We start from the raw sequence: 144179 nt of genomic DNA, 5'->3' as shown, positions 1-144179 counted from the left end.
GTCTCCTCTAATATTCATCTCACCCATCTAATATATCACATTCATGCACAGCCTGCTTTCAAAATTCTACTTCTAAATTATACTTCTAAAATTCTATACTTCAAAAATTCTATACTTCAAAATTCTACTTCTAAAATATTTCTCAAATGCGTCTTTTGCCTACTATTGCCACTGTCTTGGCTCGGGTCCTCTTCTTTAACAGACTATGAAGTTATCTCCCATGTTTAATCTTAGTTCCTTAAGATACATCCTCAACATGGTACCATTATCGTCCCTCTAAACAATAAATCGGACCAGATCTCTACCTTATATTTAAATATTTAATGATTTTCACTACCCACAAATAAAATTCCTGACTTATGAAAGCAAATCAGCCCCTTCAAGGGCTGGTGTGATGACTCTACTGGATAATCCTTCCTGCAAGCACCAGCATCTTATATGGTCATCAGTTCTTGTACCAGCTGCTCCCCTTCTGATCCAGCTCCCTGTTTATGGCCTGGGAAAGCAGTAAAGGATGGTCCAAAGCCTTGGGACCCTGCACCTGCATGGGAGAGCCAATGGAAGCTCCCAGCTCCTGGTTTTGGATCAGTTTAGCTCCAGCCATTGCAGCCATTCGGGGAGTGAACCAGCAGGGGGAAGATCTCCCTGTCTCTCCTTCTCTGTAAATCTAGTTTTCAAATAAAAATAAATAAATGTTTAAGAAAACTATCCCTTTATGTCTTGGCTCCTTCCTACTTTTCCCAATAGGTTTCTGAATCTTTTCCATTCTCATCTTTTTTACAGACATTCTAAACTCCTTGCATCTCTATTTTCTGACAACTTGATGAATTTGCACTAGATTGCCATTTTCTGGAATCTTCTCATTTGGTTTCAGCTAATTTAAATATCTTTAATCCTAGAAAGCTCAGTCCTTACCACGCCCCACCACCCTTGGCTTTAAATCAACCCTATTTTGTACCTACTCCCATCTACTTAGATGTTTTAATTTGCTCCAGAGCACCTTATACAAATCTGTATGCTAACATGATGCCCCATGTTGTAGCTGCCTCATCATTTTGGGTTTTTCAAGGGTTAGGAATCATGTCCTGTCTGGAACTGTAATATAACACCTATCGGTTCAAGGCTTCACTAATTCTTTGATCTGACCCTTACTTTAAATTATCTAGCATTTAACAGATGATTTCTCTTCATCTATAACCTATTGTCTTCCCTTCTAGACCCTCCTCCCCTTGAGCTAACCTTATTGAATCAATAACCCAAATGAATAATCTCCCTAGGTTTGATATGTATTGGCCAAAGGTTGGTCTGTGAACTCCTTATATTCCTCCAGGTGCCTAGGAGAAATGTGCAATGCTTTGAGCACTCACCCTGCAGTGAGAGAGAAAGAAAATCAAAGTCTTCACCTCCCTGTCTGGTTTTCTAACAGCAACATTTCAGAAAATAACTATGTATTAAGAGAATAGGTATGCTGCTGACAAGCATCATTGCCCTGCTAAAAGAACAGAAAAACATTTAGTGAGTTGGAATAGCTAGCAGGAAACAAAAGCAGGGCAAGTGTGAGAAAAGTAAAATAAGGAAGAAAAACCCCTGTTCTCATCCTGCATATGTGTGTTGACTTCTGTGCTGCAATTGAAGGGATGGGCATGCTTCAAATCAGATCAAATTCTAAACTATTATTCAGCTTTGCGAGATTTTTATCATGAAGACAAGCAACTAAATTAAATGCCACACTATTATCATCTTTTCCCAGCTCTGAAAGACAATGAATGCTGTGATAGCACCATGCAGACTATTTTACTTAATGTGACAGCCACAAGGTCAAAGACTTAGACAGCTAATCAGGAAATATAATACAATAAATTTTTTAAGAACACACTGCATGAGTCCAATATAGACACAACAGTCTCATACCAAATATGCTGAAAATAGTGTAGAAAGTTAAAGCCCTAGTGACTAGTTTCATTGTTACGGAAAAAAAAACATGGCAGATTCTCTAGATCTAGTCCTTTAACAATAATATAAAATTAAGCACAAATCAGGTTTGCCATGAACTCAAATGGAATTTATTAAAGGAACTCATTATAGTAATTACAGCTAGATTACAGTCCTTTTTCTGGATTATAGCTTTGAAGTCTGCTGGAAAATGTATACTTACCAGAACTCTGTAACACAGGAAAATGGCGAGTTGATCATGTTCACTTCCAAATGAGATAATCTTAAGATAATAAAAGCCCTCTTCAGATGCCAAGTTGAAGGCTGTTACCGGGACTTACTTTCCTATTCTTTAGTATTAGGAGTTACACTAGTTACTCTTAACTGGATCTCAAATTCCACTTAAATAGTAGGAGCAGCACATAATTTCTAGATAGAAAGATAAAAATTTGAATATTAGCTCTGAACTTTACCTACAGGATTACAGAGTTAACTGTGTACTGAGCAAACTTTAAATGGATGTAATAGCATCCACTGAAATTGTGTAACAAACTAGATTTAGTGTGTTGAATAGTCTATCTCTCAAAGCTTCAGTTCCTCCATTTGTAAAGTATTAATAAATATTAACAGCATTCATAGGCACTACCTTATTGAGTAATTATGAAAATAAAGCGAGAGAATACATTAAGAAAGACTAGCATAAGACACAGTACAGAGGAAATAGTCACTAAATGTTTGCAATTATGGTGATACTATCCCACCTCTCAGTAAGGTTGACTTCCAACCAAGCCTACTAAAACAAGGTGTCATTGTGGTTTCCGGCCACCTTAGTATTTATATACATAGAACCTGAGTGTTTGAATCAATTTGTATGGAAACACCTTTGTTCTTGTGTCATCCTAATTAATCCAAATATCAAGAATGGTTATAACTGTATAGCAATCATTACTACCTGGTTTTAAGCACAAATATCAGAGCTGAGAATAAAAGTGTTTCTACAAGTGAGATTAAATGAAAAACCTTCTACACAGCAAAGCAATTAACAACAATCTCTGTATAAGCATCTTTCAATTTTTTCAGTCTGAAATTTTCCACATATCCAAATGTGCTGCAAAAATAATACTTAGAGGGCCCGGCGGCGTGGCCTAGCGGCTAAAGTCCTCGCCTTGAAAGCCCCGGGATCCCATATGGGCGCCGGTTCTAATCCCAGCAGCTCCACTTCCCATCCAGCTCCCTGCTTGTGGCCTGGGAAAGCAGTCGAGGTCGGCCCAATGCATTGGGACCCTGCACCCGCGTGGGAGACCCGGAAGAGGTTCCAGGTTCCTGGATCAGCGCGCACTGGCCCGTTGCGGCTCACTTGGGGAGTGAATCATCAGACGGAAGCTCTTCCTCTCTGTCTCTCCTCCTCTGTGTATATCTGGCTGTAATAAAATGAATAAATCTTTAAAAAAAAAAGTAATACTTAGAGCACTTGCCTGTGGTTCCCCTATCGTCACCAGTCACGATAGTTTACCTTATTTGCATCATTTATATGCAGATTTTTTTCTTCAACCACTAGATTATAGTTACAGAATTTCACATTTTAACCCCTAAATATTTCTCACCAGACAAAGAAAATATTCACCTAGGAAACCTGACAGAGGAGCTTGGGGAACTCCTTTGTCAGGACACAGTCCCTGAAGGCAAGCACAAGAACTAAAGCAAGGAGCAGCCCAGGCCAGGCCAGGTTACAGTACCGCCAACATACGTGTGGGTCAGGTCCAGGACTAGGCCAGGCTGAGCCAGTTCATATCACCCACTGGTAGATCTGAAAATCAGAATAGGGTGCAGGACAAGTTGGGTCAGGCCGCAGCACAAGCCAGCTCACATTAGGGACAAGACTGGGTGGGTAGGCTGAAATATCAAGATGTGTGTAGGCTGATGTGGGTGACAGAATAAGTCAGATCCCATTCTGACAGGTACACACAAGAGTCAGGTCTGGGATCACCTCAGACAAGATTTCTTTGAGGGTCCCCCCAACTAACCTGCAGGACTCAGAACTCCAACCATTAGGAGAGTGGCAGGATCTGTGGTCTGACAGTGGAGTGCATGTGTCAGAGCTTGGCCTCCTCAGTGGCTTGGACTGAACTGTGGACAGCATACCCAGACGAACATGAAGGATTAGGCAATCCATTGGAGCCTGTAGAGGACATCTCGTATCATAGCAGAGGCAGGAGGACAGAACAAATTTGCCAACTACCCCCACAGAAGCTTGACAGCATATTTCTGGGTGAATGGAGACTCTGGGATGGACTGTGTCAGCCACCTTGAAAGGATTTCCTCACCCTTTGCATCCGCAAGATCAACAGCATTGCAGAACTATGGAAGCCATTTGAGCAGAATCCTAAGAACATGCCCCACACTGGGGACCTTGGGATGACATCAGGTGGTTGTTTCCCATCTCCAAGTACTGAGGTGGTTGGGATGTTGGGTGTGGGTTCTCCCCTTGGCTCCCTCCTTCCCCCAGATATAGAAACAAGAAAAAGAAAATGTGAAACCAATGGTCTCATCCACTTTCCCCTAATCTTCAACCCTTCCCAGTCTAATCACCAATGTAAACATTATCAAAAATAAAAATTTTTTAAAAGGGGTAAAACTAAAAAAAGAGAGGAAATTATTCTCCTATACTTACATTACCACAATGCAATGATGATGCTAGGGAATTTTAACACTGTTTTTCCAAAAAACAGTTACCTAAGATAAGTTCATACAGTTTTCAATGTTATCTTATAGTGCCAATTTCACAGCTGCTTTTTTTTCTTACCTAGTAATTAATAAGAAATCACAACATGAAAATAATTACCACATTTCTTCCTTCAGCTCTAATCTAATCAGCTGGCCGGCCCTCATCCTTCATGTCTAGCAATTTGTTTGTAAGAATGCTGGCTACTTATTTTAGAACGTATCTTGTAATTTGGACTATTATAAGTAGAGTCAGGCAAAACACACACAAACACACACACTTTTTTTTAAAGATTTATTTATTTTTATTACAAAGTCAGATATACAGAGAGGAGGAGAGACAGAGAGGAAGATCTTCCGTCCGATGATTCACTCCCCAAGTGAGCTGCAACAGCTGGTGCTGCGCCGATCCGAATCCAGGAACCTGGAACCTCTTCCGGGTCTCCCACGCAGGTGCAGGGTCCCAAGGCTCTGCCATCCCCTACTGCTTTCCCAGGCCACAAGCAGGGAGCTGGATGGGAAGTGGAGCTGCTGGGATTAGAACCGGCGCCCATATGGGATCCCGGGGTGTTCAAGGTGAGGACTTTAGCCACAAGGGCACGCTGCCGGGCCCTCACATTTTGACAGAACAAAGCTGAGGAATGAGCTTCTACATATATCACATTCACAAGTTAAACACACTAATTTTGGAAATGCTAGGTTTGATCATTTGATCATGGAAATACCTATTACATTTTTTCCCTTGGAAAGTTACTGATTTTTGTTAAAACACAAGGGTAGTGCCCCATCCAGAACACGTTAGACCAGGATGAAGAAAGCAATAACAATGAAAAAAAAGGCAGGCATAGGCAGAAGTTTTATTGTTTCTTTTTTTTATTATTTTAAGGGAAGAAGGACAGAGAGAACTTTCCATCAGAGAATGAACCTCCCGTGATGAGAGGAACAACTCAATGTCTGCCCCAGCAGCTTTTATTTATTTAGGGAATTGCATTCCCTTTCCTCTTGACCTACATGGGGTTATGTCCCTGGTTGTTCGCTATCTAATCACCATCCCAGCCAGGAGGACCTCGGGTGGACCATCACAGTGCCAGAGCGAGGACAGGCACAGAATGTGTGGGAACTCATGATCTTAGGAATGTGTGCTGCCTGAGGTTCCAGCTTGGCCAAACTCAGCCTTGGTAACACAATATCATCCCTACAGCCTTCATTCCCAAAAACCTGAGGCCAGTCCATCTCAGTGTCCGGCTGCTCATGTCCTTTCCTAACCATCCCCACAATCAGCCCATTTTAAACACTATGTCTCCTTGGGATACTCTTCTACAGAGGAAAACTAAATGGTCTGCACGGCTGGCAATCCTGCTCTCACCTATCTTTTACTTATTACAATGATGATTCCAGAACCGAAGCCTCAGATGCCATTAGTAAGTTACCTTAATAGTTCCATGTGGCTGTGTTCACTGACCATGCATGTTTGAATATTATCTAAAACTTGTGGTTAATACTTGTGTCTTTTTGTGAAGTTCAGTGATGTGGGGAGCCACGCAGTTGGGTCAGATGGCATGGGTGTGTGATGAGCACTGCTCCTTGGTTAGCAAGGCTACGAGGAGTTTCTAGCAGCGAGGCAAGGCCCGGCGGAATGTCTCTGGTCACCTCATTGCTGCCTCAGCCCATTGTATGGACACTCAATCACCTCTCTGATGTTTCATAGAATTCTCCTGAGGGTGTTGTTGTTTTTCTGCTAATGTGAAGTGATTCCTGTAACTGGTATGACACTTCAAATTGATCAATCATGTTATGATAAAAACATCTTTAGTGATGTAAGGCTATGACACACAGCTAAAGTATACAATGGTACAACTGAGCCCACTATGTTTCCAAATATCCTGATATGTGCCCACTTTTGTCCTGGAATTTGCCCTAGTATAAGTAATGTTTTCCTTAAGAAATGGCTTGATAATATCTTGCAACTGATGGCAATCATGGAGGTACAAAGAGTTTGTTTACCATGCGCCTCGAACTGTTACAACACATGATATGACGCATTCTAGTTTCCCACCACAGAAAGCAAAAGTATATGGGGCAGCTTCTAAAGGGAAACAAATGTGAACCCCCTCAAAATGGCTTAAAATCTCTATCTTATATTGGCACTTATGTTTAGGGAAAGAAAACAGTTTATAAGGAAGTTTCTTGTAAAAGCCCTCTGTTTGTAGATTGGCTGAGTTGCCTTGATCCCTTTCACTGCCCTTTAACAAAAGAACAAAAAAACAATTGAATCAGTACTAGGTGAAGGTGACGGTAATTAATGCATGACTTGATTATAAGATTTAGCAAAGAATCTATGTTATATGCTTTTATAAGATCCTTTTATGATCTTTTAATTCTGTACTCTTAATATTCTAAGCAATATTAGTTTGCTTGTGTTTAGTAAAAATTGATTTTAAGTATAAGTAAATCATTTGTCACTATGCAACCACATGCACTGACATCTGTGGAGTTCCTGGCTTCAGCCAGGTGACTGCAGGTTTCAATGAGTAATGATTGTTGAAAATGTTTTCCTTAGGATTGTTTTTTGTATTCTCCTAATTATGATGTAAAGATGAAACAACTGGATATTGTGCAAAAGTTTGTGATGATTTGTGTATAAATAAAGAAGGCAACTTTTCTGAGTTGTCCATTATGAGCATGAAGTCATAGTGGTCCGTGTCTTATCTTTTCCTCTTACAGTCTCGCCGATCCACGCATCCTTTGCAAGCTCTCAGTCATCTGGAGCTGGTCTCCGGCACAGTGTAACATTTCAGTACATACACAAGACAGCTGATGAAGACAGGCAACTAGACATTTTTTTTTCCTCTCCTCACCTTCTTTTCGCTTCTCTTTATGTCTGGAACCAGCTCACTCCCTCCAGTTCTTCATAAAGTAAATAATGTATTATTGTGCACTACAGTCACCCTATTAAACTGTAGAGCACTAGAAACTGCTGCTTCTATGTGATTTCATTCTGGGACCCATGATCCAACCTCACTAATAAGCCCTCCTCCATTCCTCATAGTCTCCAGTAATTACGCTCTGATCCACTATGTTTTTTAAGTTCCACATGTGAAAGAGAACATACATTATTTATCTTTCTCTATATGGCTTATTTCAGTTAATCCAATAATGTCTAGCTTGAAACATTTTGCTACAGACGACAAGGTTTCATTCATTCTTTTTTTTTCTTCTAAATAGTATTCTATTATGCATATAAACCACACATTTTTATCTATCCATCACGGATGATGGCTGATTTCATTATCTGGCTATTGTGAGTAGTGCTGCAGAGACATGGAAGTTTCAGTAACACTTTCATTATTCTGATTTCATTTACTTCAGGCTTAACCAGAGTGGGATAGCTTGGTCATATGGTAGACTTAAGTTTCTTTGAGGAACCTTTCTTTGAGGAATGTCTGTACTAACCACCAGAGCATTTTATATATGCATTCCCCATTCCCCACAACCTTGCCAGAATTTGCTGTTGTCTTTGATAACAGCCACTGTAATTTTAATGATGCCTCATTTTGATTTGCATTTCTCTAATGATTAGTGAAAGTGAGCATTTTTTTAAAGATTTATTCATTTTATTACAGCCAGATATACACAGAGGAGGAGAGACAGAGAGGAAGATCTTCCATCCGATGATTCACTCCCCAAGTGAGCCGCAATGGGCCGGTGCGTGCCGATCCGAAGCCGGGAACCTGGAACCTCTTCCAGGTCTCCCACGTGGGTGCAGGGTCCCAAGGCATTGGGCCGTCCTCAACTGCTTTCCCAGGCCACAAGCAGGAAGTTGGATGGGAAGTGGAGCTGTCGGGATTAGAACCGGCGCCCATATGGGATCCCGGCGCTTTCAAGGCGAGGACTTTAGCCGCTAGGCCACGCCACCGGGCCGAAAGTGAGCATTTTTAAGTATATTTATTAGCCAGTATCTATTCCTCTGAGAATTGTCTGTCCAGATCCTTTTCCTATTCCATAACTGGATTGCTTGGTATTTTTTTTTCTTACTGAACTTTTTTTACTTCCTTATATATTCTTCCATTTAATCCTTTATCAGACGACTATTTTGTGAACATTGTCCCCATTCTCTAACCTCAGTTAATTAATCTCAGTTATCTATACTTGATTTTATTGCCTGTGTTTTGGGGGGTCTTATACACACTAGTGTCTTGAAATTTTTCCCATACATTTTCCTCCAGTAAAGTGTCATAGTTTTAGATCTTAAAATAAGGTCTTTGAGTATTTTTTAGCTGATTTTTGTACAGGGTTGGGATTTTTGTATGGGGAGTAGAGTAACATGCCCCAGTATTTTACATACCCGGCTTTCTCAGTTCCAATTATTGAAGGACTTCTCTTCACTATGCAAATGTTTTGTAATCTTTGTTAAACACCAGCTGGCCACATTTCAGGACTCCCTGTTCTGTCCCACTGGCCTATCTACCTCTTTTCATACCAGCACCATACTGTTGAGGTATTATTAATGCTCCAGCTTTATTGCTTTGGATATCTGGAAGTTTTGTGCTTCCATATCAGTTTTAGGGTTGCTTATTTTCTAGTTCTGTAAAGAATAGCATTGATATTTTTACAGGAATTGCATTCAGGCCTTCCTTCAACCTTATTTTTCATTTGATTTATTGAATTCTTCATTTCTAATATTTGTGTTTAATTTTTTTTCAAGATGTCTCTTTGCAGAATTTCTCACTTGTATCATGCGCTGATTTCCCTGTTTAACTACTTGTATTCTCTTGGATCTCTTGGAGTATCCTTATAGTCACTCTTTTAAATACTTTACAAGCATTTCGTCAATCTCCCTCCCTTTGGGTTCTGATATCAAACAAATCATTGCGCTTCCTCCGGAGCACTGTATTGCTCTGCTTCCTCACCCTTCTTGTGTCCCTATGTGGACAGTGGTGCCACTAGTGGATCAGCTGTCTTCATTGCTTTCAAACAGAAACTTTCATGGTCTTAAGGCTTTTTCCCTAAAGGTGTGCCTTCAAGTGTCAGCTGTCTGTATCTCCTTTGCTCATGACAGCAGTGGGGCAGACATCCAAGGGCTCCGTTCATTCTCAGCAGGGATATGCAGATCCAAGTGGTTGTAGCCAGGTTACAGCAGTGTGGGCTGAGGTCCAGAGCCCGTGTGTGTGGCCATCTGTCCCCATAAATCTGGGCCAGGCAGATAAGGAAGACAGGGAGTCCAGGGAAGCACTCCTGACCAATTGTAACCACCCAAGCTGAGGTAGGCTTAGGCCACTGTGAAACTGGAGTCCAGCACTCACTAAAGACAAAATGGGCTCAAAAAGGAAGTCAAGGAGCCCACGCAGATGGGTGTAACCAATCATGCTCACCAAGACCTGAGCAGATCTGGGCCACTAAATAAGTTTTTTTGCACAAAAATGTATTTATCTTATAATTCAACTTTCAAATACTTACAAAAGTACTTTCATAGTTAGAAGCAAAACTTAGCAGAGTACAATAGCTGGAAGCATTTATGTAAAATCTTTAAAAAGAGAGCTTTATTTCCTGCTTACGGGAATATTAAGATCCTTTGAGCATTATAAACACCTTGTATAGCTGTACAGACATTCACAAAAATTATGTCAGTTAATAATACATTTCAATGAAATTTTGTTTCTCATTCTCTTGGGATGTATTCAAAAGAAAAGCAGGTAATTAATTTGTTTAATTCAAGTAGGCAGGAAATTTTATTAGATATTTGAAAAACTGCTTCTGTGATATGAAATTCAAGATGTTTATATTAAGGAGAAAGCACAGATATTAAAATTCAGACTTAAATAAGCATTTGTGTTCAGCAAAACTCCACTTACCAAGGCATTTTGGAATTTTGTCAAATTATCACTACATGGAATCAGGAGGTCTGCCCTAAAGCCGCCAAATGGAGAGCACCTGAGAAAAGGAGAGAAATATTTACAATATGTCTTTGTTAGTCTATTCAGTTACTCACTGAATTTCAGCATCTTTCTGAGATTGTGCTTGCCGCACCTTCACTATCATTAGACTCTAGCAACTTCAAGCCAGGTTCTAGCTTCCTTGCTTTTTCTCCAGAGCCTTGCACTACACCTGCCTCACAGCAAGCACACCATAGTATATAAACAATGCATGTGCATAGCACCACACCATTAACAATACACGAGTATGCCATTTCAAAGTCAATGTCTTTACATTATGACTTCCAAATGGGACTTTACAATTTATTGGAAAAATAAAAATAGAAGGCATTTACTTTAAAACTGAAACGTCTCCACTTAAAAGTACAAAATATGCACAGCTATATTCAGTAGTGGATTTGTATGCAGAATCCAGTGGGCAGCCTGGCAAAGAATAACTAAATGATAGCAATTATAATAAAATAGAATCATTTCATAACTTCTGATCATCCCCTAATACCTTGTACAGAACATACAACTAATAGGAAGAATGCATGCCTTAATATTTATCATCTAAATATATCCTAGGAGACTACCAACTTGAAAGTTAAGATTGATGAAAACTATTAACTATGCAATAAATTTTGTTGATGCATATTTCATACAGATAAATTGAAAATGATGATTCTGGAGGCAAAAGATTCCAATAAATCATGAATGAAAAACTGTCACCTGTACTAGCAGAGGTTATATTTGAAAGTGATTGCTGAAACATCTTTGAGTTTTAGCACTTTTCAAATCAAGATATTTTGGAGAGCAAGATATCCTAGCAATGTTTAACTAAGGTAATGAGCCCTTTCTAATTTTCTTAATAAAATCAATCAATAAATAAAAGCTAATTTTCTTAAACTGTATTAAGGGCCACAGATCATGAATTCTCTTTCAAGTACTATATGCTGACCCATTTTAAGCATACAAAATACTAAGACTAAGAGAATCTACTTCATTTGACCACTACTGCTTATAAATAGTGTTAGAATATTGAAGCCTCCTCTAATTCCTTCCTGCACAAAGAAGAGACGCCATTCATAAAAGATTCAGATAAATATCTCTGCAATGATTCTAGTAACTCATTTTTTTTAAACTTTAGTAGCAGTATACCCATCTCTACATCAATATATTTGCGGAATATTTAGCCAGAATTCCTATAGTTCTCTAGCCCTGATTTCATTATAGAAGACTCCTGGAAACCTTCTAAAGGAACTTCCTGAATCTCACATACGCCCTTCCAGATAAACTTCCTAAAACACTTCTTGATGTGTTGCTACCTTTATTAAAATCTTCTCTAATACCACAGTACTGACATGAAAAATTTAATTACTTTGGCATTGTCCTAAAATTTCAAGATATTCTTACCTCCTGAGAGTCCCCAAAATTACTTATGTAGACACACTTTTACTTGCTCTCCAAACATGCCTTCTATCTGTTCCATCTTTGCTGTTTTTCTCACATTATTCCATTGTAAAATCACATCATGCCCTAGCAACCTTGTCTGATGAAATTTTATTCATTGCCTCATTTAAAATTCAAATTTTCTAAAATTGCCCTAATGCGAACTACTTCTTATGATTTTGAGATCATTTTGGTTCATTATGGGATATCTGTTTTTAAAGCATTAAATAAAATATTTTAATGTGATTAAAGTTTTAATTTTTCAATTGAAGAAGGAAAAAAACCACTTATTCCTCACATTTCACTCTGCTTGACAAAATATGCAGCTGACTAAGTAAATATTTGCTCATTTGATTCTATCCTTAGAAGCCTAAAAAGGCCAAACTGTTGACCTTTTTTCTTAGTACCAGATTTACAACATTTGGTTGAATTTGGCGGTTGTCTTTTAAAATGAAGACTGCTAGCCTCTGTTGGTAAGATAATTAGATACTAGATACAGAACACATATCTTACTATCAGGTTCTCATTTAATCATGCATGCTATAGTATTCTCTTTCCTGCTTACTTTGATTTTATTATCCCACAATTCACATCTATCTTTTTTTTTTCAGAACTTGTAGATGGATGGATTTTTCTTTTTTTTAAATTATTTTTTAATAATCTTACTTAGTTGATTAGGGAACAAAGTGTCAAGGGCTACAGGGTGAAAGAGGGTAATACCATTGTTTCCACATCAATATCATTTTACCCTGTATCTGGGGTCAGGGAAAAAAAAAGGAAAAGCCCCACCCAACCTCCCACCCATCCCAGATCCCCAACGGGAGGCGCGCTCTGAGGGTCCTGCTCATACAGTTTTGATAGTTCATCAGTTCTGGATTGCTGCCAATCTCTCAGTTCCAATCGCAATGAATCCTATTCAGAATCCACTGGCTGACAGTCTCTTCATGGTTGGGGTTCTAAGATCAACAGTTCAGTTGGAGGGATCTCCAAAGAAACTTCATCTGAGATGATCCCAGGCCTGATTCTTGCGTGAGTTTGCTAGTACAGAGTCCGACACCGTCCGTCACACCAATCAGCTTATGCTCATGCTGGTCGTTGGGATTGCTGGGTTCATTCTGTTTCTAGCCCTGTCTTCCTCGTGAACCAACAGGTGTTGTAGTCCAGTTCGATCCTGCCCACTTCATACTCGGCCCTCATGCAAACCGGTCAGAGCTGCAGCCTAGTTGGGGCGACTCCCCATAACCCCCACCAGTTCTGCCCCCACCCTGGTTCCCATGCTTGCCAGTACACACCGCAGGCTTGTCAAGTCTGTCCCACATCCTGTTTAGCTCTCGCACGTGTCGATGGGTACTGAAGCCCAGCTCAACCCAACCAACCTACTAACCAGGCCAAACACCTACTGGCAGGTGCCCTTCTGTACAGCCACCCCTGCCCCTGTCCTGGTGTTCGTGCTGTCCAATGAGAGTGGTAACCCCGAGGGAGGTGCCCACTATTTCCCTTCTAGGCCACACCTACTCCCAGATTATGCACTCTCCAAGTAGTTCTGGCATTTGACTTGACAGAATTAGCTCCAAGTGCCAGCCTCTGCCAGCTAGTACTGCGGCTAGCCCAACCAACTCTCACCCACTCTAGTTTTTACTTGCAGTAGTTAGAACAGTCAGCCCACCGTGGCCCTTCCCTTATCTAGCCCACATGAGACACAGTCCCTGTAGGTAAGCACAAGAAGCACAATAGGAAACAGCCCAGAACAGGCTATGGAAATTATCCCACTGGTATACATATGGCATGGATTGGGGGCAGACCGGGCTGAACCTGTTCACATCACCCGCTGGTGAGTCCAAGCGCCAGAACAGAGTGTGGGTTAAGCCAAGTTCGGTTGAGACACATACTAGTACACAATAAGGAATGCCAAGGTGAGATGAGCCGTACCAGATGTGGTTGCAGCGCCCAAACAGCACATGTGATAATCAGGGGGAGGAGGCAAAGCTGACAGGGGAATGTGGGCTCCCCTGCTGGACAACTACTTCCATTGGAAAGCTTGAGTCGGGATGGGGGCAGATCAGAATAGGCAGGGCTGTTACAATTCACATCTATCTAAATGTTAAAAATATACTATGGGCTCAATATGATGGCTCAGTCACTAAATCCTTCACTTGAACGTGTCAGGATCCCATGTGGGCGCCGGTTTGAGTCTTGGATGCTCCACTTCCCAATCAGTTCCCTTCTAGTTGCCTGGGAACGCAGGGGAGTATGGCCCAAAGCCTTGGGCACCTGCACCCATGTGGGAGACCTAAAGTAAACTCCTGGCTGCTGGCTTCAGATCAGCTCAGCTGCAGCCATTACAGCCATATGGAGAGTGAACCAGTAAATGGGACATATTTATCTCTGTATCTACTTCTCTCTGTAAACCTGCCTTTTAAATAAAAATAAATAAATAATTTATTAAGAAGTGTACTGGTGTGAAGAGACTCAAGATGGCAGAATAGGGTAAGGACATGTTTCAACAGATGGAGAAATATTAGCCAGTGTGAACCAGAGAGGGCACATTCCAGGAAACAGAAGAAGACAGAACAACAGCAGAAACTGACAGACACGGAAAAGCAGCAAAAACAACAGTGTGGTGTTGCAGTGACTGATACCCCAGCCACATTCAGCAAACAGCGATCTGAACTCCATCTGCAGCCAGAACTATACCAGCAATAAGGTGGGATGGGAAATCTACTAGGAGCTCCAGAGATGAACCCAGACAAAGAACTGCTCATCATGCTGGTCTGTTTGATTTGACCAGGAGCAGAGACAGAGCAGCAGGTCCCAGACAGGTGGTGCAAGAACAGGGTGGATTTCATAGCCCAGTCCTCCTCCTAGAGACATGTCAGATGCCATTTTGTTTAAGGGGGCAAAGGCTATGGGGGCAGGACTGCACATGGAACATAGCTGGGAGTGAACTCATTTCTGACTCAGTGAACTGCAACAACATGGCATCCTACAGGTGCCAAACAAGACAGGTCCGGGTAGCCCTCAGACCTGACAAAGAGCAGATTAAGATCTCTAGTAGTGGCACATCAGGCTCCATTTTGTACAGTGTGGCAAAAGTTTCAGGCCTGCAGGGGATAACAGTAAACTGCACATGTGCTGAGCTTGGCAAGAATTCACTGAGCTCAGTGTATTGCACTGATCCCACAGGAAAATAATAATAACAATGGCATTGTATGGGTCAAAATAGGTCCATGTGGTCCTCAGACCTAATGTCCAACAGGTTCCAAGAAGATCACCACCAACAACAACCTCCCTAATCCTGTCTCCCTAATCCTGGGGCCTGTTCCAACCGGAAGTGGGAGAAAGGTTATACAGATAACGGTGCAGCCTCAGCACAGTATCACAGGAGGTGGAGATTGCTGAGCCAGGAGCTAGGGCTACCGAGACCACGGTGGAAATCTAACATAAGAATCCAGACCTGGAACTCGCTGGAGGGAGTAGCACAATTGACTGCAAGCAAAGAGCTGTGTACCAACTGCAATAAGTAAAATTGAACTGTAGACCTACGGGTGACAAAGCTTAGAAACCTGCACCAAGGAGAAGAATCTGATAACCAGAAGTACGAACAACAGCAAAAGAAGAGACAGAGGCACAATGAATATTACTGAAAACTCCCCTGCAAAGGAGCAAAACCCTTTGCCAATTTCAGAGTTAACTGAGAAAGACATCGAGAAAATGGGGGATACAGAATTCAAAACACTTGTTATAAAACTTCTTATCAACAACAAGAAACACCTATAGCAGGCATTCAAGGAATTCAAGGAATATGTCACACTGGAAATGAAGCTGATATATCAGAAATGAAGAATACAATGGAGCAAATTAAAAGTACAGTGGAGAGTCTCCAAAATAGAATGAAGCAAGCAGAAGAAAGAATCTCAGAATTAGAAGATACTGCTCATCACCAGGGGGAAACAAACAAAAAGCTGGAAGCAGAGCTGGATCCGGTCAAAAAAAATATTCAAGAATTGAAAGACACTATTAAAAGGTCAAATATAACAGTTATGAGAGTCCCAGAAGGTGCAGAAAGAGAAGCTGGATTTAAAAATGTATTTAATGAAATAATAAGGGAAATTTTCCCTAATCTAGAGAAAGAATTGGGAAACAACATCAAGGAGGGGCACAGAACTCCCAACAGGCTTGACCAAAAAAGATCTTCACCAAGTCACATGATCATCAAGCTCTCTTTAATTGAACATAAGGAAAAGATCCTTAAATGTGCATGGGAAAGAAGTCAACTGACATATAAAGGAATGCCAATTAAACTCACAGGAGACCTCTCACAGGAAACTCTACAGGCAAGAAGAGAATGGAGTGACATATTCCAAATTCTAAAAGAAAAAAATTGTCAGCCCAGGATAACATATCCAGCAGAACTTCCCTTTGTCTTTGAAAATGAAATAAAATACTTCCACAGTAAAGAAAAGTTCAAAGAACATGCCTCTTTCAAACCCACCCTACAAGTAATACTTCAAGATGTTCTCTTGACAGAGAAGAGGAATAGCACCCACCAAAACCAAAGGCAAATGCAAAGAAAATCCCAATAAAATAACAACAGAAGACTAAATCAATGAACAGCCCGTTGCTAAAATGGCAGAACCAAAGTACCACCCATTCATATTAATCCTGAATAAAAACGGCTTAAACTCATCAATGAAATGTCAGATTAGTCGACTGGATTAAAAAAATAAAACCCATCTATTTGTTGCCTATAGGAAACATATCTCACCAACAAAGATCAGCGGAAACTATATCTCATGGATTTTGATTCTTTTTGTTAGTTTCATCTCTTCAAAACAGGTTCTTCTGACTCAACCAAGATTCCACTAACGGAAGAAAGATAAAAAAAAGCAGGTACAGAAACACACTGAAGTATTATTTTACATAAAAAAATGAAATTTGTAATTAAAAAATGGATGGAATCAGATGACATTACGCTAAGTAAGGTAAGCCAGACACAAATGCAAATACTTCATATATTCCCTCAAATTTGGAAGCTAGAAAAGTTGGTCTAAATATAAAACAAAGGTCACTAGAGGCTGGCTCTGCCCGTTACGTATGTCCAGTTAAATGAAAAAGTTAGAAATTAGAACTATTTGATATAGTAGGTATGCTCATGAGTTTCACTGTGGAACTCACTTTGTAACATATATATCACATTACGCACCTTAAAAACATACAATTTTTACTTGTCAAGTATAAGCTAGAAAAAAGGAAGTAAAGAAAACAGAAGCATTTTCAGACTAAGAAAAATTCAAGAAGTTCATAGCCAGAAGTGTTGCAGTACAAGAAATAACAAAAGAAACTTTCTGGATGAAAGCAATTATGTGAGATGGCAATATCACATCAAAGGGATCCAGAAAAAGGCAATTATGTAATTGTAAATATGATATTTGTTTTTCTTCTGCCTTCTCTTCTCCAATTTAATAAGCAATTATTTTAGGGGCTGGTGCAATGACACACAGGGTTGAGCCTTTGTATTTGGTGCCAGCGTCTCATGGGGGAGCCAATTCCTGTGCCAGTCTATTTCCAGTCCAGCTCCTGAGAGAACGGCAGAGGATGGCTCAGACCTTGGACCATACACCATGTGACAGATTCAGCAGAATCTCCAGGCTCCCAGTGTCAGACCAGCCCAGTTCCGGCTGTTGTAGCCATCTGGGGAATGAACAAGCAGATAAAACATCTCTATTTCTCTCCTTCTCACTCTCCGTAGCTCTGTCTTTCAAATATATATATATATATATAATTATATGAATAATAGTTACAACAAATTTCTGCTGTATTTGTAGCATAGAGACATAACTGGCAAGACAATAACAGCACAAAACAGAACATTAGAACAGAATCAAACAAGGTTAACATTTCCATATCTCATTGGATCTTAGCATGATTCTAAAGCAGACTATGCTAAGTAATAGACACACTGTGAAACACAGAGCATCCATTAAGGAATGCAGTGAAAAATTATTAAAAAGGAATGAAGTATTATACTAGAAAGCATTCAATAAATGCAAAAGAAAGCTGCAAAAGAAAGTCAGCACAAAATGTACATGAGACATACAGAAAAAACATGTAAAAATGGTAAATGTAAATCCACGGTAACATATAATGTAAGTGAATTAAGCAAGCTGGTGAAAACCGAGACGGTCAGAGTAGATTAAAAATGAATTTAAAAATATTTTGTCAACAGCAGACACTTTAAATTGGGATGCAAATAGTTAGAAAATAAATAATGAAAAACTATATGCAAAAATCAACCATAAGAAATTTGAATGGCTTTATTGATATAGAAACTTTACAATAAAACAGTAACAATGAGAAATATTTTATAATTATGTATTATACTATACACAATACTACATTATATTTTATAATATTCCAACAGGAAATATAAGATTTATAAACATATGTGCTTAACAAATGAACCCCAAAACACATGAAGCAAAAACTGAGAACTGAAAGGAGAAATACAATTCAACAATAACAGCTAATAACACACCTTTAAGAGAGTCTCTAATAATTTATTTCTAATATAAAATCACTAGGCTGACTATCAACAAGAAAGTAGATTTGTATTTGTTAATTAGATCTGAAATCTATGAAACACTCTATTCAACATTAGGAAAACATGCATTTTTTAGAGGTTTATTTACTTTTGTTAGAAGGGAATATTTACAGAGAGAAGCAGAGACAAAGATCTACCCATTAGTTCACTCACCAAATGGCAGCAACGGCTGCAGCTGAGCTGATCTGAAGCCAGGAGCCAGAAACCAGCAACCTCTTCTGAGTTTCTCACATAAGTCCAATGTCCCAAAGACTCGAGCCATCCTCTGCTGCTTTCCCAGGCCACAAGCAGAGAGCTGGACTGGAAGTGGAGCAGCTGAATTATGAACTAACATCCATATGGGATGGTGCTTACAGGTAAAGAATTAGCCTGTAGAGCCACCTCAATGGCTCAAGAATATATATTTCTCTCAAGTGCTCATGGAACATTCTCTAGGAAAAGCCATATACATGCAAGGCCACAAAACAAACCTCAATAAATTTACAAGTACTGATTTTTTTGCTCTCCAACCACAACGGAAGAAACGCAGAAAATAAGCATAGAAATAAACTAGGGAAATCAAACACTGCATTCTTTCTAATATCAAGTTGCTACTTTAATATTTATTTTTAAATTTTAAATTAGTTCTTAACAGATTGCATATGGTTCCCAGACACAATCTTAAGACAAAGTAAATAATTCTTAAAGACAAAGTATGAAATCGCAAATGAATAGAGAATACTTAAAAATAAACAATGAGATAATCATAGGTTGTGGTTAAGAACTTGCTTCTTTTTTTTTTTTTTTTTTTTTTTGTTTTATTTTGTTTTTTTTTAACATACTGGTTACGCAAAACCTTGTCAATTCCATAATGTTACAAATTGCTGTTAATGTTATATTGAGAGTCTTAATTGACTGGGATGATATTCTACCAGCTCTGACTTTGGACCAGAAATGGTCTCCCCAACAAACTGTTCAACCCATCTGGACAATGAGTAGCTGGACTCTATGCTGGGTATATGTTTGCAAGGAAAGAATCTTGATGGAATTTGAACTGTAATACTGCATCAAGGTGGAGGAATCCACCAGGGGGGAGGGGTGTGGGGAGGGGTGGGGGGATTCCCAGAGCATATGAAATTGTCACATAATGCATAATAATTAATTAAAAAAATTAAAAATATATATATATATATAAAAATAAATAAATAAATAAACAAGGTGAAGAAAACGTAACAAAACTTTAAAAATCCAGATCGAGAAGTGCCTATAAGGAAATTTACTGCTATAAATATTTGTACTTGAAAAGAAATCCTGGTTTTTCGTTTGGTGCTAGCTCGTCTCTAACTCTTACATAACCTTGTGGTATGAAGGCCCTCAGCAGCCAGGCAATGAGGCCAGCTAATCTTGGACTTGATTCATCCCAATTTCTAATTTCTAATTGCAAATTCCCTATGCAAATGCTCTGTTTTCAAGCATCATCTGTGGGCCATTTGATTTTGCTATGATGGCTTCTTTCTGCTACTCACAGGATGAATGTCACTATCACATTCCTCAAACCATGCCTAACCCGTCTTTCATATAAGAAGACTTTGTGCAAAAATGTAGAGCTAAAAGAATGGGCCCAGCACAATGGACTGGCGGCTGAAGTCCTTATCTTGCATGCGCCCAGATCTCATGCAGGCACCAGTTTATGTCCCAGTAGCCCTGCTTCCCATCCAGCTCCTTGTTTCTGGCCTGGGAAAGCAGTGGAGGACAGCCCAAAGCCTTGGAACCCTGCACCCACATTGGAAACCCGGAAGAAGTTCCTGGCTCCTGGCTTTGGATTAGCTCAGCTTTGGCTGTTGTGGCCATTTGGGGAGTGAACCATCGGATGAAAGACCTTCCTCTCTGTCTCTTCTTCTCTCTGTATATCTTTCTAATGAAAATAAATACATCTTAAAAAAAAAAGAATATGCAATGCATTGATTTAAGAAAAGTACACCATCTGTATTTCATTTATTGACTGTAGTGAACATATAAGAAAAACCCTGTTTCAGAAGCTAACACTTTCTTCATACATAGAAAATTGCACTAGAAACTATTTGCTCAATCTTAGTGAACAGAATATCATTTACAGATACTTATTTTATAGTTCTCATTCTGTATTTTATTTATAATTTCTCAGGAAAAGGTGATCTAATTTATGAGATGACAGTAAATATTATTAGAAATCCAAACAAGTTTTACTTAAAAAATCAACATAATAAGATTAACAAACCAGAACCACTCATTCAAAACCTTTTAACAAAACAGAAACTTAAGTTCCAGTCTGAAAAAAAAACAAACACTCCCTGCAAACTACTCCCTAATCTGAAGCAATGATCCACTGACTTAACTCTCTGGCTAACACTGAGGTGACAGAAATTTACCATAATTTTTCATTTCTCCTTTTTCCACTATACAAATACATATATATCATTGAAGTTCTTTTTAAAGCTATCCATAATTCCATTTGAATAAAAGCCATTCTTTTTACATTAATACTGAGCAAGCATTCCACTTAAAAACTTGACACTATGAATATCTAAAAATGCTTTCACAATTGCCATTTTATTCACAGCATCTGTTATACCAAATTTTTTAATGATCAATGCATAATTGCCACAACTGATAGCCCAAGAGCCAGATGAAAATGGATTATTAAAGCTACAATACACAAATGAATGAATTGGTGCCATTTGATCTATAATCTCTCTGTACATTTTAGATAAACACGATGCTTCATATTATAAATCAATTCAGAAACATTATTTACATTAACATTACATTATTAATGCTAATCATTGATCTTAAAAGTGTCATGAAAACTTAAAAAGGCTGCACTTGGGGTCAACACAATGGCTCAACTGGGTAATACTTCCCTTCAAGCAATGGCACTCCATGTTGGTGCCAGTTCATGCCCAGCTTTGCCCACTTCTCATCCAATTCCCTGGGAATTGGGACTGGGAAAGCAGAGGAGGATGGCCCAAAGCCTTGGGGCTTGCACCAGCATGGAAACCTGGAAGAAGCTCCCGACTGCTGGCAACTGGCTTTGGATTGGCTCAGCTGTAGCCTGTGGCCCTTTAGAGAGTGTACCAGTGGATGGAAGATCTTTCTCTCTCTGTCACTACTTCTCTCTGAAAATATGGCTTTCCAATAAAAATTATACAATCTTTTTAAAAAGTGGCTGTACTTGAAATCTGTGGCTGCTCTACATTGTAATGAAACAGCATATATAGAATTTTTTTTTAAAGATTTATTATTATTGGAAAGCCGGATATACAGAGAGGAGGAGAGACAGAGAGGAAGATCTTCCATCCGATAGTTCACTCCCCAAGTGAGCTGCAACGGGCCAGTGCGCACCGATCCAGAGCCAGGAACCAGGAACCTCTTCCCGGTCTCCCACACGGGTGCAGGGTCCCAAAGCTTTGGGCCATCCTTGGCTGCTTTCCCAGGCCACAAGCAGGGAGCTGGATGGGAAGTGGAGCTTCCGGGATTAGAACCGGCGCCCAAATGGGATCCCGGGGCGTTCAAGGCGAGGACTTTAGCCGCTAGGCCACGCCACCTGGCCCTTATATAGAAATTTAAACTTAATCATGGAAACTTCTTAATGTAACTAAATGTAGCCTCATTTTGCCATCCTATCACCAAAGAACTTGACTCAAAATTTCCGCTTTGCAAAGTACCAGTGTCTACATGAACTCAGGCAGTATTCACTGATATAACAAGCAAAAGAATTTAAACTTATAATGTATCTAAAATAACTGTTTATTCATTGGCCTTAAGTACACACCTAATGGGTTAGTGATACTCCTCCAAGTTGTGGTTCAGGGACCCAGGTTCCTCCTATCCTGTGGCTCCACCATCTTCAACATGTGGCTTAAAAAGTTATCATACATGTTTCCTCCAAGCCACATAAAAGCAAATGTAGAACTGCACGGTGGATTTTTCCTAAGGTGAAAGACTTCCATTCACCTTCCAGTAACTAGAACCCTATCACCTTACCACCACAAGGAAGAACCAAAATGCAATGAAATCACCTGTCCAGAAAGAAGAGAAGATTCTGCCAGTTTGGCCAGTTCTCACTATGTTTTGTCAATAGCATTTTTAAAAACAATATTCTAATAGAATTCTATTTTTTCAAAATGGTTAAATAATTTAGATTGTTCACATATTATTCAGCTTGATTGTAAAGGTTTATATCAGGTGCCAACCAGGCTGGCTAGAGAACTTCCTTTGGGATTGGAAAATTATGACTTCTTGTGTATAAGGGTATTTCCAGAGAAAACTGATACAGGAGAGTGAACTGAATGGAGAGGACCCACTCTCAACCTGGGCAGTCAACATAAAATTGGCTGGAATAAAAGCAGAAAAAAGTAAACCCACTTTCTCTCTCTGACTCTACCTTTTGGAATAGGACTCCCCTGTCCCCATGCTGTCCTTGGAAAAAAACGAAAAAGGAAAAAAAAAACTAAATGTAGTAAATATACAAATAAAACAAAATCTAATGTATTTAAGCTGCAATCAACCCACTTTTAATTACTTGCACTAAGATATAGTTTTATTTCTCAATTGTGCTTTATGTATATAATCAAGAGTTGGTCTAAAACCAGTATAATTACATTCTACAAATCACCACGAAAGCAGCTTCCATACAACATACCTAAAGCTGGAAAAATATCACCCTAGATCCTTTACTTGAGGCAGAACAGGCAAGAAAATAAGGTTTTCATCCAAGACACAAAAGGAAGTAGTAAGTGACTCCTTGTACTCAACACATTTCCTTCTAGCAAGGAATCAACTGAATGGCTTATTTTTTAGGTTAGAGGAAATTCTGTGGCAAATTAAAATTAAGATGATAGAAGAAGCAAATACGCACAATACTACTTTTAAATGAGTAAACAAATTGTTCAATATTCAAGGTTTTCACTCAAATAGCAATATTCTCATGTAAAATTTCTGAATAATAAAAAGGCATTAGTCTGTGAGAAATGGTTTTCATTTTCTGCTATCCAAAACTGTACACACATTTTAAAAGGCCTACATTAAATTCAAGTGCATAATCTGGATGCTTACTAAGGCAAAGTAAATTAAATTTACACCATAAAATGTTACATAATAAATATCCTCACAATACTTGTTCCAGAAAGTGGCAAAAGTCCACTATTGATACTGATGTAAACAGTTCAAAATTGAGTTATCTTAGAAAATGAAGTGCAAAAGTATAAACATATCATCCAATTTCTACTTAATATTAAACTTCATGCTATTCAAAATTTTAATATTATTATGCCAACAATGAATTGCTTTCAGCTTAACAAGAATACTGCATCCATCTAAATCATTTTTGCTTCAAAGATACACAAACACCAGCAGAAATTTTTAAAATAAGGCTCATGGCCCTTGTAATATTTCTGTCCTCTGGCAACTATGGTCATTGCCTAGATTTTATCGGTCATTTCTTTTCTTTGGTAATTCCTCTCTCCGTTTGACTATATCCTCTTTAACTACTTGCGTATTTTTCCAGATGTACAATTCTTTTGCTTAGGAAAAGCAAACTGAAGTGCAAAAATTTGCAAAACACACGTATCAACAACACAACGTGAAGTTCTTCTGGATGATGTCAGCATCAGAGTTCTAGGTCAGAAAGCAAGGGCAAACTTTGGGGATACTATTATCTTCCAAAGTGCAAATAAACTGAGTGTAGCATATTTGAGGTAACGCTGTAAACTCAAACAAGACAAATATACACACATATACAAATATGTCATACACATGCTACATCAGAACTCTGTTTTTGGTACAACTGGGCATGAACAAGACAATGATAAATTCTATTTCTGATGACAATAAGTATGTCATTAATATCCTTGATTAACATGGACTTGGAAATTAGTAGAGATCACTCAAACACATGGCTTCTGGAAAGTGGGTACCAAGTTGAAAGAATAGCATTAAAATAGGTAAAGAGACATAATTGTCATGACAAGTAATGGGGATTAAAATCATTCACTATGATTTTCATTGAATAGGAGAGAGATAGGCTTGGACAACAGAAAGGCAAGATAAAGATGAAAAAGATTTCTCCTATGCTGCAGAATTTGGATTTTATCTTCTAGATGACAAGGAACCACTGAATAAAAATGCATACTTTAAATACCAATAAAACTTTTTAAAAGGCAGATATACAAGTTATATAGAGAAGTAAACACATCAAATATATTACATAATCTTACGACAGACTTGAAACCAAATATTCAGTAATATAAATATTGAAAAAAAGTCACATAAAATAAATAAATTTTATTGGCTGGCATTGTGGCTCAGTGGTTAGGCTGACACCTGCAACACCAGCATCTCATCTGACCGCTGGTGTGAGTTCTGGCTGCTCCACTGTGCATGGGAAAGCAATGGAGGACGGCCTGAGTGCTTGAGCCCCTGCCACCCACACAGGAGATACAGCAGAGGCTGCTGGCTCCTAGGTTCAGCCGGATCCAGTCCTGGCTTTACAGCCATTTGGGGAGTGAACCAAAGGATAGCGGAGCTCTTTTTTCTCTCCCTTTCTTTCTGTAGCTCTGCCTTACAAATAAGGAAATCAATCTTTAAAAAGGAAATAAATCTGTATAAATTGGGCCTTCATGCGCATCATAAAAATGGGAATGAACTAAAGACTTAAAAAGTTTTAAAAACAGAAATAGGAAAATAATTAACACTAACGATTAACATTAAAAGTCATGGGTGGGTGGTTCCCATTGTCTCTCCCCTTCCCCTAGGAACAAGAAAAAGAAATAGCAAACTTGGAAGCAATGAGTTCACCCAATTTTCCTTAAACCTCAATCTTTCCTATCCTGATCAACCATATAATCATTATTATAAGATTTAAAAACTGAGCAATCAAAACATTAATAAACAGTATCACAATAGACTCAACCAATACATGAGAAATAACAAGAAACAGTGCTGACCAAAATGCCTCTGTTATTATCTCCTCACAGAGGTACCCACTGAACAGCTAGCTATTCACAAACCACATCACTGCATAGGAGTTTTAGAAATTCTATGACAGACCATAGTGCCTGACTTTTGGATATCAAGAGACACTGAAGAAAGCAGGAAGGAAAGAGTTGTCTACATCGTCTCATTCCCAACTGTGCCTCCCAATCAGGAGAGGAGACGTAAACTAATACAAGACCACACACTTACATTCAAGTTTCAGGCTAAATACAATAAACACTAGTATTTGGGCCACCAAGGTGGCAGAGCAAGCTATTCATCCACCTGCAGTACCAGCATCCCAGAAGGGACAGTTTTTGTTCCAGCCTCTCCACTTCCAATCCAGCTCCTTGCTTACCGCCTGGGAAAGCAGCAGAGAATGGTCTTTGGGCCCCTGCACTTCCATGGGAGATCAGAAAGAAGCTCCTGGCTTGGAATTGGCTCAGCTTAAGCCACTGCAACCATTTAAAGAATGAATCAGATGAAAAATATCTCTCTCTGTAAGTCAGCCTTTCAAAAAATTAAATATTTTTTTAAAGTAAAAGAAAAACCAATTGGGGGACTTTTTATTGTTATAAGTTATTTATTGTTTCCCATGGTACAAATTTACATGCATAGAGGATCATTCCTCCTCCTCTCATGCCTCCCTAAATCCCCCTCCTATCATTTTACAAGTTGAGTGGTTCTAGTACACCCCTTGAGACACAGTCCATATTCCCGGATAAGGCTTCTGGCTCCATTCTCAATTCCTGATTCCCACTAGTGCATACCCTGATTTGGCAATAAGACAATGGCTCAAATGGTTAGGCCCCTGTCACCTATTTGAGAGACTTGGATTGGTGAGTTCCTGGCTCTTGGCTTTAACTTGGATCAGCCCTGGCTATTATGGACATGAGAGGAGCAAGCCAGAGGATGGGAGATGTCTGTCTCTCCCCTTTTAAATAAATAAAAGAAAATAAAAACAACAGTAGCAATGCTTGATAGGGTCCTATGACACCTATACTTGCAAACTGTGTCTCTGTATACAACTCAGGCAAGTGGCTAAGGAACTCCCTCTACTGTCCCTCCTCAAACCATCAGCATATCGCAGAGCAAGCCCATAGCCACTGGGGAGTAAGTTCCTTTAGAAACTAGCATTGGAGTTCATAGCTGGATCACCACTGGGAAACCCAGAACCTGATAAAAATCCAAGGCCTCCAACTGCAGTGCTCCCAGAAGCCCTGGAGTTACACCAACATAAAGAACCATGTTCCAATGCAGCAGCCTTGGGTAGCATGTGTCACTGCCAGTCTCAAGAATGCCTAGTGTGCACCCCAAGATTTCAAAGGACTGCCCTTATTTCATCGTCTCCCTAGTCTACTGTGAGCAACTTGTCGCCCACGGATCTAGAACAAATCTGAGCTCAGGGTGAAACTGAGGCAGTGAAGGTGCAAAGAGAACTTGCAGACAATCTCAATACAGGGCACCACCTAGTGCTGAAGTGGTGAAAACAGTCCACAGACTCAGGGAAAACAAATTGCATTAAATTTCTGGAAGGACAGACAAAATGAAGCCAAACCATAAAGACTTAAAAACTGGGGGAGAGGGCCCGGAGGCGTGGCCTAGCGGCTAAAGTCCTCGCCTAGAACGCCCCGGGATCCCATATGGGTGCCGGTTCTAATCCCGGCAGCTCCACTTCCCATCCAGCTCTCTGCTTGTGGCCTGGGAAAGCAGTCGAGGACGGCCTAATGCTTTGGGACCCTGCACCCGCGTGGGAGACCTGGAAGAGGTTCCTGGTTCCCAGCTTCGGATCGGCGTGCACCGGCCCATTGCGGCTCACTTGGGCAGTGAATCATCGGATGGAAGATCTTCCTGTCTCTCCTCTCTGTATATCTCACTTTGTAATGGAATGAATGGATCTTTTAAAAAAAAAAAAAAAACTGGGGGAGAAAAAAAACACAACAAATCCTTCAGTGCACAGATAAGATAAATTAACAAATATAGGAACTCAGGGTGAGCTGGCCTTTTGATACACGTTGAAGCACCACCTGCAATGCCAGCATTTCATATAGATTCCAGTTGTTCTACTTTGATCCATCTCCTTGTTAACACACCTGGGAAAGTAGCAACAGATGGCCTAAGTGCTTGAGCTCCTGCAAAGAGCGAAACTGGATGCAGGTCCTGAATCCTGGCTCTGGCCTGGCCCAGCCCTGAGAATTATAGCCAACAGAAGAGGCAACTAGCAGATTGAAGACGGCAATTTTTCTTTTTCTTCTCTCTCTTTCTCTCTCTCAGTCTCCCCTTTCTCTTTCTCCTCTATCCTTCCCCCTCTCCCTAACTCCTTCAAGTAAAATAAATAAGTGCAAACAGGAATTCTTCAACTACAAGGCAACACTTACAATTTCATATACAGCATATATAGCAGAATAGGTCAGAGAAGAGTCAGTAAACTCAAAAGCAGATTATTTGAAAAAAACAGTATGAGAAAGAAGAAACAGGGAGAAAAAAATTTAAGCTTAGTTACTTTAGAATAGTATGAAAAGAGCAAATATCCATGTAATTGGGACTCGAGAGAGATACAAGGATGTCAAAGGTGTGTAGTAGGCAATTAGTACAGCTGTTGGAGTGAGGAGAAACCTCATCATGATTTTATCTGCATTTCCCTGAAGGCTAGTGAATCTGAGTGCCTCATGTGTCTGTTGGATGTTTATATTTCATTTCTTGAAAAATGCCTGTTCATGTCCTCTGTCCATTCCTTAACCAGATTGTCTGCTTTGCTTTTGCTAAGTTTCTTGAGCTGCTTATAGATCCTGGATAGTAACCTTTTATCAGATGTATAGTTTGCACATATTTTCTACCATTTGTTTGCCTCTTTTGCTGTTGCTTATGCTATTCAGCTTTCTAACTTGACTTAATCCCATTTGTCTATTTTTGTCTTAATTGCCTGTGCTTTAGCGATCATATCCAAGAAATCTTTCCCTATGCCTATCTCTTTCCGTGTTTCCCTGATTTTTCTCTCTAGTGATTTGAGGTTCAGGTCATAGGTCTTTGTGGGCTGCTTTTTGTCTAGGATATAAGGTAGTGCTCTTATTTCATCTGCCAAAGACTAGTTGGTTGTAGAGGTATATGCTAATTTCTTGAATCTCTGTTCTGCTCCATTGTGCCACAAGTCTATTTTTGTATCAGTTCCAATTATAATTGCCTTGTAATCTGGTCTGCTATGCCTCTAACGTTGTTTTTAATGCTTAAGATTTTTAGCTCTTTACAGTTTCCTATGTTTCCATATGGCTTTTTTCAGTCTGTTTTCTAAATTTAAGGAGAATGTCATTGATACTTACATTAGGAGCACATTGAGTCCAGTTGGCTTTATATTAAACTTTGCCAAGCTCCTATTAGTTCCAGTATCTCTGACTCTCCTTGATACCCTTATGTAAACAACTACATCATCTGCAAAAAGGGATAGTTTGACTTCCTCCTTTCCCATTTGTATCTCTTTGGACTTCTCCCGTGGATTCCTGTCAATGTGATGCCTGCCATTGTGACACCAAACATCACAAAATGATGTAGTCAGGGAGAATCTCACTAGCGCTGATGTGATGCTGTTCACACTTTCAGTCTCCAAAACTATGAATTAACTGACCCTCAGTTCTTCACAAGTACCCAGCCTCAGACATTTCATTATCATTGTGAAAACAAAGACTAATATATCTTTGGTATAATTTTGAAACCAGGTAGCATGATGCCATCAACTTTGTGTTTGCTTGGGATCACTTTCGCTATTTGGGTTCCATCGTAATTAAACATAAATTTTAGACAGTTTTACACATTTGTAAAAAAAAAAAAAAAAAACTTAGGAATTTCAATATGCATTTCATTGAACCTACAGATCATTTTCAACAATATGACATCTTAAAAATAATTCTAACTCAGCAACAGATACTTTTTCATTCATTTGTGTCTTCCTCAATTTGTCTCATCAACATTTCGGTCTACAGATATTTCACTTTCTTAGTGAAATTTATTCATGTTTTTGGTAGCTATTATAGATGGTATTGTCTCTTTTTCTGAAAAAAAAAAAAAAAAGGTTTGTTGTTAATCCATAAAATTTTACCAGTAACTTTACTGAAGTATTAGTTCTCAAGGTGTTCTGGAAAACCACTTAGGACTTTACATATTTATGGTTAAGCTGTCTGTAGAGACTGAAATCTTCTGCTTCGGATGTTTTCCTTTCTGTGGTCTTATTGCTGTGGCAGGTACTCCCAGGACTAACCCGAATGCCAAGTAGGCACCCTGTCTTGCACCACTTCCAAGCGGAACTTTTCAACTCTTTAGAGTTGAGGGTCATATCAGCCATGAGGTTGTCACACACATCTTTATCTTGGCTGATGTATATGCTTTTTGCTCCCCACCTACATTGACTTTTTTTTTTTTCATTAAACAATGTTTTATTTTGTCAAATGCTTTTCCTGTGCCTACGAAATGACCATGTTTTCACCTTTATCTTGATGTGGTGTATCACATTTAACTACTTGTATATGTTAAAGCATCATTTTATTTCAAGGATAAATCTTAGTCAATTCAAATGGACAATGTTTTTAATGTGCTCCTAAATCCAATTTGCCAGGATTTTAGTCAGGATATTTACATGTATGTTAATAATCATTAGGAACTGTGGCACGTAATGTTATTTTCCTCTGGTGCTCGTCTTATTTTAATCAGGCTGATGATGGCATCAAAAATGAGCTTAGAAACTTCCCGTTTTTCAAAGTTCGGAAAGAGTTTCAGAAAGATTGGTATTAACTATGGTAGAATTTATCTGTCAGTCAATCAGATCCTGGGCATCTCTTTGGTTGGCAATGGTTATTAGTTATTCCTTCTCTTTTCTGGTAAGATTTCCTATTTATTAATTCATTTTGGTGATTTCTGTGTGGATTGTTCAAAAATTCCATGAAGAAGGCATATCATGAAATAAAAATTCATGAATTTAATTTTTTTGGTGCCAGAATAGTCCTTTTGTAAAATGATTTATTTATCTTTATAGGAAAGACAGATTTATAGAGGAGATACAGAGAGAAAGATCTTCTATCTGCTGGTTCACTCCCCAAATGGCCACAAAATGACCAGAGCTGAGCTGATCTGAAGTCGGAACCAGGAGCCAGGAGCTCCTTCTGGGTGTTCCACGTGGGTGTAGGGTTTCAAAGCTTTGACCCATCCTCATCTGCTTTCCCAGACCACAGAAAGGGAGCTGGATGGGAAGTAGAGCATCCAGAACATGAAATGGTGCTCACATAGAATCCTGGCATAGGCAAGATGACGATTTTAGCCACTTAGCCATCATGCTGGGTTCCCCTAATCTTCTAACTTCATTTTTCTACATTTCTCTTTTGAAGTCCCTCCAAGATGTTTTAGGAATTTATTCATTTCTTCTAACTTATCCAATTTGTCATAAGGTTTTTCAGTTTTTCTAAGATCCTTTTTATTTCTGAAGCATAAATCTTAATGTCTTCGCTTTCATCTTTTGAAATCCCCAAACATCTATAACCCACAGCTTCTTCAAGGTCTTCCATGTGGGTGGCAAGGTCCAAGTTGTTGGGCCAGCTTCCACTGCTTTTCCAGGTGCAATAATAGGAAGCTAAATCAGAAATGAAACTTGTGGAACTCAACTGGGGTCATGAGATGTCAGCACTGAAGGCAGAGGTTTCACCTGACATGTCAGTGTGACCCATCCCTTCCCCTTTACGACTTGAAAGGAAAGTCTACTGATGATAAACTCCCTCAAACTTTTGTTTGCTTAGGAAAGCATTCAGTTCTCCAAAATTTCTGAAGCACAGGCTTGCTGGGTAATGTATTCAAAGCTGGAAGGGTTTAGCTTTGTTTTCAGCATATGGGCAGAGATTTCTGACATTCCTGCATCTGTGTATTTACATCTTTCCTGAGATTTGGGACGTTTAAGACATCTTTTTTTAAAACCAGTCATCTGACATGCCCTTAGAACTCAGATAACATGTTAGTACTCCCAATAATGTCCTATAATTCCCAAGCTGTAATTTCGTTTTTTTTTCTCTTCATTTTGAAATAACCTGTCTTCAAATTCACGTTTTTGCTTTTTACTTGATCAATTCCGTTGAACAATTCTATTGATGCTGCCCAATGGATTCTGTATTTCATTGTAATCTTCAGCTCTAACATTTCCTAAAATATTTCAATCTCAATACATTTCTTGCTTTACTCATTTGCATTGCCTGTATTTTGAGGCTCCTAAAATGATGTTTTTAAAAAAAAAATAAATAGCTTGCGTATCTCCATTTTTGGGAGATCAGTTATCAGGAAAGCATTACATTCTGTTGAAGGTGATAGGCCTTCTTGGTTTTCCATGTTCCCTGTTGCCAATAATGACACCTATATACCTGGTGGAGCAGTCATCTCTTCCAGATTCTATCAAGTGTTTTGAGTGGAGGAAGGACATTCCAATGGGCGAAGGTGCTAGGACACTGGCTGGGTGGGATACAATGGTTTGGTTCTACTGATTGTGGTACAGAATAATCTCAGGGAAGTTCTTTCAGTTAAGGTAATGATGAAGACTTCAGGAATTCCTTGAAGTCAACACTGTGGGTGCCTGCAGTGTTAACAAGAGTGATTGGGGTCTTCCTAACCTCCTTTTTCTCTCACCAGGGGAGAGATGTGGCTGATTGGATCACTCTTACACTAGATCTGACTTGCACAACTGCTCACACTGGCAATGGCACAGATGTCTGTTAAACACTGCCTGCGGGGCAGCCACAGAGCTGAATCCTAAAGTATGCCCACTCTTACGGGTACCATCTCTTGCTCCAAGGCAACAATGGCAGCAGTAAAAGTGGGCATAGCATGGGTACTTGTAAAGTTGTGATCTAGGCAGCCTGGAGCAAGGAGCACGTGTATGCACAGCACTGTAGTGGCTCCTAAGCTTAGGAAACAGTTCTCTGTGGTGGCTGAGCTGGTATCCAGAGCATGGGCACATACAACTTTGGTTCTGGGGCCCATTATGTAATCTAGTAGCTCTAGTATTTGAGCATACACACACACACACACAAGGCACTCCCTCTGAGCCAGGGTCTGGAGTGTGGGCTCTTGCACAGAAATTACAGCTTGCAGGTACAGGACATGGATGGACTTAGGCAGGGTAGAAGCTCGAGAGTAGAAGTGAGGCAGCTGGGACTCTTTGGCAGAAGCAGATGTTGGTTACCTCACATGAAATTCCAGGGTCTTCTGTGGAGTGTCACTAGGGATTGGAGACATTCCCAACATGGTTAACATCAACAATCTTTACATTTCTTTGCTTCGGTCTCCGGGCATTTCATGTCAGCCAAACTTACTGATGATCCTTTCAATGAGAATACTTCTACTTCTTTGCCCCACCGTGTTGTTGATTCTTAAATGGGTCTCTATATCTTCTCAGAGCTATTGTGACCCACAAACAGCTATTTTGGAAAAAGGATCAATGCTAATACTTGCTATTCAATCATGTTAATTATATCATTCCTCCCAATTTTAAAAATATGAGTGGACAATCTCTTTTCATTTTTACTTATTTAAGAAATAGAAAGAGAGGGGAACAGATACAGAGAACTCCCATTTGGTGGTTTAGCCTCAAAATTCTTATAAAAGCTGACTCAGGTCAGGCTGACGCCAGAGGCCAGGAACTCAGCTTAGACCTCTCACATGGGTGGCAGGAGTCCAACTCCCCAAGCATCTCCACTGCCTCTCAGAATGTGTATTAGCAGCAAATCAGACCTGCAGTCAAGAGCTGGACACTGGCATCACACCCAAAATATACTGGTATGAACAGTAAGTAGCTCAACTGTTAAGCTAAATGCACACTCCTGCACAGATTCTTAGCATGGTCTCCATTACACTTCGATTTTGGTCTTCACATTCCATTGAATGTGAGGAAGAACTGTAATTAAATATAGGGCAGTGATGATAGACATGTGATTTCGTTGATTATTATATGATAGCATTCATAATGATTTAGCAACCTTATTGCAGGAATTTCCCTTCTCTACTTGTGAGGAAGCAAGCAGTCTATCAAGCAACCTATCATGTGGTAACAAACTTTAATGACTTTGAGGAGTTGAGGACAGCTTCTGGCCAACAGTCTTTAGAAAACTAAAGCATTCAGGTATGGCTATGAGGAAATCAATGCTACACACATAGCAGCTACTTCCTAAGTTCAGCTGCCAGCTGGGAATCCTGTCCTGCCCAGTACTTTAACCACAGCTTTGAGAAATTATAAGCAGACTAGATAAGCTGTGTCCAAACTCCTAATCCACAGAAGCTTTGAGATCACAAATGTGTGTTGCCCTAAACCACTAACTGAGTGGTAAACTGCTATGCAGCAAGAGAAAACTACTCTTATAGTATGTTGGGGTTTTAATCCATCATTTTGCAATGTGTTTTCCATTTGTTCCATCTGTACTATTTGTCTTCTTCTGCCTTCATTTGAACTGAAGATTTTTTAATGTCACTTCTGTTCTCTGTTGCCTTACTAGGGACAAATTCTCTGTGGTTATCCTTTCAGTACTTTTCATGACTGTTAATTCTTTACTCAATGCGAGACATGTAACTTGTAACGACTGTGTATATTTTTATTCCTAAACGCATTTTTAAAATTTTGTTCTGGCATACATTTAAGTTTTTTAGAAACAAATTAAATTATGTTTTAATACTTGCTCATCAACATTAGAACAGTGTTGTCTTGGAATAATCATTGTACACTACTGAGTTCCAGTCTGTGAAATCCACCCAACTGCCATTTCTTTTGCTGTTTTTTGTTTGCTTGCTTTTCTTTTTGATTATTTCCAACTCCCATTTCAAACTTCATGAAGCTTTCTACTACGTTACCTCTAACTCTTTAAACGTAGATCAGTCTTCATCTAGTCTCTGGTGCAGTTTCCTCGCAGGCATGCACTGATCAGTACACAAACACACACAAGTGGTCTTTGCATATCTCTGGAGTTCTCTCAGTGCAATGATCCCTCTTCTGGAACTCAGCCTTGTTGTCTCACCTCTCTAGGCCCGCACCTGTATTTCTCCAACTTCAGCAGAAAATAAGCTCAGACTGGATGCCCCACTCTCATAGTATACCACTCAAACTCTCACAGCAATGAGACAGGCTAACTGTAGGGCTCATTTCATTTGTTTCCTATCTCTTGGAGATCACTGTAAATGCTTCAGACCTGAAAAACTCATACACATTATTGGTTCGTTATTTTAGGTATCAGGGTAATATATTCATTCTACCTTGTCTAGCAGCATAATTCTTGAGGTGTTTGTCATGTGAAAAAAAATGGCAAATGAGTAGCTAATTTTAGAATTACTAGTAAATAGCCACTATGTTCCTATTGTTCTTTCTTTTTCAGTGAATGCACTTACTGCAGTTAATGTACAATCCTCTTATTATACAATATGTTTGGGGTGTGTGTGTGTGTGTGCACTAGGAGTACAGATCTTCAGACTAAATGGAAACATTCTTAAGTGCATCTCTATCTGCACATGTATTCAATGAGTCCCTGAGCCTCAAACCCAAGCCTAATATTCTACTGGAATGAGTTTTGCTTAGGAAAATCTAAAAAATTAATTATGTGGGAAAAATGTATATTTTGTGGCCAAAAGTGAAAAACATCCTAGATTAAAGATAGTCATAAGTTACTTCACATTCTTCATCAAGAGGCAGGGTTATTATCCCTGTTGAATATATGTGGGTCCTAAGACAATGCTGACAAAACAAAATACAGCAAAAATGAAATTGCACCAATAGCCAACACCAGACCCTAAGCGACTGGCATATTCCATGTCTTATGTCTTGAAATATTATTTGGAATGGTTGCATTAAAGGAAACTAAACTTATAAAGCAAGTCCACCTACCCTGAAACTGTCATACATGGAAACAGTGACATGTAGCACCACATATGTGAGTGAAAGAGCATTTTGAATACTCCAGACCTAGCATATACCATATGAAGAACACATAACATATGAAGTCCTTCCATCTCTGACTGTTGACCACTCCATCATGAAGCAGAGGTAAATCATTCAGAAGAGCCCAAACAAAAATGTCTTACCTAAAACACCACTAGATATAAGAAAACGGTTACACCAACAAGCAACTAAGGTTTATAGTATTTGTTATGCAGCAAAAATAACTGGAACAGGGAAAACAGATCAGGAGTTTAGAGTTGTCTGTCACAGATAGATACAATTGAAAAGTCAACTTGGTTTTGCATACATGAGTTCTCAGTTCAGAGAAAATACACACAGCATGAATATAATAGTAAATACAAATTTACAAGCAGATATTAGGGTATCTTCTTCATTCCAAGGTATTCATAATTTCTGGATCTTTCTATGTAGTTGGCTAATTTTGTTTAACATTCAATATTTGTCTTCTCCTTTTCTTTGAAAGATCTACTTATTTTACTTAAAAGTCCAAATTATAGATATAGAGGGAAAGAAATAGAGAGACATTTCATTCCTTGGTTCACTCCCCCAAATGACCTCAACAGTCAGAAATGGGCCAGTCTGAACCTGGGAGCCAGTAGCTTCTTCCAGGACTCCCGTGTGTGTGCAGGAACCCAAGGTCTTGGGTCACTTCTCCTCCCCACACTGATTTCTCAGACCCTTATCAAGGAGCTGGACCACATATGGAGCAGCTGGGACTTGAACTGACACCCACAAGGGATGTATAGCCTGCCACATCACCATGCAGGCCTCTGTCTTCTCCTTTTTAATCTCTTCAAAAATAATGTATTCACTGAGATATTCCCCAGAATTCAGAACAAGGTATGACACATGAAAAACAAAAATTTGCTGAAGAAACAAGTCAATTTAAAAACTGTGTTTGAGAGTATTTTGACGACGAAATTACACTGGAGTGATTATAATGGAAACAAAGGAAAGGTAAATTCTTGAAAATGGAGATTTCAAAACTGACAATTTGAGCAGATGAAGAGAAAACAATAAAGGAGAATGCAAAAATGCAGCTTGTAAAGGAGCTTTCTAAAAATAAGTTCTGTTGGGCCCAGCACAGTAGCCTAGTGGCTAAAGTCCTCGCCTTGAATGCACCAGGATCCCATACGGGCAAAAGTTCTAATCCTGGAGGCCCCACTTCCCATCTAGCTCCCTGCTTGTGGACTGGGAAAACAGTCAAGGAACCCTGCACTCATGTGGGGAGACTCAGAAGAAGCTCCAGCCGCCTGGCTTCAGATCAGCTCAGCACTGGCCACTGCAGTCACTTGGGGAGTGAATTATCAGACAGAAGATCTTCCTCTGCCTCTCCTCCTCTGTGTATCTGATTTTCCAATAAAAATAAATAAATCTTTAAAAAATAATAAGTTTTGTTGCCAAGTGAGAAATGGCTAGAGGGTAGTATGATAACACAATCTGTTGCTACGTATTACAGAACACTTTTGTATGTTGATAGAAATAATCTTGTGAGAGAAAAAAACTAATAAATATAAAAAAGGGGCAACAGTAACTAAGAAGGGACAGAATTTAGTACAGACAGAAATGGCTCTTGACAAGAAAAATGAAATAATTTATCTTTTTAAAAAGATAAACATACAGATAAACATTTTTAAAAAGATAAACATATGGGCCTATGGTCAAAATTTCCTTCTTTCCCTTCTTATCCCTTTGGTAAGGAATTATAGGAAGCAAGTTAGTCAGTTGAAAATAAAAAGGAAATGTAAAAAGTTAAGTTCTTTGGCACTCTACTCAAACATGCCTCACATTAGAACATACTGTGTTGTACTTATTTCTATACATGTGTCATTCTCTAATAAACTATAATTCAAGGAAGAGGAAGCATTTTTTATCTTTATACTATAAGCATATAATACATTGCTCTACAGTGAAATGTTTAACTCAATGAGAAAACGGGTGAATTTTATAAATTCCTTCCAAGCTCCAAAACAAAGTCAAAAGAGTTCGAAAACATCAATATATAAATGGTAATGTCAAGCTTCTATGTGAAATTTTCAACTGCAACTTGTAAGTATTAAAAAGCTAAAATTACTTAACTTCAGTTTGTGAAGCAAATTATAAACAGGACAAAACCAAGACACTGCTTTAACATACTAAGGAATCAATGAGATGATGATATTAAATGTGTAGAATCTGAGCTTCACTATAATATGTTTGTTACACACTGATGCTAGGTATTCAACATTTCATGGTAAAATTTAAGGTCCAACTTCTAAAAGAATTATTTGAAAAGGAGTTATTGTAGCAGTGTCTTTGATTTTAAAAAGCAAGAGTACTTTCACACCACAACCACATTGGTGACAACAGAGATTTTACCTGGAGAGCAAGTGTTGAGAGCAAATCAAGTTCTTTAGTTCAAGTACAAAACAAAAGCATATGCTTCTAGCATTAAAATATACTCTTTAAGCAATAAAACCCAAAAACAATGATTTGGTTAACAATTTAACCTTCATACAAGCTCCAAATGACTATAAACTATGCTATTTGGAACATCTACTTTTAAAAGCACCATATTTAAAGGTACTATGTAAAGATGTAAAAAAAAAAAACCCAAAATTTTATTAACATATTTTCATTATAATTTAATCAAAATACGTGTAGGACATTACTTTTTCTTTTAACAAATACAATAACAACACTCAATGCTACTGGTAGAAAATTCAGAGCTTTTCTGTAAAATTCTAAGAAAAGAAATTTCAATTATTACTGAATATGACAATCTTATTGTTAAAGATACAAAAGATGCCAGGAAATAGACAACTATTTTAAAACAGGCCCACGGCCTCTGGAAGAAAGATTTGCTGTGCTTCCTAGATATGCTTTCAGAAAAGTTCTATCTGTATATTAATTGAATGACTTAGAGTACCACAAAGTATATACAAAACAGGAATTTGAGCAGGTCCTCAAATATATCTGCTGTTACTCCAGTCACTAAAATGAAGTCTAAAAACACCTAAGGAAGAAAACAACACAATCCAACAAACAAGGCTGTCAGATACCCATAGCAGTCTGCTGCCATTTTTCTTAAGACCTGAGAGTCACTTGTTTAGCTAGATAAAAGAAATACAGTTGAATGAAATTTGAAGAAACTGGAACCAAAAGATACACCCTAACATTTTTTACTTTTAGTGAAGTCATATGGTTTCCACCACTGAGCAAACTGCAGGGCTTTCTTCCTCTGGTCCTCAAAGTTTTCTCGGATCCCTTTCCTCCAAAGTCTTGGTTCTAAATCCAGCATTCCGCCAATGATTTCCTATTAGATGAGAAAAATACAAATTAATGTGTGCAAAAATAATAATAAAAACTGCATGAAACTATTTGTTCTGTGATTAAAGAAAAGCCTCCAAAATAATGTTTAAATGTTAAATAAATATTAAGGTTTAAGTTACAAAATATTGCTTTTAATTAGTTTTAATTATGCAAACTCTAATTATAGGAATCCAACCATATCTTCTGTCGAGCATGTAGGAGCAAAGAAAGAGATAAAAAGTAAAATTTAATTAAATTTGCCATATTACTATCACTCTCAGCACAAGGCTGGCTTACTCCAAAGGGTAACATGAAAGTCACTGTCAATGCTGTCAAGAAGTCACATTTCTGCCTCTTATAAATATAACATGATGTATTTATCAATACTTACAGGCTTTCTCTCTGAAAATGGGGGATGCAGTACTCACCAAACTCACTCTACACTGTGCCCAAAGTCTTGAACTCCCTTTCAACGAAAAGTGTTAGCAAACTTTTAATCAGTGGAAACTTAGCATATTTGTGACTATACCTTTCCAAAGTAATGAGGGAATTTGTGTTGATCTTCAATGACATGGGCAAACCCTCCTTCAAGGCCAAAGTTCACAGAGAAGTATGGCAAGCCTCTGGGTACCTAAACAGACAAATCACACACAAAACAACATGAAGCTGGAAGATCTCTGACATGACAGTAATTCAGTAGCACACAAACACAAATACAGAAAATTTTCTAATTTTTACAGATACTGAAGCAATGAATTAAGTAGAAGATTTCATTTTGACAGCCTTTTAGGCAGACAGCTTTTCACTGTATCTAGCAATTATAATCAAGACCAATTATTTTCCTATCTTTGGGGAAATCAAACAGAAAAATCGTATCTTTTAAAACATACTCACAGAATCATTTTCCTTAGCTACACGAAGTATTATTTCTTTTTTAAAATACTTATTTTATTTGCAAAGTCAGAGTTACAGAGAGAAGGGGAGAGGATTGGGGGGAAGGAAGGAAGGAAGGACAAAGAGAAAGACAGAGATCTTTCATCTCCCAAAATGGTGACAACAGCCAGAGCTGAGCAAGTTAGAAGTCAGGAGCCAGGAGCTTCTTCCAGGTCTCTCACATGGGTGCAGGCTCCCAAAGATTGGACCATCCTCTGCTGCTTTCCAAGGCCCAAATCAGGAGCTGGATAGTGGAGCAGCCGGGATACGAACCAGCGCCTATATGGGATGCTGGTGCTGGCAGGCTGAGGGTTAGCCTTTACAACACACACAATCAAACAGTAGCAAGAGGAGCTCCCCTACTCGAAAAAAAAAAAAAAAAAAGGGAGCCCAGTCATATATTTAGTAGTACGGTTTATAGTATCTTCGATTCTTTAGTATATTTGTCAAAAATAAACCATAATATTTATTAATCATAAAGTAAGAATAGCAAAACTTATCAATCTCATTTCAAAATAACTCGAGAATTACTTGGTTATTTTTCATTCATTTTCTCTTCCTCTCTCTCTCCCCCTACACAAAAAGTATTTTAAATTTTGATTGACAAAGGCTGCAATTTCTTCCTTTCTCTTTCAATTAAGTAGATTTTGTGTTCTATAAAATTTTTCCTTCAGCCTCTAACTTTGTCACCAGGAACTATCCTAGTGGATTAATTCATAGTAACATTTCTCATCTCCACACCCGACACAGTCAGTATTTACTCATCTAACAATGAATCAAATCTCCCTAACTTGATAGTAAGAATTTTGCATTGTGTCTTCAAGGAGACAATAGCTGAAAGGGCACAGGATAGTATGGTAGAGGATGGTCACTTTAAAATATCACAGCATTTAAAATGAGTGTTTATAAAGAGCTGTTTGTATGGTAGGAAAAAAACATGAGAAACAATAGTACAAAATTCAGACATAGGCTAATATTTGTGACTTTGTGGCTTTATGCATTTCCATAGTTTTAATGTGATAATCACGTATGACCTTGACAATTAGGAAGAAAATTGAGTAAAATAAGAGACAGACAAGGACCTAAAGGTAGCTGATGGTTCATTTTTTAAACAAAAACAAAAAAAAAAGGGGAGGGGTGGATCAATTTACTTATCTGAAACAGCTATAGAGAGACAGGAAGACAGAGATAAAGTTCTTCCATCCAGTGGTTCACTGCCCAGATAACCACAATGGCTGCAACTGCGTCAGGCCAGTCAGGACCAGGAGCTTTGTCTAGGTCCGCCACATGGTGGCAGGTGTTTGAGTACTCAGACCATCTTCACTGCCATTCTCAGGCCATTGGCAGGGAACTGGATCAGAAGCCATCAACTGGAACCCCTATCACATGCCAGCACTACAGGCACCAGCTCTACGCACTGCACCACATGCCAGCCCAGCTTTGATTCTGTAAGTTGTGATTTAATGCAACTTATTTAACATCTCGATTATGGAAAATATGCAAAGTACTCAAATTGATTATTGCCACATAAAACTTGATTCGCACAATGGGCTCGGCATGGTAGCCTAATGGCTAAAGTCCTCGCCTTGCATGCACCGGGATCCCATATGGGCACTGGTTCTAATCCCGGCAACCCTGCTTCCCATCCAGATCCCTGTTTGTGGCATGGGGAAACAGCTGAGGATGGCCCAAAGCCTTGGGACCCTGCAAATGCATGGAAGACCTGGAAGAGGCTCTGGGCTCCTGGCTTTGGATCAGCTCAACTCTGGCCATTGCAGCCACTTGGGGAGTAAATCAGTGGATGGAAGATCTTCCTTCTGTCTCTCCTCCTCTCTATATCTGACTTTCCAATAAAAATAAATAAACTTTAAAACAAAACTTTACTTGCACTTCTATTTCCCTTTGCTTTGTGCAAAGCTGATGGTTAGCAACAGCAAAAGCATACATGGCTCCATTAGATTGTCTTTGCCAACTGACCCAGATCATGTGATGTTAAGCACACTGAAAAGATTATGGAACTACACCAATTAAGGGGCAGTACTTTGAGAGAAAATAACTTAAGGAGAAAATCTGTGATGACATGATTTACACCTTCTGTTTGTGTCATACTGCGATAGGCAGACTAACTGCCCCTAAAGATGTAAGGGGCCTTTTCCTCAGTTTACCATGAATACGATACATTACAGATTTTTTGAAAAACTTAAGCAGATATGACTAAAATTACGGTGATTTAAAAAGGAAATGATCTTGGTTTACCCAGATGCACTCACTGTAGTCACGAGATTCTTAAGAAAGAGACAGACAGAAAGGTCAGATTCAGAAATGATGGGAAGACGGAGGAAAAGACCCTAAGTCCCAGGAAGCAGCCAGCTTATGGCAGCTGGGAAAAGTAAGGCAATGAGCCTGTCCCAGAGCCTCACGAAGTGGAGCAGGCTTCCTGACACCTTGATTTCAGCCCAGGGAAACCAATTTGCACTTGAGCTCTCTAGAAAGAAAAGAAACTCATGTTTGATGATTTGTTACAGCCATGGTAAGAAACTCTTGTACAGTCCAAGTTCCAACAACTTATGGCCTACTTACCAAACTGTTGCAATGAATGCACAACCACTTTTATACAAAAGACAGCTGCTGCTACACACTATTACCTTCTGCAGGCTTAAGAGGTCAGTGGGCATTGCAAAGACTCTAACATACACACATTTGTTTAATACCTTCTTTTCATCACATTAACCACCAAATGGAAGGTGGATGGAACTCTGACACTGCTCTTTAAACATACTGAGAATAACAGCAAAAAATGTGCATATATTCATGGCTTTTAATAAAAGCTCTATATTTTATTTTTTTTCCTTTTATCATAGTTGTTATTCTCAACAGTGGACGGAAGACCTTTCTCTCTGTCTCTCCTTCTCTCTGTAAATCTGACTTTCCAATAAAAATAAATTAAACTTTTTTCCTAATCATCATCTACAGCCAGATGAATCTATAATCTAGTCTAAGAAGCCACTCGACAAAAAACAACATAGTAAAATGTCATTCTGTTCCCAATGAAGCAGGCAAAAAGTATGAAATTAGTAGGGACATAAAGTTTATACAGAAGAAAATTACGTCCTTTTAGAAGTAAAGGTGCTAAAATAATTCAACTTTGTTAACCTTATATTCAGAAATATTTTTGTCATTTTAAAAAGACACTAGAAAACTTACTAAGCCAAAAAATGAACTTCTTTGTAGTTACACTGAACTTCTCTCCACAAGTCTATGCTCACATTTCAAAGCAGGATCTGGTTCATTCTGCTCTTTTCAATCACTAGTCTCAGATCTCAGACCACATGATGCCTCAATAAAGGCAATGGCTCCTGTGTTTGAAATACTTTAAATATACAACTGATAATATTACAAGGATCTTTGCATACAGCTTATATTAAATTGTTACAGGTTCTTGGATATTTATTAGGTCCTCATGCTGGTTTTAAGAAACAACCAAACAACAGTCATTGAATGGGTTGCTGGTAGGAAAACTGTAGACAGTGAGGTAGATAGGGTGTAATACATTGCTTCTAAAATTGCTACCTTGAAATATTTTTTTAAGCTACAGAGAAAGAGAGGGAGAAACACACACACAATACAAGGGAGGGAGGAAAAGAGAGGGAGGAAAAGGAAGGAAGAAAGATGGGAGGAAGAAAGGAAGGAGGGAAGGGAAAGGGAAGAAGAAGGAAAGACAGACAGAAAAAAATCAATTTTCCATCTGCTGCTGCACTCAGTCCCCAAATAGCCACAAAAGCCAGGGCTGAACCAGGCAAAAGCCAGGAGGCAGGCGCTTCACCCAGGTCTCCCATGTGGATGGCAGAGGCCCAAGCACTGGGGTAACTTGTGCTGCTTTCCCAGGAGCATTAGCAGACAGCCAGATCTGAAGTGGAAGAACCAGAATGCAAAGCAGCAAACATATGGGATGTTGTGTTGCAGGTGGTGGCTTAACACACCCTGACACAATACAGCCCCTATCCTGAAATGTTTTACCCTCACTTAAACCATCCCCAGAAAAAAGACCTGATCTCATGGAAAAATTATGAATATGAAGTGAAAAAAATCTAAGCAAAAAGATGTACATTAGTCCCTCTTTTCTATAAACCATTAAAGGGAGAGAAGTAAACAAGACATTTAGAGTTTCTTCTACTTTGTTTTGTTTTTAACATGTTGCCCGGTCCAACTCTCCAGAAAGGGAAAAGAGAAAGATTATTAACAGTGGTTTATATCTATATTAAAATGATGCACCTTTAAAAATGCAATCAAATTTGAATCTTTAGATTGGGATATATACATTGGCACTTTTAGAAGTTCATGCAAAATGGAATTAAAACAAATACTAGTTTAACAGTTTGAAATCCATGTATGGTTTTCATAACACACATGTTCTATGAACTTTCTGAAGATCTCTTGAGTAGAATAAAGAATCTTATCAATTATATATCAAATATCAGGTATCTGGTTTTCTAAAATAAATGAAGTAGGGGCCGGCGGCGTGGCCTAGTGGCTAAAATCCTCACCTTGAAAGCCCCGGGATCCCATATGGGCGCCGGTTCTAAACCCGGCAGCTCCACTTCCCATCCAGCTCCCTGCTTGTGGCCTGGAAAAGCAGTCGAGGATGGCCCAATGCATTGGGACCCTGCACCCGTGTGGGAGACCCGGAAGAGGTTCCAGGTTCCCGGCTTCGGATCGGCACGCACCAGCTCGTGGCGGCTCACTTGGGGAGTGAATCATCGGACGGAAGAACTTCCTCTCTGTCTCTCCTCCTCTCTGCATATCTGACTTTGTAATAAAATAAATAAATCTTTAAAAAAAAACAAATGAAGTAAAAATATGCTAGGGACATCTACTAGTGATACCAACAGGGGTTGGCAGATTTTCTCTGAGAGGGCCACACAACAGAGCACTTTAGGCTTTGCAGATCATACTGCTTGGCTCTGAGCCTCAGCACGACAGTATCCAGTTAAACTTCACTAAATCAAGCAAGCAGAAGACTAGATTTAACACACAGGCCTGAGATATTAACCCTGCTTCAGAAATTCAGCTCTGTGAAGACAAGCTTCTCTGCTTTGGTCTATCTACTATGCACAAAAAGCACCTAGAATAGTTCCTGGTAAAAAACAGGCATTCAGTAACATTAATAGAATAAATCATTTTTAATAGAAAAACAAAAAGAATCTATACTTTTATTAAATATCTGCTCCAATTAATATGCTTTGATAAATAAAAATCATCACAAAAGTACTCAATTTATGCATATCCTCTTTCAAAAAGTTGACCTGCAATCAACATTGCACTTAGGAGTGATGAATTTATATTTGCTTTGTCAACAAAGCAAAAGCAGTGCAGTGGCTCAACAGGCTAATCCTCCACCTGGCAGCATAAGCATCCCATATGGGCACCAGTTTGTGTCCTAACTGCTTCACCTACAATCCAGCCCCCTGCTAATGCGCCTGGGAAAGCAACAGAGATGGTCCAAAGTGCTTGTGCCTCTGCATCCATTTGGGAGACCTGGAAGAAGCTACTGGCTTCGGATCAGCTCAGCTCCTGCCACTTTGGCCATCTGGAGAGTGAACCAGTAGATGAAAGATAATCTTTCTCTGTCTCTTCTTCTCTCTGTAAATATGCTTTCAGTTACAAGTTACAAATCCTTAAAAAAAAAAAAAAAAAGATGCAGGCTCTAGGAACCCTTCCATCGTTATCATTCTAGAGACGGGGAGGCTCCTCTCACCCCAGCGCCAGAGGAACAGAGAAGCTTACAAAAGTAGCCCTCGTGGACTCATGGTGGAGTTTAAAAGCTGCTATATAGCCACTTAAGGGGACAACAATTATTTAAACAAGCAAATAAAAAACCCTCTAAAGGCATTTCATACATGAGGCAAGATGTGGAATTAGTACCCACCTTCAGTCATAGGGCCAAATTTTCTATTTTTCAAATTAATAAAAATACTGAACACCAGGGTAATTTTTTATTTAAAAAAATGATACTTACAGACTTTCTGATATCTTTTGAAGAGAGATCAATCAACTTCTTATTCATGGACCACTCCTCATCAGATTCCATTATGGCTTTCTAAGAAACAATCATCATTAAATACAATGTAAAACATTAGTAAATACAGACAGTTGAAAAGAAAATAATACAATGAACTAAATACAGGAGGTAGTGTGCAAGGTACACCTTTTCTGAACGAATTAGGGCCTTAATTTTAGTTTCTGCACCTGAAATTTCTTCATTTCTTTATTTCCTTGAAATTTCTTGATTTCTTTAAAAATTTTATTTACTTTTATTTGAAAGGCAGGAAGAGAGAAAGAAAAGGAGAGGGTAAGAGATACATAGACATAGAGACAAAGTGAAATCTTCTACCCATTGATTTATCCTAAGAATGTTCACAACAGGAGTAACCAGGAGCCAGGAGTTTAACTCAGGTCTCCAATACAGGTGGTAAGCAACCAAACACTGGAAGCATCACCTGCTGCCTTCAGAAGAACTCATTAAAAGGAATTTCATCGTAAGTAGAGCTGGAAGCCCAGCAGGATGGCTGTTAGCTAATCCTCCCCTCACAAGCATCAGGAGCCCACATGGGCACTGGTTTGTCGCCCAGCAGCTCCACTTCTCTTCCAGCTCCCTGCTTATGGGCCAGGAAAGCAGCACAGCCCAAAAACTTGGGACCTTGCACCCCCACAGGAAACCTGGAAGAAGCTCCTCCTGGTTCCTGGCTTTGGATCGACTAACTCTAACTCTGGCTGTTTTAGCCATCTGGGGAGTGAATCAGAGGACAGATGATCTTCTCTTTTCTCTGTAAACTTGTTTTTCCAATAAAAATGAATACATCTTTTTTTTTTTTTTAATATATAATCCATTTTATTGTATTGTTGTTGACAATCTTTACATAGTTAACTATAGTTGAAGGAAAATCAAGAAAGAGAAGGAAAAAGAAAAAAAAAAAAAGGTTCAGGGGGATAGGGAGGTGGGCAATGCTATTATGTCCATATTGTTTCCATCATGTATCTGAGGTAAAAGGGGGTATTGAGGGAGAAGCCCCACCCGGTTTCCCACCCACCCCAAGTCCCATATGTGGGGCATGCTCTGAGATATGTGCTCAAGTGGAGTTAATAGTTCTCCAGTTATGAGTCACTGCCAGTTTCGCTCGATGAGGTGGTCCACTGATTGATATGGTCCATCATGAAGTCTCCATTTGTCCCATATTTCGCTGCCAACATGTAGCTGAGATGAATGATTGTCCTATTCTGTCTTCTGTCTTTTCTTGGTTAGAATTCTGAGTCCAGCAGTTCAAGTGGGGAGATCTCCAAAGATACTTTGAGGTATTCCCAGACCAGATTCTTGTATGTTCTAGCAAGCACAGGGCCCGGCACAGTCCATCACCCTGATCAGCTGGTGGTTGCAATTGCTGTGTTGGTTCTGTTTTCAGTCCCGAGTTGCACTGGAACCAATGGGTGTTGCAGTCCAGCCTGGTTCGGCCCTTACATCAACCAGTGGGAGCTGTAGCCTAGTTGGGGCGACCCACAATAACCCCCACCAGACCGCCCCCTACCCTGGTTTGCCAGTATGTGTAGCAGAAGACCAATCTGTCCCCCATCCCATTTGGCTCTGGTACTTGTCAATGGGTATTAAAGCTTGGTTTTATCTAACCAACTCAACCATCCAGCCCTCACAGATATTGTTGAGTACCTCTCTATCTAGCCATCCCAGCCCCCGTCCTAGTTTTCATGCCCTCCCACGGGAATAGTGACCCAAGAAGGGGGAACCCACTTTTTCCCTCCCAGGTCTCTCTGTCCCGGTTTATGCACTCTTTAGGTGGTCCTGTGATTTGACTCGACAGAATTAGTCCCCAGTGCCAGCTTCTGCCAGCTGATGCTGTGGCCCTGATCTTGTCCACATGCAGCGCACAGGTGTTGTAGCCTTGCTTAGTCGTGTCTGTCTCTATCCCAGCCAACACTCTCCAGTGGGAGTGGTTGTCCAGCGAGGGGACCAGCCCCTTAACCCCCCCGCCAGCTCTGCCCCTCCCTTCCTGGATCTCACGTGCGAATACATCTTTAAAAGAAGAAGAAAAAAATAGAGCTGGAACTGCAACTTAGGTCTTCCAATGTTGGATAAAGCCACTTGAGGAGAACCATTTACACTACTTCACCAAACACCTACTATTGGATTTTTCAAAGTCCCATCTTAAGTCAAATGCAATATTCTTTTTATTCATATTTAACTCACCTACTAATTCCAGCTCAAATTTACATGACAAAAAACCCTTAATAACACTAGGCAAATTTTGCTGAAGATAATTGGAGAACATAAAGTTTACAAATTTCTTACTGTATCCATAGAAATGTAGTCAAACATATTAATCTAGTTTTGCTGCTCTTTTCCAAAAATATCAAGAGGAATTTATATGCTTTCTGGAACCAAGGACTTGAACTATTTTTTGTCCCTTTAACAAGTAAAAACATAGCATGAAATTGCTCTAAAAAACATAAATTCTATTCTTTTAATAAGACTGGAAGAAAAACACATTGAAATAGAATTCTAAACTAAGCAATCTGAGTGTGATGTCTTTACAGTACGGAAATCTTAATACAAGGAAAATCTAAGGTGATAAATATTAAATTATCTCAATTTGTACACTATAGTTATCAATGAAACACATTTTAAAGACAGATATTCAGTGATTACAATTTAAGTAAATCATATATATTGCCACATCCCTTTTTTAAAGTTACAGATTGCTTGGCTTCACACTGTAACATAACACATTTACTACAAAATTTGAAATGACAAATAAAATGTATCTTTTTTTTTTTTAAAGATTTTATTATTACTGGAAAGCCAGATATACAGAGAGGAGGAGAGACAGAGAGGAAGATCCTCCATCCGATGATTCACTCCCTAAGTGAGCCGCAACGGGCCGGTGCATGCCGATCCGAAGCTGGGAACCAGGAACCTCCTCCGGGTCTCCCACGCGGGTGCAGGGTCCCAATGCATTGGGCCGTCCTCGACTGCTTTCCCAGGCCACAAGCAGGCAGCTGGATGGGAAGTGGAGCTGCCAGGATTAGAACCGGCGCCCATATGGGATCCCGGGGCTTTCAAGGTGAGGACTTTAGCCACTAGGCCACGCCGCCTGGCCCATAAAATATATCTTTAATGATCAAGTTAAAACTTTGCTGCAAAAAGGTAGCATGCTGTTATGCTAAATATGATATTTCTGTCACTTCCAATGAACGAACAACAATGACCTGCCAATATTGGACCAACAGCCACAATCATCTAAAACTCTACTAAGGAACTATCAAAGAACATATGGAAAAGTGTGTAATCATTTCTTTCCCAAACAAATCTGGTTAATATAAGATTAGTACGAGTCTTCAGGACTACGTTGTCTTAGTCCACACATTTCAATAGTGCGCTGCATCAAATCAAATATTCAGACTGCGTCTAAAGATTTCTAAAAAAATAAAGTATTTTCACCAACTTGTTAATCGCAGAACTTTATAGCCCTATTTACTGAAATTTATGCTCAGATTAGTAAATTTACCATCTGTCTGTTTCAAAATGCAATCTTCCTATACAAACAAACTCTCAAAACATTACCCTCCTTTTTCTTTCGTCAAGTGAATATTTCATGGTTCTATATTCACATATTTACATTCGTTTATAAATCATATTATATTCAGTAACAAACAAATATTATTTAATAAAAGCTACCTCAATATTATGGTGGAACTTAATGATCACAAACCTTAGTCACTTATTACATGACCAAAAAATGTACATTATAATTGAAACATTTTCTTTTTACAAGGAATATGATTAAATATTAAGTACTAAAATTTATACCAACAACTCGCCTTAGCAATTGCAATGCTGTTTGTATGTTTTCATTTCTGGCTAAATTCAATGATCAATTATTCAGAGCTATAACTACAATTTTTCACTTGAAAGAACCTCATTTTAAAACTGATTTCACTGAGGAAATCAGAAAGTACAACAGAAACTCTAACTTACCATTCAACAGTATGTCCAAGTATGCTCTATAAAGGTCAGCATTCCAATTTTTCAACATAAATTTATACTGTAGCTAATATTTTTTCATCTCTTTGTATGATTTAAAATATAACACAGATACAAAGAAAAAGCAAATGAACAAAAATAACTGTATTCATAAAAAAGCTTTGTAGCAAAAAAAAAAAACATGGCTCTAAATATTATCAATAAATACCTTAAAATAGATGGGAGCCATATCACCCACTTCCTTGGGCAGAGGAATACATTCATACACCATGTGATACTGCTTCTTCAAGCTCATATTAGTTTCTAAGAAGATGCAGTCCAATCCTTTATCTTCGAACATCTTTACCAAGGCTTTTCTGAACATCTAAAGGGAGAAAACCTAGGTAAATAAAATATTTCCAGCAAATTCAAGATTCCACAATGTTTAAAACGCAAAAACGATAAAAATTTCTACAAGAAAATTCATGTCTGAACTGTTTTAATTACTGCATTTTCTAAATGCACTACATAATTTCACAAACATAAGCAACTTTTTAAAAACTGAAACCAACTCTATATAAATATCAGAAACAGCTAACCAATAGATTATGAGAAAAGAGAAAAATAAAATTTTCATGATGTGATATGCAGACTTGACAGAAAAACACCCACACAAGCAGCAGCTTTCTGTTTGCTGTGGCATCTGCATGTTGAGGCAGCCCTGCACTTCATGTACAACGGAGTCCTATCAAGTAAAGCTGAAAATTAAGACGGGTTTCTTTTCCCAAAGAATGTGAGTATTAAATCCCTTGTGGGTAGATGATGCAGAGATGGTTTCACTCTCACAGGCCTGAAGAACAGGTGCCTGCAGCGCGAGGCTGAGCACAACTCAGGGGTCCAGAATCTCTACACCCCTGAATACGTCAGCGTCACAGCAGAGGATGGAGGGAGGCATGGGCTGAAGAGAGCGGAGCAGGCTGAGGATGGAACACCAGGGGTTACCTCTTACACCACCAGTCACTAGATTTTAGTGTCTGGCAATTCCAAATTCAAAGTTGGTCTTTAAGAGTGTTCTGCAAGGATATCTTTCTAAAAATAAAAATTTTTATTTACATTTGTTTAATTTACAACTTACCAGTATTTTAAACTTTTTTATATTAAGGTCATTATTTTAAGCAATTTATTTTCAGTAGCAACTTTATTTTGGGAAAAGTATTTTAACAAATATAAAAATTGGACACATTTGAGTACCATGTGTTGTCTGGATACACATTAGTATAAATATGTCCTGAGACATTTAATGTTTCTTTATGGAAAAACACATCCAAAACGCTTTTAGTGGTTTTTCTTTTCATCCTAGTATTTTATTTTTTTTGAAATAACATTCATTGAATTTACATTATAGTGAAAGGCTTAATGGCTTGCTAAATAGTTTAAAAAATAAAAAATAAAAAGGCGTAGTCTAGAAAGAAAATAGGTAAGGCTATAAACAATAATCACTGCCAACGCTCAAAGACTGTGCTGTTCTATAACTTCTTTACTGAAAGTTTTCTTCAACCACTGCCATGGAATCAGCTTATGGATGAAATCTCTTTCTGTTTCTCCCCCTCACTCTCTCCAGCTATTTCTCCCTCTCCTTTGTCTGTTACTATCATTAATTTGCAATTTTCAAAGAAATGACCCAATGTACTATTTACTCAGTTTTCCCCAATTAAGACATCTTGTACAACTTCAGCACATCGCAATGAAGATGCAGGCATTGATACAGTCAAGAAAGATAAAGAACAATTCCAACATCAACTGTAAGGATCTTCTTTCTTCTGGGTTTTTTTTTCTTTTGGTTTTATTTTTGTTTTGTTTTTGGTCTTGTTTTTGTTACTTTTTTTTTAAAGATTTATTTATTTTTATTGGAAAAGCAGATTTACAGAGAAAAGGAGACAGAGAAAGATCTTCCATCCACTGGTTCACTCCCCAAATGGCTGCAATGACCAGAACTGAGCTGATACGAGGCCAGGACCCAGGAACTTCTTCCAGGTCTCCCACGTGGGTGCACGGTCCCAAATGTATGGTCATCCTCCACTGCTTTCCCAGGCCAAAAGCTGGGAGCTCCATGGGAAATGGAGCAGCCAGAACATGAATCTGCCGACACATGATCTCAACATTTGCAGGGGGAGAATTAGCCAGTTGAGCCATGAAGTCTGGTCCTTATTTATGTATTTATTTATTTGAAAGGCTGAGTTGGAGACAGAGATTTTCCATTCACTGGTTCATTCCCCAGGTACCTGCAATGGTCAGAGGTGGGTAAGACAGAAACCAGGATCTTCATCTGGGTTTCCCACAATGATGGGGCATGCATTAGAGAAGGGACATAGATGGGCAGTGGAGTACTCAGGTTGGAAACTGACACCCACATTAGGATGCTGGTGTCACAGGCAGCAGCTTAACTTACCACACAACACCAGGCCCCAGAATTCTTCTTCTGCCTTCTTATAGTCATATAAGTAGGAGGGAATTCACTAATTTCCCTCCCGTTCCTCAAGCTATGGTAACTACTCGTGTGCTCCATAATTTTTTCATTTCAAAAAAAATTATGTAAATGAAAACATGTCATCTTTCCAGGTACACCATTTTCATTCAACATAATTCCCTAGAGATATAATTAAGATGTTAAAATATTACAATAATTCTTTGCTTTTTACTGTTCTATAGCAATAATGGTAAGGATATACAAAAGTATTTTTAATCATCCACCCCTAAGAATATCTGGGGTATTTAGTTTTTGGCTATAACTTATAGGGCTGCTATATACAGCTATAAACAGGTTTTTCTTTTTTTTTTAATTAGTTACATTTCATTTTATGACACAGTTTCATAGGCTCTTGGATTCCCCCATTCCCTCCCCGTACCCTCCCCCTACGGTGGATTCCTCCACCTTGTTACAGTATTACAGTTCAAATTAAGTCAAGATTCTTTCATTGCAGGCATATACCAAGCATAGAGTCCAGCATCTTTCTTGTCCAATACATTCAGCAGTTTCTTGGGGAGACCATCTCTGGTCTGAAGGCAGAGCTGGCAGAGTATCATTCCGACCAATTAAAAGCCCCAGCACAACATAAACAATTTACAACGTTATGGAGTTAACTGACATGGTATTGAGTGACCAATACGTTAGAAAATGCAAGTTCTTAACCACATCCTGTGACTACTTCAGTGACATTTCAATTTTAGTTTATACACAACCGGCTGCTATACACCTTAAAATGGCTCTGGGGTACTATCCAGCTGTCTCGTGTCTATTTTCATTTTAGTATTTAGCAGTTTATAGAGTTGAAGCATAATTCTTACTGAACTCGGCAGATTTTAGGATAGTCTAAACTGGCTTACAATTCTTATAAACAGGTTTTTCCACATTATGTTTCAATTTCTTTAAAATAAATGCACAAAATGTAATAGCTAAATCTTACGGTGACTCCGCATTTCCTATTTTAAGAAATTTTCAAAGTGGCAGCACCATTATATTTCCACATAAAAGTGCTAATAATTCAATTTCTCTTCTTCCCTGCTACTATTCAGTGTTGCCAACATTTCTTGCTTTACATTCTTTTAGGGATGCAATAATTCATTGTTGGTTGTCTTAATTTGCATTTCCTTACAGCAAATTACATTGAATATCTTTTTACGTACTTATGTGCTATCCTACAAATCCTATGCAATAAGATTTCTCTTCAATTTTAATTTTCTGACTGCACTGCTCAATTTTTACTTGATTCTAACATTCTAATTTTTTTTAATATATACTAGGTAGAGAGTCCTTTGTCATGTATTTAATTTGCAAGTACATTCGATGTTTGTCTTTTCATCTCTAACCAATTGTTTTTTTAGGAATCCGGGTCTTTTTTTTTTTTTTTTTTACATTTATTATACCATTGAATTCATAAGCAATCAGTGCTTGGATGATTTCCCATGGGTTCTGACAAAGTGGGTTTCCCTGGGTGAAGCGGACTTTGAGAGCTTCAGCTGCAACCAGGAACCTTTTCTTTGGCTTCTTTCTTTTTCTGGTGATTTCCTTCACCTGTTTCAGGAAGCTTTCTTGCTCTTACAGTGTTTAATATGCTCACTATGCATATTTATTCTCCTGGCAAGAATCGTGCCCTTGAATTGTTTGGATACAACAATGCCAGCGGCATGCTAGGTAACATTGCAGACTCTTCAAGTTTTGCCATGCTCATATTTTGGGGCATTCTTTTATGAGCCGTACCCATTCCCTTGATGTCTACAATGCACCCTTCTTGTAAGTGCACATGTATGGAGCCAAAGGAACTGCTCTATGTTTGCTAAAAGGTATGGGGATCATGTAACAGGTGTCGTTCCATTTTACCTTTGTGCTCCTCATCTTGATGAATTACTTGAAAATGGCGGCTCCAGTCAAAAGCCTTACCTTTTACTTTCACAGAATGAAAGATCTGATTTGAAGAAGTTCATTTTATCAACGTTTGATTCTGTGGACTGCATGTTTGATGTTAAGAACTTTGCATGCACTGGTTCTTAAAAACTTGTTTTTTCATGAGTTACACAGTTTTACGATTTACATTTAATCTAATTCTATTTAGAGTAAATAATTGCATCAAGGCACTAAATTTAACTTCTGTGACAATGGATGTCTGATTGCTCCAAAGCCATCTGTTAACTTTTAAACAAATTGTAACTTTGTCGAGTTTCATTAGGAATATTTAGTTGGGCTTAAAATTTAAATGATCATTTCGGATTAATTAAGCTATGCCTATCATTCTACAACTACTATTTAATATGGTAGCTATATAAATCTTAAAATCAGACAAGTCTGAATGCTTTCACTTTACAAATACTCATTTTCCTTAAAATATTTATTATTTGAGAGGTAGAGTTACAGAAAGGGACAGGCAGAAAGAAACAGAAAGATGATCCATCTGTTGGTTGCTCTGAAATGGCTCAATGAACACAGCTAGGCCAGGCTAAAACCAGGAGCCAGGAACAACATCCAATAACCCACCATGGGTGCAAAAGTTTTTGTACTTCAATATAATAAGATACAGCAAAAAATTATTTTACACCTGTGAGTAATACCAAGATCCTATGTTATGGAGATTGCATAAAGTTGCCAAATTGCTACAAGAAAACACTTCATTCTGGGGAGTTAACTTAATTTACCTAGCTCTCCCATTCCTTGTTGAATCAATGCATCTGTAGTAAAATTCCGTATGATGTATTTAAGTAAACTAACTAGCGAATGTTGCAGCTCTCTCTTTCTTGCTCGGCCACTTGCTCACTGTAACTCTGGGTTTTCTGATATATAAAATATATTTTTAAAAATAAATAAAAGCAGGGCCCAGCATGAAGGCTTGGTGGCTTAAGTCCCCACCTTGCATCCTCTGGGATCAGATATGGATGCTGGTTCTACTACCAGCAATCCATTTCATATCCAGCTCCCTGCTTGTGGCCTGGGAAAGCAATGGAGGACAGACCAAGGGACTTGGGACCCTGAATCCACGTGCGGGGTACCTGGAGAAGGCGCCTGACTCATGGCCTTGGATTACCTCAGCTCCAACCGTTGCGGCCACTTGGGGAGTCAGCCAATAGACAGAGGATATTTCTCTCTGTATCTCCTCTGTAAAATCTGAGTTTACAATGAAAATAATTAAATCTTAAAAAAAAAAAAAGAAAATTAAATAAATGCATAAAAGCAAACAACAATGAAAAAAGACCCTGGATTGCTTTAAATAAGCTAGGATTCAGCTATTTAAATTCATTTTCTAAAATCCTGTGGTAATTTATAACTATTAAAGACTCCTTTTATTCACAAAAAGAATTAGGATGTCACTCATTAAATTATATAAATAATTGGCTTTTTTCTCCTTAATTCACTTTTTCACAATGAATCTAGATTATAAAATCTGCTAACTTACAATGTAACCTGTACTACAATACACCATTTGGGAAGAATTAGTGAATGATTTTATTGCTTTGTTTCTCACAGCAGCAAAAACATCATGTCTATATAACAAGTCAGTATCTGTTGAGTAAATGGTTTTTATTTACTTAATATGAGTATATTTGTGTGTACACACACATAAATAGGTTAATTTCTTCCAGAAACATAAAGCCAGATTACTGTAATTACTTAAAATACCTTTGGTGCTGTGTATTCTCTAAGTTAAATCAGATTTGTAAGCACAAATTTTTAAAACCATCTCAGGAAAGTTCTAAAATGGCTGTAAAAACCAAATTTTGATGCCCTCCACCTTAAATTACTTGAAGTCACTGACATTTAATATTAGAGGAAAAAATTTATTTTTGAATAAACTCATATTTTTCCACATTCCTATCCTTACTGTAACAAAACAATCTTTTTAACTTTTACAAAATGAACTAAAAATAAAAGACTACATTTCATTAAACACAGCCAAAATATCTCCTCTTTTGGCATGTTTAACAACATGCTACCATTCTCACATTCCTCTGACTAGGGTTCCTTGCAATTCTACTGGCTTGTCAGACATAAGAACCACAACTTTTCTTTCCTTCATTTTGGTCAATGCGGGGCCTTGAAATAATTCAAGCAACAATTTCATTCATGTTGTGCCTTTCAATCTCTTGAAGAATCAGCCACAGGAGTGAATCCCTAAATACAAAAGCTAGAAAAGGTTATGAAGAAAACAAAAAGCAGGAATTATAGTAGCAAAACCATCACAAAATCACAGCAGTGGAGAAGACAGCTTCCATTACAGTAAAACATGGCAACTGCTGAGAATACTAGCATTTAACTGACAAAATCCCTTTCTGTTATCTAAATTCCTTTGCTTTTTTGGCTGGGTTTTATTGGCTTATTCTAGTAAGAATAACTATTTTATGGAACACAATGCCATGATCAGAAACTTTAGACTGACACTTGTTTGCAAAAATAATCCATACGTTGTTACAGCTTAGTACATAAAACCTTTCAAAATGTGGAGTACTTTTGGAAAATAAAAGATAGTTGAGTACTAAAAACATGATGTGCAGATACATATAACTACAAAAATACAAGTGTTTCAATAAAGAACCTAAAATCACTGAACAAAGATATACACCTTGCTGAAATTTATCACAACAGTTTGCAAAAATTTCTCCTGGGCTTTACAATGATAACGACAACTGACACGCTCACCTGAATTTCCTCCCAGATGTCTTCGTCCAATAAGGTGGCTGCTCTATGGTGCTGCAAGGGAACTATCAGGCAGTGCCCCTCAGTAAGAGACTGGAAATTGGGTAAACATAAATAAACCTATGGGGAAAAAAATTCCAAAGGCAAAATGCTATTGAAATTTACTCACAGTTACAGTTAATATTTAACACAGTATACTTGCTTAGAAGAAAACTTTCATTCTAACATTTTTAAGGATATTTAATTAAAAAAATATTTTAAAAGCCATAGTGATGGTTTTATTTTTTTTAAAGGATTTATTTATTTTTATTGGAAAAGCATAATTACAGAGAGAGAGAAGGAGACAGGGACAAAGATCTTCCATCCACTGGTTCACTTCCCAAGTGGCCGCAACTGGGCTGATCCAAAGCCAGGAGCCTGGAGCCTCCTCCTGGCCTCCCACACAGCAACAGGGTCCCAAGGCTTTGGGCCTTCCTCCACTGCTTCCCAAGGCCACAAGTAGGAAGGTGAAAGTAGGGAACACGAACCAGTGCCCATACAGGATCTTGATGCAGTCAAGGCAAGAACTTTAGCCACTAGGTTATTTTCCAGGACCTGGAATGGTTTTTAATAAACTTGAAATTCATAGCACCAATTCAATTTTCACTGCTTTTTATCCATAAAGATTATCCAAGCAAAGAAAGAATAAAGCATATTACATCCTGAATCTGACGATCTATTACTTTGAAAGCCATTAAAACAACACAATCTTCATAAGAATAAGAAGATAGTATGGCCTGGTAATGGCAGAGTGATTTAACTGGTAAACTATTAATCAGGCTTTCTTCCTCAATAGCCAAGAAACAGAACCTAGCCAAGAGGGAGAGGAAATGACCTCAACAGTACATTACTGCTACAGTTAAGCTGTTTTTTAACACAGATACATGACTTTAAAGCTGGTGCTATTTTTTTTTCTTTCCAAACAGTACAGTGTGTGGATTGTGTGTGTGTCGGGTGGACAGGCGAGCTGGAAAGAGTAACTTTACAATGGAGCAATCTGAAAAGAACTAGTTCAGCCAGGTGATTAAGGTCAACATCAACAAAGGATACATCATATTCATGGCACATACCACTGACAGGTTGTCATAAAAACAGCATTTCCTCTGGGGATTTCCTTCCAAAAATCAAAAACGAGTCATGTCACAAGGAATACATCAAATAAACTCTAGTAGGGAACATCTGGTCAGTACTTAAAACTGCCAAGGTGTGGCCTGTGCCCAGTGGTTATTAAGGTGTCAACCAAGATGCCCACATCTCCTACTGACACACATTCATTCAATCCTCAGCTCCAGGTCCAGGCTGTGGCTTCCCACGAACTCAACTCGGAAAGAGCTGAGCTCCCGCCACGCACGTGGGGCACCTGAATTGAGCTCCAGCCCCAGCCTCAACCACTGAGCATTTGAAAAGTGAACCACTCAATGGAAGCTCTGTCTCTTACTTTCTCTCAAACAAAAACAAGTTTTTAATCAAACAACTCAAGGTTATCAAAAGACAAGGGAAGCCTGAGAAACTGTCTCTCAGCCAAGAGCAGCCTAAAAGGTCTTGACCACTGACTGTAAGGCGGCATCCTGGATGCAGTCACCAGAGACGGAGGACACAGCAGAAGCAGAAGCTTGCTCGCTCACTCTGTGCGTGCGTGTAATACCTTTCAGTAAAATAAATCTGCTTTTGAAAGAAACAAAAGCAATATCTAAAGAATTCTTTATCCTATAATTAACTAATGGAATAACTAAAAAGAACATTTTTTTAGTATTTATTCAGGACAAAAAAAAGACCTACTAGCTATAATGGATAAGATAGGGAATCAGATATGGAAAGAAGCTGAAATTCTTTGTATCCCACACTTCAAGTATCTTTGCATTGGAACATCCACAGACGTCAGGCTGACAGTACATGTCAGTCATCAAAGAGAGAAAAAATTAAAAACAGGTGAAAAGAAACTCAAACGGAGCCAAAGCCTTCAGAATGAAAAAGTCTAGTCCATGACACATGAAAGCAGAAACAGCTAACTCAATAAACCAAAATTAAATAAAAATTTCGTAACATTAGAAATGGTTAACTGGAAAATGTGAATTATCTCAAAGCTGGACAGCAAAATTAAGAAAAATGGGATATATATCCAGTAACTGAAAGTTAAAAAGGTAAGGAAGCTGCAATGTCTGTTTATTGGCCTTTGATTTCTCTTGGCTAAGTGGTATGAGAAAAGTCTATTTTGGGGTAGAATCTGGAATGTAGAAGGGAAACAAATGCTTACTTTGTATACTTATCACCTCCATATCACCTCAGACCCAGCCTGTGGTTAGGACACTAGAAAAAACCAGTGGAAAAAAGCCTCAAGCATCTCCCCAAACACTACAGAAAGATGTAACCGTTACTGCATAGTTAATTTATTTTACATTTATAAAGATACAGAACAGATTAAAGGGATATACATTTTTATTATATTGTTAAATATACACACATGAGATTCAGTAGTAATCATTTAAAAATCTAGAAAGGAATTTAAATTTTTTAAAATTGCTACAAGCAATCGTTTATAATGGGTTTTTCTTTTTTAAAACTTGGTTATATATTTAATGAAAATTTTATATTTACCTTTTAGATAAACTATGAAGTAAAAAATGAAATAGACTATTTAAAAAACAGACTATTGTGCTCGCTTCGGCAGCACATATACTAAAATTGGAACGATACAGAGAAGATTAGCATGGCCCCTGCGCAAGGATGACACGCAAATTCGTGAAGCGTTCCATATTTTTGGCTCATCTACTCCATGGAATACTACTCAGCTATTAAAAAAAACAAAATGCAGTTCTTTGTGGCCAAATGGGCCAAACTGGAAACCATAATGCTAAGGGAAATGAGCCAATCCCAAAAGATTAAATACCACATGTTTGCCTTAATTTAAGATGATATGATGTTATGTATAACATGTTATGTATGTTATATGTTGTGTATAAACTAAAATTGAAATGTCAATGAGGTGGTCACAGAAGGTGGTTAAGAACTCGCATTTACTTTTAACATATTGGTTACTCATTACTATGTCAATTAATTCCATAATGATGTAAATTTTTGCTGATGGTATGTTGCAGCTTTTAATTGATCGGGATGATACTCTGCTGGCTCTGTCTTCAGACCAGAGAGGGTATACCTAAGAAGCCGTTGAACTTGACTGGACAATAAGATGCTGGACTCTATGTTTGGTATACGCTTGCAATGGGGGAATCTCAACTGACCTTGAGCTGTGGTTATGCAACAAGGTGGAGGAATCCACCATGGTGGGAGGGTTTGGGGAGGGGTGGGGAGAATCCAAGTACCTATGAAACTGTGTCACATAATACAATGTAATTAATGAATTAAAAACAATAAATAAATAAATTAAAAAAAAAAGAATGCACTGGTACAGAAAAAAAACAATGTGGAAATAATAGTCTAACCCACTTTCCTGTAGCCTTGAAACTTTTTGCCCTAATTAACTATGTAAAGATTGTCAAAAATAAAGGAAAAAAAAAGAATGCAAAAAAATAAATAAAAAATAAAAAATAGACTATTTTAAAAAAGCAAAAGAAACTAAATTGATAAAATGACTATCTAAAGATAATACTAGGTGTGTGTGTTGAAGTGTACAAAAACAAAAAATCAGTATATACACATTGTATATTCCCTAAGCCATTAGCTGCTGAAACTGGAATTGACTATTTAATCTCTTCTATTATTACTTTTTCTCATTTCACTCCTGCCATGTTTCTCTATTCCATGAATGTCAATCATTTCCTCTTCAGGGATTTTTACACAATGATGCCCTTTCATAAAACATTATTCATTCACAATTTCACATTATTTGTTCCTTCCCATTATATATAATTTACTAAACTATCTCAGAGACTTCTACATCACTTTATCAAAAATACTCCCTCATCATTTTATCTCATTTCCTCACTTTTTTTGTATTAAGGAATTAATATTCCTATGTCAAAAAGATTATTACTCTACATTCTAGAAAAGCAGAGTAGAAAACAAATTCCAAAAGCCTTTCTACTTTCTTCCAGCAATTAAAGGTTGGTATATAGCGGGCCTGGCACCATGGCCTAGCAGCTAAAGTCCTTGCCTTGAATGTGCCAGGATCCCATATGGGCACCGGTTCTAATCCCGGAAGCTCCACTTCCTATCCAGCTCCCTGCTTGTGGCCTGAGAAAGCAGTCGAGGACGGCCCAATGCTCTGGGACCCTGCATCCACATGGGAGACCTGGAGGAGGTTCCTGGTTCCCGGCTTCGGATCGGCACAGCACCAGCTGTTGCGGCTCACTTGGGGAGTAAATCATTGGACGGGAGATCTTCCTCTCTGTCTCTCCTCCTCTCTGTATACCTGCCTTTCAAATAAAATAAATAAATCTTTAAAAAAAAAAAGGTTGGTATATATCATGCACACAGAAATTACCTGCTTAATGTAAGTATTAAGTCAGTATACATCTATTGAAACAAATGAGCACTGTTTGTCATGAAAACAAGCTAGATGTTTGGTATATAATGGTAAGCAAAGGTTATTTTTTTCTTCATACAGCTCAAAGAGTATTAGAAGATAAACCCAACAAAACAAAGACATACAATAAGTTTGTTCAAACTGTGAGGTAGTCTTCAAACTAACAGGTTCTATGATAAAGTAAAGAGGCATGAGCTGATTTAGAATGTCTTGGATGATTTTAATGCTGAGACTCAAGTGTCAATCACATAAAGATAAGGTCACACTGCTGGTAACTGGCCCAGTCAAAGTTGGAAACCAGGAAATCTGGCCACCATTACTCAATGTCTGTTCTAGAGCAGAATCACAAAAGATGGGTGCCTATGACAATTAAATGTGTATGCTCACCTCAAAGATAAAGGAAAATATCTAAAACAAAGATTCCTTAGGTCTTACAACAGAATGAAAAATGAAGCAAATTCATACACGCTGATAAATCATTTATACACACTGATAGATCACAAAACGTAATACTGATTACCTTAACACCTATTGCAACAATGAGGTGCTTAGGAAACTGAGAGCTGTCAAAACAGTAGAGGCATTTTTCCATTTGTGCAGCGAGACTCTGATGCTCTGCAATAGCTCTTCTTCTCTGATGCTCTTCCTCGCCACCAAGTCGTTCTCTCTCGGCTGCTCTGGATACAAACATGTCATCCAAAGTATAATAGTCTCCATCTGCTTTTCCCATAAACTGAAAAATCAAAATAACAACAAGGGGGATAGAAGGCTGTGGTTAAGATTTTACTGTACTGCACCATCCTATCTGTCTTTGGTAAATTCTATGACAAAATATATTAAAAAATAAAACATCAAGTAAAATTTGAGGCCGACCTTCAAAATTAAACTTATCACCATTATCACAGCTAAGGTTTACGAAATATCTGCTATCTGTAATTTTATATAATTTGATCATGTGTTAGATTCCTAAAAGACAAGGACCATCATTTTCACTTAGTGGACTAGCAAAGTAAACCAGAGAGAGTAAGTAAACTATTTTCACAATAAAACTTAGCACACTCACAAAATAAAATATGCAACATTTTTCTACCACATTTCTAAGCCTACTCTCCATTCTTCTTTAAATAGTATTTTACTCTGTGAACATAATTCACAACACAGTTCTAAGAGCACAGTGATTCCTTCCGACATTTCCCTCTCACACTCCTCCTTTATTTTATTATTATTATTTTTGTTATAGTGTTGTACTTTCAGTTCATTTCTCAATCACAGACCCAACACTCCATTAGGTACAGAATTCAACAACTAGACAGTATTAAAAACAAATCCTCCCCAGGAGTCGGGGAGGTCCTATGGAGCCAGGGTCATCTGGCCTGGGTCCTTCGGCCCACTTGAGCGGTAGGTGCCAGGTCCATGAGTCCCAAGGATTAGGAGTCTGGCGGGCCCTGGGTTGGGAAGCACAGGCTGCCAATGGCACTGGGCAAAGCCCACTGGCCACCTAGCAATGCATTTTGTGGCGGGGCTTGGCATGTGGGCTTGCATGGGTATGGGGAAGGACATAAGTGGGGGCATGTGAGCACATGAGGTCTCATGTATAGGACTGGTGGTCTGCCAGTACAGTGCATGTGTCAGAACTGGGCTTCCTCAGTGGAAAGACAGAGCAGTGGAGAAAGGCCCAGACGCATACAGAGGACATGGCAACACATTGGGGCCTGCAGAGGACATCTGGTACCACATCAGAGGAAGCAGGGCAGAACAAATTGGACAACTACCCCAACCAAGCAATGACAGCAAATATCTAAGTGAATTGAGACTCTTAAGACAGACAGTCTCAGCCAATGGACATTGGAAAGATTTTCTTATCCTTGGAGAAGCAAGACTGACAGCATTTCAGAATTATCCAAACCAGCTAAGCTAAGCAATTGGAACATGCTCCTCATCAAATACCCTGGGCTTATATCTGTGTGGCCATTCTCCATTCCTGGGTACTAGGGTGGTTGTGAGGCTGGTGTGGCTCCTCCCCTTATCAGCCCCATTCCCCCAGAAACACTAAGAAAAAAAATTGGAAACAATGGTCTTACCCAATTTCCCCAAACCCTTCCCACCCTGATCACCTATGTAAACATGATCAAAAATCAAAAACAAAATAAAAACAAACAAAAAACCCCTCCTACTGTTTCTCAAGATAAAGGTTTTAAACCATAATCAATTTTCAAAATGGCCTACTTTCCCATCTCCCCAAACATAAGCTGTAGACAGATCCATACTTTTAAACCCAAACTGTATTTAGATACTTATGATCTTACATGAAATCCCACCAAGAGTTGTACATTGCATACAGGACCAAATTCAAAATTCAAAATCAAAGACACTGTCCAAAATTACCATAGCAAAATTTTACCTTCTTTCCATTTAATCTAGACCACATTATTTAACCCCTGTGTCCTCTCTCCAGACCTTGCTTTTCATGTTAAATGATCAGACAGACACTATCTCCCTACTGGAGTTACATCACTTAATTCTCACCACATGCCTGGAACACCAAAGACTGCACATATTACCAACCAACTTGCTCTAAGTGACACTGGCAGAGATGCCGTTCCACACAGCTACTGGACATCCTTCTCAAGTGTACACGGAACACTTATCAAGACAGGTGACTTTCCGTGAACGTAAAAAACCTATAGTCACACAAAGTATGTTCTGTAAACACGAACTGAATTAAAATCATCAATTAAGATTTTGAGACATTTCTAAATACCTGGAAGCTAAACAGGGTACTTTTAAATAACACATGGACGATCATCATCAACAACAATAAGATAATTGGGGCCTATTTTGAAGAGACATAAAACAGAAATGCAATATTTCAGAATTTGTGGTATACTTCTAAAGTAGAACTTTGAGAGAAAATTATAGCAATAAGTACTTATATCACAAAACAAGAAAAATCTCAAATCAGTGAGGTCAGCTTCCACTGTAAGAACTTAGGGGGGATTGAGGGGACTAGCACTGAGGCAGAGTGGGTTAAGCTGTAGCTTGCAAAAACAAAATTCTATTTAGGTGCTAATTCAAGTTCTAGCTGTTCCACTTCTGATCCAGCTGCCTGTTAACATCCCTGAGAAAGCAGTAAACAGGCCCAAGTATATGTACCCTAGCAATCACGTGAGAGATGCGGATAAAGCTCCTAGTTTCTGGCTTCAGCCTGGGCCCTGCCCTTTCCGGTGTGGCCATTTGGGGAGTGAACTACCAGATGAAAGATCTCTCTCCCTGACTCACTCTCTCTGTAACTCATTTTTTTTAAGTAAGAAAGAAAAAAAAACTGTGACAAGGATACTAATGAGATGAATATAGGGAGTATGGGGTTTCTGGTATATGGAAACACTTTATATTACTACTTCATAACATTGTGTTGTAAATTTCAAAGTATTCTAAAATTAACAATTTTTTAAAAGTTAAAGAAAAAATTTCTAAAACATCATTGCTGATAAGCTGAAGTAAATAGATTTATGATTAATGACACCTTTTGGGATACATTCACCATTACTTATTAACAAAACACAAATCAAAACCATGATTTTATCACTTCACACTCATTAATAGGGCTACAATTAAATATAGAGCATGAATTGTAAAGGACTTGGTAAAAGTGCAGCCCTCATACACTGTGTGGGAATATAAAATGGTATAATTCTTTGGAAAACAGTCTGGTGGTTCCTAAAATATTTAAACACAGATTAACTAATATTCAAATATATGGGTTATTATATGTTCCACAAGTTGCATATTCATAAGAAAAGCTTATATATGAATATTTATAGTAATTATATAAAAACCACAGGGTGCTTGGGGCCCGGCACCATGGCCTAGCAGCTAAAGTCCTTGCCTTGAACGCGCCGGGATCCCATATGGGTGCCGGTTCTAATCCCGACAGCTCCACTTCCCATCCAGCTCCCTGCTTGTGGCCTGGGAAAGCAGTCGAGGACGGCCCAATGCTTTGGGACTCTGCACCCACGAGGGAGACCCGGAAGAGGTTCCTGGTTCCCTGGCTTCAGATCGGCGCGCATCGGCCTGTTGCGGCTCACTTGGGGAGTGAATCATCGGACGGAAGAACTTCCTCTCTGTCTCTCCTCCTTTCTGTATATCTGACTTTGTAATAAAAATAAAATAAATCTTTAAAAAAAAAACCAAAAATACCTATTCTCGATCATAAACAAACAGTACTTAGACTTAAAACAAAATTGGAAAACATACTCTACAGGTTACTAACACCTCACTAGCTCCGAGATACAAAAAGGACACATCTTAAAATCATAAACCACAATAAATGATTCATATGCATGTATTATTCCCTGGCCCACAATGATAGGCTAGCTAAAAGCAACTTTTTAAATCCTATTGTTTTTACAATCAATTCACACATATATAGTGCACTACTATGGCACTAAAATATTTTAAAAATTGCAATGACAAAAAGGAAACTGATTCCATACATCTTCAAAACTAATTTGTTTATTTACAATCCAACCAAAGACCAGGACTCCAATAAAGAATTATTTCTCAACTGAAACTACAGCCAACTTGGTAAACCCAAAGAACCAGTAAGACAACATAATTAAATCTATGACACTAGAATTAATCTTTGTTCATACTATGCAAAATACTACATAATTAAACTCTAGAAATATTTATTTCTAATGATATTTCTAATATATTTCTATGACTAGAAATATTTCTGTACATTTCAGTTCTTTAAACAATTGTCAAGTAAGTATCCTACAAAGTCAGCAGTCCTGATAGCTTTCCAACTAATAATTAAAAAACCACGAAGTTTTAGCTGAGAGAAAAATGTCAAATAAACTATATCCTTCTATAGTAATCTCAGCTGACATAAACTTATTTCTTTTTTTTTTTTTTAAGATTTATTTATTTTTATTGCAAAGTCAGATATCTACAGAGAGGAAGATCTTTCGTCCACTGATTCACTTCCCAAGCTGCTACAACAGCCAGAGCTGAGCCAATTAAAGCAAGGAGCCCAAAGCCTCTTTCAGGTCTCCCACGCTTGTGCAGGGTCCCAAGGCCTTGGGCCGTCCTCCACTGCTTTCCCAGGCCACAAGCAGGGAGCTGGATGGGAAGTGGGGCCACCAGGATTAGAACTGGAGCCCATAAGGGATCCTGGCGCATTCAAGGTGAGGATTTTAGCCACTAGGTTACCGCGCTGGGCCTGACAAAAACTATTTCTAAAAATTTTTCTAGTAAGCATGTACCACTGCAACACTGAAGACATCAACTATACAGACACGTCAAATGGACCATACATTTTAAATAGCCAAGCCTTTAAAAAGAGGCAAAATGGGATATACACGTTCACTAGCAGATGATTTAAGTTCCTTAGTTGATTTCTAACTTGTCCTTGTTCACTAACATCTGAGATCTAAATATTTTAGAAGTAAAATGTTTTTATGGCACAAGAATGATTGATTCATTCTCTCATAAGTGATTATTTCTAAAGAACAAAAAACAAAACTTGTTCTAGCCTAGAAAAAAAGAAATCACTGAATATGGACATTTTAGATGCCACAAATAACACAGGAGACTTGACCACCATGAGAACTAAAATAAACAGAAAATGCTGCAAAAAATTAGCAGTTCTCCTTATCATATTCTAATCGAACATATGAGAAAGGTATACTACTTAACATTTTAAATTTGTTGTTAATATTGAAGGTAATTGAAGACAAAAATGTAATGGATTTAATTTTAATGTTTGTTATAATAATATGAAGAACATTTTAAACATTACATCTATTACAAAATTTATTAAACCTTTAAATGTCACAATATAGAAAAACAGAACTATCAACAGAAACAGAAACATACTTTATTAGATAAAAGGGTTCTTTTTTCTTATAATTTAAGATAAAAACCTAAGTCACTCTGAGTCTCCTTTTAAATTGCCTTACCAATCTCTTTGTATCTTTCAGTTTTCCTCCTTTCCATCCCAATTTTAGTGCTCTAGCAGTACAAAAAGGATAAAATTACTGCCCAAAGTGTGAACGAAATTAATGAGGAAAGATGCATATAGATTTCATGGAGATGTGCCTGAGTTTATGTTGCCAAGGAAACACTGACGTCTTAAATTTTAAATGGAAGAGTTTATATTTAAAAAATGTTGGAGTCAATAAAACGTATTTTAAGAAACAGCAAAGCACCACACGACGTATAGTTTCCAAATACCTATAGATGACACACTGAAATTGGCTAAAGACAATTAAGTTTAGCCAAAAATAAAAAATAGTCATTAACATCTGTCCCTAAAAAGGAAGTACTGATTAGTTTAAGAAGCTGTCCTGGAATTAAAAGCCAGATACTAGTACTGGCTTTTGCAAGTCTGTGGCTGGGGGATTAGGAAAGTTATTTAGGCTTCAGGAAGCCTTTCTTCCTCTGGCTTGTTTTTTATTTCCATCTGTAAGATGCAGGAGAGTAAACAACATTAGTGAGGGCCCTTTTCAGAATCTAAAATTTAATTCTATGAAGTAAAACAAAGAAATTTCTTTACCAAAAAGAACTGTTTTCTTGAAAATCATAGCAAATAGACTGGCATATATAAAGTCAGAAAAACAGGTCAGTGAAGTTCAAGAGTTGTATTAATCACCCTTTTCCATTAATTATGTATAACACATTCAGGAGAAATATTCTGAAAAACATAGAAAGGGTTTAAAAAGTTTCTCTACCCAAATCAAGTCCTCATTTCAAGATTCCTTGCTTAATGTATTTTTATCAATATGAAATACTATGAAAGATTTGGTGGTAAAAACAACTAGGAAGAAAGTGATAATGATCTGAATTTTAGAACAGTAAGAAAACAGAAAATAAAAATCAATAATATAGTAATGAAAAGTAAACTACAACAAAAGACAATAGGATAAATCTACAAATAACCTGAAGTAATATCAAAATTGCTTTCTTATAAGAAATCTTTTCTCTCTCCCCAGATTAAATTAGGTCACTCTGATGTTGCCTCCAAAGACATTTCATTTGTTTTTTCACAGTATTTACAATCTGTAGTTACTGAATTCATTTTTCACAATTACCTATTTAATGTTTCTTCTTCCCTAGCAGCCTATTAGACTTCACAAAGAATCAAGTTTCCTATAGTGTCAGTAAACTCTGAGTAGGAACAACTAACTGAAATGGATGAGATCAATTAACATTCTCTGACTTCATAAACAAATAAGGTCTTGTCTTCTCTCATTATTTCTGATCAATTTTTTCCCCAGGGCCTAGGACCATTTTCATGCGAATTATTAAGTAAAGAAAATAATCAAATACCAAAACTCTAAGAAAAATCATTGTTGCAACAGGAATGGAATTAACAAACTAGTCATGGAATTAATAAACTATGGTTCATAGACTAAAACAAGCCACCACTAAATTTTGTAAATAAAGTTGTATTGAAAAGTAATCACATCCACTTATTTAAATGTTGTTTCGGGCTGCTTCTGTGCCTCAATAACAGCTGACAGATGAAACAGAAAAGTCAAAAATATTTCTATGATCAATGCCCTTCGACAACTTAGAAGGAACGTTGGGAAAATTAGCTTTTATGGATTTTTTCCATTAAAATATATAACAATTATTTAAACCACATACCAATGAAATTACTATTAAAATACAGTAACTTAGAAACACAGTGCATAAGCTTTTTGGAATAAAGCAATTAAGCATATACAACGGGTACCGAGTTTCGACAGAAAGGTCTAGATCATACATTGGAATAAGAATAATGTTTTCAACAAACAGGGCTGGGAAAACTGGATGTATACATATAGAAGGATGAAATGAGTTCTATAGCTGTCACCACACACAAAAATGTAGTCAAGATGGCCCAAAGCCCTAAATTACAGATATAAAGATGATGAAGTTCTAGCTTACCAGCAAGTGCAGAAATCAGGCTGGAACACAGGTCACACTGGGCTAGGATGTCATACCTACCGGTTTGCATGAGCCAGGGATCGAAGCAGACTGAGCAGGGCCCAGTTCCAGCAACAGGCAGCAAGGGTTAGGACTGAGGGCAGGCTGGGTCAGGCCAGGCTACAGCACCCAAAGGCAAGGCCAGGACAGGGGAGGGGCTATGCAAGCTGGTCAGAGCAACCACTGGCACACACACAATCTATGGCTGGGAACAGGCGTGGTTGGGGAGTTAAGGGGACGCCCTGGCTGGGTTGCGGTTCCCACTGGTGAGTGTAAGGACTGTAGTGGGGGCTTCTATCTGGTCTGGATATGGCTGCAATGTCCTTCGGCACAAGTGTGGACTGGGGTTGGGGTGCAACAGACTGGGCTACACTCCAGCAGCCACTGGTGCTCATGAGAACCAGGGTAAGCTTAGGACTGGCTGGGCTGTCTCTTCCTTTGCTAAGCCATGTCTGACTTGTGTCTGGGTGTGGACCAGGCTTGGCTGGATTGTAATATACAAAAGTAAAAGCCAGGACAGGTGAAAAAGTCAGGAAAGGCCACAGTTGCTGCTAAGACAGGAGGTGAACTATGTAGGGTTGGCCCATGGACCCACCCGTGTACATGAGATCTGGCACTGGGAGAGGTTCTGATGGAGGAGCTTGGGGAACTCCTCTGTCAGACACAGTTCCTGCAGGTGAACGCAAGAACCACCATAGGGAGCAGCCCAGACCAGGCCTGGTAATGGTACCCACTGGCATACGTTTGGTGTAGGTCAAGGGCGAACCAGGCTGGGCCAGTCCATATCACCCACTGGTGAATCTGAGCACCAGAACGGAGCATGAGTCAGGCTGAGTTGGGCCACAACACAAGTCAGTTCACATGAGGGCTGGGAGACTGGGGGCCAGCTGGGCTGGGCTAGGCTGTAGCTCTCACCAGCATTAGCTGGAACTGGAGGTGGGACAGCCCCGGCCAGGCTACAGCACCCACTGGCAAATGCCAAGGTCAGGCGGGCCATGCCATATTGGGCTGCAGCACCCAACTAGCATACGTGAGACCCAGCGGGCGATGGGGCAAACCCAGGAGAGAGGCTGTGTGGGACTCCCTGGCTGGACCACCATTTCCACCTACGAGTGTGAGAGTTGGGATGGGGGCAGACAAGAATGAGCAGGGCTACTGTAACACCTGTTGGTCTCATGTGAACTGGATCAGGGGAAAGCTAAGGTGGGTTAGCTGTTCCAGAGTGGGTGTGGGTCGGCTGGGCTTTGCTGCAGCATCAGCTGGTAGTGCTGGCAAGGAGGACAAACTCTGTCTAGTCAAACTGCAGAACCATCTGGAGAGTGCAAAATCCGGGAGAGTGGGCGCAGTAGGGAAACAGTGGGCACCTTCCTCTTGGATTGCCACTCCCACTGGTGAGCATGAGGACCAGCACTGGAGCAGACCTGGCCAGACAGAGAATGACACCTGCTGGCACATGTGTGGACTGGAGAGTGAGGATGGATGGGTTGAACTAGGCTTCAATGTCCACTGACATGTATGAGAGCTGAATGGGATGTGGGACAGACTGGACCAATCAGCTATACATAATGGCAAGCACGAGAACCAGGGCAGGGGGCAGGCCTGGTGGGGGTTATTGCAGGTTGCTCCAACTAGGCTGCAGTTCCCAGTGGTTTTTATAAGGGCCAAGTGTGTGGTGGGCAGGACCGGGATAGGCTGCAACACCCACTGGCTTGTGTAGACAGGGCTGGAAACAGAACTGACCCAGCAACTGCAACCACCAGCATACACATAAGCTGATCTTACAAAAACAAACAAAAAACTAGCACACAAAAAATCAGTGGAAGAAGAATTAGCACATTTACTGAGCAACTACTTTCTGACCTAGGGAAACTTCTCTTAAACAAAACTTTAATGAGGATGATTCCACAGAACTATTTCACCAAAAACTTGTCATCTTATAAAATTAGGACATAGTTTTTAAGTGAAAGCTTTCTGTTGCAGCTAATATTCACTGAGAATAAAACTTGTAAAGATCATATACTCTTGGTACCTTTTTTAATAGCATCTATGATGTTTTAGTTTAGTGACCGTCACTTTTTAATTTAAATTGCTGAGGAAAACTAACCAAATGAAGATGCAATTATTATCAAATCGGCTAATGTGCAAAACAACCCTATATGATCCAAAATACAAACAAAATGTAAACATAAATAAACATGTTCGGTTACTTTTTCTACCGATAAAGAAAAAAGCAATGGTGGTAAATTATGAATACAAGTCACAACAACTGCATCCTCATTCAATAACACAAACTCTCCATGAAAAAACACAGCTATAACCTCAGAGGGAACTTTGGTGCTGCCTGCCTGGAAATCTATTTTCTTTCACTCACAAGTTATTCCAAAGATCATTTTACACCTTCTTCCCAATTTATAAAACCCATTCTCCATCACCACTCTCAGTACTCATTTTTTCACTACCAAACCTGTGAAACCACCAGTGTCTATATACTAGCACTCTGCCTTTCCTTCCCTTGAACTGACAGACAATAATCAGCTCCTTACTAAACCCAATTCTTCCTACATCTATTCTTGAACCAAACACAAGTAGGCTTTCCTCCTCACTAGATCAGAAAAACACATTTATCCAGGTCTCCAGAAACCTTCACATTTGTAAACCCAACGGTCATTTCCAAGATCTTACTCAACTTCTTAGAAGCAGCTGAGTCATTCAGAACCTCTTTGTTTTCTTCCTTGACTTCTGAAACACCATACTCTCAATTTTCCTCCTACCTCACTAGCTTTTGCTTCTCAATCACATCTGCTTAATTCTTCCTATTCCAAATAGTACTCCTGAATTCAGGCTCTTCTCATTAATAAGTTCATACATGCAAAAACTTTCTATACCATTTAACGTTAATAGAAACTAAATAGGATCAATTTATGCAGAGCTTCAGGACTACAAACCACATGTGAATACTTCATGCTTCACATGTCTAGAATAGCACTCCTACTTTCCACAACAAACAAAACTTGGCCCTTCTTTGGCTTTTCCCACTTCTGCATATATCACCCACATCACCTGCCCAGATCCTAACACTTCCTCACCGTATCTGAACTTACCAAACACCCTACTACATGATCTCCTTCTTCCACTCCCGCCTCTCCACATTACTTTCTCAAAAGCGCAGGCAGAAAGATTCGGCCAGCCCATACGCCAGACATAATACACCTTTGTTAAAAGACCTCAAATGGATTCCCATCGTCTAAAACAAAACGTAATTTTTGCAAGTACAGGCAATGAGCTAAATGCTTCCCAAGTGGTCATGACTTAACCTTGTTATAAATAATATAAAGCCCTGTTATAAATACAGTATCCCTTTGATACAACTATTTTAGTGGTAGTCTTCACAAAGGATTGCCATGGAATAAATAACAAAGAAAGCAATTTCAAAGAAAAACTCATTCTGCTGTCAATTAGTGATTGGCAAAATTACAGATAGATAGATAGATTGATTGATTTAAGATTATTCCAAGGATGCTAGACTGTCTGACATTCTCTGTACCAGCAAAGTTAGGACACACTTAAATAACAGACTGATGGAATCATGAATCCTTATGAAGAGCTATGCTACTGTAGCAACGTGGGGAAAATCTGTCGGTGGAGTGGGAAGTTGGCCGGGGGAAATCCCATTCACTATGAAATTGTACCATAAAATTCAAATTCAAAATAAAAATTTAACAACAACAAAAAAGATTATTCCAAGATGCTTTCTGTATAATTCATGATGCATTACTCTAAATATCTTCTTCTACTCCTTCATGGAATAATGATGAAGAACCAAAGGAACATTAAAATAACACAAACCAGCAGTAGTCAAACTAGCAGCACATTCCCAATAACTAAACTCGGCCCAAAACAAGTTCTTAAATGGCAGATCAAGTATATAATGAGAAGCTTAAAGAAGTAACCCGAAATTCTACTTTAAAATTAAGCCTATACATATTTCTCAGCCAGATCAAAAATATTTAATCTTTAATATGTCTTTAAAAGATTTAATGAAATAAACCTAGATAAGGAGCACCAAATCTCTCTAAAAGAATCAGCTCCTAAGAATTCACAGTCTTCTACGAATTCACCTTACCTTAGATGCCATTCTCATAAAAAGTTTGTTCTGATTTTCTGCTGTTCCCATCTTTTCATTTTTGACTAAATCATTTAGGCTCAGATTATCATCATCATGAAAGTATCTGACTCTTTCTTTTTCTTCATGGGTTGAAACCTATGATGAAACAAACATTAGTTAGTGAACACATGAATCTCCAAAACATTTTAATGGATTATCTATAAATTTGATGTTAAGTATAACTATTCCACTATATACCACTATCTATTCTCCCAGTTTACCCCTATTTTAGTTGATTCTATGTTAAAGAATTTTCATTAAGATTACACTCTCTACCTTCTACCCCTCTATACTTATCTTTTCCTCAACATGGGATATAACGTCATCTATTTGTGGCACTGCATAACAGCTAAACTAAGACACTCACTTTTAAGTAGTAAATTCTTGTTCTTTGGGGGCCAGAATGATGGCTCAACTGGCTTATTCTCCACTTACAAGCACCAGCATCCATTTGGGCACCAGTTCTAGTCCTGGCTGTTCCACTTTCCTTCCAGCTCCCTGCTAGTGCACTTGGGAAAGTAGCAGAGGATGGCCCAAGTCCTTGGGACCCTGCACCCACATGAGAGACTCAAAAAGTGACAGGCTTTTGACTTCAAATCGGTTCTGCTCTGGCTGTTGCGGCCATTTGGTGAGTGAACCAGTGGATGAGAGATCTTTCTCTCTATCACTCCTTCTCTACCTTTCCAACAAATCTATCTTTCCAACAAAAAATAAATAAACCTTTATTTAAAAAAAAAAACCCTCCTGTTCTATAAATACCTTTGTCAGAAAAAAGTCAACCTTCTCAGTTAGCTCAACCTCTGTGTAAGGAATAGAAATGTACTATTTACTTCCTCCTAAATCAAGTCTTTCATTTCTTTGGAGAACTTTGGAACCAGGGTAGTGATATTTTTTCCAATATTACAATTCTTGTCTTCACTAACTTAAACCTCCTGGTTCTGTGACTTGAATCTCTTAGAATTTAATTTCAGTCCCTCTTGTCCATTCATTATACTCCAAAACCAAATCACAACTCTGAATGAATGTATCTTACTTCTTCACTCTTCATTCAACAAGACCCTTCGTGTGTAAAAATATGTTTAAGAAGCCCTAGACAGTTCTGTCATTTCATCTAATTGAAACCTTTACTAGTCTCTCGCCACATCTCAACTCTAATACCCTAAAACCTTCCATTAAGTATCTGTTCTGCTCCTGTTTGTTCAAAGAATTAATGTGTCTGGAGCAGCAAAAAACACATCCAATGGGCAAATAATAAAGATCTTAAAGAAAAGTTTCAAATGAACAATTGTTTTGTACATTCAATTATCGCTTCTATGCTCTTTCAGAACTAAAACAAACCTAATTTCAGAAAACTGAATACGTGTTTTTTAAGAGCCTCGGGGTAGTACTAAAAACTAATTGCTAGAGCTGGAAGATGGAAAAGGAAATTAGGTTTATAAAGAATCACAGCACCTACTTAATTAAAACATTACTATGTAAGGCTGCTCCATCACCAGGTATCAAATTAGCTAACACAACTAAAAATCTGAGTGGTTGAAGTATTTCTAAAGAGTTGAATATGTATGCAAAAAGAACCTTCAAACTTTAAAGAAAAATAGCTATCATTAAAATTATCAGTAACATTCAATGTTTCACAACTATGTGAAAAGACACAGCTGAGTTAGATTTTATTCTATAAGAGACAAAGGGTTATCAGAATAAAAGTAATAATAAAATTTGTTACCTAGTATTTCATTAAGAAGCTACATTTCAGAAAATGTGTTTTGGTCTGATGTTAAAAAAAAAAAAGCCCCAAGGCAAAAAAAGGAATTCTGACATATGCAAAACAAACCATCTGTCTCTTCCTTCTTCCTCCTCGTGCTTCCAGGGAATTTTCTGACATATTCACAGGCCATACTCTTCCAGACTGATCAGTTCTGACAAGGACCACTTCCTGCCAGTCTTCATTCTAGGGAAAAATTTAGAGATCATTTTAAAAATTACTGTGAGGAGTGATGAATGCTACTATCTCTTTAACAAAGATTTTTATTTTATTTAGTTGAAAGGCAGAGTTACAGAAAAAGAGAATGAAAAGAGAGCATGCTAATCCTCTGACTGTGGCGCCGGCATCCCATATGGGTGCTGGTTCATGTCCTGGCTGCTGAACTTCCTATGCAGCTCCATGCTAATGACCTGAGAGCAGGAAAGTTCAAACTTTGGGATCCTGCACCCACATGGAAAATCCAGAAAAAGCTCTTAGCTCCTGGCTTTGAATCAACTCAGCTCTGATAGTTGTGGCCATTTGGGGAGTGATTCAGTGAACAGAATCTGTCTGTCTCTCTCATGCTCTGTTTCTCATTTTCACTCTCTCTCTGTGTACATCTTTCAAGTAAAAACAAACTTAGAGGCAGGTATGGCAGTACAATGGGTGGGAGTGCCTCATTGCATGCCCCACCTCTGCTTCCAAAGCAAGTGCCTCCTAACATGCCTGAGAGACAGACACTAGAGGATGGATCAAGTGCACAGGTTCCCGCTGCCCACATGGACTTCAGGCAGAGTTCCTGCTCATGGTTTCCACCTGGCCCAAGCCCGGATGTTGTAAACATTTGAAACATGGACCAGTAAACAACTGTCTCTTTCTCCCCTTCCACTCACCAGGCTGTTAACCCCAACTCTTTCAAAAAAATTAAGGGTAAATTTTTTTAATTTAAGTCCCATATTCTTTCTATTGTCAAAGTATGTATTACATACTACAACCATTACTCTTATTTTTCTAATACAATGAGTTACAAATGACATTTTAGTAAACACCATTGCTTTCTGAAGGAAAAAATATGTTGGCAATGCTTTTATAACCACTGACCTCATTTACAAAATGGAAAGTTTCTTTCAAGTAAGACAAGATTTTCCCATGTTTTTTAATTTTGAATTTTTTAATAATGTAGTACAATTTTGTATAGACTGGGATTCCCCCGCAAACTCCTACTCCCTGACAGAATTTTCCCCATTTTGCTACAATGGTATATTCCTTCGTAAGGAATCATAATTCCATCAGTCTTTGATTTAAGTGTACCACAACATGCTGGTACACACAATGTCAGACAGTCCAGCATCCCTTTGTCTACACATTTCTAACAATTTCATTGGGAATCTTTCATCTGGAAGCAGGGATGCATGTTCCATTATTCCCCCACATCTGTTTAAGACAGACCCCAGTACTCCATCACTATACATTTCAAGTGAGAAGCCATGAAATAAGGTCAACAACAGGAATACCTTTTTAAGAACTCACCAAACCCGAATTTTAACTGCTATTTTCCTATGAGGCTTTATGGGTTTGTGGTAAAACTGTAGGTAATCAGAAAAAATATGCTTATAACACATATATCAAAATTGCTTTTAAAATTTCACTCATTAAATCTTTTATTTTATAACATTCCATTTGGATCAATGGAATCACAGCACCCAATACTTCTTTTATCATTACATAATCCAGTGGCATTAATGTGTATGAGAAACAAACTATGGTTCCAGATGTTAGGGAACTCACAGATAAAACAGCAGCAAAGAAGGAAATGGGGTTTCTAAAAGGATTTGTTAGTTAAGACTGCTAATTAAGATGATGCAGAAATTAATTAAACAGAGTCACAAATGAGGAAGACATAAATCTATTCTTTAGTAAAACCGAACTGGTTCTAAAGAAACAAAAGCAGAAAAGTAGAAGCCTTAGAAGTCAAGAAAACAGGGATGGCATTGTGAAATAGCCACCTGTGATGCTGGCATCCTGTGTATGAGTGCCAACTTGAATGCTGTTAATGCACCTAGGAAAGCACAGGAAAATGGCCCAAGACCTTAGGCTCCTGTAGCCATGTGGGAAGCCTGGAAGAAGCTCTTGCCTCCTGGCTATGGTCTGGCTCATTCCTGGACATCACAACCATTTCGAAGAATGAACCAGCAGATAGAAGACTTTCTCTCTGTCTCTCCCTCCCTACCTCTTACTCCTCTTTTTCTCTCTCTGTAACTCTTCCTTTCAAATAAAAAGTATATAAAAAAAAAAAAACACTTAGGGAAAAGATAAAGATCTCCACAAAAAAACAAATGCATATTCAAATTTTAGAAATAATTTACAGTCCAGTGTGATGGCTCAATTGGCTAATCCTATCCCTTGCAAGCAACAGGATCCCATATGGGCACCTGTTCATATCCTGGCTGCTTCACTTCTCATTAAGCCCCCTGTTTATGGCCTGGGAAAGCAACTGAGGATGGTCCAAAGCCTTGGTACCCTGCACCCATTCGGGAGACCCAGAAGTAGGTCCTGGCTCCCAGTTTCAGATCAGCTCAGCTCCAGCCATTGCGACCACTGGGAAGCAAACCAGTGGATGGAAGATCATTCTGTCTCTCCTTGTTTCAGTAAATCTGCCTTTCCAATAAAAATAAATAAATCTTTAATAAAAAAGAAACAAATCAAATTTGTAATGCTTTCTGAAGTGCTCAATATTTCAATGGTTCTTGTATCATGTAACTTAAGCTAAAGGAATACAAAAGGTAATACATGACCTCAGTTTCTGACTCTTCAAATTAAGATTTTTTTTTTCTCAATTAGACCATAACCACATTCAGACTGGCTCTGGTGGCCATTTAAAGGACAGATGATCAGCAAAAGAATGGTGATAGGGATCACATGGGATGTTATTTAATACTCTAAGCAAGACATATTGAGGCAATTGACTAAAGTTCTAAAAATAAAAACATAAAATATGTACAGGAGTAAAGGTAAAAATAAATAAAGCTACTTGGTGACAATCTGAGTGTTTTCTAGAAAACAGAATTAAAGATTTCTCCAAGACTTTTAATTCATAAAGATGGCTTGATATTACAATTAAGAGCAGAAGGAAAATTAAACACACACAGTTATACAGAATGGTTTCATACATCATGATGCATGATATTAACCTTTTTAAATGTTTCATAGATTTGAAGGAGGATTTAGGAGAGGAGATGTGACCATTCAATTTACTATTCAAGACATCCACATCCCACAACGAACCCAGGTTCAATACCCTGCACCTGACTCCAACTTTCTACTTACGCAGACTGTGCAAAGCAGATGATTCAAGTGTGTGGGATTTTTTCCTGGATCCCAGCTGGTCTCCAGTCATAATCTCCTAAACTTAGTAAACACTATGAAACTAAAATCTGCATCTTTTTGGTTTCATTTATAAAAGCACATTAAAGTTGACTTCTAACTATCTTAAACAATTTGTGAGCCCAGCACAATAGCCTAGTGGCTAAATTCTCACCTTGTATCTGCCAGGATCCCATATGGTACATGACCTGGCTGTCCCACTACCCATCCAGCACTCTACTTGTGGCCTGGGAAAGCAGTCGAGGATTATACAAAGCCTTGGGACCCTGGACCCACGTGGGAGACCCAGAAGACCTGGCTCCTGGCTGTGGACCGGTTCAGCTCTGGCCATTGCAGCCACTTAGGGATTGACCAGTGAATAAAAGATCTTCCTTTCTGTCTCTCCTTCTCTCTGTATATCTGCCTTTCCAATTAAAAAAAAAAAATTCAATGATTAAAAATAAATTTGTTTCTAAACTTTCCTAGTTGTTCTCTGTCTATCTATTCTAATTTGTTTGTTCATGTTTGTTTGTTGTGAGGGGTTTCTGGAGCAATCCTGATGGTCCTTACAAAAGAGGGTGGGGACCCAAAGTTGGAAGCAGGCAAGGGCCAGAGAAAGCTCCTCTCCCTAGTTCCGATGGAAGTTTACTGTTCTTCTGTTTCTGCGGACCGCTCAGGGATCCTGGTTGTCGTTCCGATGACCCTGGATCCTTCAAAGGAGGAATTGGGATTCTTCCATCCCACATTGTAGATCCAAATGGGAGTGGGTGACCTCAGAGTTCTTGGCCTCTGAAGGCACTCCTTTTCCCCCGTAGTCTCCTTGGCAGTAGGGATGTAGTCCTCGGTGGTCGTACTGATAGTCCTTGGTGAGGCTTTGGGAGTCCTGAGGGTTGGGATAAAAGCCTCCTCCGGTCCCCCTGCTCCACTCTGGGGTCCCCTCCTGCTCTATGCGTATGACCTCCTGTTAAGAGGTTGTTAGGATTGCTCCTGATTCCCTCCACATGTCTTTGTAGTTTTGCTATTGTCTAATGCTGACTCCAGTCTGCTGTCTATGAGTTACCTGTTATGATCCTGATGGGTTATACTTCCCCCATCTTCCTCACACCTACTGGGGTGATGTAAGATCTCTCTGCCCTCCCTCCATTTTCCAAGTATCATAGGGCCTTACAAATTTATTAGGTCTTACAATTCTTGATGCAGATCATAAGCAATCTGACTCATGTCGATTGTTGGTTCATTGGCCACCTCACAACGTCCTATTGCATGAGACACAGGCTGTTTGGGGTTGAAACAATATTACTGTTTTCTGGATTGACTTCATTTCATGACAGCCACATCAATTACCACCACCACAACAACATCAACAACAGAGTATAGCACCCTAGTAAAATAATGCGCCTCTGAGTAACCTATACATGCTTAATTAAAAGGAAACACAGAAGTCTTTTGGGAAAAATGATGCCATCGTCTGCTTCATGAGCACGTGATGAATTTTAGTGGAAAGAGATTGTTTGGGAGCAATCAGACTGACATAAAAACATTACCGCAGTCTTGTTCAGTCTGTCCAGCCTCTCATTAAACTCCGGAAATTGTTGATGCATTTTGAAGCCAAACTCGACCTGACCAGCCCTCTACTAGGAAAGTTTAGAAACAGACAGGAAGCGGCCAGCTGGGATGCACTTATAACTCTCTGGGTGGTACACAAAGATCAGTTACTCCTCTCTGGGGTGTTGAGGATTTCTCTGCACACCCCTCCCAAAACCGTTCACCTAAACTGTTGACATTTGTCCTGTTAAAAGTTATAGAGTTAGACTACCCGAAAAACAACCAGGTTCAGCAAAATCATGCTTCAATGCTATAAAATGCTAAATACTAACATTGAAATAGACAAGAGTCAGCTGAATAGCAATATATAGCCATTCTAAGGTATATAGAACATGGTTAAATATAAACCAAAATTGAAATGTCCATGAGGAAGTCACAGGTTGTGGCCGAGAACATGCGTTTCTCTAGTAACATTGGTTAATCAATACCATGTCAATTAATGCCATAATGTTGTAAATGGTTGTAAATATTATGTTGGGTTTTTTACTTGATTGGGATGATACTCTGTTGGTTCTACCTTCAGACCAGAGATGGTCTCACCAAGAAAACTTACCAAGACAATAAGATGCTGGACTTTATGATTGGTCAAAACCTCCAATGAAAGAATGTCAACTGAATTTGAACTATGGAAATGCAACAAGGTGGAGTAATCCACCGTGGGGGTGGGGGGAGGGTTTGGGGAGGGGTGTGGGGAATTCCAGTGCATAAAAACAAATGTGTCACATTATGCAATGAAATTAATAATAATTAAAAAACTGCACAAAAAACAAAAACAAAAAAAATAAAATAAAATAAATTTGTTAGACATTTTGTAATATGGGGAAAGTAATTTTTAAATGCATAAAATACAAAAATTTACTTTAGAGTTAATTAGTTTCACTTTAAATGCATTCCAGTTAGCCTATAAATATGCAATAGAAATATGTCTTCTCCCTCCACGCTCCCATCCAAAAAACATAAAATCTGGGGGAAAAAAAAAATGTAAGAATCAAACTCTTCAAGATATCTTAGTCTCAAATCTACTGAACAGTGTAAGGACTCACTATTTCTCATATAAGGCCACATTTCATTTTTTCTTAATTACACAACAGAATGCTGACAGCAGATTCAGTTGGAAAAAAAAAACTAATGAACATGTGGGGTAAGACAAGCAATTGGGTGCCCGGCACCATGGCCTAGCAGCTAAAATCCTCACTTTGAACGCGCTGGGATCACATACGGTCGCCAGTTCTAATCCCGGCAGCCCAGCTCCCCATCCAGCTCCCTGACTCTGGCCTGGGAAAGCAGTCGAGGATGGCCGAAAGCCTTGGGACCCTGCACACGTGTGGGATACCCGGAAGAGCTCCTGGCTCCTGGCTTTGGATCAGCACAGCTCTGCCTGTTACAGTCACTTGGGAAGTGAACCATCAGATGGAAGATCTTTCTCTCTGTCTCTCCTCCTCTCTGTATATCTGACTTTGCAATAAAAATAAAATAATCTTTAAAGAAAAAAAAGAGAGAGAGAGATAAGCAATTGGTAGAGAAGAACTCTTGCTACTAGGTCATTTTTTTCTTTTGTATAAAAAAAAAAAAATCAACTACTCATGGGTTAACTTCTGTCACTAAACTCTGCCCAAAATTTCAGATACTCTACAACACACTTCTTCATCCCAAACTCAACATTAATAAGTATGTAAATCAAAATGATTTAAAATAATTACTTTACAAGCTTATGTGAATTATTATACTTGAGAAAATTTTCTTCACAATCAGAAGAAAAAAATGATTACCCCCAAAAAGCACTAAGAATTAAATATGGAATATTTCCAATTCAATGACTGATACCTAGAGAGCAGTATTTCCACCCAGGATAATAACATGGCTATGCTAAACAGTCTTTTTGCGCCATACAAATAAGTCTTACAGAGAGTGGTCAATAAAAGGATAGTTTATCCTCACCAAGGTTACAGAAATTGCAAGTGGATCCAAAATAATAGTGGTAGGCTCTGAACATTCTCTTGATACACTTTTCAAGAATTATGTGTTTCATATTTTTACTCTGAAGGACAATCAAAACTGAAATTATGTATTAATATGCATTCTCCTTTTAGACAATTATTTTCCAAAGAACAACATGATGCATGAATTAATACCTAAAGGATACACAGGCAGTAGGTTAAGGAAGAATGAAGAATAACAACATATTCTGGACCAAGGAAAGTCTGTGCAAAAAGTGCTAGGGCAGGTGAGCAGCCGCTTACTTCAGAAGTCAGGAAAAGGGAAGAGGATTATCATGAGACAGCTCAGTAGATATAAAAGCCAAACAAAAAATTTAAGAAATTCTTAGCAGATAAAAATGACACTATTTCACAATGATATATATGGGGTAAAAGTACAGAAAGCATTGTAATTAATCTATTTGCTATGAGCCTACACTTGTATATATTTTTTTAAAAGATTTATATTTTTATTACAAAGTCAGGTATACAGAGAGGAGAGACAGAGAGGAAGATCCTCCATCCGATGATTCACTCCCCAAGTGAGCCGCAATAGCTGGTGCTGTGCCAATCCTATGCCAGGAACCAGGAACTTCTTCCAGGTCTCCCACGTGGGTGCAGGGTCCCAAAGCTTTGGGCCTTCCTCGACTGCTTTCTCAGGCCACAAGCAGGGAGCTGGATGGGAAGTGGAGCTGCGCGATTAGAACCGGCGCCCATATGTGATCCCAGCGCGTTCAAGGCAAGGACTTTAGCCACTAGGCCACGCCGCTGGGCCCCTACATTCGTATATTTAAACACTGTGTATGTGTGTGTGTTTTAATTCATTTAGCTTTAAAAATTTACTCTTGGGCTTGTGCAGATAGGCTAATCTTGCACCAGCAGTGTCAGCATTCCATATGGGTGTCAGTTCATGTTACAGCTGCTCCATTTCTGATCCAGCTCCCTGCTTGCAGCCTGGGAAAGCAGTTAAGGATGACTTAGGTCCTTGGGCCCCTGCACCCATGCAGGAGAACTATATGAGAAGGACTTGGCTCTCAGGTCTGCATTAGTCTAGTTCTGGTTCTTGCGACCATCTAGAGTGTGAAGATGGAAGATCTCTCTATTTCTTCCTCTCTATGTAACTCTTGACTTTCAAGTAAAATAAATAACCTCTTAAAAATATAAAAACTAGATATGAACTGGAAGAGTAACACTTAATTCTAAATACTTAGTAATTCAATCCTCTAAGGAGAAATAAACAAAACAATGATTACAAATGCTAATGACTAAATCACTAAAACCAAACTGATAATCACAGATGTTTGAATTAACAGACTCTTCTTCCTTTAACTTCTCATTTCCATCAAAAAAGCTAAATAATGAAAGGAATCCTCCCCAATTAGCTTTATAATGGATGGCATTTTCTTTTCTATGAAAGTGTAAAATTTCAAGAAGTACTTCAGAATTTTCCTCTAGAAAGTCATCAAATTCATGTGTACCACAAAGGACTTTGATTTCTACTCTAAATATTTTTTAAAAAATAAATAATGAGCTAGCTTTTCGCCATAATAAAATAAAATCATTTAATAGCACTGAAGAACTCTTTCAGAATTGTTGGGATTTAGCAGTTTATAGCATTGAAGCACGTGTTCGCTGAACCTGGCTGTTTTTCAGGTGGTCTAACGCTATAATTCTAACAGGATATATGTCAACAGTTTAGGTGAGCATGTTTAGGAGGGGGTGTGCAGAGAAATCTTCCATACCCCAGTGAGGAGTAACTAATCTTTGTGTCCCACCCAGTGAGTTATAAGTACATCCCCGCTGCCAGTTTCCTGTCTGTTTCTAAGCTTTCCTTGTTGTTCTCTGTATATCTATTCTAGTTTTGTTTGTTTGTTTGTTATGAGGGGTTTCTGGAGCGCTCCTGATGGTTATCACGAGAGGGGGTGGGGACCCAAAATTGGAAGCAGACAAGGACCAGAGAAAGCTCCTCTCCCTAGTCCTGAAGGAAGTTTACTGTTCTTCTGTTTCTGCGGACCGCTCAGGGATCCTGGTTGTTGTTCCAATGACCTTGGATCCTGCAAGGCAGGATTTGGGCTTCTTCCATCCCATGTGGTAGATCCAATTGGGGGTGGGTGACCTCAGAGTTCTTGGTCGCCGAAGGCACTCCATTTCCCCGTGAGACAGCTGAATAGCAATCTAAGCCATTTTAAGGTGTATAGAACATGGTTGAATATAAACCAAAATTGAAAGGTCTATGAAGAAGTCACAGGTTGTGGTTGAGAATCTGCATTTTCCTATTAACATATTGGTTAATCAATACCATGTCAATTAATGCCACAATGTTGTAAATGGTTGGAAATATTATGTTGGGGCTTTTAATTGATTGGAATGATACTCTGCCGGCTCCACCTTCAGACCAGAGATGGTCTCACCAAGAAACCACTGAACCTGCCAGGACAATAAGATGCTGGACTTTATGCTTGGTAAATACCTCCAATGAAAGAATGTTAACTGAATTTGAACTATGGAAATGCAACAAGGTGGAGCAATCCGCCGTGGGGGAGGGTGTGGGGAGGGGCAGGGGGAATCCCAGTGCATAAAAAATGTATCACGTAATGCAATGTAATTAATTTAAAAAAATGAAATGCAATAAAAATATGTTAAAAAAAAAAAGAATTGTTGGGAAACACTTGCTTTCCTTACATCTGATAAAGCTTGAACCATTTGTACAGTTGTGCCATCTCTGCAGAGATGTCTTTATGGCCAAAAAAATCTTTCTGAAAGAAAAGTTTTTCTATCTGAAGCTTCAAAAAGCTGCACATCTCCCAAAAACAAACTGACAGACATTCTACTTTGTCAATTACTCTGAATTCTACTTAAACAGTTCTCTACTGATTTCTGAGAGCCACTGTTCAAAGTTAGAAGGAACTAAAAATGATCAAGATATCAGTAGTATCAGAAATGTGTGCTTATTAAGGGATAAGATTGAACCTGTCAATCACTCTATGACATAATTAAACAAGAAAAATATTATTTAACAGACTATATGCTTCATTTCCTTACATGCACACACACTTTCTGTTCCAAGTTACAAAGCAGTTCAACAGTCTCCACTGGACAAAGATTCAACAAGGTTTGTCTATATGGTCCCTTTTATATTTCAAGTCTGATTTCACATTACACAGCTAAATAATAATGGCCAACAAACAGTAGATAACACGAACATAAAATACAAAATCTAATGCAACTTTGTAGAGTTTAATGAAGAGATCAGAAAAGGATCAAACTGCCAGGGCAAGCCAAATGACAAAAAGTTCAAACTCAGGTTCAACCTCACTGGTTAGGATCTTACAGTATCCTCAAATCTCTGATCAATCACTCCAAATCAGTTATGTGTATATTAAATTACCAAATGTGCCTCGTTTTACAGGAAAGAATTCAAGCGTCAGTTTTATCTCTAGAAGATCAAACAGAAAGCAGTAGGTCCTGAATAAAAGCTGTTCTCCTCGGCCCCAAGCACAGGCTTTCTTCTACCATGTCATGGTAGTGGAATATAAAATAACGTGCATGAAAACAAATTTTAAAAACAAGTAAGGAAGGAAGTATACACACACAGAAACACATATAAACGACACTTCTGATATTGAAATATTAACATTGAAAGGGGCAAGTGTGCCAACAAATAAACTTTTACTACTTACGTCTACTCCAGATTTTTTGGAAGATATCTGTGTTACAGTGTCTTTGAATTTATTTGCCTTCTCAAGTTGGGCTTTAAGTTGTTCAGCTAATTCCTTCAGAAAGATGAACAGTTAAAATAAGCAAGACATATTGCTTAATTCTCCATTACATAAATATATCAAACAGAAGAGAAAAATAGCATGACAATCATCTATGTAACCATCATCTAAATTCAATAACCAATCCAAAGCTTAGTGTATTACTTTTTAATATCCTGAGTTACAAATTTCTCAATTATCTGTGGCATTTGTTTATGCTTTGAAGGTAAATAACTCAGGCCACTATTGAGACACTGTGGGTTAAGTGCCACTTGGGTCACCATAAACTCCCATTAGGGCTGGTTCAATTCTCACCAGCTCTCCTTCTGATCCAGCTTCATGCTAACGTGCCTGAGAAGGAGTGGACAATGACTCAAGCACTTGGGATCCTGCCACCAATGTGGGAGATCCAGGCGGTGTTCCTGGCTCAGTTCTGTCTAGTGCAGCAATGTGGGGAGCGAACTAGTAGATATATAACTCTCTCTACCCCAAAATTATCACTCTCCCTCTCTCTGTCACTAAGCCTTCCAAATATACAAATAAATCTTTGAAGGTAGACAATTTCAAGGACATGTGAGTATATCTGGGGGGAAAAGAAGGAAATGCGTAACCTTAACAATGTAATTTTTAAAATTCCTTGGATAACACAAACTCCAATAATTAATGTCATAATTATGTATCACTAAAAAGCTATCAAAAGACTTAAAATATTACCTCCCTTACTGCTATCAAGTAATACGGAAAAAAATTCTGAATATTCTTCATCTTACTCAAGAAAAATCTAAAGAAGTTATATAAAATAATTGATATATAAAGCAATATACCCAAGTGACAAATTCAATAGACAGATTAAAGTAATAGGCAAAGAGTACATGATCTGTGTAATGATTCCTTGAACAAAGAAATAGTTTTCCTAACATAAGTTAACCTTTCCACTTTGAACTACTATGGTAGTTCAAAAATTCTATGGAAAATGTGATTAAAATATGTTTATTATGGTACAATAAGAATTTGAAGTCCATTCACGTGCTGGGTTGTTTAGAAAGTTCATGAAAAAATACATATTATTAAAAACTTAAGACATGACTATTAAATGTTAATAATAAAATAAATGCATCATTAATACTGCTCTTCCATTAATTCTGAGGAACCCTTGTAGTATCAGAAGACCTCAAGATCACTAGCATTTCAATCTGAGACAGTCACTTATACACAAATGAAGCTACTGTGTCAAAGCTATCACACCTTGCTAATCCACCTCACTCAACCTATCATAAACTAATTAACAGATATGTGACAGTGTGACAAATAAATGAAAGTAGCTTTTACAAAAGCATTCATATGACTATTCAGTGTTGAGGCAAAAGTAATTCAACATTACTATGGAAAATTAAATGAGCTAACTAAACGAATCATTTAACATATCTAACATAGAGCCTGGTGCAAACATACCAGGTCTATACCTGCTTCCACTATGTTCAACAGGTCTGAAGCACAAGAATAAAGCAAATAAACAAGTAAAAGTAGAAAACACATAGCTCCCTAGCATCTTAAATTCCAGAAATCTAATAAAGTAGATAACTTACTTAGAAAATTGTTTCTAGAAATGAGTGAAAATTTCTTTACAGAATAGTAAATGGTAGTTACTTTCAATACTACTTAGTAACTTCCTAAGCACTTAAAGATTTAATGACCAGTCTGTAAGAACATCTTACCATATTGCCCATCATCTCTGCCTTGATAATCTTGGCTCCCAGCTTGTTCTTCTCATCAACACTTAGAACGTGGATGGACTCATCCTCTGGACCACTGCTGGCAAAGGACAGATTAAGAGCCTAGGAAATTCATGTACAATGCAAGTAACAACATCAAGATCCAAACATTATTTATTTACCCTATTCAACACCAGTAGCAGATTATGGCCTAAATGCAAAAAAATAAAATGTGACTTCAAACACAAATCACTACTTTAAGGATCTCTGTTAGAGCAGTAGCCTATGGCAGTTACAGTGATGGCTCACCAAAGCCCAAAGCAATCGGACAAATAATTCAAAAATCAACTATTCATTATTTAATATTCACATATTCAATCTAAAAAAAAAAAAACTACCCTCAGGCCAGAATTCTACATATCTATAGGAACTTCTCATTCAGGCATAACAAGTTATTGAATGTCTAACAAACATAATCAAAAAATACATAAATTAATTGAATTCAAATATAAAAGCAATGGTCATATGTCCTTTTATAAACTACATTCATAATCAGACAAACTAAACTAAGTCAAAATTAAGATTATGTGCCAAACCCACACTGCAGAAGCATCACCTAAGAAAAAAAGAAATCTTCAGATCTCGTCAGATTCCCCAACCTTACTGTCTTAGAGAGATTCAAAGCTATAGTCCTGGGAAGGTGAAACCAGGCAGAGCCTGAACGACTCGGAAGCAGTCACAGCTAAGACTCTATTAATTTCAAGGCAGCTACAGTTTACAGGACAAGAGGAAGCTATACGGTGAGAAAATCCCCCAAAAAAACTTAGAGGAATTCACATAGCAAACCTCATGCTTCAGAAAAACTAGAACTAGAAAAGGTCTTGCTACATCAGAAGGAAACAAGCTCTAGGCTGGGCTCTGGGTCTACTAAACAAATGTTTGCAAGAGGCAAAGTAATCAGAACACTGAGATAAAAGTTAACTGTTCTGCCCAAAGAAAAAGGAGTAGGAGCTAGAGTAAGAGCTAGGAGAAGCACAGGCAAAACTTTTCCACATTTATAGAAAACTCACAACGTTCATGAAATCTGATGTACAAAAAAAGAGAGAGAGAAAGGCCATGACACCGCAAAGCACATCATGAAATTGGTGATACAAGGAGTATAGAGACTAAGGCAAATTATTTAGACATAAAAATCACCATGACAGTGGAGTGCTCATCAGAAACAATACAAGAAGATAAGCAACATATTTGAACTATCATCAACCTAGACTTCTATACGCTGTAAACAAAAGTGAACTAAAGACATTCAAACATAAAAAGTTGAAAGAACATCACAGAAAAGCCCTAAGGAAGAAAAAGAATATCAGATTGAAACACGAATCGACCCAAACAAGGAATAAGACCAGAAGAGGTGACTATAATGGTAATTATATAACACCTTTTTCCTTATTACTTAAATCTCTTTCAGATAACTTTTTAATAACAAAATACATTTGGGGCTTAGAACAGGTCGAAGTAAAACGTAAACCAATATTAACAAAAGGGGAGAAGCGTAAATAAACTGTGGGGTAAGTTATTACACCACACAGCAGTAGTATATCATTTAAAGGCTGTCTCTAATGAGTTACGTAAGTATGCTATCCAAGCTAACAATCAGTTTAAGTGCAGCAGTGTAAATTGCAGCAGCAGGCATTAGGCACTCCATTTCAGAGCGCTTTAGCTTGACTCCCTGCTCTAGTTCCAGCTCCCAATTCCAGCTTCCTGTTAATGTAAACCTGAGCAGCAACAACGAGATAGTTTCTGTTGCTAGGTTCCCCCGACACTGGATTGAGTTGTGAGCATTTGGGGAATGAATGCTCCCTGGCTCACTCATTCACTCATTCTTTCTCTCCCTCTCCATCTCTCCCTTTTAAACAAATAAAAATTCTTAAAATAATTACAGCAACGAAAAAAAAGGAAATCACACCCAAGAAACCCTCAAATTCAAAAAAGCATGAAAAAGATGAAAAGCAGAATAAGACATATAGAAAACAAAAGCCAAAAATGCAAATCATGACTATAACATTTAAATGACCCTTCAATTTCAATTTCAACAGCTTTCCTTCAATGCTTGATTGAATAAGCAAACAGACAACAGGAAAAAACATTAAATATTAAATTGAATAAATTTACTAATTTAATAAATTAAATTGGATAACATTACTAACTAATGTGACCTAATGGACATTCACAAAGCATTGCACTCAACTTCAGTGGAAAACACATTCTTTCCAAGTGCATACAAAACAGTTACCATGACAGACCAGTCTGAGCCACACAATCAATCTGAATAAAGCTATAAGAATCAGATCAAACAAACCATGTTCTCTAACCACAATCAGATTTTTAGAAATCATTACCAAGATCACTGGAAAATCCTCAATCACTTGAAAACTAAACAGCTAATGTGTAAGCAACCCTTAGAGAAGAAAACAAGGGCAAATTACAAACTGAAACCAACTGAACACACTGTATATATAACATACAACATATCACAACTTGTGGTTTGCTGTGAAAGCACTGAAACTTGTAGCTCTAAATATTTTTACGGAAATACAGAAAAATGTCTCACAAATTAATTATCCCAGCTTGCAACTTCACAAAACAGAAGAACAAATTAAACTCAGAGACTACAATAATGATAGTCAAAAATAGATTTAAAAAAAGGCAATAAACTCAATTACTCCTTCTGCCATTAAAGGGATATTTAAGTTGAATAAAAAACAAATATTAATTTGCAGAAATCCTACAGGAACATTTCCTTCTTGTTGAAAGGAACGACAATACTCTTATGCTTACACTAAGACATTTGAGGCAAAGCCCCTTTGGAAAGCAATACTTTCCTTCTCCTTATTAAATCAATAGTAGGGCACTGCAATTATGAGAGCTGGAAACATTATTACTTTTTATATGCTTCTATAAGCTCAGTTGTTAGTGTCACCGGCTGTATTTTTTGTATGGAAAATATTTTTCAGGAGCCAGTACAGTGTTGTAACAAGCTAATACTTCACCTGCCAGCAACAGGATCCCATGTGGGCACTAGTTCATGTCTCAGTGGCTCTATTTCCATTCCAGCTCCCTGCTTATGGCCTGGGAAAGCAGCTGAGGATGGGTCAAGTCCTTGGAACCCTGCACTCAGGTGGGAGACCCAGAGGAAGCTGCTGGCTGCAGGCTTCAGATCAGCTCAGCTCTGACTGTTACAGCCATTTCGGGAGTGAATCAGCAGATGGAAAATCTTCCTCTGTTTCTCCTCTGTAAATCTCCCTTTCCTATAAAAATCTTTAATGAAAGAAATCCAGAGCCAGGAGCCAGGAGCTTCCTCCAGGTCTCCCACACAAGTACATGGTGCTAAGGACTTGAGCCATCTCCCTCTTGCTTTCCCAGGCCGTAAGCAGGAAGCTGGAGCAGAAATGGAGCAGGGAGTGGAACATGAAATGCTGCCCATTTGGGATGCTGGTGCTTGAAGGTGGAAGATTAGCCTGTAGAGCCATGGCACTGGCCAACCCTACAATTTTTCTACAAAAATTTTTTACAATTAATCAACAATTTTTTCCACTTTTGTTTATTCTTTTTCACCCAATTATTTTTCCAAATCCCCTACTTTGAAAATTTACTCTTATTAGCCACTAGGTGAAAGTTACAGATATTAGAAAAATTTTGACATGCATATATAATCTACGTTAAAAATAATCATATATCATGCATTTCCCAAAAAAAATTCAGTACAATTATTGCCCCACGAAGTTTGTCTCTCAAACTCTCCTGGATCCCCAATTGAAAGGCTTCTTAGTGACATCTTATACCTTTCTTTGCTTCCCATACTTAAGTGCCTATCTGTGGTTTTCTTCTTCAACAAAATTATATTTAGGTCATCCATTTTTTATATCAACATCAGCTAGCTGCAAAAATAAAAAACTGACAAAAAATAAAATGGATAAAGGAATGGTGTCTTCAATACTCCTTCAAATCTTTCCTATTATTCCAATAGAGGCTTACTGTAATCCAGATGCTGTTACAATTAGACATAAGCAGGGAGTTCAGTCATTCAAACAGCAAACCATTTTGCAAGCAGGTTTTAGTTTTGATGGGATTGTAAAAAAGAAAGAAAAGCCACCCACCAATTTATCTCCCTCTGTGAGGAGAAAGTTTTCAGGAATTTTAAAACAAACCACCACAGCATAACGAAGTCAATAACATCTCAGAACCATCAAAACCACTCAAGTAACACCCTCAGAATATTCTTCCCCACATCAGGGTCTCTAAGACGTCATCAAATGTCCATACCCCATGCTCCAGTGCTAATGCAGTATGACAGCAAAGAGCAGCTCCCTCCCCTCCCTCCTCTGCAGACACAAAAGAAAAAATAAGAACGGAAGCATTTGTCCCACCCACCTTCTTCCATACCTGCACCCTCTCACCCTAATCAGAGACATACATGGGTGTGCATCACTCTCAGTAATGAACACAATATTAAAAATAAAATTTTAAATATAAAATACTACCAAAACAAATGTCAATAAGGCAACAGACTCACGTCTACTAATACATCTGAGTAAAAATGCAAATGCTTTCAAGCAAAAAAACTAATCTGAGCTTTTCTAAGCAAGCTATTCAAAAAGTACAGAAAGAGTAAAAAAAATAACATGCTAACTGTTCATTTCCTCCTTGCAAAATATTGGAAATCCCTCCTATTACTGCAAGAAAAGGGGTTTTAGAGCCAGACAAATCCAAACTTTGCTACTTACCAACTTCATGATGTTGGAAAACTATTATAACTCCTCTTGGGTTACAAATCAATGCAGAAATTATAAAGTTACAGCATCTGCTGTAATATAATGGAATTCCAAACACAGCACCTATCCTGGTGTTCAGTAATTAGTTATTTTTGTCACTGAAAAACAATGAGTGAGTCACAGGAGAACCCACTGAGGAGTCCTACACTTTTCTCTCTAAAATTCCAATGGTGAAATCTCTTCCAAAAAGGTTTTAAAAGTAGAACATCCAGATCTATGCTCAAATAAGAAGAAATCAAATGCTTTTAGGGAACCACAGAATTAAAAGTGTAGTTCTGGGTCATGAGTGTCAACTCAAGCTCCTCCTCTCTTTCTCTACAGTTACTCCTTTGAGAGTAACTCTCTCAATTATAGCTCCCAAATGAGTATATCTGCCTCAAGTCCGCTCCATTTCATAATCTTGTGGAATCTTTGCAATTTTTATCTAATTAAAATATTTGAGGTATTCTTTCACTTATAGTAACGTACAACTGGAGTCATTTACAAAATGTACAAGCACTACCTGCAATGCCCTGCCTACCAATTCCCTGCCAGTTAATATTTTACAGATTATCAAGAGGTTAGTATATGCATACATCTAGGATTTAGACATTCAAAGACTAGAAACAGACATACCATGTTCTCAAGGCATACTTGCATTACACATTCTAAAATACCATTTGCAAAAGTTCAACTAAACCATGCAGTCTGTTGCTCCAGTTTTTTCTCCTCCAACTTGATTGACTTTTCCCACTTACTGCCTAATAGCTTCATCCTTCAAGATGTTATAACTGGGGTCAGCATTGTGGCATAGCAAGTTAAAGCCACTGTCTGCAACACCAGCATTCCATATGGACGCCAGTTCATATCCTGGCTGCTCCACTTCTAATCCAGCTCCATGCTGAAGTCCTGAAAAAAGCAGTGGAAGATGGTCCAGTTTTGGGGCACCTGCAATCCACATGGGTGACCTGGATGAAGTTATTGGCTCCTGGCTTCCAAATGGCCATCTGGGAAGTGAACCAGCAGATGAAAGATCTCTAACTCTCTCTGCCTCTGTAACTCTGATTTTCAAATACATTAATCTTCACTTTAAAAAAAAGAAGTTACAAAATTCCCTACACAACTTTCCTGGACTTAAGAGGGTATACCATCCCATCTTGTCTGAAAATATCATAACAAATAATATTGTGCATACATCCACAACTCTAAATATGGGGCATTTATGTAACCATATTTGTTACATAAATATGTATTTCTATGACTGCCTCTCTGATATTCAGAGTTAGGGTGACAAGAAGATTCCTAATAGTCTTTGTATAAATTTAAATTTTACAGAAACATTACTTATGCCATTTAAAATGTCAGGGCCAATGTTGTGGAATAGCAAGCTAAGCGCTACCTGCAGTACTAGATTCCCAGATTGGCACATTTCAAGTCCTGGTTACTCCACTTCCAATCGAAGTCCCTGCTAATACGCCTGGGAAAGCAGCAAAGGATAGCCCAAGTGCCTGGTTTACAATAAACTCTTTCCTGTTCTCACTGAAAATGTTTTCTTTTTGCAATTTATCTTTTTTCCTCTCCTTATGTCTCTGCCTGGTCTACTTTTCTTATATTCCAATAAAATAAACCTCATAGAGGTTAACAACTTTTCTATAATTAGTACATAAAAGGGACTTTTTTTTGGTCAAAGTCAATTCGTGGTTTTGCTTTTAACCTTATTTGAATAGCATGCTAAATGGGCATCAGAAGACAGGAAATCTAAATCTAAGCTTTGAAAGTAACTACCTAACAACATGATAGAAGAGCTAAGATTTTTAGATCACATACTATATTAACTTATTCATATAAATATATATGTATGTATTTGTGTGTATATACATGTATTATGTGTGTGTGTGGTCAGATAAACTGACAGACAGGCAGATATAAACTGGTGCAACATCCTATTAAATGGATGGCATTTATACCCTTGTTTTAAGATATGGAACCTAAAGCATGTCAAGGTCAGCTGTCAACTTCTTATTAAAGATCACAAGTCCAGAAAAGATTGCTGCTCTCTCGTCTCCTCCCGGCCTCCCTTCCCCTTCCCCTATTCCCGCTGATCTGCATCACCTTCCCCCACACCCCAAAATAAAAAAAAATGATTACTGCTACCACAAAGTTGAAAGATAAGATTAAAAAAAAAAAAAGATAAAAGACGTTTCGTTAAATTTGAATCTGGGATAACAAAAAAGACATCTTACCATAAGTATGTCCAAATATTACAAGAGACTCATTATTTTTTATTTAGTAAATCTGGCAATCCTTACTACATAACACTGTGTGAGTCATGTCCTTATTTCACTGAGCTTCTGCAACCACAAAATGCGACAGTGAAACTGATTTCCTTTACTTCTAAAATCAGTCCTCTGATTTTTTTAGTTATAAAATCATTGATTCTGAAACTCCCAATAAGTGTAGTATTTTTAAAAAATCATCATATTCTCACAATAATGTTCAGATAATTTAACAATAACGATACTCTGCTAAATCCCAATGGGCATTTTTTTTTTAAAGCAGAGTGACGATTTCCCACCCACTGTTTCACTGCCCAAAGGCCACAACAGCCAGGATTGAGCCAGGCTGAAGCCAGGGGCCAGGACTACATCTAAGCTACACATGGGGGGCAGGAGTCGAAGCACTTGGGCCATTAACTGCTGCCTTCTCAGGAAGCCTGCTTGGGAGTGGAGCAGCTGAGGCTCAAATCCGCACACAGTTAAGGAACGCCAGCATCACATACAGCAAGGTAAATACACAGTCCTACAATATCAACCCCTTGTTGGAGTATCTATTCACATCACTCTATAAGCTCAGCAACTTTTTTCTTTCATAAGTATGTGAATAATTCCTACATTTTTCTCTCCCTGTCCTCTTAAGTCATGAATTCATAAAGCCTGAAACTCTAACACAGAAATTCATAAGGCTAACATAGAATACTCTCTAGTACAAAAAGAAAAAGAGCCTTAAGTGAGACTCTAAGGTATAGCTATCAGAAGCTTGCAAGTTAAATAAGACACTAAATATAGCAAAGAGTGCAATGGAACTCTAATAGTGTTTAAGACTATTTTACATAGCTTAGCTGCAGTAATAGAAGCCAAGACCTAGAGATTACCCTAATTCTAAAGCAAACCTACTGATATCATGAGGTTAAGAGTCTTATCCCAACAGCAACTGGAGTCTACCACTCACAGTACACACAATAAAACCTGGACAAACGTATGCACTCAGCCATGGACATTCTCTTACAATGTTCAGCTGGATCTCTCCTCAGCTCCCAGGACTTAAACTACTGTCCATTCAACTGCATTCCATCATCCAGTCGGACTCTGTGTCTCCTATTCAAAGTTACACGCTGTGCTTCACATGGAGTCCTTAACAAAACAATCTGCTGAATTCATGATCCCAAACCACATTAGATATATGATTGCCACAAGTTTGTCACTTCCTAGACTCTCATTCTTTAGCATCTCATTCATATGATAATACTTCTGATACACTATAATGTTCATTAAGCTCTGTCATTATTCTTATCTCCAACACGGCTAGTCCCGTGACTAAACTGAGATTTCTTAGTTTTCATTCTCATCAGTCTGGATTTCCCTATCTTTTCACAAAGCACTATGTAAAATGCAGCAGGAATCGAATAATAAAACCAGAGAGTGCAACCTCTTTGCCTTATCATTATACATACAACCATTATTCCACGCACATTTTACTTATAAAACCCAACATTATCTCTAAAATGTATCAATTGTACAGAGTGGATTCTTTCTTCCTATTAAACAAATCAACACAGCTCAGGCTTTCCTTTAGAGGATTTCTGGGAAACACTCCTCACTTCATATTTGGTCTACAGCAGCTTATCTCCCTTCACTTTCTCAGACCTCCTACAGAATACAGTATTCACAAACATAATTAAATTTAACAGTGACCTAATTTTCTTAGGAAATAATATTGCACTGGCAACAAAATCTACCAAAATATTTTGTGTGGACATCTACTTAAAAGATTAGCTCATTCTACCTGTTAAGCTACAAAAAAGCAACAAATTTTGAGCAAATATGGCCACTAGATTTTTTTCAGTTCTTGGTAAAATAAAAGTGCAATGAATTAAAATCCATAAAACACTATACTGTTAAGTCTATATATCTTATCTCTTCCACTGATGTTAAGAAACTGTAGACTACTAGCTAATAGGCTACTGGGAGTTCTAACATATAGGTCAGTTTTTTCAATCCTCAGAGTCTTAGCACTCATGTACCAGTTTTAAAAACAAATGATAATATACCCAGCCAATGCAGACTTTGTGTCCCGTAGAGATTCTTCTTTCCGGGGGTCATCTTGCAAGCTTTCAGACTGTGATTTTTCATTCACATCCTCTGAAATGTGTCGACAGTCACTGCTGCTGCTTTCTGATGGCTTCTGATGCGAACGCTTCTTGCAGTCTTTACTCCTGTCAGATCCACTCCATGATGTTAACTTTTCCTCACTGTTTTCTATGGGTTTTCGAAAACCACAATGCAAAGAACCCTCTGCTGCTCCTGATGTTGATAAATGAGACGGTTCAAAGTTTTTGCTTTTACTGTGAAATGATAGTTCTTCATCGTCACAGGGCTTTAAGAATTTAGGTCTCAAATTTCCAGAAGAAAACTCTTGATTTTGCCTTGGGGTACGTTCTCTTCTACAAGTTTCCAAAGACCCAGATCTCTTATCTTTTTCATCATCCAAAAGTTTCTGTTTACTGCTACTGTTTTCAATATCTGCTGTACTATAACTATCCCTTGAACTTGTGTTACATTTCATTAAGTCTGATTTTCTACTTTCTTGACTATTTTGTGCTTTATCTGAAAAAGCTGGTTTCCGCCACCGTTCTCTTCTATAGTCTTCTTTTCTGGATGCAATTTTTTCTGCTTCTTCTAATTTCGACTGAAATATTTCCATTGACTACAAAGGGAAAAAAAATTAAACAATGTTTCTAACATTAAGGAAGACTTGTCCCCACATGCCATAATCACTGTCAAATGACACAAGGAAAAAAAACTCCCTACAGGAGAAGGGGAAAGACCTAGACAATCAAGTAACACTAAATAAAACTTTCTTTTTGACAGGTGGAGCAACAGCATCCCTGCTGCCTTCTGGAGTCTGTATTGGCAGAAAAGTGGAATCAGGAACCACAGTCAGGCATTGAACTCAGTCACACTGCTGGGAGATGCAGGAACCCTAACCTGTAGGCCTAAAATGAAACACTTTGAAAGCAGAAGTCCCATAAACCAAGAGGCTGACAATAATCCAAAATATAATACAGAGAATCAAGACACAAAATCTAAAGATAGTAGCATTAAGGAGCAGGTATGTGATGCAACAGTTAAAATACCACTTGGGATGTCTACTTCCCATAGAAATGTCCCAGCTTCATGTCTGATTCCAAGTTCATCAGACGGAAGATCTTCCTCTCTGTCTCTCCTCGTCTCTCTATATTTGGCTTGGCAACAAAAATAAAAAAATCTTAAAAAAAAAAAAAGATATTAGCATTAGTATTCGTATCTTAGGATTTTTCAGAAAGCAGCAAAGCTAGAAAGGCTCATTTATTAGCTTTGAGTGAGGAAAGAGCCTTGGAAAGGTTGATACAAACGACCCTAATTTTGACTCTTAAAACTTGAGAAAAAAATACTTCACAAACAATACACGAGGGAAAAGTAAGCCTAACCATCAGCATGCATACAAATGAGGGCACACAGGTAATGTGTTAACTGCAAAGTAGAAAAAATAAAACTGCAGCCAAGCATTTATCTATAATTCTAAAATGGGAAAGGAGATAAAGATAAAACTTTGAAAAATATTAAGTTATAACTCTATCTAAATAATCCAATTAACAGTCAAACTATCCTTCCTTGGCATGCACAAAAGCAAACTATCTTCAGGGCCCAGTGCAACTGGCTAATCCTCCACCTTCAAGAGCAGCGTCCCATTGTGAGTGCTAGCTCATGTCTTGGCTGTTTCACTTCCCATAAAGCTTCCTGCTTGTGGCCTTAGTAAGCAGTGGCAGATGGCTGAATACCTTGGGACCCTCCACCTGCACCTGTGTGAAGACCTGAAAGAAGCTCCCTCCTGGCTCCTGGCTTCAGATCAGTTCAGCTCTGGCCACTGTGGTCATTTGGGGAATGAACCAGCAGATGGAAGAAATTTCTGTCTCTCCTCTCGGTAAATCTACCTTTCCAATAAAAAAAAAAAGAAATCTTTAAAAAAAAAAAAAAAAACACTACTATAAAAATGCTAGGAATCAAAAGGTATACCTCTTACTACTTCCAAGCTTCAAAAACTGAGTATTCAACAGTCGGACATCTACAATAGTTAACATACCCACATCCCAAATCAGAGAGGCTGAATCTGATTCCCAGCAGAAGCACTGACTCTACCTTTCTTTGTGAATGCTGATTCTGGCAAACAGCAGTGATGCCTGATGTCACAGATCCTTGTATCCATATGAAGGACCTGGATTGAGCTTCCAGTTCCCAGCTTTAGATCCAGCCATTGTGGGCACTGGGGAATGAACAAGTGGGCCGGAGTGCTCACTCTGCTTCAATAATTCTCCTTCCCTCTCCCTCTCTAGTACTAGAGTTTATGAAGAGAACAGATGTACTTTTACTGGACACACACACAAAAGGGGAACTACGCAATGAAAGATCTACTAATTTTCACGATTATATTAATCATGGTATATACTTCAAATAAATAATAGTATCAACTTATATACCTCAAATATATACAATATCAAAAGTTTTTAAAAATTTAAAATAGCACCTTCCTCTAAACTCTGACTGCAAAGCTGTTTTATCAAACAACATTCATCTTAAATGCAGAAAATCATCATTATCCAAACACAGAAAGTCGAGAATATAATTTTCCAGCATTTTTACCAAAGTTATACAGTTTTATTTCAAGAAGAAAATAAATTTTAAGTATTTTAACATTAAGGGAATAAAAACAAAAATTATCATTTCCTTGTAAACATATTTCCAAATACTCCTTGTCAAAGTACCAAAAATAAATGGACTGACATCAAAAGCAAGTCAGGACACACAAGAGAGACAAGATTCAATTTATAATTTAAAAAAATTTCGAAGAATATCAATAGACCCTGTGGGGCAGCAGTGATGGTTCAAGTGGTTGGATTCCTGTCACCTAGATTTAGTTCCTGGCTTTTGGTTCCAGCTTTGGAACATTGAACCAACAGATGGAATCAGTCTATCTTTCTCTCTTCCCACTCCCCCACTCTATCTCCCTCCATTCTTTCCTCTCCCTATCAATAACAAACAAACAAACAAACAAACAAACAAAAAGAAAATTTTAATGTAGTAAGCAGTTAACATGTTCTCAGTTCATTATCAGAATGCTTAGGTTCAATACCCAACAATGCTGTGGATCACAGCTTCCTGCCAATGCAAACAAACACTAGGAGACAATGATGGTGGCCCAAGTAGTTGGGTTCCTGTCCCTTACTTGGAACACAGAACACTGAATTCAAGATTCAGTCCTAGCCAACGACCGCTGTAGTCATTTGAGAATGAATCAGAAGATGGGAGCTCTTGCTCTCAAAATAAAAGAGCGAGAACAAGAAAGAGAGATTAAAATAGCAATTCAATTCTCAGCAACTTGTCTCAAGAAAATAATCAAGTAAATATACAAATTGTACTGGACAACGACAGCACAGTGCTACTAGATGGGGGTTTAAGAGGGAAGTTACATCACTGTCCACCCATGGAAAGTTAAATACTAGAAAAATAAAACATGAGAAACTTTAAAAACAGCTCTATGGTATACCTATTTATTGACATCCTACTAAGTCTATAAGAGTAAGTTACAGAAATGGCATATTCCATGAACTTACAAGGTTAAAATTTTAAGAAAATGCAAAAACACATGCTAGCATGTTATCAAAGCTTCTCAAGAATAAGGATGATCCTCCCTCCCACCGCCCTTTTTGACCTGTCTATAATTTTGAAATCTTACCATTTTCTGAGAACAATTTTCGCTTTGAAATTAAAATGAGAGAAAATATACAATAACTATTGAAATAAAAAAATTACACAGGGAAATGGATTCTAAAATATCACATACTGCTACATACTTCCATTGTTGTAAGAATATATATACATGGGCCCGGCACCGTGGCCTAGCAGTTAAAGTCATCACCTTGCAGGCGCCGGTTCTAATCCCGGCAGCTCCACTTCCCATCCAGCTCCCTGCTTGTGGCCTGGGAAAGCAGTCAAGGACGGCCCAATGCCTTGGGACCCTGCACCCGCATGGGAGACCCGGAAGAGGTTCCAGGTTCCTGGCTTTGGTTCGGCGCGCACCGGCCGTTGAGGCTCACTTGGGGAGTGAATCATCGGATGGAAGATCTTCCTCTCTGTCTCTCCTCCTCTCTGTATATCTCACTTTGTAATAAAATAAATAAATCTTAAAAATATATATATATATATATATATACACACACACAAAACATTAATAACAGTAAAATCAAAGACATAAAAATTCCCAAGGGAAATGTCAAAACTTAAGAATATATCAATTTACCCCAGAGTGGAGCAGGTGGACAGGAGGAGGCTTGTATCCCAACCCTGAAGACTCCCGGATCCTCACCAAGGACTATCAGTACAGGCACCAAGGACTACATCCCAACAGCCAAGGAGAACACGGGGAATTGGAGTACCTTCGGAGGCTGAGAACTCTGAGGTCACCCAGCCCCGTTGGGATCTACCACATGGGATGGAGGAAGCCCAAATCCTCCCTCGCAGAATCTAAGGCCATCAGAACAACAGGCAGGAGCCCTGAGTGGTCTGCAGAAACAGAAGAACAGTAAACTTCCTTCCGGACTAAGGAGAGGAGCTTCTTCTGGTCCTTACTTAGTTCCAACTTTGGATCCCCACCCTCTCTTGCAATGACCATCAGGATCGCTCTGGAAACCCCTCAAAACAAACAACCAACCAACCAAACAAAAAATCTAGAATAAACAGACAGAGAACAACAAGGAAAGCTTAGAATTAGACAGGAAACGGTCAGCATGGATTCACTTCTACTTTACTAGGTAGGACACAAAGATTAGTTACTCTTCACTAGGGTATCAAAGATTTCTGTGCGCACCCCTCCTGAAACGGTTCTAGTACCTCAACTGTTGACAAATGCCTTGTTAGATTTATAACCCAGTTTAGATTATCCTAAAATCTGCCAAGTTCAGCAAAATTATGCGTCAACACAATAAACTGCTAAATACTATAATGAAAATAGACACGAGACAGCTGAATACTACCCTAGAGCCATTTTAAGGTGTATAGCGGCTGGTTGTATATAAACTAAAATTGAAATGTCAATGAAGTAGTCACAAGATGCAGATAAGAACTTGCATTGTTTTAACATACTGATTACTCAATACCATGTCAATTAATTCCACAATGCTGTAAATTGTTGTTAATGTTGTGCTGAGGCTTCTAATTGATCAGGATGATATTCTTCCAGCTCTACCCTCAGACCAGAGATGGTCTCCCCAAGAAACTGTTGAATTTATCTGGACAATAAGATGCTGGACTCTATGCTTGGTATATCTTTGCAACGAAAGAATCTTGACTTAATTTGAACTGTAATACTACAACAAGGTGGAGGAATCCACCATGGGGGGAGGGTACGGGGAGGGGATGGGGGAATCCCAGAGCCTATGAAAATGTGTCACATAATGCAACGTAATAAAAAAAATAATAATAAAATAAATAAAATAAAATAAAATTCTGGAACATAAAAAAAAGAATATATCAATTTCTTGAATATAACAAAATTTTAACAGTAGTGTATTACTGAGCTAACTTATATTATTTAAACTTTCTCACAACAGAACGTGTATTTTCACATTAAATACACACACATATTTAAGTTTTATATATGTATATTCATTATATCAGTAAAAATATACTACATGCATTTACATAATAATGAAAAGCAGAAAGTTTCAGTAACTTAAGCATCTGAAATTGAATATCACATCAATTAAAGTGTTTGAGTACAAAATTTAAGTAAAAGGCACTTAATTATACATGCAACTCTAAAAAAAGGTATAATACCTCCTTAATACAGATACTCACCCCATATCTTTCAGCTACAATGTCCTCCAGATTTTTATTTTGCTTCTCAGCTTGTTCCTTCATTCTCTGATAAGACTTCTTTAGCCAACTTAATCCACCATCTTCTACTCCTGAAACTAAATTCCAGTGATAAATACCAATTAAATTTAATGTGGCTGTCATAGAATATTTATCTTGTGATAACTTCTAAAAATGTATAATTAAATATTTCCCCAAAATAAAGTCATAAAAACATTTAAAATCCAACATACATATGAGTGCCTATAAATTTAATTGTTATCACTATAAACTTTTTAAATGCCTTCAACTTCAGTAAGTTGCTTGTATTTCTTTATGTATACATCTACGTATAAAACAGAAATATAATCAATAGCTTAAATCAAAATTCTGATCCTGATAATCCTTGTCCCAAAATAAGGCTACTTAATGATCACTGAAATTCTAAAACTAACAAAATGCACACACAGTCTCCAAGAGACACATAGAATAGTGTTCATAAAAGAATAATCATAAAGTAATTCCAGCCTGGAAATAAGCCAAGGATAGACAGAAGCTAATCCATCCCTAAAATATACTATAGTAAGGACAACGAGTGAACGACATTGATATACAAGAATGTGTAACAGCCAGAAACAAGGATTTAACAAAACAGAATAAAACTACATAGCATAACATAACACTAGAAATCAATCAGATGAATAAAATCATCAAAAAATACATAACCAAGCATTTTTATTAGTCACATAGTAAGAAATGCATTATACTAAAAGAATTCAGAGTAACTAATCTTAGACTGTCCTCTGGTAGTAGGAGTAGTTCAAGCCTGGATCAAAATTAGCCTTACACTGCACGAGGTCACTGAGCTAACCTGCTGTTCTTACACTTTGAGATTCCACAAAATAAGATTTCAAAAAGAAGCTTATATGACTACAGTTACTATTAAATAGCCTGGAAGAGTTCTCTCTGTCTTACCCTAAAAGGCAAAAAAGAAATTACAATTATCAGCAACTTTGGCTCTGGGGACATCTTTTCATAAACCACAAAAGAAATTTAACAAACAGCAAAAATTTAAATGAACTACATATGAAAAGCAGAAATGTGTCCTACTAAGAGACAATTAAGATAAAAACAAAATATAACTTATAATATTACTATCTGAATTATAACTAAACTTTCCACCACATTGTCAAAGCAATACCTAATGAGCAAATACATATTTCTCAAAAATGTAAAATACATTTATATGACAGTTAAATATTTTCTCTCCATCTGCTGGGAAATAACAGCACTCTCCTAACATCAATACAAATTTGATGAACGCAAACTAGGATATATCTGCAGACACAAAAACCACATTTTTCATGTTTATACATTACTTTAATAAAATTTCATAGAATACTTTTTGCATGTTATAAAATGTAACTGAATCAATAGTTTATCATATACCCACAGATTACATGGTGTTATCCATTTAAAAAACAAAAGTCAGGAACTGACATTGTGGCATAGCAAGCAAAAACACTGCCTGTGATGCCGGCATCCTACTTGGTTCACATACTGGATGTCCACTTCTAATTCAGCTCCCTGCCTCTGTATGGTAAAAAGACAGGCCTAAATCCTAGGCCTCCAACACCCATGTGGGAGACCCAGAAGAAGCTCCTAGCCACTGTCTTCAGCCTGGCTTGATACCAGCCACCGTGGCCATCTGAGGAGTGAACCATCAGATGAAGACTCTCTCTCTGTGTCTCTACATTGCCTTAACTTGTTCAAATAAATTAGTAAATTTTTTTAAAAAATAAATAATACAGAAACTAGTCCATGGAAACACTGTCAACTATAAAAGTATTTAGTAATTTTGTTCCCAAACATCTATAAATTAAAATAATTTAAATATTAATGATTTAAATAAGACTTCGGAAGACTGAAATATTTTTTTTTTTTTTTTTTTTATGAATGAAATCTAAATGCTTTTTCATCTGTAAACTCAGGTCGTTCTCTTAGGAATATCAGGGTACAAGAAACACCTGTGTGTCTGCAATCAAATCTACAGGATACCTTTAGTAACGGATGACACACCACAGTCTTCCGGGGGAAGACCCGTTCCACCATCCTTCCAGTACGGATTCAGTTCTCTTTCCGAGAGTTTGGACTAGAATAAAACATTTTCAGAAATCATAATTTTAAATTAAATACAAAAAAAATTTATAAAAAATAAATCTAAGACCCAGCTGATAATTGCAACCCTAGTCAAATCAATTAAAAACACTAGATACATGCAGTTCTTTCAAGAAATAATATCTAAATTCACTTTCACTCAGTATTTTTACTGAACACCTACCATGTCTCAGAATTGTGACGGATGTAGAAGGTTTAACCAGCAGTCACCCTGAATCAACCCTTGCTAACACAAGAAAAACAATTTAAAAAAAACTAATATATGCTTTGAAGACCAAAATTCAGAGTGACAGTAGTACAAAGAACTCTGTCACACTGAAAGATCAATGACTTCCTAGCAGATCCAATATGTGCAATCCTAGGCCCAATGAGAACTTAGCAAAATTTTATTTTTGGCTTGAAAGTACACAGAAAAGGTATAAAAAGATGCTCCAGGTAGAATGAATAACAGTGTGCTCATAAAACCTCAAGGAAAGAGAATGCAAAGCGCTTTCAGGGAAGCAAAGGCAATTCCCAGGGACTAACACATGGAAGTCTAAGCAGAGACAAAAGATTAGGTTTATAAAACAGAGACCCAATAAGCCCTTCTGAACTGCTTCCGAGCAGAAGCTGTCAGCAACGGGGACTAGTGGAAGTAATGTGCTTCGTGCTAAACAAAGAGCACACTGGTCTCAGACTGGACAAAAGACTGGAGAGCAGCAAGGTGAGAGGCACAAAGCTAGGTGGAACATTTGGCAGTAATCCAGGTAAGGTAAAATGCAAGTTCCTCCTGTGTTCCAAGCACTATGCCATTGGCACCTACTTGATAATTAAGGCAGGCACAATTCTTGCCGTCACAGAATTATGGTTCAGCAAACGGGGAAAGACAATCAAGCAACAGCAGGATAGCTTACTCTAAATACACAAAAGTAAAAGATTTTACAGACCCACATACATATTAACACCAAAACTGCTGCCTACAAAAACTGATCACAGGAGAGAATAAAGTGTTAAATTTTGGAATCTCAGTGTTACAGATTATGAACCAGCACTGAAAACAAACAAACAAAACCTTAAATAAAACACATTTTAAAAAGCATTTTGAGTGTATCCTTAAATTGAAAAGAAAAATCTCCAAAGTGAAAAAGTTGAAATAAATGTTAACATAGATGCCTGAGTGGTGCTGTGGCAGGGAACACTGTTACCTGAGACAAATGCCTGCGACCCATACGGGCACCAGTTCATGTCCTGGTTGGCTCCACTTCTAATCTAGCTCCCTGTTAATGGCCAAGGAAAAGCAGCAAGAAATGGTCCAAGTCCTTGCCACAATGTTAAAAGACGCAATCGAGGCTCTTGACTCCTGGCTTAACCACTGAAACCATTTGGGAAGTGAAACAGTAAATACAGGATCTCTCTTGCCTTTCAACTCTATATATCTTAACAAAAATCTTTTTTTTTTAAATGCCTAAAGTAGGGGTTTTTCTCTCTTAGCTTTTCCTCCTGCCACTATGGCAGGGGACTAGGGTTTTTCTCTCCTGCTTTTCCTCCTGCCACTATGGCAGAGAATCTCGAGGCCCCTTCCCATCACTAGGATGGGAGTCTACTTTCTCAACTTTTTCTAATAAACCTTACTTTAAAACTAAAAAAAAAAAAAAAAAAAAAAAAAAAATGCCTAAAGTAAAGGCATACACAATACAAAAAAAACATAAAAAGACCTAATTTCTAAGATCAGTTTATAGCAAAAAAAAGTTTTTGTGTCTACCATCAAAGAAATTCTTCAAGTAGTATTTTTCCATTGCATTTAAGATTTTGCATTTCATATTAAAATTTTTACTAAAAGAGGACTATCACATTAAAATATAACTTTCCATTTCTTCAAGTTAGTGACCAAAATATAGAACTACTCTTTAGTAACAAAGTTTTAACTTTCCTTTGTTGGTCATGTTTTACATGGATACAAAAATAATTTCATCTTCAAAGTCAAAATTGCAAGGCCCTGTGGAAAGGAAACAGGAAGAGCCAGAGTCTAGTCTATATTATTTTGGGGACATAAATTAATCTGCCTCGATATCAATTTTCCATTCTGTACATGCGAGATAATAAAATCCTGATCACAAAACACTGTGATTAATTAATATGCTGTATGTGATAGATCTATGTGAAAGCACTGTTTAAACATGAGTTAACATTAGTTCTATGTATCTATCCCAATAAAATAAGTGACAAAATTAAAGCAGAATGAAATGTTTTTTCAACGAACTCTTAGAACTTAGTATTGTATCTTTTTGTGTGCGTTCTTTAATTTATTTACTATTTTATGATACAGTTTATATCATAAACTGGAATACCCCTCATTCCTACTGATGTCTCCTCTCCCCCAATTATTTCCCTATTATTATTACAATAGTATAGTCCTTCATAAACAGTCATAAGTCCATCATTCTGCTACTTAAGTGTATCCTGACATTGTAGATATGGACAATGGCAGCGAGTCCGGTATCCTGTTGTCAAGATACATTCAACAGTTTCATTGGAAGTCCATCCTTGATTCGGGAGTAGGGATATCTACTGCACTGTATCTTCACCTTCGGACAGGAATGTCTCTATTACACAGTCACTATACATCCCCTTAAATGAAAAGCCATAAAACAAAATCAACAACAGGAAGAGAAACAGAAAGTTTAAACAACATAAGTTAAATAACAGGCTACTGAATGACCAATGCACTGCTGAAGAAATGAAAAAGAAAATTAAACAACCTTCTTGAAAAAACAGTGCTACTGTATGACCTATGTGTCACTGAAGAAATCAATAAGAAAAAACTTTAAAGTATCAAAACCCATGACATGTAGCAAAAACATATCAAAAGGGACATTTATAACATCAGGTGGTTACAATCAGAATCTCTCAAATAAATGATCTAATAATACATTTCAAGGACATATTAAAAAAGAAAAAAACAAGAAGAGATGACAAAAATTACAGCAAAAATAAATGCAACTGAAACGAAGAAACTACAAATTGCAAACAATCTCACCTAGATACTCAGAGATACACATCAGATACTCAACAGATCACAATTACATGCTGAGAACAACTGAGAAGTGAGACAAATATAGAGAACACATGTACAAAAATGTATAACATACATAAGACTGAATATACCTTTAAAAAATCTTTCATAGATCAGTAAGATAAAGACAAATAGAAGCACACACTTGACCTATTGTTAAAAAACCATTTAGGAAGTCTAGTTCTCATACAGAAGTGATTGTGTTCAAGTCCACAACCTGAAAGGCAGCAATGATGGTACAAGTAGTTGGTCCCTGACACCATGAAAGAGACCAGACTGAGTCCTGCCTCCTGGCTTCAGATTGGTTCACCCTGGCAGCTATCGGCATCTGAGGATAAACCAATGGGTGAGATTTCTCTGTCTGTTCCTCCCACCATTCCTCCCTCTCCTCTCTTTTACTTTCAAATAAAAAGAAAATTATCTTCTTTGTTCAACAAATTTTTAAAAAACAGAAATTATAACATTTATGTTTTTCTAATACAATTCAATAAAACTAGAATATACAGAACATACTAGGAGTTTTTTTAAAGATTTATTTATTTTATTACAAAGTCAGATATACAGAGAGGAGGAGAGACAGAGAGGAAGATCTTCAGTCCGATGATTCACTCCCCAAGTGAGCCGCAACGGGCCGGTGCGTGCCGATCCGAAGCCAGGAACCTGGAACCTCTTCCGGGTCTCCCATGCGGGTGCAGGGTCCCAAGGCATTGGGCTGTCCTCGACTGCTTTCCCAGGCCACAAGCAGAGAGCTGGATGGGAAGTGGAGCTGCCGGGATTAGAACCGGCACCTATATGGGATCCCGGCGCGTTCAAGGCGAGGACTTTAGCCACTAGGCCACGCCGCCGGGCCCCATACTAGGAATTTTTAAAAATCAGCAACAACAATATCCCAGCTAATAAAAGGGCAAAGGACCTGAACAGATATTCCCCCCTCCTGCAAAAAAAAAAAAAAAAAAAAAAAAAAAGGGAAGAAAAATCCCCAAAACCATTTGATATAATCTTACTTGCCCATTTTGCTTTTCTTGTGCTTTGGGGGTCTTTGATTCAAAGTTACTTACTGCCTATACCAATGTCTTGATGCATTTAAATCAAATCTATGGTTTTTTTTATTGTGGTTTTGCAGTTTCCAGTTGCGTAATTAGATTTGTGAAGCATTTTTAGTTGATTTTTTGGTATAGGGTCAGGGTTCCTACACTGCTGTGTTACTGTGACTTTGCACTATATCTTGAACTCAGGAATTGTGATGCCTTCAGCATTATTTTTGTTCACAATTGCTTTGGCTATTCATGGTCTTTTTTGCTTCCATAGAAACTTTACAATTGTTTTTACTAGTTCTACGGTGAATGTCATTTGTATTTTCATGGGGATTGCATTGAATTTCTAAATCACTCTGGACAGTAGACATGTTACTTTTAATCATTTGGGTAATATAGACATGGTGGAGTCTAGGCTTTTCTATATGAGGATTAATATCATTAAATAACATGGATGATAATACTTCCTCCTTTTCTACTTGTATGCCTTTTCTTTCTTTCTCTCACCTAATTGGTTTGGGATTTTAAAAGTAAGAAAGAACTTGACAGTGATGCTTTCTTGTTTGGGGCTTTTCTTTGTTGGAATACTTCTGTCACCCATTCATTTATTATTTGTTGGTTCCAGTTTTCAGGGTCTTCATGGTTCCCTACAGTAGGTTGTATGTATTCAGAAATGTATCCATTTCTTACAGGTTTTCTAATGTGTTGCCATCTAGTACATAATAATCCTTATTGATCTTTGTATTTGCTATCAGTTGTGGCACCACTTTTTTTAAGATTTTTTTTAATTTATTTAAAAGGCAGAATTAAATAGGGAGGAGGAGCGAGACACAGAATCTTACACCCACTGGTTTACTCCCCAACAGCATGGTAGTATAAGTGAATATAATTCACAATAATCAATAACACACTGTATAGAGAACTTTGAGAGGTTGGTAGGCTCCAAATGCAAACAAAAGATGAGAAAAGCTAGCTGTCTACACTGTGTATATGTATTGAAATATTGCACCATACCTCATAAAAACATATAAGTAGTACATATTACTCAAAAACTTTAAAACAATAAAAAGATTTTTTTTTCAAGGCCCAGCACAGTGGCACGGCATGCCAATCTTTCACCCTGTGACACCAGCACATCATACTGGTGCTGGTTTTTGTCCCGGCTGCTCCACGTCTGATCCAGTTCTCTGCTATGGCCTGGGAAAGTAGAAGAGGATGGCCCAAGTCCTTAGGACCCTGAGCCAACATGGGAGACCCAGAAGAAGCTCCTGGTTCCCAGCTTTGGATCAGCTCAGCTTTGGCCACTGCAACTGTTTGAGGAATGAATCAACAAATGTAAGATTTTCTCAGATGTCTCAGATTTTCTCTCAGTTTTTCTCCTTTCATTGTAATATCTGCCCTTCAAATAAAAACAACCCTTTCAAAAAAAATTTTTTTGCAGGGGCAGATGTTTGGCTAGGCATTTAAGATATTGCTTAAAACACCTAAATTCTATAAGAGAATGCATGGGTTCAACACCCACACTCTGGTCCTGACTCCAACTGCCTCCTAAAGCAAACCTGGAAGGAGTGACAGCTTTGCCCATTCCTGCCCCAGACATTATAGGCATTTGGGTAGTGGGCCAATCAAAGACAGTCCTCCATATGCCTCTTCTCCGCCTCTCTGTGCCTCTTTATCTTTCAAATACATAAACCACATACCCAGATACACACATCCCACACAACTATCACAAATTCTAGCCATCAGCCCTTATGTAGCTCAGCTGTAAATCACCACAGTATTCAGGAGCTTCTTTATATATTTTACAGGGAGATTTTTTCCCCCACCATATAAAACGCCTGTTCCAGACAAGTAACATGGTTTACCTTCAACTAGATTTTCTCCATATTCACCCTTTCTTTTTTTTTTTTTTTTATTTTTTTATTTTTTTTTTATAATCTATTTTATTGTGTTGTTGACAATCTTTACATAGTTAATTACAGTTAAAGAAAGAAAAAGAAAAGAAAGAAAAAAAAAAAAAAAAGGTTCAGGGGGATAGGGAAGTGGGTAATACTATTATGTCCATATTGTTTCCATCATGTATCTGAGGTAAAGGGGGATATTGAGGGAGAAGCCCCACCCGGTTTCCCGCCCACCCCGAGTCCCGGATGTGGGGCATGCTCTGAGATATGTGCTCGAGTGGTGTTAATACTTCTCCGGTTATGAATCGCTCCATATTCACCCTTTCACTGAGGATGTATCACCTAAAGTATTCAAGATTTATATAAGTTGATGAGATTGTCCCACCTTGCAGAGGCACTCACCTTTATTAGTCCGCCATCAGGCATTCATTAAAACTCAGTAACATGGGGCTCGGCAGCGTGGCCTAGTGGCTAGGTCCTCGCCTTGATCCCATATGGCCACTGGTTCTAATCCCGGCAGCTCCACTTCCTCTCTGTCTCTCCTCCTCTCAGTACATCTGACTTTGTAATAAAAATAAAATAAATCTTTAAAAAAAAAAAAACTCAGTAACATGTTATTTAACTTCATGGTGTTGTTAATTTTTTTTCTTCCTGCTGTTGATTTTGTTTTGTGGCTTTTCGTTTAAGGAGATGTACAGTAACTGTGTAAAGGAGACTATCATATCTAGCAGCATGTAATTTAACTTCATGACATTGTAAATTTTTATTTTTCTTCCTGTTGTTGATTTTGTATTGTGGCTTTTCATTTAAGGGGATGTACAGTAGCTGTGAAATGGAGACTATCACATCCAGATGTGAGGATACAATACAGTATGCATCTCTACTTCCAGACAAAGATGGACTCCCAATGAAACCGTTTACTGTATCTTGACAATAGGATGCTGGACTCGCTGCCAGTGTCCATACCCGCAGCAATGGACATTCGACTACGTATGAAGAACTATATTTTAGTAATGATATAAGGGAACTCAGTGAGGGAGAAGGGAATTGGGGAAGGGATAAGGGAAATCCCTGGGCCTATGGAACTGTATCATAAAATGATAATAATAAAAAGAAGTAAAATTAAATTTAAAAAAGAATTTAAAGAACATCAAGTTTAGTATGTTCTTAACAAGACAAATAAAACACACTGGATTGAATACTCAAAAAAAAAAAAAAACCTACACATCTACACTGCTAAAAACATGTATGAACTATAGCACTTTCTGGATTTATGTTTGTTTGTTCCCAAGTATGGCCTCTAAACATTCTCTATTCTTTGCCAGCAAAATGACAGTAAAATAGTCATGATTATTTTATATTTTATCCAGAACTTTTCAGTGTCTTAAAATGGAAATAACTTTCTGATATTCACCTCAGTACATGCATGAAACAGCAGTTGAGAAGATTCACTTTAAAATTTAACGTTAGTAACCTAAATGCAATTTTCACTCAACTGCATATATGTGACCCAGTCCTATGAATCAACTATACTTTAAACTGATTTCCCACTGGAAAGTCACACATTAGAATTGTGGCATAGTGCCTACAACACTGGCATCCCACTTGGCTGCCGGTTCATGTTCTAGCTGCTCAACTTCCAATGCAGCTACCTGTGAGTGGCCTGGTAAAAGCAGAAGGTGCCCGAGTGCCTGGCCATGCCTGGCTCCTAGTTAGCCTGGCCCAGCTCTGGTTATTGCAGCAATCTGGGAAGTGAACCAAGGGATGGAAGTTCTTCCCTCCCCCTCTACTATTCTCTCTGTAACTTTTATTTTCAAACAAGTAAATAAGTCTTTTATGAAAAATAATTTTATTTCATTTCCTTCACTGTAACTCTTTTAAATAAATAATTTTTAAAAAGAAATTAAATTATATTTCATAGTTGTTCCTGCAAATGTTGTTAAATACCAAAAAATATGTATTTTAGAAGCAAAATTACATTCAGAAAAATGTTGTTAACAGTTTATGGCTTATGGCTTATTGCAAAGTTAAAGCACTTTAAATATTCTCTTACCTGTTCAAGCGCCTGGGCTTTCTCCTGTTCTGCTTTCCTTAGTGATTCCCTTTCAGCTCTCAGTGAAGATGATGACACAGTTTTAGCAGACATAAAATCTAGAGTCATCCATTCATCCCTCTGCCAAAAGGGGAAGTCAGTTCAATGATTACCACTCAGTAAGACCATGGATTTTGGAGACACTCACACACAGCTACAGAACTTTGAGCAAGTCTCCCAGTATTTCTTTTGCTTAGTCTCTCCCTTATAAAAAGAGATAAATATCTTGCAGGGTTATTTCCAGGGAAAGACAAGGTAACAGACAGTGCAGCTAGACGGTGACTGGCACAAATCAAGCAAGTTCCTTGTCACCTTTCTGCCCTCATCTGTGACTAACAATGGGTAACTGTAACGGCATATAAGCTATAAAAAGATTTGTATTCAACTATAACTGTTATTCAGAAGTTTATACGATGACACAGAGAAACAAAACTGAGCGAAGTCCACTCACTTCAGAAGTTTATATGTAAGGCTGCATACGAATATGGGGAATGCAAGGAAAACGTATCATGGACCAGAACAGAGCCCAGCACTCATCTCCTAGCGGGAGGAGAGCAGTCAGAAGGCTCAGTGAATACCATTTCTGCCAAGATTATTCACAGTTTGTTTTCAAGGAACAATCTTTTCTCCTAAAGAAATCCCAATCATATCTCTCTTTAGCATTCATTTACTCTTAGAAGTTGACATTTCCTTCTTTTTTTTTTTTTTTTTTTTTTTTTTTTTTTTTTTTTTTTTTTTTTAAAGATTTATTCATTTTATTACAGCCAGATATACAGAGAGGAGGAGAGACAGAGAGGAAGATCCTCCGTCCGATGATTCACTCCCCAAGTGAGCCGCAACGGGCCGATGCGCGCCGATCCGAAGCCGGGAACCTGGAACCTCTTCCGGGTCTCCCACGCGGGTGCAGTGTCCCAAAGCATTGGGCCGTCCTCAACTGCTTTCCCAGGCCACAAGCAGGGAGCTGGATGGGAAGTGGAGCTGCCGGGATCAGAACCAGCGCCCATATGGGATCCCGGGGCCTTCAAGGCGAGGACTCTAGCCGCTAGACCACGCCGCCGGGCCCGACATTTCCTTCTTTAAAATCAAACAGCTCACATACCTGAATAACTTGGCTGCCATCTTCCTTTTCTAACGTGTCATCTTTTACTTTCCAGGCCTTTTCCTTGGAAGAAGTCTGGGATGGCACAGCTTCAACCCACTCTTCCTCAGAGCTCTAGGGATATCCAAAATTTAAGTAAAATTCTGAAATTAGTATACTTTATATAAAATCTCTGCATTGTTAGTGACAGATTAAGCTTCCCAAATGCTACTCTGCATTTCCAACAGAATAACATCAAAAACTGCAAGGACGAGGAAAAGCACCATGTAAATCTATAACTTCGGTGCCAATTCACAAAAACAACCAAGTTATTTCACCTTCCTATCAGTGTATTTCTAAACCAAAGGAAAGCACAAAAAAAAACCAGAACAGCAGGGTAGAAAATTCACTTCAGTACAGAGCTTCAGTGCCTATCAACATCAATTAGTACTGCAAATGTTTCCTTCATTAGGAGAAACATCTCCCAAGCAAATGAGTTTTTTGCTTGCCCCTAAATTTCAAATGTTGAGATTTCCCTGGATCTAAGAATTGAGACAGGGAGAGCAGGCAAACAGGCCAATAAGGCATTTTACTTACTGTGTCTAAATAATAAATTAGTATTAAATAAACAAGGAAATATTTAATCAACATCCCCTATGCCAGATTTTAAATTTTACATTCAATAAAGCAGCCCTCTCTTCTATGTCACAGTCAATTTTCTTTCTTGTATATGGATTATCACACTCATTCCTTAAAGCAACTGTTATTTTGGCTTTCACAAATTAGGAAAACTTTCCAAAATTAAGTAATCTGATCAGGCAACATGGTATCCAAGTGGGAGAACCACAATAAGAACCTAATTATCTGTCTACAAGTTCTGGAAAATTACCTAAAGTTTCCTTTGAAGAACCTGTATCTGTCAAAAGATATAATACACAGAGAATAAACATTTTTCCGCTCTGCCACCCCAACCGCTAACTGCTTCCCAAACTAAAGCAGATTCTGTTCATTCATTTCCTCAATTAGGCCTTGATTCTGATTTATGGAAACCTTAGAAGCACTGAATTATAGCTGTAATTCTAAAATAATCACTATATATACGTGTGTGTGTATATATATATATTTATACATATAAAACAGATCTACTCATATTTACATTACCAAGTTAGAGAAATCTGGTTCCCAATTCTTGTGTCATCCATTAAAAAGGGAGTTTATAATCTAAGAAAATCAGCTTGTTCTTTGGGTAAATGCCAATTTGTTAAGATCAAAGTTAAATAATTTAAAAATTGGTATTCCGCAGAATTATATCATAGGTCTTATTCCGTAACTTCAGATTTTTCTGACCAATGCCTGAAAATCTCCTAACCGCAACCATCAATTGCTTCACCATCATATCCATGAGCAGTCTCCTACTCCAGAATGATCCAACCATCACGATCCACAAACTGCCCCCAAGAGAGAATGTCTCAAGCCAAACCAGAATTTCTCTCCCAGTCTTGGTTCAGTTCTCTTTTCCATTCTTTTAATTACTCTCCCTTGAAATACTTCCCAGTTTTATATTTATGTGCTTAATGTTCTTCAAGCAATACAGTCCAAGAAACAGGAGCTGCTTTTGCTTCTGCCTACTCTGTATCCCCAAGTAGCTAATTAAACGCCTGGAAAAATATCATTATCTTCCTCAATAACCTCTCAAGCTTCCTACCAACTTCCATCTCATTCCAGCTTTCATCAAATGATCTCTCCTCCTGCTTGGTCCAGAAAAAAATGGGGCTGTGCCTACATGTACCTTCTACTGACTCTTCCTTTTCAAGATAGGTCCTCCCACAGACATTTTTACTCAACCATTTCTGGACGCTGTTCTACCAATTACCTTTCTCTCTTACAACAGTAACCAAAATTCTCTAATGGTTTATATATATATATTCAACTACCTCCTACTTGTTCTTTTTCTTTGAGGAAAGACTATCTTCCTTGAACCTGTGTATTCCTCCAGAGTCAATTCATTTTCCGATTTCCATTCTAAGAAGAACTTCTTCAAAGACTGGTCTATGTCCAATGCCTTCATACATTTCTTGAAAATGTAAAACATGGTTATTGTTCTCATAAATAACTTCTTAATAGTTCACCCTGGCTTCCACTTTATCAAATTAAACAAAAAATAAGAGTTAGGGTCATTGTTGATTCACCTTCTTAACTTTGAAGTTTTCCTCCTACTCTGTTTCTCTCTCCTTCAAATATTGTTCCTACTTGGACCAGTCCTTTACCATCTTATGTTGCCTAGGGTGCCACCCTCTACCCACAATATCTTTCTTGCTGTTGTTATCAAAACATTTCCTTCGCATCATTTCAATCTACTCCAATAGCTTGAACTGCCACCAAAGGTGCTGAAGTCTCAAATTTAATCAAATTTCAGCAATGTAACTAACCACCTTACTATCCTTGGATGTCATGTTGAACTGAGTAGGATCCAAAACTCAATCCAGTCACCTCTATAAAACCTGTCTCTCCAACTATACTCCTGAACTGAGTTACTTGGCATCACGCTCCACCTCCCCCAAGGCAAAACTCATTATTACCCTGCCCACCCATCCAAGCCTACTATCTTCAATTCCAAAATAGTTACAAGAAATGCAATACAGTGAATACCAAGTAACTGTAACGGGAGACCGCCTCCATCTCTAGAAACAGGTATTGTTAGAACAGTAGGTACTGGACCCAATTCAAATTAATCTAAATCATTTCACAGGAATTTGAAATCAAGTCCAGATGGGCTGATCTAAAACAAGGAGATGGGCATGGCAATACAGTAGGTTAAGCCGGGCTTGGGGCACCACCATCCCTGTCACAGTGCCTGGAATCAGGTACAACCTCTGCCTTCTGAACCAGCTTCCTGCTGCTGTGCCTGACAGACAGCAGAGGTATAGGTGCTTGGGCCCCTGCCATGCATGTAGGAAACCTGAAATGGAGTTCCTAGAGCCTGGCTTCAGCCTGGCCCAGTCCCAGCTGCTGTGTACATCTGAGGAATGATTCAGCAGATGGAAGATATTTGCCATGTAAATAACTTAAAAGGTGAGTAAACATATAAAAAGAATAAACTTTAAAAATAATGAAGGATTGGGCCCAGCGGCGTGGCCTAGTGGCTAAAGTCCTCGCCTTGAAAGCCCCGGGATCCCATATGGGCGCCGGTTCTAATCCCGGCAGCTCCACTTCCCATCCAGCTCCCTGCTTGTGGCCTGGGAAAGCAGTCGAGGACGGCCCAATGCATTGGGATACTGCACCCGTGTGGGAGACCCGGAAGAGGTTCCAGGTTCCCGGCTTTGGATCAACGCATCAGCCCGTTGCAGCTCACTTGGGGAATGAATCATCGGACGGAAGATCTTCCTCTCTGTCTCTCCTCCTCTGTGTATATCTGGCTGTAATAAAATGAATAAATCTTTAAAAATAATAATGAAGGATTAAAAATAAGAATAAAGGGCATTGGCAATGGTTGCTCTGCTATGAATAATGGAATTCACCAAAAAAAAAAATCAATCTTTAAAAAGGGTTCAGAAGAACAAAATGAAAAACAGCAAGAGTATTCATGATTCCAGTTACAGCCATTCCTGAGAAGAACTGATCTCCCATCCTTACCCCCATTAGGGGATGTATCGTTTTATTTTTTGAAAAGCAGAGTTACAGAAAAGAGAGAAAAGGAAAAGGGAGAGAGAATCTTCTATCCCTTCCATCCACTAATTCAATTCCCAAATGTCCACAAAGGTTGAGGTTGGGCCAAGTTGAAGCCAAGAACCTGTAGCTTCTTCAGGCTCTCCCCGTCCATGCAGGAGCCCATTTACTTGGGCCATTCCTGCTTTCCTAGGTGCATCAGCCAGGTGCTCTAACAGAAGTAGAGCAGCTGGGACTCAACTGGCACCCATATCAAACACTAGTATCACAATCAGAGGCTTAACTTGCTATGTCTCAACACCAGCCCCTGAGAAATCCTCTCTTTATTTGTATAAACAAACTTCAGTTTGGCTTTTTTCTAACCAGCTACCAAAAGGCTTAACCAAATTTATAATTCCCTCTTTTCCTTAGATGGAAACTTCTTATCTCTCACCAGTCTCCTGAACTCCAGTACATTTCATTCTCCAGTTCCTGATCCCAAATACATTTAGGAAGCAAGGGAGACATCTGACCAGAGCACCCCTGTTCTATGATGCTCTGTCACAAAAATGAGTTATTCTTCTTTCTTAACAACAAAATCCAATGTTCTCTGGGAAAAGTAATATGCCTCCAGTGCTGTTAAGTGCAGACGTGAGATTAAGTGTCCAAGGAGGCACAACTGTGTGGGCCTTTATCAAAGTCAGATTAAGAAAGAAAAGAATATCTTCTTTCCTATTATCTGCACTAAGAGGCAAAACTATTAAAATGAGGGGGGTATGAGATACCACAAGCCCTGGTCCCAGAGGACCATAACAGCACTAGGTTGCCTGGTCTCTTTCATATGAGAGCAAATTAAACTTCTATCTTGTTTAATCAACAGCTATTCTGAGCTTTTCTAATAAATGCAGTGAAACCTAATTAGATGATTCACTCCCTGCTGAATGAAGTAGAAGCTTTTGGTTTACAAAACCCTATCACTCTCAGCTTCATCTCTCTTTAACTGCTCTCTTGCACTGTGATATGCTGCTCTCAAACTGCCTACAGTTAATACTTGTATATCACATGCGCCATGTTACCTCATAATTCTATGTCACTGCTTTCAAAGTTGCATATGCATGAAATGCCAGATACATCTTTATTCACCTCATTCTCATTTAAGTCTCAACTGAAGCAATATTTTCTCTATAAGACTGGATATTATTTCTCAGCATCCTGTACTGCTATGTGATCATGCAGTTATATGTTAATGTCTATCAAATTAGAAAATGAGTCCTTGAAATGTTTCTTTTTCTTACATAATTATATTCCCGTGTCCCATGCACTGAAATTTAACTGAAACCCCTTTTTTCTTTTCTTCCACAGTCCTTGTCAGAAACTTGCAGCAGCTGCCTAGATTAAAGCACTAAATGCCAGGAACTGAATGAAAAACTCATCTGTGATAGTCTATTCTTATTATTCATATGCAGAACAGCATGCCTAGACATCTATGTAACATCCTCTTGTTGTCATTCTGCTTCTATTAATTTTGTTGCCCACTTGCAATTACACACTTCAGCAAAACCAACGTTTCCCTATCCCCATGTTATGACTTCAGTTCTCTTACTGATTTTAGTTTTTTGTTTGTTTGCTTGTTTGCTTTGTTTTTATTGGAAAGTCAGAGATACAGAGTGGAGTAGAGACAGAGAGGAAGATCTTCTGTCTGCTGATTCACTCCACAAGATGCTGCAATGGCCAGAGCTGCTCTAATCCAAAGCCAGGAGCCCAGAGCTTCCTCCAGCTCCCACACAGGTGCAGGGTCCCAAGGCTTTGGGCTGTCCTCAACTGTTTTCCCAGGTCACAAGCAGTAACCTGGGAAAAGTGACCTGAAGGGGAAGCAGGGCCCCCGAGATTAGAACCAGCGGCCATATGGGATTCAGGCGTATGCAAGGCGAGAACTTCAGCCACCAGGCTACCATGCTGGGCCCTGATTTTAGTTTTAATCCTCCGTTTTAGCTTTGAAGAACTGTTACAGCATCTAACTTAGATGTCTCCTAACAAAACAATTTCTCCTTTTCATATACAACCTTCAAAATTAACCATACCCTGAAACCTAACTTCTGATCAAAATCTAAAAGGCAGAACAAGGACAGAAAAGTATTACCAGGAAAAAAAAAACAAAGAAACCTGAGAAAGTCTGCTTCTAGCCATGACAAAATGAATGGCACAAGACTAGAAATGTATAAAAATAGAAATGAAAATTTAACATGAGTGAAACAATCATTTTTAGACACCAAATATCATACATGCAGGGCCATGATCCCTGAAAAGAGAAACAAATGAAATAAGCATTAGACTTTCCCTGGTTTTCTACCTAGAAACACTTTACAGACTGTGACACAAACAGAGGTCAACTCAAGCAGAACACAACTTCACCAAGCTAAGGAGACAGAGTCTGAACTTCACAGATGCCAAGGCAAAGAACAGGTAATAAGGGACTCCACAGAGAAAGAGTGCCTAAATCCTACATAAAGGATCCCTGGAATTTTAAGAGGCACATTATGTGGTTCAAGCTTTGGGTAAGAGTCCAAAAGGCCAAAGAACAGCTGCCATACAAGGAATGGCGCTGGAGAGCTGTAAACAGAACATTCCCAAAGCTCACGAAGCACTGCAAGGCATGCCTGCTCTTGACCAACCATAATGCAGGAATCTTGTTGTTCTTCCAGGACAGTCACCAAGGGACCCCAAGGGTCACACTTCTACTCTAGACACACACCTACAAAACTTAGAAACAAGCTCCACAAGTACTACAAACAACTGCTAAAAAAAAATAGGATCAGTAAAATCGAACACTCAAAACGTAATTTTCACAAAGCTCAGAATCCAAGTAAAAATTACCACATGGTCAAAACAGCAAATCAGAAATTAAGAGATAACTAAATCACAAATCAGGACTTTCACAAACACAAGAACATAAGGAGGAGACAAGTTATAGATACACAAAAAGACCCAAATAAAACTTCTAATAAAGAAAAATATAATACGTATAGTGAAAATACCACTGAAGGGGTAAGAGCAGACTAGACACTCCAAAAGGCCGGGAAACCTGAGGTTCATGACATAGTTACAAATTTGTCCAAACTGAAGCACAGGAAAGAAAAAAATTACAAAAAAAGTGAACAAAAGACAATCAACCTGTGAGGCAGTATTAAGGATACAGGAAAAAGCGATGAAACACATAAACCATTTCACAAAATTAAAATGTCCAGGGCCCGGCACCGTGGCCTAGTGGCTAAGGTCCTCGCCTTGAACGCCCTGGGATCCCATATGGGCACCGGTTCTAATCCCGGCACCTCCACTTCCCATCCGACTCCCTGCTTGTGGCCTGGGAAAGCAGTCGAGGACGGCCCAATGCCTTGGGACCCTGCACCCGCGTGGGAGACCAGGAGGAGGTTCCAGGTTCCCGGCTTCGGATCAGCGCAGCACCAGCCATTGCGGCTCACTTGGGGAGTGAATCATCAGACGGAAGATCTTCCTCTCTGTCTCTCCTCTCTGTATACCTGACTTTGTAATAACATAAATAAATCCTTAAAAATAAAAAAAAAAGAATATAAAATAAAAATGTCCAAAATTTCAAATCTGGTAGAAACACAAAGAACAATGAACCTAAGGCATGTGCTATAAGCTGAATACTGAATATTCCTTTCAACAAACAAATTTTAACACAAAATTTGTTAAAATCCTAACACCAAAGAGATGATATTAAGAAATGTAGACTTTCGGGGCCAGTGCTGTAGCCTAGTGGCTAAATCCTCGCCTTGCATCTACTAGGATCATGGTACTTTACATCAGTAACAAATTCAGTGAGAAAGACACTAGAAAAACAATCCCATTCACAATAACTAACAAAAAATAATAAAATGCCTTGGAATAAATTTAAACAAGTGTGTGAATAATCTCTACAGCAATAATTAAAAGCACCGATAGAAGAAACTAAACGAGACACAAAATAGCTAGATCGCCTATTCATGTGCATGAACTGGATGAATTAACATTACAAAAAATGTCCATGCTACTGAAAACAATTTGCAGATTCAGTGCAATCCCTAACAAAATTTGAATGATGTTCTTTACAGAACTAGAACAGTTCTAAAATTCCATGGAAACATAAAAGATGCTGGATAGCCAAAGCAATTCTGAACAAAACAAAGCTGGAAGTATCATCAGACCTGATTTTAAGACACATTATAGTTAATGTAACCAAAACAGCATGACACCAGCATAGCACAAATTCATAAACCAACAGAACAAAACACAGACCCCAAAAATTAATCTATGGAATTGGTTCTCTATAGAAGTGCCAAAAACACACTAAACAAAGGATAGTATCTAAGGAAAATTTGGCACCCACATGCAGAAGAGTGAAAACAAAAATATTCCCTCACCACTCACTCTGTGCAAGCAAAAGTAAACTCTCAAAAAAGATCAAAGATATGTCAGCACTATGGCATAGTTGCTAAAGCCACCATCTCTGATATCAGCATCCCATGGGCGCACCAGTTCAAGTCCAGGCTGCTCCAATTCCCAGCTAATATGCCTAGCAAAGCAGCAAGAGATGGCACAAACGCCTGGGCCCACATACCCACATGAGAGACTTGGAAGAAGCTCCTGGCTTCAGATCCAACCAGCTTTGGCCACTGCAGCCATATAGGTAATGGACCAACAGATGCAGGATCTCTACTTCTTTATCTTTATCTTCTCTCTCTCTCTCTCTCTCTCTCTCTCTCTCTCTCTCTCTCTCTCTCTCTCTCTCTGTCCCTCCCTCCGCCCCTTTCAAATAAATGAAAAAATTTTAAGCCAATACATCTGAGGCCAGCACAGTGTCATACTGGGTATGTGATGCCACCTGTGCTATCACCATCCCACATGAGCACCAGTTTAAGCCCTGGGTGTTCCACTTGATCCAGCTCCCTTCTGGTGCTCCTAAGAAAGTGAAAGAAGACAGTCACCGTCCTTAGACCCATACACACACACGGGAGACAGAGAGGAAACTCCTGGCTCCTGGCTTTGTTCCAGCCCAACTCCCGCCTTTATAGCCATCTGCGAAGTGAATCATCAGAGATCTCCCTCTCTCTCTGTAACTCTACCCTTCAAATAAATAACATCATCAACAACAACAAAAAGATCAGAGATTTAAATTTACAATCTGAAACAATGCTTTAAGTTTCAATACAAAATTCCTTCAAAAAAATTTCTTGTCAAATGGTTGTTTTGATGCATTTTGGTACATACTTACAGATGAACTATCGGTTGATTCATTGTTTTTCTCATATTTCTGTTTCTTGCTCTTTTTTTTCTTCTCTTTCTTTACTTTTTTTGAATGTTTCTCTTTTTTCCTCTTTTTCTTCACAGAGTGCTCCTATAAATAATTATTTCAACAGGTTACAAAAGTAAGGTAGTTTTATCTTCCATAACGTAAAGCATCCTGGGGGTAAAAACTACACATCAAAAATTTTAAATCTGTCTTAAAATGAGAAAAACAATATAATCAAATAAAAACACATATTCAAAGAAGCCTACAGATGCATTCTGTAGCAGCCAGGGCTGTGTTACAATGCATTATGCCATAGCTTGTGGTCCTAGCATAGAAAATTAGACTACCAGCTGGAGCTTCAGCTGTGAGGTTTCCAATCCAGCACCGTGATAATGATAGGCCAAGTGTTTAGACCACTGGCACCCAGCCTTGCAGGAGACCTGGCTAGAGTTCCTGACTCTTGGTTTCAGTCCAGAATTAGGAGAGTGAAGCAATGGATGGAAGATGAGTATCTCTCTCTCTCTCTCTCTATGTTCTGTCTTTCAAATAAATATACATCTCTTTTTATAAAAGTCTCCTATAAGGCCAATGCAATGCCAATAAAAAACAAATAAATCAAGATATATAGACATATCAAATAAAACATATACATAAATCAAGACATTATATTGTAGTCCACAAACATGCACAACTATTACGTTACTCAAAAATAAAATATTATAGAAGAAGAAAACAAAGCTTGGGAGGAACTAAATAACTAAATCAAGACATAAGCTTGCTGCAAGTGGGCCAGAAATTTGGAGTTAAAACTTGCACCAGCCAACTCATTGAACAAAATCTGCCTAATGTTCTAGCATCCAAAATATCATACATGACTTCTGCAGATATCAAACTGTCCAGGAGTGCCAACTCTGTGATATTCTTTCTCTAACATAAAAATTTTCTGTAAAATTTTTCTTTCAGTATTATCTAAGTACCAAGAAAGCCAGTGTTCACCTGTGAGAGCTGTTCAATTCTCTCGTTCACCTCAGGCAGCATCCATGTATCCTCACCCCGAAGTCGCTTCAGTTCTTTCCGCCTTTCTTCTTTTTCAAAGTTGGCTTTAGCCTACAACAACAAAAAGGACATGCTGGCAACTGATCCAATTCCTTTTAACAAGAGGGAAAAAAAGGAAAGCAAAGTTTCACAAGCTATAAATCCTGCTCCCCTGCAAAAAAACTACTAAAACACAACAAATATATTCACACATTTTCCATATGCTAAAAATCAAGGAAATTTATCAAACTTAGTCCAAGACCATTCACGCACTCCTTTGAATCAATGGTCCAGGTTTCACTTTAAGGATAGGTACTTCCGGATAAATGAATGAATGGCCTGTTCCTGTGTTCCTGGCCAGAAAATTTCTGCTACCAAGCATAGAAGAAATTTTGGAGGAAATAAAACCTCTCCACATTACCAATTTCCAGTAAGTTAAGCCCTCAATCAGGGAGAGAATCTTGGGATGAAATTAAGGGCCTTTCCCCTCTCCCTCTGTCTGTCTCTGTAAGTGAAAACTTATATTAAAGATATTAAAACGGAAACACTTGCTTCCCTCACCCTGATATGGTTGGAATTCCTTCCTTTCCCACCTCCACAGCTGCACTGCGTTAAAAATTTCTGTTATCAGGTCACTAACCACAACACATTCGGTATGCCATGCCTGCATTCAACACCCAACAACACCACACGATAAATTCTCTCTCTTTGGGCCCAGCAGCGTGGCCTAGTGACTAAAGACCTCACCTTGAACGTGCCAGGATCCCATATGGGTGCCGGTTCTAACCCCGGCAGCTCCACTTCCCATCCAGCTCCCTGCTTGTGGCCTGGGAAAGCAGTCAGGATGGCCCAAAGCCTGGGGACCCTGTACCCGCATGGGAGACCTGGAGGAGGTTCCTGGCTCCTGGCTTCAGAGCAGCACAGCACGACCACTGCACTCACTTGGGGAATGAATCATCAGACGGAAGATCTTCCTCTCTGTCTCTCCTCCTCTCTATATATCTGACTTTGTAATAAAAATAAATAAATCTTTTAAAAAAGTGTCTCCCTTTAAAAACAAGATCCTATTATAGGAAGTTTTTAATTCATTCTAAAACAATAGTTCCCGCTGGCATTCCTCTCCCAAATTCCTCAAACTGTATTTTTACCTCTACTATAAAACAGATCACAGCCTATATACCAAAAACTGCCTGAGATACTAAACAATGATGAAAAACACTAACTGTACATGTATATTATGAAAGGTGAAATCAAGGAGTATTGAGTCCAAAACTAACCACTCATTCTTTCTCGCATTTAAAAGTTTACCTATCAGCAATATCCCTTCTCCTTCCTGCCTCTCCACCACTGCTCTACAGAAACTTTGCGTGTAAGTACATATAAAACTCTCCAATCGGGCCCGGCGGCGTGGCCTAGCAGCTAAAGTCCTCGCCTTGAAAGCCCCGGGATCCCATATGGGCGCCGGTTCTAATCCCGGAAGCTCCACTTCCCATCCAGCTCCCTGCTTGTGGCCTGGGAAAGCAGTTGAGGACGGCCCAATGCATTGGGACCCTGCACCTGCGTGGGAGACCCGGAAGACGTTCCAGGTTCCCGGCTTCGGATCGGCGCGCACCGGCCTGTTGCGGCTCACTTGGGGAGTGAAACATTGGATGGAAGATCTTCCTCTCTGTCTCTCCTCCTCTGTGTATATCTGGCTGTAATAAAAATGAATAAATCTTTAAAAAAAAAACTCTCCAATCGTTTTTTAAGACTTCTTTTTATTGCAAAGGCAGACATACAGAGAGGAGAGATAGAGAGAGGAAGATCTTCCATCCGATGGTTCACTCCCCAAGCGGCCCCAATGGCAGGAGCTGAGCTGATCCGAAGCCAGGAGCCTGGAGCTCTTCCAGGTCTCCCAGGTGGGTGCAGGGTCCCTAGGCTTTGGGTCGTTCTTGACTGCTTTCCCAGGTCACAAGCAGGGTGCTGGATGGGAAGTGGAGCTGCCGGGATTAGAACCAGCGCCCAAATGGGATCCCGGCGCTTGCAAGGTGAAGACTTTAACTGCTAGGCTACCACACAGGGCCCAAAAGTCTCCAAACCTAAAAACAAAAGTTCTCACTGTACCCAAAGTTGCTCTCCAAGTTTTCCGTTCCGTGACTGTACCTCTTAAATCTTGAACAGATTATTATCTTGGCAGATAATTCCCCCACTTTACTCCTCTCTTTATATGTTACCTCTCCACGTCGGCATCTTAATGAGTAATACAATGTTTCTCAACCTTTGCAAGAAGATGAATTGTGGAGTGAATTCTTGTCGGAATCAGGGAGAACTTCCAGAAGTCTGGAAGCCACACCGACATAAGAAGAATTCTACCCCAAGACGCCTTTCAAGTGTTCCTGGGGAAAACAGCGTTTCAGACAGCAGCAATGACTGAAACTGCTCAGCGTTTGCCGAGAGCGCGGACCAGGCGACAGTCAGGGGCACCATGCCCTAAAGAGTGAGGGAACTCGGGGCAACCAGAGCGCCCTGAGCAACGCAGGGGAAACGGCCACGGGACCGCGGCTACCCTCGCACACACCCCGCAACTCACTCAGAGGAAGGCCTGGGAGGGCTGGCTCCTGCAAACCCTGAGCCCGCCCAATTCCGAGCAAAGAAAAGGCCCCACAGTGCAAATACCTGGCGCAACGCCTCGGCCCTGGCGAGCCGGGTCTGTTCTTTCCGCTCTTCGATACTCCTCTCACTTTCAAATCTACCACTGGCGGCTGCCATAGTTGTTGTCGTCGTAAAGCTGGAGAGCCGTCAGGAACTCTCGGTTTACGACGGTCGTAATCTCACAAACAAACCCCGACTTCCGACCGGGGGAGGGCGGAGCGCTACGCGGCCAACGGAGCATGCGCAGGTCTGGAGGCGGCGCTCTGTCGCTCCTAACCCCGAGTCAGGGCTGAAGGTCTGCGGAAGAGGATCTTTGGTGTAGGAGTGAGCATCAGCAGACGTCTAACAATCACTGAAGGAAATAAAACGCTCCTAGAGATTAAATCCGATTTAAACAGATGAAATCTCTCTCGAATGTTTTCAAAGTGTCTGTTCTCACCGTTTCCCTGTGCTAGAGAAATGTTCTAGAGGGAACCTGGTCAAGAAATGGAAGAAAAAGATTGCTGTGACGATGAATATAGTGATTTGTTTTCATTGATGTTTTAGTTTGTGAAACATTCAAGTGAACTTCGTGTTGTATTCATTTTCTTGGTGCTTTTTAAATTTTTGAAAGTTTACATGGTTTTTCCCTTTGCCGACCGTTGTTTGTTCATATTTACACATCCAGGCATTCTCTCTAATGATGACCAAGTACCTGTGGGGGGGAGGAGGTTACTGTGTTTTGTGTTTTTGTATCTCCCAAGTGTTTTAAGTTCCATGAGGAGGAAGATATTCTAAAGTATTCAACTGCTTTGAGAGCATAATACACTAAACTTATATTTACAACCCTAAAAATGAAGAAAGCGGGAAGGCTGTTGTTGCAGAGTGAGAGATCACACCGACTCAGCTGTAGGATGTTCAGGAGGAGTCTTCCTTGCCCAAGCCTGGGGACAGCAGCTCCCACTACACTCCAGAAGCCAGGGTTTTTTAAGTCCAATTAGTTTGAAAGGTACACAGTACAACCTTTTAGCAGGAAGGAGGAAGGGAAGGTCCGCAGGCACTGAGTACTTCCCACGAAGGATATAATTAACATTTCAGTGCTGTTACCCGACCCCCCTTCAGGAACTCTGTGAGTACACAATTAGCTTCACAGACTCCACCAAGCTGTGAAGGCAGGGGGGGGGGGGGGGGGGGGGGGGGGAAGGGGACATAGCCACGTTCCATTTGCCCAAATGTCAAGGGGTGCTGGCTCTCACTGGCTGCACCTCATAACATTGTAAAATATAAAATAGATAATCCTTTTTTTACTTATTTTATTTGAAAGGCAGAATTGCCCAGAGAGAGAGACAGAGCTCTTCTGTCCCCTGGCTCATTCCGCAAATGTCAGAGAAGGTTGGGGCTGAAGCCGGGAACTCCATCAGAATCTCCCCTGTGGGTGGCAAGGATGCAAGAGCTTAGGCCCTTCTGAGGCACTTAGCAAGGAGCTGCATTCCAAGCAGAGCAGCCAGGAACCCTCCAAGGTGGGAATGCACAGTCCCAGAGCGGTGGCTTAGCTACTGTGCCACATTTGCCAGCCAATACAGCTAATCTTTAAGTTTTTTTTTTTTATTTATTTTATTACAAAGTCAGATATACAGAGAGGAGGAGAGACAGAGAGGAAGATCTTCCATCCGATGATTCACTCCCCAAGTGAGCCACAACAGCAAGAGCTGCGCGCCAATCCAAACCCGGGAACCTGGAACCTCCTCCGGGTCTCCCACGCGGGTGCAGGGTCCCAATGCATTGGGCCGTCCTCAACTGCTTTCCCAGGCCACAAGCAGGGAGCTGGATGGGAAGTGGAGCTGCTGGGATTAGAACCGGGGATCCCAGCGCATTCAAGGCGAGGACTTTAGCCACTAGGCCACGGTGCCGGGCCCCAATACAGCTAATCTTAAGGACACCAAAAATAGTAGACATAAACCAGGCTAAGGTAAATATTCTGTCTTTTCAGGTTTGATAAAACTGGATATGTGCTTGCAAGAAGCCTTCCTGATGGTTTCTGCTTTGCCATTCTATGAAAGTCCTGATCTTGACCATTTGTCACTTATTTTGAAATTCACTTGTTTGGTAGTCTATAAAATATGTTCCTATTGTTACAAAAACATTGAAATTGAACTTACTAATTGATCTTGTAACATTTAACTTACTGGCATTAAAGTCTTCTCAGATTCTCGAAATTGACAAAAACATTCATTTCCTCCTTTGTACAAGAAATCAACAGTGTCTTCACCTGTTCAGGTACTATAACAAAAATACTGTAGACTGGATAACTTCTACTCCAAATACAGTTCCCATAGTACTGGATACCAGGAAGCCCAATTGGGGCACCAGCAGACTTGCTGCTCGATGAAGTTAGAGATGGCAGTCTTTTGCTGTGTCCCCTAACAAAAGGCAGGGGATCTCTCTGGATCCTCTTTCATAAAGGTACCAACCCCATTCATATAAGGATGCCATTTTCACAAATCTGGTACACTGGGGAATAGGTTTTCATGTAAGAAGTTGGGGAAAACAAAGCATTCATTCTATAGACTAATGTGAAGTTATGTGAAGAAGTTTAAAACCCTATTTAAGCCTTCAGCATAACACTAGAACAAACAATGAAGTATATTATGTGCGTAAAGATTTGACATCATATAAATCATACACCGACAAGTAAATATAATACCATACAAACAAAATTGCCTAAAAAACAGTTTAAATAGCAAACAAGGGGGGGAGGGAAAAGTGAGGGGAAACGCACAGCATGATGGGTACGTGGCTAAATCCTCACTTTGCATGTACCAGGATCCCATATGGGTGCCGAATCAGGTCCCAGCTGCTCCACTTCCCATTCAGCTCCTTGCTTATGGCCTGGAAAAGCAGTGTTGGATGGCCCAAAAGCCTTGGGCCCCTACACCTGCGTGGGAGACCCAGAAGAAGCTCCTGGCTCCTGCTTCAAAACAGCTCAGCTTCAGCCATTGCGACCACGTGGTAAATGAACTAGCAAATGGAAGATCTTTCTGTTTCTTTTTCTCTCAGTAAATCTGCCTTTCCAAATAGTAAATCTGCTAAATAAATTCAAAAAATAATAAATAAGAGCAAGTTGTTTGGTCTAGGTTTGCATTTGGCCACAGCTAAGAAAAATCCAGTCATAACACTTAATTAAGCAAGAGGTAAAGTTATAAAAATTAAGTTGAATAAAGACCAAATATAGAGACATGAGAGTACATGGCACATTGGAGTGATGGGATGGGGAGTTGGCCACCTTCAGAGCTAAGTTTCCAAGGAGTGAATTAGAATGACCCCTGCTTCAGATGCATTCATCTTCAAGAATTTTGCTTGTTTGCACTCCAACATCTGACTCTGCTCCTGAGACTCCTCTGACAACCCTACAGAAGCTGAGGTCTACTGCTGCTTAGGCCTAAGTGGAAGCACAGCTTCCATTACCCTAAGGAAAAATGCCCCAGTGCTGATATCATCTTCCACTAAGGGACCAGATTACCTCCTTCTTTGGACGGTAAACAAGCCTGTGCATTAAGAAGCAGAACACTTTAGGAGCTTCATTCAGTTGCTCAAAATGAGTGAATAAAAGAAGACTGTGTAGGTAGGGTGATGTAGCACAGGGTGTTAAGCCACTGATTCAGGCACCAGCATCCCATATCATAATGCCATTTCAAATCCTGGCTCCTTTGCTTCCAATCCAGCTTCATGCCAATGGACCTGGAAAGCAATGGATGATGGCTCGCATACTTGAGTCCTTGTCACCCATATAGGATGGAGTTCCTGGTTCTTCATTTTAGCCAGGACTAGTCCTGGTTATTACAGACATTTGGGGAACAGCTGGTGGATGAGAAGCCCCCTCTGTCTCTCTCCTCCTGCCTCCCTTCTCTGTCAGTCATCTTTGAAATAAATAAACCACTTTTTAAAATGTTGTGTAAGTCATTTTCCTCTCCTTTTACCTCTGGCCAAAGGATAACTGCAAGATAATACACAAGTGAAGAGGTCTCAGAGGCAGCTGCATCTGAGGGTCTAGAGTAACAATTTCAAAAAGTCATATAATATGTGCTTCTATTGACTCCAAATTCTATATTTTAAACTGTAGAATAGGTCGCTATCAAAAAGAGAGGAGACTTCTTGCAGATGATCCAATTGGATTCACCTAATAGGGAAGTTGCACACTGAACAGCTGCTGTGTCTCCAGTCAATGCAGAGTTGATTGGAAGGGCTACTGCACCTGCTCACCCAACAACAAACACATCCAAAACAGCATGCCACGAAATACTTTGTGACAACTCTGGTATAATTTACACGATGACCTTAGATTTCTGTCAGAAGAGCTCTGAAAGGTCATTTTGTTGTTGAGAAAGAAACATTCATAAAAAGTATTTTTTAAAAAAGAAACATCCATAAGCGTTCTTATGGGAAAAAGGAGCAATAGAAAATGGAAGCAGCAAGAAACCAAAGCCTAGATTTTGATATCTCTGTCCTTGCCTGCCTCGTCTCCCACCCCACCATGAAGCGTAAAGAAATGACTGCTCCAGCACTGCTACAGTTAATGTCAGAGCTGCTTGCCACGTCCTGATTTATAATGGCAGGCTTCTTGTGTCTGCATTCAACTCACAGGCACTGCTCTGCCTGCTATGCTCTGTGACTACAAACTAAGAACCAGGTCCCAAAACGCAATCCGTAAAGCGGACCTATAGACCAGTAGGCAGCACAGCTTAGCAACTGGCCCTAAGGAGAGGAATTTGCTAAGCAGCAGTGCAACAGCGAAGAGCAAAACAAGTCAGAAACACAATGAGTGTTACTGATGGCTGCCCCCCAAAAGAAACAAAAGCCTTTGTCAACCTCAGAGTTAACTAAGGAAAATGTGGAGGAAATGGGAGATGAAAAAAATGTTTAATGTATTTGTTTTATTTTTTGATAATACACTTCCATAGGCTCTGGGATTTTCCTTCCCCAAATCCTCATCCCCCACACACTGACTTCCCCCATATCATTCCAATAGTATACACCTCAACAATCAGTTGTAAGTCCATCATTCTGCTATTTAAATATATCTTAATTCCCTAATTTGGAGAAAGAATCATGAAACAAAATACAGGAGGGGCACAAACTCCCAATAGGATTGAGCAAAAGCAGTCTTCCCCATGACACATGATAATCAAGCTCTCTTCCGATGAACACAGGGAATGTGCACATTAAAAAGGACAGTTAACATATAGAAGAACGACAATCAGGCTCACAGCTGATCTCTCACAGGAAAATCTACAGGCCAGAAGAGAATGAAGTGACATATTCCAGAACATAAAAGCAAAAATTGTCAGACCAGAATAGCGTACCCAGTAAAGATTTCTTTTGTCTTTGAAAATGAAATAAAATTCTTCCACAGTAAACAAAAACTCAAAGAACTCACCTCTTTCAGATCTGCCATACAAATGAGACTTAAAGATGTTCTACTGACAGAGAAAAGGAACAGCACCTACCAAAACCAAAGAAAACAAATAAGAAGCTAAATCAACCAATGAACAACTCATTGCTAAAAGGATATGGTCATTGGGAGGGGTTCTGATGGAGGAGCCTGGGCAACTCCTCTGGCAGGACACAGACCCGGCAGGTAAGCGCACAAAGCATGATAGGAAACAGCCCAGAATAGGCCATTGAAAGTTTCCCGCTGGCATACATTTGGCATGGATCGGGGGCAGACCAGGCTGAATCAGTTCACGTCATCCACTGGCAAATCCGAGCACCAGAACAGAGTGTGGATCAAGCCAGGTTTGGTCGTGACAAAAACCAGTGCACAATACGGAATGCCAAGGTGAGGTTGCTTGTACCAGATGTAACCGCAGCACCCAACCAGCACACGTGAGATCCAGGAAGGGAGGGGCGGAGCCGGCAGGGGAATAAGGGTGGTTCCCTTGCTGGACAGCTACTCCCACTGGAGAGCATGAGCTGGGATGGGGACAGACCAGACTAAGCAGGGCTACAACACCTGTGGGCCTCATGTGGACTAAATCAGGGAAGAGCCAGGCTGGGCGGATTATTCCTACTGGTGCAAACAAAACTAGAGTGGGTGAGAGTTGTTTGGGCTTAGCCACAGCATCAGCTGGCAGAAGCTGGCACTGGGGGCTAATTCTGTCTAGTCAAACCACAGAACCACCTGGAGAGTGCATAATCCGGGAGTGGGAGAGGCCTGGGAGGGAAATAGTGGGTTCCTCCCTCTTGGGTTACTACTCCCACGGGAGGGCATGAAAACTAGGACAGGGGCTGGGGTGGCTAGACAGAGAGGCACTCAACAACATCCATGAGGGCTGGATTGTTGAGCTGGTTAGATGGAACTAAGCTTCAATACCCATTGACATGTACGGGAGCCAAATGGGATGTGGGACAGACTGGACTAGTCTGCTACACATACTGGCAAACCAGGGAAGAGGGCGGGCCTGATGCGGTTTATTGTGGGTCGCTCTGACTAGGCTGCAGCTCCCACTGGTTTATGCGAGGGCCGAGTATGTGCTGGGTAGAACCAGGCTGGACTGCAAACGCCCATTGGTTCTAGTGGAAGTCGGGGCTGAAAACAGAACCAACCCAGCAACTGCAACGACCAGCTGATCGGGGAGATGGACTGTGCCGGGCCCTGTGCTTACTAGAACATATAAGAATCTGGTCTAGGGGCTCGGCAGCGTGGCCTAGTGGCTAAGGTCCTCGCCTTGATCCCATATGGCTGCTGGTTCTGGTCCCGGTGGCTCCACTTCCTCTCTATCTCTCCTCCTCTCAGTATGTCTGACTTTGTGATAAAAATAAAAAGTAAATCTTTAAAAAAAAAAAAAAAAAAAAAAGAATCTGGTCTAGGAAAGCTCAGACAAAGTTTCTTTGGGGATCTCTGCAATCGAAATGCCGGACTCAGAACCCTAACCAAGAGAAGACAGAAGACAGAACAAGTCAATCAACCACCTCAGCTATATGTTGGCAGCGAAAAACTGGGCAAACAGCGACTCTATGATGGACTATGTCAATCAGTGGATTCTTCAAAGACTTCATCATGCTTGGAGTGGTGAGACTGGCAGCGATCCATAACTGGTGAACTATCAAAATCACTTGAGCAAGTATCTCAGAGCATGCCCCACATCCAGGACTTGGGGTGGGTGGGAAACTGGGTGGGGCTTCTCCCTCAATATCCTACTTTATCTCAGATACATGAAGGAAACAATATGGAAATAATAGTCTTACCCACTTTCCTATAGCCCTTGAACCTTTTTACCCTAACTATGTAAAGATTGTCAAAAATATAATTTAAAAAGGTATATGGCCAAATTATTACCTATCGATATTAACCCTGAATGTAAATTGCTTAAACTTATCAAGAAAGCATCATAGGTTAATTAGACTGAATCAAAACACAAAACCCATCTATCTGTTACCTCCAGGAGACATATCTCGACCAACAAAGATATGCAGAAACTGAAAGCGAAAGGATTGGAAAAGATATTCCAGGCTAATAGAAAGGGAAAACGAGGTGATGTAGCCATCCTTGTATCAATAATATAGAAAGCAGCAGAGGGTGACAGAAGTCCTTGGAACCATGCACTTACTTAAGAGGCCTGGAAAAAGCTGCTGGCTCCCAGCTTTAGATCAGCTCAGCTCTGGCCAATGTTTTCATTTGGGGAATAAGCCAGTGAATAGAAAAACTTCCCTCTATCTCTCCTTCTTTCTCTGTAAAAGCTGACTTTCGATACAAATAAATAAATCTTAAAAAAAAAAAAATGAAGGGCCCGGCACAATAGCATAGCAGTTAAAGTCCTCGCTTTGAAGGCTCCAGGATCCCATATGGGTGCCGGTTCTAGTCCTGGCGGCTCTGCTTCTCATCCAGCTCCCTGTTTGTGGCCTGGGAAAACAACTGAGGACGGTCCAAAGCCTTGGGTGCCTGCACCGGCATGGGAGACCTGGGGAAGAGGCTCCTGGCTTCAGATTGGCTCAACTCAGCCAAAGCAGCTATTTAGGGAGTGAACCATCGGATAAAAGATCTTCGTCCTGTCTCTGCTCCTCTCTGTACATCTGCCTTTACAATAAAAATAAATAAATCTTTTTTTTTTAGATTTATTCATTTTTTTATTACAGCCAGATATACACAGAGAAGGAGAGAAGAGAGGAAGATCTTCAGTCCGATGATTCACTCCCCAAGTGAGCCGCAACGGGCCGATGCGCGCCGATCCAAAGCCGGGAACCTGGAACGTCTTCCAGGTCTCCCACGCGGGTGCAGGGTCCCAATGCATTGGGCCGTCCTCGACTGCTTTCCCAGGCCACAAGCAGGGAGCTGGATGGGAAGTGGAGCTGCCGGGATTAGAACTGGTGCCCAAATGGGATCCCGGGGTGTTCAAGGCGAGGACTTTAGCCACTAGGCCCAATGCATTGAGACCCTGCATCCGCGTGGGAGACCTGGAAGAGGTTCCAGGTTCCCGGGTTCGGATCGGCGCGCATCGGCCCGTTGCGGCTCACTTGGGGAGTGAATCATCGGACTGAAGATCTTCCTCTCTTCTCTCCTTCTCTGTGTATATCTGGCTGTAATAAAATGAATAAATCTTTAAAAAAAAAAAAAAAAAAGAAAGTGAAGCAGCTGAAACATGAACTGGCGCCCATATGGGATGCTGATGCCACAGCCTGAGGCTTAGCCTAGCATGCTACAGCACCAACCTGTAAAACTGACTTGTTTTTAAAAACTAGAGGCTGAATTTTGAAACTGGAAGGTGGTCCTCAGCCTCCGGTCAGTTGGGAGAGAATTTCCGAATGCGCCTTTCTTTGCTGTTTCCTAGAACTAGTTGCAGTATTGATAACCCTTCACACTCTTTCAAATGAATCTCCCAATCTATATGATTTTGATCTCTGCCAGACAGCTAATATAACCTCTTGGTCTGGCGGTGTAGATACTGACGCCTACCTTAATCATAGCAAAACTGGAAAAATTTCCTTGATCTGGATTATTGACAAATGTTGTTTCTCCAGAGAGGCGATATTGACCAGCTCTCCTCATTCAACAGAATCACTCATTTGCTGTGTGATGTGGAGTCAAGAAAATGGATCGCTCTCATCTCGGTTATTTGTAACTCCCATTGTTTTTCCAGGGAAGGATTTCACTAGTCTACACCTGGTTTGGCTGACACTGCAGTGGATAGACTTTGAACCCTCTAAGCAAGGAAAGCAGGAAATGGCGCACTGTATTTTTGTTTTCTCATACATAAAATCCATTGCGTTTTAAGCACCAATCAACTAAGCATTCACATTAATGGCAGAATGTAACGATGTGTGTCTGTCATTGTGGCTGCTTTCAACATCATCCAACAAGAGGGGTTTAGGGTTAGAAATGGGGTGTAATTTAGAGTGAGGCATTGAACATACAAATAGTTAGGATTACCACAAACAAACAGGAGAACAACAACAGGCAGAAATGGAAAGAATGAGAGACTACATTAATTCAATGACAATCTGTTGCAATGCTTTCAAGTTTAGGCATTCCATTGTTGTTTATTTCATGGTGGAGATTACAATAAAATAGTTATTGTTAAAAGTTATAAAAAGGGAGGAGAAAATGCAAAGATCTGGATTTTTTCCTCCATGTCATTTATCAAATATTTTAGGGGACTATTTCTTACAGTCCACAAACACCTATATAATTCATAGTGTCACTATGTTCATAGACAGTAAGTAGAATAGGTTTAGTAAGAATAATTATATTCATTATTGAGATAATATGCATCTGGAAATTTAGGAGAATGTAGCGTATTTTTTCTTCATAGAGCCTCAGCTCATATGGTCTAGTTAAAATGCAGACTGTGGTTCCAGCATCGTGGCCTACCAGGTTAAGCTGCCAACTGTGCCAGCATCCCACGACTACTGATTTGTGTCCCAGCTGTTCCACTTCCAATCCAGCTCCTTGCTAATATACCTGGGAGACAGCAGAGAAAGACCCAAATGCTTAGGTCTCTGCACCTGTGTGGGAGATCCAACAAAGTTACTGGTTCCAGGATTTGGCCTGGACTTGCCCTGGCTATTGTGGCTAATTGGGAAATGACCCAATCAATGGAAGATCTGCCTCTCTCTCTCTCTCTCGCTCTCTCGCTCTCGCTCTCTCGCTCTCGCTCTGCTTTCAAATAAATAAATCTTTTTTTAAAAAGGTGAAGTCCATGGTGCACTATGTCAGCCAATAGACCTTGTTGGAAGTATTTCCTCACCCTTGGAGCAATGAAATCAACAGTATCTCAGAACTATCAAAATCATTAAGCAGTACCCTCAGAACATGCTTCACATCAGGGACCCTAGGATGACATCAAGTGGCCATCCCACATTTCCAGGTACTGATGCAGTCAGGCTGCTGGAAGCAGCTCTCTCTCCTTCTCTCCACTTTCCCCCAGATACAGGGAGAAATGGAAGCAATTGTCTCATTCACTCCCCCATCCTTGGACCCTTCCCACTCTAATCAGTGGTCCTTGTGGGCACACATTCTGCTCAACTACATAAACACCATAAAAAATAAAATAAATTTTTCATAAATTTACAAAATTCCACAGTACATAATAAAAATACAAATTGCAAGCTTAATGTTGCAACAAGGATTTCCTCGATAACATCTACTTGCTTTGAGAAACAATATTCACTGCAAATGATACCATTTATTAATGGTGGGAAAATGTGAATGTAGAATACAGCATGGTGTACTCTCATCCTCCAAGACTTGAAGCTCTCTTCTTGGGGTCATGGAAGCCTGCCTCACTGCATGCTTCCCCCCAAGGTTTAAGCTTCCTACACCAGCACTGTCCAACAGTGACATAAATGTTCTGTATTTGTGCTAGCCAGTGTGGTAGCCCTAGCCACATGTGATTATTGAACACTGGAAATGTGACTAGCTCTACTGAGGAAATTGATTTTAAAATGCTATTTAATTTTAATTCACTCAAATTTAAATAGCCTCCTGTGGCTAAGTAACAACCACATTGGACAAAGCAGCTCTGGAAGAAAGAAGTGTTTGTGTCAGAGAATTGTTTTAAAAAAATCCTCTCCTTGCTTCCCCAGCACCCATCACTGAAGGCCAATGACAGTGTCATAGATGATTATCAAGATCAGAGAATGACAATGTTTGCCATTTTGTTTCTGCCGTTCACTCAAATATAGGACAACAGATGTCAAAGAGTGTGGAATATTCATAACCAGGGATGCTGCATCATAAACAGAAGCACAGCTTCCAAAAATCACGCCTCATAAAGTGATCAAATTTTCATACTGGAGACAGAGCCAGTGGGATGCAACACCAATGGGTTTGCGTGGAAGACAGGGATGGAAACAGAACTGACCCAGCAGTTGCAACCACCAGCATGTGCACAAGCTGATTGGGGTGACAGACTGTGCTGCACCCTGTACTGGAAAACTCACACAAGAATCAGGTCTGGGATCACCTCAGATGAAGTTTCTTTGGAGATCCTTCCAACTGAACTGCTGATCTTAGAACCCCAACCATGAAGGGACTATGTCAGCCACTGGATTCTGAAGAGATTTCATCATGCTTGGAACGGCGAGATTGGCAGCAATTCAGACCTGTTGAACTATCAAAACTGCTTGAGCAGGACCCTCAGAGTGTGCCTCACATTGGCGACCCGGGATGGGTGGGAGGCTGGTGGGGCTTCTCCCGTTGTTTCTTCCCTGACCCAGATACAGGGAAGAAATATATTAGTGTGGAAACAATGGTCTTACCCACTTCCCTGTAGCCCTTGACCCTTTGTACCCTAATCAACTAAGATTATTTAAAATGAATGAATGAATGAATGAATGAATGAATGAATAAAAATTTTAAAATGGGTTAGTGCTCTACAGGGCAATGCAATTGCAACCTTTGGTACCTTCTTTACTCAGAAGAAGAGACAGAAATGGAAAAGGGGCAGGGAGAGTGGAACTACTAACTCAGGAAAACCCAATACCACACATACCTCACACCCAGTTTGTGCCTCTTCAAGGACACAAACCATATCCTCTTTTGCCTTTGCTCTCCCCACTCCATACAGTCACTAAATACTTACAGGATTTTCAGGACCACTGTTTTCTTTTTCTTTTCTTTTCTTTGCATACTGCTACCTAACCATCTCAGTCATTTACTGTCTTGTATTCCAAATGAGTTAATCAGGCAAAACCTCTCCAGAATGTTTAAGATTCAGGAAAGTGATTAGTTATTATAAACACAATGGAAGTCTTAAAATTTACAAATATTCTACTCCTTCAGATAAAGCTTAATATGATTTTACAATTTAAAAATCGAGTAGGAGCAGGCAATGTGGTTCAATAGTTAGTGTTATCCTTGGAATGCCTGCATGCTACCTAAGTACCTGAGGTCAAGTTTTAGCTTTACTTTCAGCCCAGCTTCTTGCTAATGTGCACCCTAGGAGACAGATAACGGCTCGCGGGCTTCAGTCCTTTGCTATCCACCTGGGAGACCCAGATGGAGTTCCTGGCTTCTGTTTTTAACCTGGCCCAGCCCTGGCCTTGCAGGCATTTAGGGAGTAAGTCAGTGGATGAAACATTTCACTCTCTATTACTCTGCCTTTCAAATAAATAAAAATAAACAAAACTAAAATCAGGTAATACAAATTCAAAAACAACTTTCATGTTCACAATAGTCTGCTAATGTGTAATTGACTGCATGGTGTTTAAGAAGCATTTGTAACTATTAAAAGATACCAGGCTTCTGAAATTTCTTGAAAGGATGGAAAGTATAAAATAATATATATTATTGGGTCAGCGTTGTACAGCAACGGGCTGAACTGCCGCCTGTATGCCATCAGCCCAGATGCGCATTTATTTGAATCCTGGCTATTCTGCTTCTGCTCCAGCTTTCTAAGGGGGCTGGAAAGGTTGCAGAGGATGACCTGAGTACTTGGACCCCTACACACCTGTGGGAGACCTGAATGGAGTTCCAGGATCCTGGCTCCAGTCTTGGTCATGATGGCCCTGGGATAAAGGAAGCAAAATAAATCCGTGTTGATATCTGGCTTTACCATCAATCTAGCTGTCAAACTGTCAAACAAAATAGAGCTTTGAAGCTGCATGTCTTCATTAAAGAGAGTCATTTTCTGATCTTATTTTGTCTTAAGAGGCTTAGGTGTGTTTCTTCTACATCATTTAGGATGTCTAAATCCATCTTCTGTTGCTACAACGGAATACCTCAGAGAGGGTTATTTATAAACTTCAGAGGCTGACGAGTATTAGCTCTTGATTCTGAAGGATGGTGTGTCCAAGAGCACACAGCATTTAACACTTAGTGAAGGTTTTCTTACTGGATTAAAACAAAGTGGAGGGTATCACATGAGAAGACAGAGCAAGCCTGCTAGCTTGGGTCTCTTCCTCTTCTTGCAAAACCACTAATACCATAAAGGAGATGCACTCAAATGACCTCATGTAATCACAATTACTTTGCAAAGACTCCCCTCCAAAGTCCATTAACATGGGAATTTGGGGATTAAGTTTCTCACACGCAAACTTCTGGAAAATGCATTCAAATCATAACTCATGGGCAATTTGACTGGTCTCCTGACACCAAATTTGGCCCTTACTCCCATCACTATCCATTTTCCATGCAGTTATAGGATTAATCTCCATGCATGTCTGCTTTAACATGGCTTCGCCTCAGACGGGGCCCAGACATCTGTATTTTTGAGATGGATTTCTTCCGTGGAAGACTCTGATGTGCAAAAAATAGAAAATCATGGCTCCGGTCAGACTAGACACTGCATTTACTTTGTGATTTCCACACCATTTATAACTGTTGAAATTCTTAGCCACTTAAAAAAGTTGTCAAAATGCCTTCCTTTCCATGAAGTCTTCTGTGATTACTCTAACCACATGCTATCACAGGCTTTCTCTAAATTCCACATATACATTTTGCTCTGGTTGTTACAACAGGCAATCAGCATCTATTTATGTATTCAACGTTTTCAAAGTTCCCCTGCAGATCTTTCCTCTCTAATCCTTTCTGTGCACTAAGAGACTTTCTCATTCACAGGTTACAGATGGTCAAACTCTGGCTCATGGAGTATATGTGGATTTCTTTTCCAGGCTCACACAGCTGATTAATGACAAAGCTTTAACCGAAACCCAGGTCTCCTGACCACAGTCTACTTGTTACAAATGTTCAAAACATTGACAGAATCAAATCCCCTCTCATCATTAGAGCACAGGAAAAAAAAACAAAAAACAAACAAACAAAAAAAAAAAAACAGCCAGAGAGGGAACCTGGCAAAGTGCATACACAGAGGTCACAATTTCATATCCTAGTTGACTCCAGGCAGACAGGCACCTGGATTCTCCCCAGACTCTGTCATAGAGTGCTTTCACAGGTGGTAAGGAGTCACATTTTTTAAAAAAGATTTATTTATTTTATTACAAAGTCAAATATACAGAGAGGAGAGACAGAGAGGAAGATCTTCCGTCCAATGATTCACTCCCCAAGTGAGCCACAACGGCTGATGCGCGCCGATCCAAAGCCAGGAACCAGGAACCTCTTCCGGGTCTCCCACGCGGGTACAGGGTCCCAAAGCTTTGGGCCGTCCTTGACTTTCCCAGGCCACAAGCAGGGAGCTGGATGGGAAGTGGAGCTGCCAGGATTAGAACCGGTGCCCATATGGGATCCCAGAGCGTTCAAGGTGAGGACTTCAGCTGCTAGGCCACGGCACTGGGCCCAAGGAGTCACATTTTAAGAAACCTTCCTATAGGTAACTACATGCCATATGGAGACTGCAGGAGAATCTCCAAAGGGCTATTTTATAATAATTTGACAATAATTAAGAATTAATAACAGGAAAAACATTCTTTGGCCAGTATAGTTCACCACCCTTATGACCAAGAGTGTTTTTTCTGTTACTGTGAAAGTTGTTTCTTCAAACCTACATGTGTAGGTTTCCCAGACCATACTAAGCCAACTGATGCCTGCTCCGCAGACAGTGCAAACCCCCTCCCTCCCAATTGTGACAGGTGTTCCCTTCCCCTGGGAAGCAGAGAGGTACTTGTAGCATTTTTCATTTCAGAAGAGCTTTGTAGAAACTCACGTGGCTCAGACTTTACAAATCAATTTTTTCTCATTTAGACTGTTGCCGACACTTTATTCAGTTGACTGGAATGATGCTCTGTATCTTCCTGGAAAAATGTCTCTGCCCAGCTTTCATGGGGAAAGACTTCAGGATTTAAACATGATACAATTTCACAATCTTAAGAGATCTAAAGAAGATATCACTGCACTACTACCAAGGATAGAAAGTGCAATTTGCCTTTTGGCAAAAACTTTGTTCTGTAGGTCAAAGATGTTGACATATGCTGGTTTACAATGTATGACCTTTGTAGATTACTTGATTCTATTCCCTTCTCAAACAAAATTTATGAAGAAGCTTGTTCTGTACTTGGATATACATCAATTTTTCATTTCTTAAATTAATCTGTAGCAACAGGTAGACAGAAGACAGAACATATTCTTCAAACCAGTCTTGGTGTCTAGTTTAAGCTGAATTTAAAATTGAGTAGAGGTTCTTAATTCTCTTGATCATTATTTGACTTTTTAACTCAATGAACACTGTCTTTTCTCCTCTTGCATTTCAGAATTCTAGTTTCTTAGGAAGGCCATAAGTGGCTGAACAATAACAATTAATAATAATTAATAATAAGTCTATAGAAAATGGGTATTCATTAATGACCCACTGTTATATGAGAGTACTTCAAAATGTTTATGTAAAGTGGAATTAAAAGTTTATTTCTGTGCAAGAATGGATTATGAAGTCTCTGTATAACTAGTTGAAAAGCTCATTTAAATTTCATATCAAGAAAAAACTGCACATATTTCAAAAACTTTTTACACCAAAATAAGCTACTTTTAATCCCATTTTATGCAAACTCCTTAAAGTACTCTTGTATGTTTTTTTTTTAAAAAGTATTTTATCCAGTCTCAGGTCGTTACCCAGGTCTTCCAGTTTCTTTGGAAGGGGAAATAGAAGACTAATTACTTTTTGGATTTGGGGACCAAGAAGGAGTCACCCTATGTGTGAGGAAATTCACTCTACACCCGCCTCACCCTATGCTGTTGCCTTGGGAGCTAAACTTTACCTACTGCATCAGCTGGACAACTTTGATTCCTGGCTTCCTCTAGGGCTCAGTTAGTGAGAAACACAAGAAGCAAACTGAGCGTGGTGGAAGAATGAAAGAGGTGGTTTTACCCCAAGTCCCTTCTTGTCAGGTGGCAGATTAAGTTGTCTGTGTTCTCTTAACATAGGTCACAGCTCTTCCCAGCTAGCTGTCTCCCACAGGTGTTCTCAGGGTTCCAGTAACCATCTTCCTACTATGTTTATGGACAGTGAAAGCTCCCAGATATCACCAGCTGTTTCCTTTAACCCTGCCTACAGTTTTGTAAATGTCCCTTCATTAGACTCTCCCTTATTAACTAAGTTAGGTGTGTCATCTAAGATATTTGCTGGGGTCTTGCTATATAAAGGCATTCCATAAAGAGACCATATTTCATGATATTATACTTTCTAGTAATCTTGGTATATGAAAGTAGGGGGTGACTAGAATCAATTTTGGGAAGTAAACAAAGAGAGCTAGCAAATAAGATACTGATAAGGCAGATATGATCAAATTTCTGATCCCAGATAAGCACTACTTTTCAAATGCTCAGACATTCACAAAAACCAACAATAGGGGCCGGTGTTATGGCCCAGCAAGTAAAGCTGCTTCCACATGGATGCTGATGTTTATCCTGCCTGCTGCACTTCAGATCCAGCTCCTTGCTAGTGACCTGGGAAAAGCAGAATAAAATGGCTCAAGCACTTGGGCCGCTGCCACTTATGTGAGAGATTTCGATGAATCTCTTGGACTTAGGCTTGGGCATGGTTCAGCCCTGGTCCCTGAGGCCATCTGGGGAGTGACACCACAGGAAAAGATCTTCTTCTCTCTGTCTCTTCCTCTCTACCACTCTGAATAAATAAAAATCTTCTGAAAACTAACCATACAGGGATTGGGGCAGTGGCTCACTGGCTAATCCTCCACCTTGCAGCTCTGGCATCCCATATGGGCACCAGTTTGTGTACCAGCTGCTCCACTTCCCTTTTTATGGCCTGGGAAAGCAGGGGAGGATGTCCCAAGTCTGTGGAACCCTGAACCCACATGGGAGACTTGGAAGAGGCTCCTGACTGCTGGCTTTGAATCAATTCAGTTCTGGCTATTGTGGCCATTTGGGGAGTGAACCAGTAGATAGATGTTCCCCTCTGTCTCTCCTTCTCTCTGTAAGAATCTACTTTTCAAATAAAAATGTTTAAAAATATAAAACTAACACTATATTAGGCCATGGGCCAAGCCTCAATAAAACCTCAGAAAAAGTAGAACAGACATCGTTCTGATCAAAAATACAGTTCATTTTCTGATTTAAAAAATCAGAAAAA

At 39.1% G+C, this 144179-nt stretch overlaps 1 protein-coding gene and 1 non-coding gene across 4 annotated transcripts; one reads left to right on the top strand and one right to left on the bottom strand.

Moving 5' to 3' along the window:
* Positions 1-38243: 38243 nt before the first annotated feature.
* On the bottom strand, positions 38244-126899 carry CWF19L2 (CWF19 like cell cycle control factor 2). 3 transcript variants are annotated; one of them, XM_058663962.1, is made up of 18 exons: positions 126754-126899; positions 124060-124170; positions 123046-123168; positions 114150-114263; positions 113012-113131; positions 104852-104945; positions 102797-102912; positions 96955-97610; positions 87820-87913; positions 86027-86119; positions 75493-75609; positions 73620-73757; positions 62043-62255; positions 57004-57120; positions 50050-50205; positions 45810-45890; positions 39390-39491; positions 38244-38864 (listed from the first exon to the last, which is right to left on the bottom strand). In XM_058663962.1, exons 1-18 carry the CDS (start codon positions 126844-126846, stop codon positions 38721-38723), a joined length of 2682 nt encoding a protein of 893 aa, XP_058519945.1. In that variant the 5' UTR covers positions 126847-126899; the 3' UTR covers positions 38244-38720. The 3 variants fall into 3 exon arrangements, with proteins under 3 accessions (XP_058519945.1, XP_058519946.1, XP_058519947.1); XM_058663963.1 differs by having other exon boundaries at positions 96970-97610; XM_058663964.1 differs by having other exon boundaries at positions 124060-124211; positions 126754-126857.
* LOC131480254 (U6 spliceosomal RNA) lies at positions 59692-59798 on the top strand. Its single transcript, XR_009245374.1, has one exon. It is a non-coding gene; the product is annotated as a U6 spliceosomal RNA (small nuclear RNA).
* Positions 126900-144179: the final 17280 nt, after the last annotated feature.

This window comes from Ochotona princeps, chromosome 4, assembly GCF_030435755.1.
Source record: "Ochotona princeps isolate mOchPri1 chromosome 4, mOchPri1.hap1, whole genome shotgun sequence".
In the NCBI taxonomy this organism is placed as follows: domain Eukaryota; kingdom Metazoa; phylum Chordata; class Mammalia; order Lagomorpha; family Ochotonidae; genus Ochotona; species Ochotona princeps.
The sequence above is the reverse complement of the archived record's forward strand: the minus strand, read 5'-3'. Positions and strand labels throughout refer to the sequence as shown.

Excerpts from the sequence above, each read along its gene's own strand:
- CWF19L2 (XM_058663962.1), bottom strand. The coding sequence starts at position 126,846 with ATGGCAGCCGCCAGTGGTAGATTTGAAAGTGAGAGGAGTATCGAAGAG. Across the intron at positions 97,611-102,796 it reads TTGTAGCTGAAAGATATGGG|TCAATGGAAATATTTCAGTC; the intron begins GTGAGTATCTGT and ends TTCCCTTTGTAG. Across the intron at positions 87,914-96,954 it reads ACAAAGTCTGCATTGGCTGG|TGGTCCAGAGGATGAGTCCA; the intron begins GTATATTATCAT and ends CTTTGCCAGCAG.